The sequence below is a fragment of the Hevea brasiliensis genome, chromosome 16 (genome assembly GCF_030052815.1).
Source record: "Hevea brasiliensis isolate MT/VB/25A 57/8 chromosome 16, ASM3005281v1, whole genome shotgun sequence".
In the NCBI taxonomy this organism is placed as follows: domain Eukaryota; kingdom Viridiplantae; phylum Streptophyta; class Magnoliopsida; order Malpighiales; family Euphorbiaceae; genus Hevea; species Hevea brasiliensis.
The window spans coordinates 69610560-69752587 of NC_079508.1; the positions used below are offsets into that span (position 1 = coordinate 69610560).

At 34.9% G+C, this 142028-nt stretch overlaps 14 protein-coding genes, 1 non-coding gene and 1 pseudogene across 25 annotated transcripts in view; 8 read left to right on the forward strand and 8 right to left on the reverse strand.

Annotated features, from left to right (window-relative positions):
* Nucleotides 1–4448: 4448 nt before the first annotated feature.
* Nucleotides 4449–7491, reverse strand: LOC110656107 (uncharacterized). Of its 2 annotated transcripts, none has more exons than XM_021812690.2 (5): nucleotides 7134–7491; nucleotides 6978–7050; nucleotides 6833–6881; nucleotides 5150–5194; nucleotides 4449–4815 (listed from the first exon to the last, which is right to left on the reverse strand). In XM_021812690.2, the coding sequence occupies exons 1-5, from the start codon at nucleotides 7398–7400 to the stop codon at nucleotides 4749–4751; spliced, it is 501 nt and encodes a 166-aa protein (XP_021668382.1). In that variant the 5' UTR covers nucleotides 7401–7491; the 3' UTR covers nucleotides 4449–4748. The 2 variants fall into 2 exon arrangements, with proteins under 2 accessions (XP_021668382.1, XP_021668383.1); XM_021812691.2 differs by having other exon boundaries at nucleotides 6978–7044; nucleotides 7134–7475.
* Nucleotides 7492–7640: 149 nt separating this feature from the next.
* Nucleotides 7641–11978, forward strand: LOC110656106 (uncharacterized). The gene is made up of 8 exons (XM_021812689.2): nucleotides 7641–7969; nucleotides 8082–8103; nucleotides 8847–8903; nucleotides 8986–9067; nucleotides 10711–10806; nucleotides 10907–11031; nucleotides 11350–11368; nucleotides 11466–11978. Exons 1-8 carry the CDS (start codon nucleotides 7870–7872, stop codon nucleotides 11715–11717), a joined length of 753 nt encoding a protein of 250 aa, XP_021668381.2. The 5' UTR covers nucleotides 7641–7869; the 3' UTR covers nucleotides 11718–11978.
* Nucleotides 11979–13383: 1405 nt separating this feature from the next.
* LOC110656108 (brassinosteroid-responsive RING protein 1) lies at nucleotides 13384–14259 on the reverse strand. Its single transcript, XM_021812693.2, has one exon. It carries the CDS (start codon nucleotides 14069–14071, stop codon nucleotides 13592–13594), a length of 480 nt encoding a protein of 159 aa, XP_021668385.1. The 5' UTR covers nucleotides 14072–14259; the 3' UTR covers nucleotides 13384–13591.
* Nucleotides 14260–17956: 3697 nt separating this feature from the next.
* On the forward strand, nucleotides 17957–23872 carry LOC110656045 (BTB/POZ domain-containing protein At1g63850-like; annotated as a pseudogene).
* TRNAF-GAA (transfer RNA phenylalanine (anticodon GAA)) lies at nucleotides 18400–18472 on the forward strand. The gene has a single exon. It is a non-coding gene; the product is annotated as a tRNA-Phe (tRNA).
* A 950-nt stretch (nucleotides 23873–24822) lies between the features above and the next one.
* On the forward strand, nucleotides 24823–30520 carry LOC110656110 (uncharacterized). Its single transcript, XM_058138647.1, has 4 exons — nucleotides 24823–25249; nucleotides 26094–26391; nucleotides 26526–28720; nucleotides 29029–30520. The coding sequence occupies exons 2-4, from the start codon at nucleotides 26134–26136 to the stop codon at nucleotides 30224–30226; spliced, it is 3651 nt and encodes a 1216-aa protein (XP_057994630.1). The 5' UTR covers nucleotides 24823–25249; nucleotides 26094–26133; the 3' UTR covers nucleotides 30227–30520.
* A 328-nt stretch (nucleotides 30521–30848) lies between these two features.
* LOC110656111 (phosphoglycerate mutase-like protein AT74H) lies at nucleotides 30849–32791 on the reverse strand. Its single transcript, XM_021812697.2, has 5 exons — nucleotides 32140–32791; nucleotides 31863–31982; nucleotides 31563–31776; nucleotides 31312–31392; nucleotides 30849–31201 (listed from the first exon to the last, which is right to left on the reverse strand). The coding sequence occupies exons 1-5, from the start codon at nucleotides 32615–32617 to the stop codon at nucleotides 31123–31125; spliced, it is 972 nt and encodes a 323-aa protein (XP_021668389.1). The 5' UTR covers nucleotides 32618–32791; the 3' UTR covers nucleotides 30849–31122.
* An 8758-nt stretch (nucleotides 32792–41549) lies between these two features.
* On the forward strand, nucleotides 41550–46554 carry LOC110656112 (homeobox protein BEL1 homolog). 3 transcript variants are annotated; one of them, XM_021812700.2, is made up of 6 exons: nucleotides 41550–41810; nucleotides 41897–41974; nucleotides 42913–43978; nucleotides 44472–44854; nucleotides 45317–45377; nucleotides 45594–46554. In XM_021812700.2, the coding sequence occupies exons 3-6, from the start codon at nucleotides 43001–43003 to the stop codon at nucleotides 46224–46226; spliced, it is 2055 nt and encodes a 684-aa protein (XP_021668392.2). In that variant the 5' UTR covers nucleotides 41550–41810; nucleotides 41897–41974; nucleotides 42913–43000; the 3' UTR covers nucleotides 46227–46554. The 3 variants fall into 3 exon arrangements, with proteins under 3 accessions (XP_021668392.2, XP_021668390.2, XP_021668394.2); XM_021812698.2 differs by lacking the exons at nucleotides 41550–41810; nucleotides 41897–41974 and adding an exon at nucleotides 42070–42676; XM_021812702.2 differs by lacking the exons at nucleotides 41550–41810; nucleotides 41897–41974 and adding an exon at nucleotides 42071–42676 and having other exon boundaries at nucleotides 42907–43978.
* A 6964-nt stretch (nucleotides 46555–53518) lies between these two features.
* LOC110656113 (uncharacterized) lies at nucleotides 53519–56832 on the reverse strand. The gene is made up of 3 exons (XM_058137915.1): nucleotides 55558–56832; nucleotides 54033–54575; nucleotides 53519–53849 (listed from the first exon to the last, which is right to left on the reverse strand). The coding sequence occupies exons 1-3, from the start codon at nucleotides 56461–56463 to the stop codon at nucleotides 53748–53750; spliced, it is 1551 nt and encodes a 516-aa protein (XP_057993898.1). The 5' UTR covers nucleotides 56464–56832; the 3' UTR covers nucleotides 53519–53747.
* A 2848-nt stretch (nucleotides 56833–59680) lies between these two features.
* LOC110656046 (pentatricopeptide repeat-containing protein At2g13600) lies at nucleotides 59681–64044 on the forward strand. 6 transcript variants are annotated; one of them, XM_058138141.1, is made up of 4 exons: nucleotides 59687–62332; nucleotides 62888–63079; nucleotides 63169–63250; nucleotides 63427–64044. In XM_058138141.1, the coding sequence occupies exon 1, from the start codon at nucleotides 59797–59799 to the stop codon at nucleotides 62224–62226; it is 2430 nt and encodes an 809-aa protein (XP_057994124.1). In that variant the 5' UTR covers nucleotides 59687–59796; the 3' UTR covers nucleotides 62227–62332; nucleotides 62888–63079; nucleotides 63169–63250; nucleotides 63427–64044. The 6 variants fall into 6 exon arrangements, with proteins under 6 accessions (XP_057994120.1, XP_057994124.1, XP_057994125.1 ...); XM_058138142.1 differs by having other exon boundaries at nucleotides 63174–63250; XM_058138139.1 differs by having other exon boundaries at nucleotides 62888–63250.
* Nucleotides 64045–66269: 2225 nt separating this feature from the next.
* Nucleotides 66270–67502, reverse strand: LOC110656114 (uncharacterized; the record flags this gene model as incomplete). The annotated part of the gene is made up of 2 exons (XM_058138502.1): nucleotides 66270–66802; nucleotides 67334–67502. Coding segments are annotated over 2 exons (360 nt in total), but the record flags the coding sequence as incomplete, so codon positions are not given.
* A 1033-nt stretch (nucleotides 67503–68535) lies between these two features.
* On the reverse strand, nucleotides 68536–70142 carry LOC110656052 (beta-carotene 3-hydroxylase 1, chloroplastic). Its single transcript, XM_021812580.2, has 6 exons — nucleotides 69622–70142; nucleotides 69469–69528; nucleotides 69306–69377; nucleotides 68913–69173; nucleotides 68772–68828; nucleotides 68536–68683 (listed from the first exon to the last, which is right to left on the reverse strand). The coding sequence occupies exons 1-6, from the start codon at nucleotides 70000–70002 to the stop codon at nucleotides 68609–68611; spliced, it is 906 nt and encodes a 301-aa protein (XP_021668272.2). The 5' UTR covers nucleotides 70003–70142; the 3' UTR covers nucleotides 68536–68608.
* A 14279-nt stretch (nucleotides 70143–84421) lies between these two features.
* On the forward strand, nucleotides 84422–87354 carry LOC110656115 (probable polygalacturonase). The gene is made up of 6 exons (XM_021812706.2): nucleotides 84422–84571; nucleotides 84719–85057; nucleotides 85785–85905; nucleotides 85997–86171; nucleotides 86248–86318; nucleotides 86478–87354. Exons 1-6 carry the CDS (start codon nucleotides 84539–84541, stop codon nucleotides 87185–87187), a joined length of 1449 nt encoding a protein of 482 aa, XP_021668398.2. The 5' UTR covers nucleotides 84422–84538; the 3' UTR covers nucleotides 87188–87354.
* Nucleotides 87355–87539: 185 nt separating this feature from the next.
* Nucleotides 87540–91431, reverse strand: LOC110656116 (mitogen-activated protein kinase homolog MMK2). 2 transcript variants are annotated; one of them, XM_021812707.2, is made up of 6 exons: nucleotides 91045–91423; nucleotides 90030–90159; nucleotides 89363–89500; nucleotides 88729–89061; nucleotides 88080–88263; nucleotides 87540–87968 (listed from the first exon to the last, which is right to left on the reverse strand). In XM_021812707.2, exons 1-6 carry the CDS (start codon nucleotides 91398–91400, stop codon nucleotides 87793–87795), a joined length of 1317 nt encoding a protein of 438 aa, XP_021668399.2. In that variant the 5' UTR covers nucleotides 91401–91423; the 3' UTR covers nucleotides 87540–87792. The 2 variants fall into 2 exon arrangements, with proteins under 2 accessions (XP_021668399.2, XP_021668400.2); XM_021812708.2 differs by lacking the exons at nucleotides 87540–87968; nucleotides 88080–88263 and adding an exon at nucleotides 88270–88507 and having other exon boundaries at nucleotides 91045–91431.
* A 280-nt stretch (nucleotides 91432–91711) lies between these two features.
* Nucleotides 91712–96316, reverse strand: LOC110656117 (G-patch domain-containing protein 1). 2 transcript variants are annotated; one of them, XM_021812710.2, is made up of 12 exons: nucleotides 95967–96143; nucleotides 95797–95881; nucleotides 95416–95492; nucleotides 95275–95299; nucleotides 95092–95185; nucleotides 94825–94891; nucleotides 94279–94375; nucleotides 93722–93897; nucleotides 93113–93451; nucleotides 92899–93015; nucleotides 92504–92601; nucleotides 91712–92206 (listed from the first exon to the last, which is right to left on the reverse strand). In XM_021812710.2, the coding sequence occupies exons 1-11, from the start codon at nucleotides 96042–96044 to the stop codon at nucleotides 92536–92538; spliced, it is 1221 nt and encodes a 406-aa protein (XP_021668402.2). In that variant the 5' UTR covers nucleotides 96045–96143; the 3' UTR covers nucleotides 91712–92206; nucleotides 92504–92535. The 2 variants fall into 2 exon arrangements, with proteins under 2 accessions (XP_021668402.2, XP_021668404.2); XM_021812712.2 differs by lacking the exon at nucleotides 91712–92206 and having other exon boundaries at nucleotides 92256–92601; nucleotides 94279–94366; nucleotides 95967–96316.
* Nucleotides 96317–138760: 42444 nt separating this feature from the next.
* LOC110656118 (DET1- and DDB1-associated protein 1) overlaps nucleotides 138761–142028 on the forward strand; it is a 3951-nt gene continuing 683 nt past the window's right edge. Inside the window, exons 1-2 of the mRNA XM_021812713.2 lie at nucleotides 138761–138980; nucleotides 140803–140863. Of these exons, the coding sequence (XP_021668405.1) occupies nucleotides 138897–138980; nucleotides 140803–140863 (145 nt within the window). The 5' untranslated portion in view covers nucleotides 138761–138896. The remainder of the gene's footprint in view (nucleotides 138981–140802; nucleotides 140864–142028) is intronic.

Sequence of the window (142028 nt, forward strand, 5' to 3'; positions counted from 1 at the left end):
TCAATAGATACACGAAGATCCGAATAGCAATATTCCCCAGAAAATAAAAAAAAAAATTAAAATAAGATAGTAATTACATTTTAAAATAAATAAAAATATTCATAGTAATTTATCAATTAATTAGAAATGAAAAATAAGAATGATCAGATGTATCAATGTTTACACAAAAGAAGAAGGAAAAAGACTCAAAAGGACACAGAAGAAAGTGATAGTGTTCTTCCAATTGGGTAATGAATGTGTGATAGTGATAGCGTTTTTCCAATTATCTCTCTCATTTAATGATGCAGATTCCAAATTCAATGGCATATGCCATTTATTGTTTGGGCAATAAATTTGGCCACGTGTAAATCAGAGTACATGTAATATAACTTTCTTTTTATATAAAAATAAATTTAATAATTTTTTAAATTAAATATTTATATTATAATTCTTATAAAGCCAATTAAAATGTATATATAATTGAAATATTAAACACATGAATTTTGATATAAAATATTTAATTTAATAATTATTAAGTAAAATATTATATAACGTTGAACTTATAATAACTACAGTCATTAAATTGGGTGTAATTAATATTGTCTATCGTCCACTTTTATCTATTATTTAAAATTTTTATAAAGTAATTAAATTATCTAAATTATAATAAAATATTTTTTAATTTAATTAAATTATTATTTATCTCCCCCAATTAAATGAGAGGGGTAATAAAATGAGTTTTAAAAAATTATAGAAATAATATGTGATTTCACAAAAATTCAATTCCAACTTACTTAATAGATTTGGTTATCTTACTATTTTCTTAATCAAATGATGAATTTTTATACAAATCAATGAATATTTCAAAATCCTTGTGCAAGCAGCCCCAAATAAATACTAAATGTCTTATGGATTTGATGACATGCCCTTCGATTAAAGAAAATTTAAAAATGACATAGTTAACTTTTGCATTAAATAGTCAAACAAATCCAAGGTCATCATTCCTGCAGGAAGTTGGCTCATATGGGTATACATCCTTCACTTCAATGACCTTCTCAATTAATTGATAAATCATATTTTTGAACATGTCTGACTGAAACCTAGCTATGTTTGGGTTTCTTTAGATGATGGTAATGACCAAGAGAACATGGTAATCTAAAACTTATGTCTATATAAAATAGCAATTTGTTGTTCAATTTTAAAATTAAAAAAAAAAAGCTTTATTAATATTTGAATTCAATTAGTAATTAATGATTAGGTGATTGAAGTAAAAAAAGGGCTTTAGTATTTCTATTTTTAATAATTATAAATTATTATTATTATTATTATTATTATTGAGTTCTGAAAATAATTTTAAAGACTATTTTCTTAGTACAATTATTCCAACGGACACTTAAGCTCGAGAGTCGAGACATCAGAGTCCTTAAAATGATTCCAGTTTTTATGGAGATACAGAAAACAGATACAGAGAAAGAGTCCAAGAATGGTGGGTGCCTGCTGCATGTCTTGTGTAGAACATGAATCGTGATTGTCAAATTCATCCAAATCCAAGGTCCAAATGATTCATGAATGCTTAGCTTAGGCCCCCATCACAACATCAACTCAGACCATTCACCATGCAAGAAAAAGTTAAACCCTAATAGATCAAAAGAAAAAAGAAAAGTTAAACCCTAGAAAGAATAAAACAGTGGATCGGAGAAAGAAAAGAAGCGTACTGCTTTCTGTATAAAGTTATCGTCTGACATCCCAACATGTCTGCAATCATTTGCTGTTCTCTTTCAATTCAATGCCATCTTCAGATCATATTTTTTCAAGAAAAATAAAAACTTTTCATTATGTAACAACTTGGATTGAACAAAGCTAATTGATAATAAATAAAAACCTAATGAAGTCTTCCTGTTTGCGAGACCCTTATGACTTTAGGTTGCAGCTAGCTAGCAGAAGCATTCAACTCTTTTAGCTGCAAACTTACAGTGATTACCATTTAATTTCTAGACATTTGATTTTGTATTAATTGAAAGTTTTTGGTCAACACATCCAAAATCTTTATTATGATTGTTATACTCTACGTAAAAGGATCTAAAATTAATAAAAAATTGAAATGATTCTTTCTCCCAATCATTTAATTTGGATGTATAGATAAAGTATATGTACAGTTAGAAAAAGAAACAAAAAGAGTGGAACATGAAATCGAAATAATCACGAGGAATTCTTATATTGGAATAATGGACCACCATATATAAACCTGAAACTTGTTTGTCCTCTAGCATGGTCACCACACACTTGGACTTTAATCATTTTTTTTTTCATCAAATCAATGAGACATTAATGAGAAAATCTAGTGTATATGAAATGACAGGTGTATAATGTGGGTGATACTCGCACAAGTGACATTTTCACACAAAAAATCAAAAGAAAGCTGCCTTTTAATTAGCAGAAACTATTAGATTTCAACAGTTAATTATAATGAGATTGATATAAAATTTATTATAATTAATAATTATATAATAAAATTAATATACATAGAATGATCAATGAGCTCATTCATTAGTTGGGTGCAGATAGTTTATTAGACTGTTAATATTAAACATTATGCACAATATATAAATCTTTGAAAATAACAATAATAGGAGGAAGAAGATAAGATAGTTTAACTAAAACAAAAAATAAATTGGGTTGTGGAATTTGTCTTTATAGCATTCATATACATTTAAATTCATGTTGTCTTATATATACATATAAAATTCATATGTAACACCTTCCTTCCATAAGATTTTGAATTTTTTTATGAATAAAACAAATACATCACTATCATATTTTAGATTGGACAATGAATGATTGGCTTTTTTTATATTATTTTGCTATATTTACAGTGGTTTAATGTTAGCTTATTAAAAGTTAAATCATTTTTTAAATAATTTTAAGAGTGTATCTCATATCAATTTAAATAATTATAATAATATTAAAGTAATTAACTTGTTAAATAAAGATAAAGTTGAAAAAGATAATTAAAATGGTCAGAGGAAGTGTTGAAATTACCTTTTATTGCGCTAGTTCCTTAAGGCAAAAGGAAAAGAAAACATAGAGAGAGACTGTTAAGTTTGAATTAGTCTAAAAAAAAAAAATTGCATAAAATTGTGTGCACAAAGAGTAGAGAAGGGCCACCGACACAGTCTTTTCTATAGTCTATCCATTAACTGAGAAACCAACTTCTAATTAAATTTAATTATCTGCTGATTAGGTACGCAGTTTATTGGGGCCACGACAATGTATTTAGTTAGCCCATTGGACTGGTGAGAATCACAAGCTAACCAACTTGTCCATTTTTCTATTCAAAATAATTAAATATTATTTTAAAAATACCCATGCTATTTGCCTCTTAATACATTGAGAATGTTAATCTTAATCATATGTTGACTTAATGATTTAGAGTAACAAGCATTTTATTATGAATTTTATTTATTATTTTTTTTTAAAGATGGGATAAGATTCCACTTGCTAATAATTATTTTCATTTGTAAACGTAAAAATCACTCCTATTTCAACAATGAAAAATTGAAAATATCCTCCAAATGAATGAAGCCTTTACCCTATTCCATGTCTTGTTCACAGTATTGGAGAAGGAAATGTATGGAAGACAACATGATTCCAATCCTACCCAGCAGCATGCAATAGGATACCTTGTCTTCCATACTGTAATTAGAATATATATGGAGATATAGCAACAGAGGTCCATTCCATTCACATACACGGGTTGGTCCGACTTAAAACTAAAACCCAACTGATCAAAATTAGAACTGAAATCAATTAATAATTTTGAGACTGAACTTGATCAAACCCATGATAGCATAACCTGGTTTTGGAACTCTCTAAATCTTGAATCTGATCTGACAGGACTAGAACTGCTGGTTTGATTCGGTTTAATCTGATTTCTTTTTTTTTTCAAAAAAGTGGCAGCATGAAAATGCTCGAGGTGGTGCTCAAGATCAAACCAAAATTATCTTTAAATCAGACCACCCCGTAATCTCAATTTGACTTGAAAAGGCAAACCGAAATCGCCAAATTTGGCTCGAAACCAGCCCACATCTATAATTATGCTTTTATTTTAGACGGGCCTAAATGGTCAAGTCGTAGGACCAAGTATACCATTCATATAACCGACCTATCATGGGTTTGATCCAGCTGATGCAAAAAATTATCCAACCCCTTTATTTTTATACAATTCAAGAGTTTCATAGACCTATATCAAAGCCCAGTCCAGCTAGAAAAAATGTTTGAAACATGGAGTCACTGCAAACATCCAGTATCCTCAACAACCCAGAAAACGTAAACCTGAAGTAAAGTGCGTAAGTTGCCGGAGAGGGAACTGCAGTCACTGCAAAAATCCAACATTGCATAGATTTCGCTATTTTCGTACATGATTGTCAATATAGGTTAATGCAGCTTTTAGTAATCAATGATACCAGGTGTGTTACCTTCAATTTTTCTACAACTATTGAAAAGGCCAACTCCAGAATGCCAATACAATCACTGGGCAGAAAAAAAAGTGCATGCTTTAAATCCTATGGTACAAAACAGTTGTTCTTGAACCTATATTTGGAGCGGCTGTGGAGATAGTTCAGCGATATGTTCAGAAGTTCAGCCTGAGTTCTAAAAAAACTACGTTATTAACAGGCAGCTTGAAACTTCTCAAACAAAAGTAGCACTGGATACAAGTGAAGTTGTATTAGAAGTCCCAAATGACAACTAATCAGTTGAGCAGCTCTGCATCATGGAAAACGGAGAAGCCTGTTCACAGCTGTGTCCAGCGCATCCACATTTCTCCTCAGGACTTTTCTTTACAAATATTAAGAAGCCAAAGACAGCCAAGATCACAAGAAGCCAAGCCAAATTACAGAATTATGTGTAACTATGAAGAGGACTTTTATCTATGGGGGGAACTGTTAACTATAAAAACAAAAAAGCAAGGTTTTATATATAGCCCTTTTGAATCATCAAAAAAATGAGGGTCCACTTGGGCATTGAGCTGCCTCCACACTAGGATGAACTGTGGAAGTCGGATTAGGATGAGTGTAATTGATACAGTTCTTTCATAGGGAGATTATGAAGGTAGGGCAAGAACCAACCCAACAACAAGCATACTAATCGAAAAAGAACATGAAAAGGATACAGTTGTGCAGCTAAGCTATCAATACCCTTCATTTCCTCGTTTAATCTGCAAAAAGAATTCAAAACAATTACCTAGAACAGGCAATGTTCAACAGTGTCTGATAAATCAGCAATTAAGTGCCTAGAATTCTTTCACACTATTACTCAGAATCATTCGATTCTAGAAGGAGCTACCATAAAAGGCAAAGCGTGTCTGCAATCTGGCTGCAAAAGAGGTGGAAACTACTTTGGAACCATTATGCCCGACCAGTTATCATTCAGAAGGATTTTTCTAGAGTCTGGGGTACCAAATAATTATAGCAACAAACTTTTCCACAAGAATTGTGGGTTTTTCAAATTATGCCTTACGGATGATATAATACTTTTTGCAGATGAAGTAAATCTGCATAACTGCATTATTTTAATTACCAAAAAAAAAATGCTGAGAATAGCTGCAAAATTGAGAGTCAATACTGACAAATTTATGAGCTGTTGATGGAAATGACAAGGTGGAATGAAGGCAACAAAAAAAAAAAGTTTTAAACATGATCAGGGATCAACCAATTGAACTGAGAATATAACAATTCTCTAGGAGTGAAAAAAAAAAAAATTGCAAGTGGGTTTTTTCTTTTAGCTAGATCTAAATTTGAATTTCCAGTCCAACACAATGTGCTTTTACGGAAGGATTGCTGCCAGACATCAATACCCCTGATTTCCTCATTCAATCTCTAAAATCTCTTAATGCCAATTATGCAGCTACAACACCATCATGTCCTAGAAGGAATGCTATCCATATCAATATTTTGCGTAAAAAATTCTTTGAAGTAAAAATGTCTTGTACATGTACGGTTGTTCTAAAATCAACCATAAACAATCCACTGGGTACCCTATTGGAAAGATAGCTCGATGCTTCATTTGAGTTTACTGTAACTGTAAGGACTTCCTTAGCAGTTTTGTTTTCTTCCCAACTAAATGAATGTATTCGTAATCATATCTAGCATATCTATTTCATTCTAGTGATATAAATTTCCTATCAAGCATTAGCTTGTACATCGTGTTTGGTTCAATTTTGCCACAAGTTTTGGAATTCATTTGAAATGAATTCTAACTATAATTCATTTGAAATGAATTCCACTATTTAGCATGACACAACTTAAAAATGCATAATTCAATTGAATTCCATATATTTCATGTTTGATATAATTACAGAACTAAAATTCATTTGCCCTCATTTTCTAAACTACTCTCAAAAGAAAAATTAAAAGATTATAATTTTCTACAAAATTCAAAAAAATCTTATACAATAAATTTATAACAACTAACACAATTAAACCAACTAACAATATAGTAATAAATATAAACTAAATTCACATGTTTTATAACATAGGAGATTTATATAATAACATAAATAGTGTAATTACTAAGTGCATAATAAGCTTAATATTAAAAAATTAAAAAATATATAAAATATCTTATATACTTGTTAGTTTGTAGTTTCCATTTTCTTAATTGGAAATTTTTTTATAAGAATATTTTAATCCAAAAATAATATTTTTAAATTTCATCAATTTTGATAAAATTTGATTTTAGTTATAACAAATTCATAGAATTGATTTTTTTTTTTTTAACCAAACACATAAAACATGGGATTCATTGAATTCCACGATGTTTTGGAGCCGAACCAAACAAGCTCGTAGAGAATTACCTGAGACACGAATTTATATACCGATTTCCCTTCGTTGCTGCATCAAGCACTGTACTTACACGAAGAAAAACTATGATCACACGTTTTATTTAGAAAAGAACAAAAAAAAAAAAAAAAGCAAATCATTATGAATGATATCGTTTACCCGATTCTTGAAGACGGCCGGCAGCGTCACCAAAACAGTTCATATGATCAACCGAGCTGCTAGTAACCTGCAACTGATGACATGTAATTCTCGGGAACCAAACGGAAATCGAAAAGGAAGATGGGAAAAACATGTACAGTGAAATTAAAAGCTGACCTCGGATAGAGCCAAGCGAAGAGAAGCGAAAAGACTGGTGAAGCTTTCGGCGATGGCCAGTGAATCCCTCTCGACGACTTCCAGAGCCTTGAAGATCTGGGTATGTTTCAAGGCGGGTTTGGACTCCGTGAGATTGGGTTCATCTGGGTCAGGTGTGGGCTCGGGACACATGGACGGTGGATAGAGTTCTGGTTGAGTGATTAAAATTTCAGCGTTGCTTGATTGATGTCTCTGTCTGCGAGGCTTAGCTTCTTCTTCATTTTCCATTCGTGGATCGATATCTCAGTCCTAACACACAAACTGGAATGGAAATTCACTATTTCAGCAATATGAATGAGACCGATAAGCGTAATACTCAACAGAACGACGTCGTTGTCTCGTCCTACCAATCCTGGGACATCCCTTATCATTTCATTCTATACGGTGCTAGTTCAGCTTGGACGACGTCGTTATATATGTTTTTTAATTTTCACAGGGGGCTATATATATAATTTATCCAAGTGGCAAATGAGGTGGCTTCAAAGTCCTCGTCTTAGCATTGGGAAGAATTCCTCCTATTGTAGTTTATATCGGCTTTGATTTGAAGGATGGTGGAGTTCTGAAGAGTCTCGACAACGAAGAAACTTCGTCCAACGAGTCAAAAGGACTCTTTCTTGCGCTTCCCTACACACTCGATATCTCTGATTTCAATTCTCAAATCTCCGCAATCTAGTGGTGTGCCTGCTTTTGGGTCGCCATGGCTTCTCGGGAGCATCTGGACAAGATGCAGATCCGCCAGAATTACAGGAATCTCTGGCACACTGATCTCATGAGAACCATCCAAGCTGACACCCCTTGTATGTTTATTTATGTCTTTCTGTGTACTTTATAAGGTATAGTGCTGTTTATTTGTTAATTTAATTTCTCTGATATGTGTGTTTTCTTCGATTTGTTGGTATGAGGGTGCAGATTGCTGCTTTTCTTTTTGGTGGTGAGTACTCTTGATACTGCTTATTTGCTTTTGGAAAGTAGATCTAGCTCTTCTTGGTTATGGTTATCATTTTTTTCGTTTCCTATTAGTTTCTTTGGCTCCTGATTGTTGAATTACACTTACTTTTTTATTATTTTAAATAACGCTTTTTGACTTTCTATGACATACGGTTGACTTTGATACTATTCGTGAATTCTGATAAATTATAATTCTTTGGAAGGAAAACCTTTCCTTCTTACCGTTTGTTCTCACCTCTCATCCTTGGGATTTACTAGTTCATATTAATTCAATTTATCTATTTTATGCTTTTTTACCCCCAATTCATTCACAGTCTTGAATTCCTTTATCTGGGGAAAAACTAATGCTATTTGCCTATTGAAACTGGTTTTAAGAAAAGCACTTTTCTGTATGTTAGATGGTATTAAAAATGATATATTTTAGTAATAAGAGCTCCAATTTTTCAGAAAAAGCGCTTTTTTATCAGAACCTCAGTGCCAAACAAGGCCACAGTGTTGAATTAAGATAGGTATCTTGATTTATCAACTAGATATTTCAAATGTGCTATTATAAATTTGTGATCATAATTATGTGGTGTTATAATATAAGATATTCATGAACTGTAATGTTTTTCATTTCATTTATGCCTTTTCATCTAATGTATTGTTAAATTAAATGAATTCTACATGTTGATGTGTGATGTTGGTTTATCTCAATACACCTAATTCTCTTTAAATCTGTTTTAGTGGGCCATGCGTATCATACTTGCTCCGCAAACGAGCTCTTTACAATGATATGTCAAGGTAACTGATTTTCATTTTCATTCAATTTTTTTGATATTTTGGTTGAGTACTTTTAAACAAACTGTCCTATTTTTTGTTATAGGTATGTCTGTTGTGCTGGCTATATGCCTTGTAGTGGCAGATGTGGTGAAAGCAAGTGCCCAGAACTTTGCCTTGCCACAGAGGTATGAAGTTTATTTATCATTGGTTATCATGATGTCTTGTATTTATTTACTTGGAAATTCATTGGCCAAAGATTCAACTCCAGAATATTTCCAAGATAAACTAACTTCGAGGGAGGTTTTGAAATAGAATTTGGAAAAGCATATAGAAGTTTTACGGTGGATAGCTGTCCTACTTAAAACTGTGCACTTGGACTAATTTTGCTTCTGAAATTCCATTTGAACCATCATTTTTTGACAGATCGGATTAGTGTCCCTTACTAGTTGTTGCAATTAGGCTTAAAATGTTTCACAACAGTATGAGCATCTGTGAGATGTTCTATTTGTTTCTGAAAGCTGGTGAAATATCTTATCCTCTTCCATTCAGTTCAGGCAAGCTACCGTAAGATGTTGTGCTATTTCCTTTGAGCAAATCACTCAAATGAATTGGAGACAAAGGGGAAAGTTGAGATCATTATATGCTTTTTCTCATATATAAACTGAAGATGGTCCTTTGCTTTTTATTTCCAATCTAGTTCCTAGTTCATAGGCATGTCGTTAAGAAGACATGGGATTCAAAATTTTATCTGCATGTATTATGGACTTTTTTTTTGGTGTGGGTGTGTGGGTGTGTGTGTGTGTGTGTGTGTGTGTGTGTGTGTGGGTGGGGTGGTGGTATTGGGGCGAGCGGGGCTCTGGCTTCTGCCTGTGTTAAGCTATAATAGATCAGCTATTGGAATTGCTATCCTGATTCAATGTTATCGCGAAGAGACTGGAGACAATTTTGCTAGTTCCATAGGGACATTAAATTAAAAGATTTAAGAGAACCAAAGAAAGAGAACCAATTTTGAAAAACTTAGATATCTTTCTTGACTTAAATAATTCAAATAAAGCTCATAAATAGTAAACTTTACATGAAATCTCAAACAATAATAACTTAATATTGAACAAAACTATTACCCATCCAATTTCCTTTTATTTGTTTGCATCACACAACAATATATTTCTATCCTCATGAGTCTGTTGCAACATTTTGTCCTTTGGATGGATTTTTTTTTTTCTTTTGAAATAGAAAATTTGTGCTGTGGCAAGAAGACAAGACCAACTATTTGTTATCATTCGCAATCAGAAATTACAATTTATGCATCTTTATGGATTTTTTATTCTTGAATATAGGATCATCTCTTGTTGACAACACAGCATGTAACTGACATCCCAGATCATACCTTGTAAATGAACACTTTTGCTTGAAAAAGAATAGAAAAAAGATTATTTTTAATACTTGTTCATCATATTTTTATCATAAGCTTTTGAAAGATTGGAACAATTATTCCATACAGAGAAGATAATGTATGTCTCAAAATTTTGTTGGATGATTTCTCTTAATTGTATAGTAGTAAGTTTTATATTCGTTTGATCTTGCATTAACAAACTGATTTGTCTTAGAGAAATAAACTAGTTGAGAACCTTGCTAGCTTTATAGCCAGAAATGTGCCATCTTCAATGGTTACTATTTAGGAGCAAACATGTTCTGTTGAGACAATGTAAGTTCATTTAGAATCAATCAATTGTTTATATAGCTTTCACAAATATTGTAACTAGACATGCCAGCTGTTTAGACTGTTTCTGTTGTTGTTAGCCCCATTAATACATGTTTGAGTTTCCAGGTATTCTGCTGCTTTGGAAATTCAGTGGCCTCTACCCGCTTTCTATTGCAAGATGAATTTAACATTCAAACAACGCAATGTGATAATTGCATTATTGTACTCTCTCTCTTCCCCTTTTCCTCTCACTCTCTCTCACACACACATTATGTTACACTTATTATGTGATTGGTTAAGCATTATGTTTCTTCTCCTTCAGGGTTTTATGTTCTGTCTACAACAAATTGCATGTATATTCTCAATCGTTGCAATGATTGTTGGCAGTGAGGAAATTCAAGAGGCTTCTCAATTACTCTCATGTTTGGCTGATATGGTGTATTGCACGTAAGTCTTACAACCTATTCTTGGGGCCCGTTTGGCATTACTTTTAAAACTGCTGTTAAAAAAATCACTTCTTTAAATATACTAGTTAGAAAGTATTAAAAAATAATTAAAAATTAAATTTGATCAGTTTTAGTCATAAGAATATTAAAATAACAGAACAGCTTTTTTCAAATTGTTTTTTTCAACAGCATCTAAAATATTTACTTTTATTCAGAAAAACAGTTTCAGTCTTCAAAACTCAATGCCAAACAAACTGTTAGTTTCTTACCATTGAACATACTTAACTGCCTTACTAATATTATCTATTTTTGTGGACAGGGTTTGTGCCTGTATGCAGGTAGTGATATGATCGACAAAGTGCATGAAACGGAAACTGCAAATATCTTTTTAATTAAGATTTCATATTAATACTATGCTAACTTGAGTATTTACAGACACAACACAAGATTGAAATGGACAAACGAGATGGCAAATTTGGGCCACAACCAGTCATGGCGGTGCCTCCTTTTCAACAGATGTCACGCATTGATCAACCCATTCCTCCCTCGGTTGGTTACCCACCTCAACAAGCATATGGACAGCCCTATGGTTATCCTCCTCCTCAGGCTCAAGGCTATCCTGCAGCAGGTTATACTCCATCCAATTACCCACCACCCGGATATCCACCTTCTGGCTATTCAAGGTGATCTGTTTACTGTGATAGTGTGATGAATGGTGGTATGTCAAAACAGAAGAGCATTATACAGTTGTTGGTGTTAATTTGGAGTAGATAAACTTCAAAACTTGTGAGTTGTTTATTGAGTGGGAAAATAGCGGAGCTGATGCTTTTGTTTATTTTATCGAGGGTACTTATACTAGTAAAAATTTGTGTGGGTTTCGATTTCTTTATTGTGTATTAAAAAAAAAAAAATTGAGACATAATTAAGACATACTTTACTTTTCTTCTATCTCAGTATTTTCCATGTTTTATTGCCATGGTGTCTTCAGTTGTTATTTTGGAAAGTTAATATGCTGATGATGGGCTGTTCTCTTTCTGGGTGGATGAACCTTAGCTGACCTATAATCATCCCATTATAAGCGCAGACTTTGCATTTTTCTATATCCAACCAACCTACCAACCCATTTAGAATTTGGAACTTTCAAAGATGGCTTACCAAATGATCAATGTTTAGCTAAAATCTAAAGCCTAATCTTCAACTGCCTCAATCTCAAGCCATCACAATCCTTATCAGAAGCTCCAAATTTTCCAGTTTCCTTCCATCTACCCCACTTGTAGTCAGCATGACAAGAATTTAATATGCTCACTAATTCTTGAAGGTTGGAACGCTGAAGGAAATAGATAAGATGCATGGAATGATGCACATAGAGGCACTTTCTGGAGTTCTGTCGTCTGGTGTAATGTAAATAATACAACAAAATCAAGATTTGAAAAAAGATCAAAGACAAGTCAATTATATGTGAGCGTTCTTTTGTAATATTGTGCTTATTTAATGGGAATTTATAATATTCTTGCAGAAAAGAAAGCGAAATCTTGTTCATTTACTCCTTTTCAATATAGTATTTAGACTTAACAATATTCAAGAGTGGTTTGACCATGTCACTTTGAAAGCTATAATTTTTTCTTTTTTTTTTTAATTAAAATTAAAATAATATTCTAATTTGAAATTTCATAATTCTAAGAAAAAAAAATTATTAATTGAAAGAATGATGTTAATCAAACCTTGTGGGGACTATTATCTTGAATGTTAGGTACACATAGAATGATCTCTTTCTTGCCACTTGGCAACTTAAGAATGTTCTAAGAGATGCTTCTATGAATACACATCTCTCTTTTAGTTATAGTTATAGATTAAATTAATCAAATTTGTTAATTAACCTTATAACTTTGCATTACCATTTTTTATACAACAATACAATAATTAAGAGAGTCAATAAAACTTTGATTGCCCTTTATTAAAACATCATTATTAGGATGCTTAAATTCTCAATCTAATAAGAACGCTATTGATTCTTGTTATTGTTATTGGCAACATTAGTTATTTAAAACTAATGAAATCAACATTCTTAGGAAAATCCTTGTACTCTGCTTAATTTGGTTAATAAAATGCAAACCCTAAGTCTATTTTGCTTTAGATTTTTATTGATATTAACTTGCCTTTCAAGAACTGCAATGATAGTCATTTACCTTTGAAGAAACTCAAAATTATAATGAAAGAAGATCCAAATGGTAGTGACAATCCAATTTTATTATTTAAAAAAAAAAAAAAAAAGAAAAAATCTTGGAAGACCTCAAACTTTGTCTAGATCCATTTAAGGTCACATTCCAATCGTCGTAACGGTTGAAAAACTAACTATTACGCCAAAAAGAAAACCAAAAATTACAAAAGCATATTTACAAAATCATCTAATTCTCATAAGTTTTCTCTCTCCATTTTCTTTATTTTTTTTTTTATGTACACACATCACCCACCTCAGAAAAAAAAAAAAAGCAAGAAAAAAAAAAGGTAAAATTGTCTATCTTTTTTCTTTTTCTTGGGTTGGAAATTATTGAATCTAAAATCTAAGAATACTCGCCGTAGAACTCAGGAATCCCAGAAGCAGCCCATAGCCTCTCATTGAAAGCCGCCTGCATATCTTCAGGAATCACGGGTGTACGGCAAAGTGGGCAAGTTTTCTGGTCGTAACCGACCCATCGGTCCAAGCAGGTCCGGTGGAAGATATGGCGGCAGTTGGTGAGGCATCTGATCTCATCTTGTTCTTCAAAGTCGTAGAGACAGACAGCGCAGCTGTCAGGAGGGTCGACAAGGTCAGTGAACTTGACAACGGGGAGGATCTCGCGTATGAGGACGGCAGAGACGGAGTAGAACTCAGGGATCCGTGGAGGTGTTTCGGGCCAAGAAATGTCAGGTTCAAGGAAATCAGGGAGACCCAGATAGCGAAAGAGAGTGCTTATGAGCTTGCGAATGAAACCCAGAAAAGAAAGAGTGTGGATTAGTATTTTAGGGAGAAGAAGCTCTGTGTAGCCTACAGGGAAGCCCATGGAGTAGAGAGAGGTATTGTGTAATGGCAGTGCTATGATGTTGGTGTGGCTTGCTTGTGTTGTTACTGTTGCAGAAACAGAGAGAAGGGTGGGTTATATAGAGGGTTGAGAGAGAGTAAAATGACAGTAAGGGGTCTCAGAACATAACAGATGCCAAAAGTGATCATAGCCAAATTTTACTGCTGTCTTATTCATCTGCTTTTACAGGTTTTTACACAAATTGGTTATTTTTTTTTTTTTGAAGAGATTTTAAATTATGCGGGATTAGAAAAAGGCTAAAGCCTAATGGAATTAATGGAAGTAAAGATTAGATTAGTCTAATTAGTTGTAGGCCTCTATCTTGGTGGCATATGATTGTCATTATAATCAAGAAACATACCACTCACAAGTGAACCCAATTTTGCAATTTGACTATGCATTCTATTTAGGACCCACATTTCTCAAACCAAATCTGCCTTGCATGGCTCTTCTTCTATTGCCTGTATATGACAACAACATTTGTTTTAACCAATATTAGCTTCATTGCATCTTATAATTACTTATTTAATATGATATTGTTAGTGTGGTAGACAATGGTTCTATACCAATGATTATCCCTTTGTATATCCCACAAAACAATGCTAAAATTAAAGATTAAAGGAACAACAAAATATGACAAGTGATCTTGTAGTCATGGCTTGTGGGGTGATGTTTGGTGGTCTTGACACATCATGCATGGTGTCGTTGTCCTCTATTCAAATGGAATGCCACTAACACTCCAACCCTTGTGTGGACTGATTTTAGACAAGTTTAAAGGCAGACCCTCTCTCTCTCTTTATCTATATATCTCTTCTTTCTCGACGTTAGATCTCTTTCATGATGCTGCTCCACAGTCACTTGAACTCTTCATCCATGAACTGTTTTCAAAAGAACAAGTTGAATTCAATCATTAGAGATTTAAACTAAGGCGGACTTCAATATAAAAATATAGCTGAAAATGAAATTAGGAGAGAATTTATTAATTATTGGTGTACGTTTATCAACTTTCATAAATACTTGCATGATTTTATATAAACTCAATTATTGGTATGGCCAAATTTAATGAGGTAAATTTTCAAATACATTTATTAAAAAGCAAAATCAATGATATATTAATAAAGATAGCAATATGGTGATGACTTTATTTTCCCACCTAGTAATTTATTATTATTTTGTCAAAATTTTGGCAAATATGATTTTTTGAAATACAGCAATGAAAATACCTATGATGAATTGGGCAGAGAGAGAGAGAGAGGCTGGTGGCGCCGTGGTGGCGGACAGAGATAAGAGATTGTCGGGTTAAGGAAGAGAGCGAGCCCTGGTCAAGCAGCCATAGAAGATGGGTTAAGACATGGCCTTTTGTGCGGGTAGGGCAGGGACTCCTATATCACTTATCCCCACCGTGTACCACCACCCTCTGCCCCATTTCCAAAGTTGCCTCTGACATCTGTCCAATATGGACACGACACCTCAGGCCCCACTCCGTCACCACCTCCATATACACCACCACACCCGACCCTCACCGTCAGGAGCGGAGCTCTCTTACTGGTTACCACCACCCTTTGTCCCTTTTCTTGTCTTTGTGTACATGCCATGGAGTCCCAATTAGAATCACAATCATTTATTCTTTACTATTCTTTTATTTTTTGTGCGTCGCTAATCTATACACTTGTATATTCTCCAGCCTATACGTCGTAGCTGTTTCATTCTTTTTTAGGGTTTTGTCTGTAAACCCTATTTACATGTTTTAACTATAATTCCTAGTTTCCTATTAATTAAGCTTGCTGCAATTTGGCCCTATTAGGATCAGAAGTTGCTTGCCATTAGGTGTAGCTGAGAATCACAAGCTGTCTGAGGAAGGTAAAAATTAAAAATCTATCCAACTTTGATTTGTCAGAAAATGTCTTTGCTTCAGACAAAATGGCAAAGATAATACAAAATTAATTAATTACAAGAAATAATGGGAAAAATAAGAGCAACTTGCAATGTGAAGAAGCTATGGTGCAAAAATGGTCATATGGGTCATGCTTAATTTGACATGTGAAAGCATGTTTGATTATATTAGGAGGAATTTGGCCATATAGACTGACTTGGACCATGTGGCTTTTGATCTCTCTAATGTCCTCTTTCCCTTTATTCTGGGAATTTGAATGACTAATAATTGTTTATGCAATTATATTTCTCCCTCTACCTAAATTCACGTCTGCCTTTTATAATATCAACAATAATAATGTTCTGCAAAAACAAATGATGATAAAGAAAATGGGATTTGAGTTTCAATTATTTCAATTAAATTAAATTTATTTAGAAGGGAAGTTTGAACTTTGAACCATAATACCAAACAGCTCAAAAATGGCTAAAAAAAAGGCATAAAGAAGAAGCAAGGCATGCAATCAATATATATGGAACAGGTTGGCAAAACAGAATTACAAGCTTAATTATGTTTCTGATGCTAGAATTACAAGATGGGCAGCCTGCAAAAGAGAATAATTAAAGAGAAATTACAGCTAGGTAATGACTGAAACAAAATGTGTATTGTCTGGCTTAGTGTTTTGAGAAAGGAAGAGTGGCTTCCAGACATGTTTCTGTACTGGTAATGCTTTTGCTTTAAGCATTAAAGCTTAAAAATTTGTGACACAATGAGGAATATTTTGGGGAAGGGACCTCTGTATCTCATATGTTAATTAAAATTAATGAAATGACAATATGACATTAATTAATTTACTAATCTCTCTCCATCTTTTATTCTAAGTGTATGGAACAGTAGCACTGTGTGTACCTAGAGAGAGTAGTAGTAGCTTGTAGTTTTCTGTAACCTTTTTAGCAAATTGATTGAGTTCTATTATCTTATGGGTGTCTGGATTTGATGAATTATTTAACAAGCAATTTTCTTTTTTTTTAATTAAGAAATATTACAACTTGAAATTTTCTCACTTTTTACAACTTGAAGATAAAGAAAGACTTATCAGACCACCTTTTATTAAGGTAATGCTGTTCTTTTGTTTAACTCTTGGGCTAGTTTGGTCCAAGAAGTAGATATCTATGGGGGTTTGTAGTTGGAGACCCCACAGAGAAGCAAGGGCCAAAATAAAAGGGAAGTTTCCAGAGTCTAAACTGAGATAGTTGATGAAAAGATAATGAAATAAGGAGAGACATAACTCAGAATTAGCATGTGGGGTGTCTGCTGTTTTGTTTTGTTCTTATGCCCAACCATTTGTTAGACCTGGTTATATAGTTTGGGTTGGATTTGAGTTTGAAATCAAATGGGTTAAATTTAATTTTAAAATTAATATAAATAAATAAATTTTAAATTATATTAAAATCATTTGATTTATTTTAATTACAAATTAAAATCATATCAAAAATAAAAAAAAAATTATGTAATTTAATTATAGTTTCTTAATTTTTTTTAATACAGTTTTAATCCTCAAACCGTAATACTAAACGAATCTCATCTATATTTTTTTTTATGTTTAAAATAATACGTATACTTAATTTAATATAATTATATATTATTTATAAAAATATTATTAATATATCTAAATGATTAGCCACCGAAATAAAATAATTAAACCGGTTAAATTAAATCAGCTTAGCCCGAAAAGAATATCTTGCTCGGGTAGCGCACCAAATTCCTTATAAGCTCTCAGTCCCATGGGCCGTGCACGGCCAGGGCCCAATCCACCACGACTCCACTTGCGCAGACTCTGCGTTCTCCAGGCCCACTCTTAGCGTAGAGCTGTTTCTTACGTAGGGCGGAATCGAACCTGAGACCCCTGGAACGTTACGAGGCTCTGATATCACTTAGCCCGAAAAGGATATCCTGCCCGGGTAGCGCACCAAATTCCTCATAAGCTCTCAGTCTCCATGGGCCGCGCACGGCTAGGGCCCAAACTGGTATCATAATTTTTTTTTTTATTATTTTAAGTTTTTATAATTAAAATATATTAAATTTAATTTAAATTAATTTTTAATATTTTTTAAATAACATAATTAAAAAATTATTTTTTAATAATAATAATTTTAATAACAATGCGAAGCAGACTAGAGTGTATTTTCCTGAATTGAAAGTTGCATTGCGTTACTTGTTTGATGTAGAGCGTACTGCTGAGGAGCTGGCACTTGGGAATGGACTGAGGAGGGTTGGGCCGCTTCACTTTCTCAGTAACTTCTGACCTGCTTGGGCTAAACGAAAGCATTAAACCAACTCTTTATTTTATTTTCCAAAAATTGGAGCTGGCTGCTGGCTCCCTAATCATATAAACCAGATTACGTTTACAGATGTTATAACCAACGAGCTTCCATCACCAGCGGGGATAGCTCAGTTGGGAGAGCGTCAGACTGAAGATCTGAAGGTCGCGTGTTCGATCCACGCTCACCGCATTTAACATAACATTTTTTTTTAATGCCTTTTATCGGGACATTGATATGTAGATATTGTGGTTTCTATATTATGGTATTCAAGACAATGGGGTTTACTTTGATGGCCATATATCGTCCATATCAGATTCCACTACCAACCCAGCAATGAAACTTTGATACATTGCATGGACCCCAACACCAAAGATTGGATTTAATAAAGAGAAAGTGAAGTGAACAGAAATTCAAGTCTCGGATGCAAGAAAGTCTAGTCTATTATCAAACCACTTCCTTTTTCTTCCTTGTACACGGCCTTCTGTTATTGTTGTTTTGGTTAGTGATTTGAGCACCCACTACAAAGCCAAACCTAAATTGTTGTATGTATTAATCTTCAAGAATTCTCCTTCATGACCCATATATGTGAATGTGATCTAACAACTTAAACGACGACTTTATCTTGTAAAAAATAAAACGAGGGCTTTGATGAATCTTGAAACCATTCAATATGTATTGCATTGTTGTGTTGTATCAAATAGTTCAATTTATAATAGAATTCTTTTGTATTAAGGACTTTTTTTTTAATTAACAGAATAGTTATTAATATTGAAATTCTTTATATATATATCGCCTAAAAAAAAAAGAAAATAAGAATATAATGATCCTTCCCTTGCAGCAAGAATAATAATTGTGATCAATTGCTAATCTTGTATCTTAAGTGGGAGTGTCCCAATTAAAATTAATCTCCTAAAAGGAACTAAAAAAAAACCCACAAAATCAAAACAAATACCCAAAACTGGCACAGTCCCGCCATTTCAAGAAACGAACTACGTTATCAATTCAGCCAATGCATGGTAATCCTTTGTTTGGGTACTTAATCCAGAAAAGAAAATGAGAAAAAATAAAGAAAAAGAAATATTTTTTTTTTCTATTATTTGGATATCTTATTAAAATAAAAAAGAAATGAATTTTTTTTTCTAGTAAAATTTTTTAATTATCATTTTTCCTTCTTGCTGCTATCTGCCAACAATTTCAAAACTCCACACGCGAACTCAACAACAAAAGGCAAACAGAGACAGAGAAATTCAGATCAGAGTAGATCCCATCTCATGTGCTCATGTCTTAGAAATAGAAAGAGAGAGAGAGCGTTCACATTTATTGGTGTTTCAGTCACCCTTTGCTGTTTTGTGTTTCGTGTCCCTCGCCATTTTTAATTCACATCCCAATCAAACAAAAATCACACACACACACACACACAAAACCAAGTTTCTCTCTCGATCACTCTTTTCCTCTCCCATTTGGCATTGTCCACGCCCAATGTCATCAACTAATAAAGGACAATAGACATTGACGTGGACAGACAATTAAACCAACAATTATCCGTGCAACAGCTGTTACTACTGCCATCACAACTACTGGTAGTGATAATACTACTACAACCAAAGCTCACCATAAAGTCCAAATTCAGCCCACCAAGCCCAAACGCTGGAAGTGCCGTGAAACTACCTTTTCATCCTCCGCTACAGCCACCACTACCGCTAATTGTAATGCTAATACTAATAAATCTGACTATGCTTCTGGGTATTGTTCCCATAGCCAAAAGCCGGAAACTTGACCCACCCATCATTGTCTCACCTGATAACTCCTGGTGATGTCTTGCGTCCAAACCTATCTCTGCCCCACCTCTGCAACCCCGCTATTTATCCGTAAAGGAGTCTAACCCCGCTCTTGATTTGCCATCAAGCTTCAAGATCTATCACCAATCATGGACTTCACGGCCACCTCAGCTTCCACTATTATCGCCATAACAACTCTAGCCAATGGCCACCACTCTCCTCATGAGCCTTCTTCTTTCCCTTCCAATCTCACCAGATTTAACTCTGCACTCACCGCCGGTCTTTTAAACTCGATGTCTCCCCCACCGGACAATCGATCCATTCCCACGGTATTCGAGATGATGGCGAGCGATCCCGAAATGCAACCCAGAACCCAGATCCCGATTAACAATACCAACATTATTGTTCGAAGCTCGCAGAACTCCCAAATGTCTGTTCAAGATCAACAGACTGTAATAATGCAGCGAATAACTGACATTTTGGGAAACAGGAGCCTTGAAAACCAGTTCAATGATGCGTTGACGAGTGATGTTAAGCTAACATTGAGTTCCAAAGATGGAATTAGTGTATCAATAAGTGTCCACCGACATATCCTGGTGGTCCATAGCAGGTTTTTTGCTGTGAAATTGTCGGATCGGTAGGCCAAGCAACAGCTTTCGTCGGTTTCGTACGTGTGGAGATTGCCGATTGCGATGATTTTGAGGTTTATATTGAGATTTTAAGTTTAATGTATTGCAAGATCTGAGGAGAAAGCCTATGAAAGAGGACGTGAGTAAAGTTCTTAGTATTTTGAAGGTAAGTTTTTATTGGGTTTAAGTACCCTAGGTTACCAATGATTTGATGAGACAGGCTTGGGAAAGATTTTAGGATCGAGGTTTGAGTTTGTAGGCTGTAAGCATACCACTCGGATATTACAGCTCGTTATTCAACTCCCATGATTTTTAGGCTATTGTGGACCTATGTTTGATTTGTTGGTTGGGAACAATAGAAGTAGATAGGGAACTTGTAAATTTTTGTTTTTTAAATGCTTAAGAGGTTTGTTTGGTCGCTGGAGAGACTCTAGAGATAGACAGCAACCCTACCCTTTATTTGCATAGAGAGAAATGAAGAGAATAAAAACTCTAAATTCTCTTTTTTGGACATTAAACAAAAAAAGCAAAAAGATAAAGAATGAGAGAGAAATTCTGTTGAGATATTTAACTCAAAATATTTCCCTGCAGATTGTTGATGGAGAGGAATGAATGTGTAAATACTTAAATGTCCTTATACTATATAATGCACATAAGAAAAATGAGGGTGCAATTGTCATTTCCTTTTTCATTTTAAAGGAGAAAATTTTCTATTCTAGTAAACAAACAACACAATCATTTCTCTTGTTTAACTTCTCTTCATTTCTCTTGCACAATTAAATATCCAAAGGGCTAAAGTTGAAAGCTATCTGTTTGTTTGTTGATGAATTCTAGGAACAGGAAAGAAAATGTGACTGAACTAAGGTTTTTCTTTTTCTTTCTTTTCTAAGTTGAATATCTGAATGATAAAGATACAACCATTTAGGCAGTATGGTTGTTTCACAATCAACAGCTCTATTAGCTAATCTAAGAATCTGCGAAATCAGTTGTAGCTAAGCTAAATTTGCGAAATCAGTTGTATAGCAATTGGCCTTTTGTTCCCCCTGCAGCATTAAGGGAGATGCGTATTTTGGAAGCCCCTAGGGGATGCAATGCAATTGAGTTTGAACTTTGAAAAAAAGGTGATATAGTTGTTTCTTTAGCCATATACTGGAAACACAGACATAAATCACGACACTATAAGTTTTGCTTTTTTTATTATTTGTTTTATTATTTTGCTGTTGAATCCATTCCTGGCAATCATAGATGGTGGGTTAAGATTTTTAGGTATTGAATTGTTGGTTCTTTTATTAGGTTTCTGTGGTAATTGGGTTTGATGCTGGGGTTTTATCTTGCTTGGAGCATTTGGAAGCTGCTCCATGGGCTGAGGATGAAGAAGAAAGGTAGCCTCACTATTGTCAGAGCTCCGCCTTGAAGGAGTTGGAGCTGTAGAGGTTCTTAAGAGGGTTTCAGTAGAAGTTATTAATGGAACAGAAGAGAGCAGTGACAATGATGAAGTTCTTCTCAAGCTTTTGCATGTAGTTCGTAAAGTTAAAGATGAGAAAGCTAGGCGGTAAATGAAAGGGTTGGTATCAAAGATGCTTTGTAAGAATTCTTCTCAAAATGATCTTCGAAATGAGTCCTTATACTCAGCTTGTGATGAGTGCTTGCAATTGCATCACAACCATTTTCTCCGGGCAGCAGCTGGAGAGTTGGAGGATATTGGGCAGATTGCACGGCAAGCAGATAATCTACATTGGATTTTGGATATTTTGATTGATAGACAAATAGCTGAAGATTTTCTTGAAACTTGGGCATCTCAGTCTGAAATGTCTGATGCACATTCTAAAATTCCTGCTGGTCATAGGTATGAGGTTAGCAGAGTTACGACAAGGCTATTTGTTGGGATTGGAAAAGGGCAGCTATTGGCTTCAAAGGAAGTAAGGTGCTTGCTTTTGCAAACATGGTTGGTGCCATTTTATGACTATTTTGGGTGGATGAAGAGGGCATCTAAAGGCCTTGATTGATATCTAATTCAGGATGGTCTCATTGGCACAATTCTAACTCTACCTATAGCTTGGCAACAGGAGATCTTACTGGCTTGGTTTAATTGTTTCCTGAACTCTGGCGAAGACTGTCCAAACATATAAAGAGGATTTGAACTTTGGTGGAGAAGGGCATTCTGGAGACAAAGTGGTGAACAGGAAAGGACAAAGCCATTAAGAATCATGACAACAACCATTGAGAACTCATGAAAAGTTATAGACTCCACAGTGCAGGATATGGTTATCTGATGGGGCAGTCTCCTTTTACATTGTCCTGACGGATTTGATCCTTACTCCACACCAATAGTTCTTGTTTTATCTTTTTCCTTTCTAAACCAGGGTTGAAAATTGCATAGAGGTGGATGGTGTATTAGGTATATTGGAAATAACCAGGTTCAGTCTGGAAGAAGATGAAGAACGTTGGGTGCAGCTTCTATATTTTGATGGGAATAAACTTATAACATGGATTGCTTTTATTGTTCCAATTTGGGTGGTTGAAGGCATAGCATTTGCAAGTTCTAGTAGATGTAAACGAATGATGTCAAACTGCAGAATGTGATTTTACAGGTGTGTTGATCAAAGACTCATAATAGGAATCAATTAGTTCGGAAGCATCTTGACCTCCTGTCCTGGGTGGTAGTGAGTGGTGGTGGAATGACAAGGAACAACCTATATTTGAATGGCTGTTGGAATTTGAATCTTGTTAACCAATGCTTTTAGTGTTATGGAAGGCAGTAGAAGTGATGCATTACTCTTATTAGGAATAGCTTTCTCTAGGGGTTATGTTGAGGGAATAGAATCTGTTCAACTTGTATGACTTTATTAAGAAGCTAACCTAATGATTCCTATCCAATAAAAGAAGTGATACCTTTCTAAAACATAGGAAAAGCTTCTGCTGTAATTTGTTTCTTTTCTTTATCATCACCGCTCTACTTTACCAACTTGTCTTTGCACAATATCTGTCAACCAGCACTCTTTCTGGATAATGGATTATCCATTATGTATGTTTATGTGGGGTGGACAATTATGCTTATAGCTCAAACTGGGTTTGCCAACAGTACATCCATTATGCCAACAAGCTGCTTGTTTGAATGTTTTTGTGGTCTCAAGTCCATCTTATTATTCAGCAAAGCAAAACTCAAAACAAACAAGGGGATGTTGATCAGATGGTTGAGCGCCTCTTGCATGGCATGTGAGAGGTAAGGATAGGGGTAGTCACTGGTCTGATTTAAATTTTTGGAATCAGAGATTTGAGATTTAACATCTAAATATGCCTTAATAAAAGAAAAAAGAAATGTGATTACAATTGCATCATACTTTTGTTATTGAATTTTATTATATAAAAACATTATAATATATATATATTACAAAAAATATATAATTAAAAATAATTGTTCTCAGAAATAAAAAATTTGTTGCATTTTTAATGTTTAATTATATTTTATTTTGTTAGGGAAAATTATACTGTATTAAAGGCTTGTATGTAGAATGCCCCATAGCATCATCAAAGCATAAAAACCAAGTTATCCACAAAACAAGAAAATAATGAGTGGAGATGCCAACTCCTTTGATTTGGAACCTCATCAACACCCACACTGCTTCAAAATGCCACCTACTCAACTGTTGGAGACCCCTTTGCTAAATGCCCATAAGGCCATAACTCTAGAGTCAAAAAAATAAAAAATAATAAAAAAAAAACTCGATAACTGTTGCAATTAAAAAATTTCAATTATTCACACTAATCAGTTTTAATTTAATAATATCAAAATTATTTATATAATTTTAAAATTTAAGTTTAAATATTAATTAAAATTAAATAAAATTCAAACCTTTTCTTTTTTTATGATAGAATTGTTATTATTTTGACACAACATTATTAATATTTTTATGTTAAATTTTTAATTATATAAATTTACTTTTTATTGTCTTTGTACTTTTTTTTGAATATTCAAAGAATTTCTTTTAAAATAAAGTTCATTGTTATCATGATATATATATATATATATATATATATATATATATATATATATATATATATATATATATATATAAGGGTAATTCTCGTAGGGCAGACGGGGCTTGTAATGAAATTGAAAATATATAAATAATAAATAAAAGGGAGGAAATCAAAAGCAAGGGAGAGCAGCAAGGGATCCCGGCGTCCTCCACTCCTTGCTCCGTAGTTTGGCGTATTGGAAAAGGAAGGGAAACAATCTGCGGAGAAAGATCGAGACTCGCATTATATTTATATGTGTGTGTATATATATAAATATTCATCTCCGCCTCTGCTTACAGCGATTCCAACAACACGCGGAAGAGATGGAAAAGGAAAATCGCAGACCAAGCCCCTAAGTTCTTTCCGATTTGCCATTGATTTTGAAGATTTTTTTTGACTGCCAGTCTTTTATTTCAGTTTTCTTCCCTGATCTTGGCTGCAACTTTCGATGGATTGAGAGAAAAGGAGATCTGGTTATCGGCGGGTTAATTTATTATTTTTTTTCGTGTTAATCGATCGGTTCAGATTTCAACAAACAGGTGATTGAAAACCCTAGTTCTTGATTCTTTTGATTGTTGCTTGTTTATTCTTTAGACGATAGCAATCTGGGTTTTGAATACTCTGCGCATTTGCTTCACTTAGTCAATGGCGATGATCTGTTGGGTTCTGACTTTAGGAGGAGGAGTAGAAGTGTTTATTATTTTGAGTTAGTTGCGGGTTGACGATTTCAAGTGATTATGATTTTCCTTTTTTTGCTGATGGACGATAGCTTTGTTTTGGTGAAATTGGTGGAGTTGTTACTTGTTACGGGCTGCATTTGAATTTATAGTCATATAGATCATTCTATTTCAAGCCATATTTGATAAGATTTTTGTGATTCTTGTCCTTGTTTACCATGCTTGTATTCTGCCTCATGGCAATTTGTGAAATAAATTCATGACGGTGCTCATATCTTGTTTTTGAAGTAGCTATCAACCCCCATATGGCTTCAAATGCTAGGCTTGGCCATATATAATGTCAAACTATCGATTCATTGCTTGTGGGCTTGGAGGTTACATTCTAATAGTTCTGCTCCAAAGTCAATTCTTCCAATTTGCAGTGCCATTAGTGCTGATCTGATGTTGAACGTCGCACAGTTTGAGTACTCTGAGCACCTTGTGTTTTACGGAGCTTCTGGATTTTTTTAACTTCACTTAAAAACTGGCAACAATTAGAGGTCTCGGTTAGTGGTGGACAAAGTTGGAAGTAGGCTTAATATATTTTTCAGATACAGATGCAAAGTACTTGTTATATCCATGTTAGGAATGCTGGTTTTTTGTAAATAAATATTTTGAAATTTAGGATTTTGTTCACTGGCAATTTGCATTTATTTTTGCATTGCAGGGTGAGCCTTTACCATTGGAATAATTGAAAATCTAGAGCAATGGCTTCCTGCAAAAGTTATGGTCAGAAGCAGTTGGTTAGTGAGAGAGGATTATCATTGGGTAGTATGCATGGTGTTGTAGGTCTGAAATTCTCTAGCCTTATCAACTCTGATTTGACTTGGAAGAAGGTTGCAAAAGGCAACAGGACTTCGTCAAGGCGAGCTAGGAACTCTGTTTCTAGAAGCTGGAACACTAGTGAGGATCTGATAAAAATGGATTCCAACACTATGGACTTGTCATTTTCTGAATCTGAGAAGGTTATCATACATGCTAGTTTCTCAATTTTTTGCTTTATTATATGATTTTATAATTTTATCAGCAAACAAGTGTGTATCAAAGGAAATGTGTGCGATCTGTGACATGATACTATCTTCACTGTTTTATCTGGCAGCTTGGAGTAAGTGTTCTTGGGTGCCGCTTCAGTGAGAACGCCGACCATGTGCCTCTAAAGAAAAGGAAATTAATGTTCAGATCACCCTCTCCACCACTTAGAGCCCCATCTCAACATCTTGAAGAAAATGAAAAGCTCCTAAGAAGTCCACCTGAGGTAATTGATTATGCTGCTTCTGCAAGTGACTTGGGCCAAACTGTTGATACTGAGCATGATGACGAGGAGAAGAACTTGGAGAGGGAGAGTAAACAACTTGATGAAATGGAAGACTTCTCAGGTATCTTCATACTTGCTGCTGCTGCCTGCCGTGATAGTTTGGGAGAAGTTGATCATGTTGAGGAGGGTTCTGAAGTTGAATTATCTTATATCTGTGAAGGCTCCTCAATGAAAAATCAATTGTATCCTCTGTCAAAGAGAGATGTTAAAGATGACCTTAGTTCTGCCAAAGTTTCAAGTCAAGAAACTGGTTCCTCCATTTCTGTAGTACATGCAGAAGGGGTTTCTGCCTCTTTAAGAATGCACATTACTTCTACAGATGGTATATTGCAGGCAAGTAATGTTCACAATAAGTCTATGGGGGATTGTTCTATGGCAGTAGTAGAGGATCACTTAAACAAGAAGTTTGAGGAGACAGATGGAGTGCATGGGTTTTCTTCGCAAGATGATCGTTTCTTTTGGGATTTGAATACTTCAATGGATGCATGGCCATGCCCTTTTGATAATCAATGTGCGGACTCTAACATTTCAGATGGCATCACTGAAGATGTGGATGGTGGTAATTGTAGTAGCATGATTGAAAGCTCAGAAAGTGGGAGCATGAAATGGGGAATTGGAAATAGTAGATGTCATATTGAAACGAAACTGCCACCAGCAGACCCTGGAGGGATAGTTCACAAGGAACAAATTTCAAACATAAAGGAGCTTAAATTGGATTCAGGGACTGATATTGAAGGGAATAGTTGCTCACAAGAGAAATTGTCTTCTTCTGTTTCAATTGATGGTGCTACTGTGTCTGTTGAAAGGAACAAAAGTGCTTTAGCCCAATATTTAACTTTTAGCTCTACTGGGAATAGCAAAAGCTTATCTCCACATCAAATTGCATGGTTGAATTCAAGTGAACATAACCCTAATCCCTTTAAATCTAACCAATCTCTGAGCACTTTTATTCCCAAGGCAATCTGTGATGTGGCATCCGCTGATGTTACTTCTGCAAAGAATGAAGGTGGTTGTGGGTCTATTGCATGTGAAACTATTTCCTCTGGTTTGCAGGTTGAGAGGGTGGAGCTTGCTCCTTGTGTTACTTCTTCTGTTAATACCAACTGCAAGACTGATGTTTTAAATGAAGATACTAAGGGTGCCAAAGATAATTCTCTTTCTCAATTTAATGAAGTTGGATTTCTTCCATCTTCTTGTATAGGTGTTGAGAACCAAACCTCCGGTGAGTTTGCTCTGGATTCAAAGGTGCCATGTGGCAATGTTTGTGAGCTTGATGAAACTGATAATTTAATGCATAAGGAAAATGAGAAACTCGTGACAAAGTCTTCAGAAATGTCTAAAGCATTGTTACATGCTCATTCTGATGCATACTGGAACAACTCTAAGGATATTGTAAATAGTTTTGATAAGATGGCTGTTGAAGAACCTTCTGACAATGGTTATAATTCTGATTTTTCTCATGATGTTCATGCTTGTGTGAAAGCAAGTAGGCTTGAGGTGGATTATGATTCTCAGTATGAAGATGGAGAAGTAAGGGAATCTGTGGAGCATAATTGGCGAGAATATTATGGCGAGGATATGGAAGCCCAACATGTGGATTATGATTCTGACAGTGATAATTTGGGTTCTGGTGCTGAAAAAATTATGACAAATACACAGGGAATGGATTTCAAAACTTGTTTGAGTAGGTTGAGAGGAAAAGATGGTATCAACATAGGCAAAACTGGTGGTAACAATTACAGCAAATCTAAAATTGGTAATGACGAGGAGATTACAGAGGGCAGGACTTGTACTATGAAGGATGATAGGAGGATTTGGGCAAGAAATGATAGTGTCGGGAAAAATATTCATGCTGATGGTGCAGTTGGATTAGATACTGTAGATCAGACAAGGGTGGCAGAGTCGAGAACATTCAGAAGGGAGTTGTGTTCTCACATTGAGGAGGGAGCATTCCATGATGAACGCATTAGAAGAGACAGGTACTACCTTTTTTATTTATTTTTGTTCTGCTGTCTCACCCTCCTCTTGCCTCTCTTTATGGTTTTTAGTGGAGCTGGAGCTTTGGTTGTCATATAGGTAGGAGAAGAACTATCCCTAAGTTCATTTTATCTCTCTATTTTCCTTCCCTTTGCTTTTGAGTTAGGTTTAGTACTCTGTAGGTGGACAGCCAGTCGTCCAATTCTTTGTATCTTTAAGTAAATTCCTTTTTATGTTCTTGAATACAGTGATGCTGTTGATCCAAATACAGATCTGAATGGGAGTCTCGATATGTTGAATCCTTTTGTAGGGGTAGATATGCTCTGGATCCTTATGCGAGAGGTGAAGGAGATGATCGTTTGATTGATTCTCGAGCCAGCAGTAGGGGCATAAAGCACCATCTTTCAACTAAGTACCGTGTCCCAATGTCTTTTCATCACCTTGGGCCAGCAAAAGGGTTGCATCATCGTGTTACAAGAAGCAGGTCACCAGATGCTAGAGATGAGGCTCTTAGCATGCGTCGGCGTATTAGACCATCTAGGAACCCTAGTCCTGGTTGGCATGTGACTCTTGGCAGGGGCAGGTATATGAGATATGGTCTGCAAGCTGAAGGGAGAGACCCCAGGAGTAGGTACCGTGGTTTTGAAGTTGATGATCGCTGCCATTCTTCCATGGCACATTCACATCCTTTAGCCAAGAGAAAGAGAAGTTTTTCTCCAATTAAAAGAAGAAGGGATCATCGTGTACATCGATCTCACTCAAAATCTTCTTCAAGATCCAGAAGTCAATCTTCCGGCTCTGTCAATCCATTTGTTAGATGCCGAAGTAAATCCCCCAATTTTAGATCTGCTGTCAGAATGCAGAGAATGAGATCACCTGATCGGAGGCGGCCTGGTCTTTCAGTAGGTCATGTGGGGGGGTGTAGACCAGCACAAAGAAATCATTGTTCACCGCCTCGCAATACCCGATGGGTTGTTGATAGGAAGGATAGTGTTTTTCATCTTAGGGAACGGAGTTATGATACACGTTCTTCATTAGGCCGGAGATCAATGGGAAGATTTGCCCAACTGGATGACAGGTTTGTTTTTGTTGACTCTTCACGAAGCTTCAGGTCTATGCACCCAAGAAGATTCACGGAGATGAGTGGAGGTGGTGGAGGGAGTTTAAGGTATGAAGAGAGTGATGATGATAGGGGCAAGCATCGGTATAGATATGGGTCAGCTCATCCTGCGAAGCAAAATGACATGGATGGACCTGTGAAGCGATTTCGTTGTAATGATGCAGAGGGTTATAGTTCTCGTTATAGAGATGTTCCAGATTTCTTTGGCAAAGATACTCCTACGTGCCATGGCAGGAGTATTGATAGCCAAATTGGTGACATTTCAGGGAAGTTCAGGGAAGATAGAGGGCCATTTACATATATCAGAGAGGGGAAATATGATGTTGATTTGAAGTCATCTCGGGTGCAGGAAGGTGATAATGAGATGACTTCAAGGAGATGTTCTTAGACTTGGGCCCCCACTTCTATCATGGTGAGCTTGGTCTACTTTGGGCAAATCAGTAGGTAGATAGGTATACATTGGATGAAGGAATCTTTTTCATTTTCAGTGAAAAATCATTCAGATCTTTAGTTTTCATTGCCAGCTTTTTTTTTTTTTTTTTTTGAGTCCTTAATTATTATCCTTTTACGAATTTTGTTAAGGGCCTATAATTTGCCCTATTTATTTATTAATTTAAGCCGATTTTGGGTGACAGGCCAATGAGTTTTGTTAAATCAATGAAATGTCAATATATTTTTACCATTGCTTTGTTCAAGTTGAATGTCATGTTTTTCTTTATGTCGAGAAATTCCTTGAGCACAATTCAGTAAGGTCTATTCAATGATGACCATCTTATTTATAATCTGGGTTTTATCTCGTGGCGTAGTAGTAGAGCTCCTTATATTCTTCATGTGGGAACTACATTTGTGGTCTTGCTTTATTTTTGTGCCTTGTTCTGTTGGGCAGAACGAGGAATGGTATTGGATTAACCCAGAAAGGGAGCTCTTAATATGTATTTAGATGCATTCTATATGTTGCCAATACAAAATCAACTTTGAAAGAACTCTGTCCAGGATGGAGGGGCCAAAAAAACAAAAACTCGCAATTAACAAGCTGCGCACACTTTATTTTCTACGCATTTGTGTTGCAGGGTGATATTTACAGAACATTATCTGAATCCTGATCACTGATCCTGTCGGTTTTGCCTTAAATTGCTGCATACAACTTCTTTAGAGCCTTGGCTTACTGCTCACAATTGTATTCTTAAGCAAGCAAGACTAGTCTGCTCTTGGTACTCTCTAGTTTTTTATGATGTTGGAATTGATGAATAATGCATCTTTTCCTTCGAGTCGAGTTTTGCAGCCCTAATCATCAAAGTGGGTGAAGAAAGAATTCATGGTAGGACAATCATAGTTTAGTTCACCTGGTCTTGCTGCTTTTTGCCTTGATGAGAAGCCAACAAACACCCATATTAGTCAAAACAGGTTCAGGAACTAGGTTTCAGCATTTCAGTTGGAATTTTGAAATGTAAAGATTAGATTTGAGCTTTTTACCATTCTTGATCAATCAGCATTTCATCTGTCAATCCAAACTCCCTTAGCTCTTTTTCTGTGTGATGCATTAATAAGCTGTACCTGTAAAAAGATTAGGTGGCGTATAAAACAGAGTCGAGATTGCTTTCTAGATATGATGAAATTTCCTTCTCTTTTTTCATGGAAAATTGTGATTGAAATAAACAAGGAGACCACATTACATTTATTGATTATTTGACTACTTCACCATGAAAGATGTCAAAAAGGGTTACCTTCCGCCATAACCTTTTTCCATAACTATCATTCCTCCATTGCCAAAGTTGTGGAGTGCCTCGTATTGTTTCACAGTCCATTTGTACCACCTCATTAGAAAAACACGCAATGTGAGGCCATGAGACACTATCACTAAGTTCATATTTGGACTTCGTTCCCCTGGTGGCTGAAAGCGTCCGATATCAATGTCTGCTCTCAGTGTTTCTCTGAATCCTGTTTCATTAATGATTCGCCACTGCATTAAAACTATCAAAGAAATAAAATTTTTTTCTTTAATAATGATTACATGGGAGAGATACCTGTGATTCTATCATAAACATCAGCTGCAGATTCTCCATTGGGAAATCGGTAAAAGAAACGCCCATAGAGTATTCGAAGGGTTTTCTCAACTCGCATCTTCTCTCTGTCCTGAAAATTCCCTTGTCAACGAAGAGGAGAAAGAAGAAATTACCCCAAGAAATCAATTTAGAAAGAACTTATGGACTCTTTAACTTGATTAATAGTTAGAAAATGAGCACTGCAAGCTTGAATGGTTTGTGCAACAACTAATAGTTGATCAGAGTGAAAGATAGATACCAAAATCTTGTTCTCGTAGACGAGGCTCCTCTCTCATGCCAGCAATCCTTGTACGCTCAAATGGTCGAGCCAAATTCTGCAATGTTTCGAGGGTCCTTCTATATGGTGACACATAGAAGTAGACCTTCCAATCACTACCATCTTTCTCAATCATCTGTCTAATTCTTTTCCCAGTTTCTTGAGCTTGTGCCTTGCCTTTCTGTGTGAGTCCAATCTTTGGATCAGGAACTCTTGTGTAGGTACTCTCATCAACGTTACCTTCGCTTTCTCCATGTCGAACCAGTATTATCCTGCGAGGCCTAGGAGGTGGGATTTTAGTTGGGTACAATATTAGAGGATTCTTTTCAGGAAAAGTGAGTTGCCCATTTGAAGAAAGTTCAAATGTTTCCTTTGGGTTCTTACAGCAATGGATAGAGTTGAAACTAGATGGCTCTCGCCCCAGAAATGCTGGGAAGAAGGTTAGAGGAAGTGAAGCCATTGCTTGAGAAGAAGCAAGGATAACACAAAGAGAAGAGGAGATGGAAAATTTCTAGTTGAGTAGTCATGTTTGAAGTGCAGGTGTAGACTCAGGATGCAAGTGTACAAAGCCTATTGCTGCCTGCCTAAGTTGGGTTTTGAAAACTCGGCACATTTCAATTCAGCTAGCAGAAAAGACAACTAAAATGACAGGGGGTTAATCCAAAAAAGTGGTGGCCCTAAGCACCTTGGACTTAAGGTTACATTACATTTCCTTTCCTTGCTAGAGTTCTTATGTTTTGCCCCTTCATTTTCATGCTATGCTATTGATTTGTGCCCCATGTCCAGTGCACCTAGTGTTCTACTTGTATCTGATGGCTATGGATATGTGTGGTGCAAATGGGGAGGGGACCCCTGTTCTTATTTTGTTATGTTGTGGTAGATTCATGACCAAAAACTTTGGGGAATAAGATGAGGTGCATCACTGAATGAAGTTGGATGACTTTTTCATAAAAGCTTTGTTTGGTGGTGGTGGTGGTGTTGACGGTGGCATCAAGGGTGCCAATTGGCGCCTGTCAATATCAGACAAAACTAAGCCTACTATTCAGATGCCAAAAGAAATTCACAAAGCAAGTTTAGAGCCAAGTGGTGGGCTTTTAGATAATCAATCCTGGGCTGTTCTGCCCTGCCAATGGACTATTTTCATATTGAAAATTATTACCTGCAAGTATGTGGATTCTACAGTACATATTTTCAATTCATGAGCAAAATTTCATTTCCCTTGAATCATAACCTATCAGCAAGCTCATGTAGAAAACCTTCATATTACAATTTGAAAACCCATGATTCATTTAATTTATAGCATCAGTCATTAAAATAAATGAAAAAAAAAAAAGAATTGAAGAGTACTGTGGTCAACACTCAACAGTACTAATGATTCATGCAAGAATGTTGAAAACCATTCAGTACAGTAAAATAGAGAACAGTAGAGGCCTAGGGTACTACACACTTCATCTTTGGTATTGTCTGACAAAAATAAGTGCCCCTATTCATAGGAAAGAACTAGGAAAGTGTATACTTTTGGCAATAGCCTACTCCTCTTGCTCTTGTTGTCTTTTTATATATGTGCCCTTTCCAAGATCATCACACTAATTTCTTATTATACTTGAAATGTAGGAAGAAGCACACAAGACTTAGGGTTCCACCAAAATTCACTGTTCACATATATAATATAAATTCTAGATGAGGGCTTAAGTAATTATGATTAGACAAAAGAGATGGTCATTGACAAAGGATTGTTGATAATTTGGAGGAATAGTAGATGTAACACTAATAGTTGACTTGCGTTAACTATTAATTAGAAGTTAATTAAGGAGTTAAATAATACAATACATCTGCTGAGTTTAATTAGCCTTGAAAACCTACTGGATATAGGTCTTCTTATGGCGTGAAAGATGTACGGATATGAAGAACAATTTCATAGAATTTTTTACATTTTGCAAACCTAAGGATTTCCTGAAGGATTTGGGAAATTTTTTTTTTTAGAGTAGACAGTCAAAGCTGGACTAGTTCCAGTTTTGTGGCAGCTAAAAAAGAAGTTTAGAAGTTGTGTCAACTGTCTGTTGCATTGTTAGTCAATGGAAAATGATATTAATTTCTAACAAAATGCATGCCATCAAAGGTCCGTATACAGATGCCCTAGTAGCGACCCCTAATTCTTGGGACAGAGTACTAAACTCCAAAGACTTGGGAATTAAGACAAATGAATCAATTTAAATATATTGATCGACAACAACAACTGCTTGGTGATTAAATTCAATCTGGCCTTCTAAATATTTTCATTTTTGGGATTTGAGTTACATATTTAATTAAATGCGTTACCTTTTCCATTAAAAACACAAAGTTGTTTTCTGTTCCAGCTTGTTAGAAATTTAAGATACATAATGCCATTAACATACTCACAAAAGGGTTGCTTTCAGTAGTTTTGTCTCTTACAGAAAATGGGTTTTCTTAATCATCCAATGGAAATGCTGGCAAGGCCCTTAAGAAACTTCTTGTAATTAAATAAACCCACAAAAAATAATTAAAGGTTCATTATATTAGACATACGTGCAAGACTAATGAACTTAATTATTATTTTCAAGAAATCTCAACTCACCGATCCAGTGTGTACACTAACGGCTATTAGAGAAAAATGAAGAAAGAAACCCATCATTACCAAACAAATTTACACAGATCCCACTTGATGCAAGAAACCATAAAATTCTCTCATTCGGGGTGTTTTTTGTCATTTGTATTGACTTTAGTTCTGTCGGTGACTTCTTTTACGTGCGAGCTAAGGTGAAAAATTATATAAAATTAGAATACGAGATATCGTATTAGTTTGGATTCATGACCTAAATCTATAAAGAAATCATTCAGTGTATAAATTTAATTTTATAAAGGATTAATTGTAAAAAAAAAAAAATTATGAAATTTATCTATTTTTATAATTAAATTTTAAAGTTTATATAATTATTAATTAAATTTTTATATTTAATTAATGTTTAAAATTAATAAAATTTTTATAAAATAAAGATTCATTGAATTTATAGTATAAATCCAAGTTATTTTATATAGAAATTTTTAAATTTTAAATCTTTTAATTAATTTAAAAGATTTTAATATCATAAAATCACTCGATCTATATTATGAAATTTTGTTTAAATATCAAATGCAATGTCATTTTAAGCTTTTATGTAAAAATTTTGTGCTAACATATATATTCAGTCAATAAAGAAAAATGAACTTGGCATTTATTATTATTATTATTATTATTATTATTATTATTATTATTATTATTAAATTCTATACAAGTAGTTTCCAATTTGACGATTCATTAACTTGAAAATCTAATAAGGATAAGTCACAGTGGTAGGTGAGGCTTTATTATCTAAAGTGCCCCCTGACTGGAAAACTTAGTTTTTACTAATTTAATCCATACATATATAAATATTTAGTTATAAATTTATTATTGTTATTATTATTAACTAACTATATTCTATAGTATTTAAAAAAAAACTATATAATATAGTATTTATTATACATATTTAAGGCTAGTAAGCAACAACATTTAACCAGCATTATAGTTTTCTGGTTAAATTGTTAGATATCAAGAAAAATTTAGAAAATATAATCTAAAAAGAAAAGAAAATAAAATTATATAGGAGGACCCATTTATACCATCTAGATAGATGTGGCCTTGAATTCCATGATTTTGACAAGTGAGGACTTGCACTACATAATTTATAAAAGTAATATGGTAAGCAGAAATTGAGAGATAAATATAAATGCATATATCAACATTAGAAAATGAATGAAAAGCCAAACTTTTTAAGCCAATCACACATTTTCTTTATTTTGTTTTTGTGGTGGTGACATTAATGTGATTCTGGTCCAGCAGCATATTGACTTGGGTGTTATATTGGTCCCTCACTGCCTGCTTTGATGATGAAGGAATTAAACCATATATTTATGCATAACAGCACCAATTCATTGTAACTCCAAGGCCATTATCATTTTGATGGTCCACCTTCGATGGAGCTTCCAAAGTTAAAATTTTTCATTCTCTCTAAAATTGACACTTCCGTCTCACGAACACCTCTCATAGTGCCTCTTTCGCAACCCCTGCAATAAATAGTCTCACAATTTAATTTTAATGTACAAAAGATATCTTGAATAACTTGAAGCTAACTATCTTGCCTTGTTTAAGTACATTTCCATATCTCTAATAATATCAAGAATTTAATTGAAGTAATGTATAGAATGAAGAAGAAATAAAAAGATGAAGAATGGAAGCACTGGAGTTTTAGATAGAATAGAATGGGCCACATATTTGGTGTTATTGCCCCTTTGCCTGTGGGGGATGTTTTCATGCTGATTTATTAGCATTATCACCAAAAATGTATCTTTCCACACATCCCCCACAAGTTCTCTTTTGGAATCTTTTCGGCATGCGTTATTGGGGTGGTGAGTATTATTATTTTCAATTGAATTATTATCGTTACGTTGGAATTTAATTTTTTTTGTAATTTCTTATTTATCGATTAAAAATTAAGTTTTATATATATCATTTGTCGACTAAAAAGCCACACCCTCTCGTCTGCATTCCCTCTACCTTTTCTCACCTGCAATCACTCCATTACCAACCATTTTTTTCATCTTCAGCCCAGTTCTTGTTTCTGCAGCTTTTATGCTTGTTCTTGTAATGGTGGCGTTTTTTGCTATGACATGCAGGATATAACTGGTTATATAAGGAAATGGGGCAAGAAATCCAGAAGAAGGCACATGAAGGAAAATGTAAATAAGAATTTTAAAAAAAGAATAAATTCGATGGTCTTAAATTAGAGAGCTTTATTAGTTGTAAGTGATTTATTAAGAGGTGGATAAGTTGGTTCATGGCCTCTTTTGGTGCTTTCAATTGTGTTTTTCAGTATTGCTTTTGGGGTCCAATTGTTTAATTTCATTGTACTATCTTATATGTTTCATTTATAGTGATTTGTATCTCTCTCACACAGTCTTTATCAAGGTCTCTCTCTCTCTCTCTCTCTCTCTCTCTCTATATATATATATATATATATAATTCTTTAGAAAGATGAGATGATTTTGGACTGTTTGTTCTTACGAATATCTTGAATTTCATTGTATTATCAATTCGATTTGTCTTGTAAAATTATATATAAAAAAAATTATTTACCTTTAAATAAAAATTACTATTAAAATGAGTATTTTTCTCTTTGATTTAAAGTATTATCCCAATAAAATTGAATGACAAAAGAATAATAGCAACATAGTCATGACATGATACCAACAAGATAACTTTTTTGTAAATAATATACTATATTTTGGGGACAATATTTATTAAAAAATATAAAAAGTATCGAATTTAACATAGTATTAATGAAATTCATAATAAATTAATAAAAATTAACTATTACTAATTATCAATAACTCCCATTCTTTTTCATTCCATGCATAATTAGTTTTGATTTTATCTTTTAAGAATAGTTTTGAACTATTTTATACCATAGTTCACATATATATATATATATATAATCATGATCATTTATAGAGTTAGAGAGTGTAGTTAGAGAGTGTAATTAAACTCTATAATAAAAGTAAAAGCAGAATAGGTATCAGGCCGTTTCTTTTTCTTCCTAATCATAAGATTATCTTTATGATCTATCCAAGAGGTTGGAATTATTGGAACTCAATGATTAACTTGTTGCATTAAACATCTATATCATAATATTAACATCTCTGTCATTAAGAAGAAAGTGCCCATGAACCAATATACATCAACATGCTCTTAATATATATATATATATATATATATATATATATATATATATATATATATATAATTATTGCTTAATTAATATTAAATTATTACTCATGGAAAACAACTTTAGCAATATTATACCCAATTGAGAAGCAAGCAAGTAATTAGTATAAAATAAGCATCAAACGAAGCATGACAACAGAAACAGTTTTTTTTTTTTTTCTAATCAAAACCTATTCTTTCACTTTCACTTGAACATTTTTAAAGAAGGGCTAAGTTAAGCTTCTTTTTGTCTCTTAACTGCCATTTAAGGCTTTTGTGTGAACTTGATATGTCCAACAAAATTGAGCATCATCATCATCATCATCAATATCATCAAGACCATTAGATTGATGGATGAAATTTTTAGATAAGGGTACTTAATTCTGAGAAAGCATCATCAATCAAACAAACCTTGACAGTCGATTCAAGAACAAAAATGGCTACCCTCAAAAAAAAAATAAAGGCTGAGTAGATTTTTGTGTTGGGTTGAACGACAATGAAAAAAAAAAGACCTTTTCTTTTTCTAATTATTTAACTCTTCTTTTGGACTTATATGAGAGTCGCAATATAGTGCATACCTAGAACAATATTTTCTGATGTGGGCCATCTTTGTGGTATATTATTAAGCACACTAGTGCCAATTTGCATTATCTCATCCCACAAAAGTTGGAATATAAAAGAAACCAATAGAGATAAAGTCACTAATGAAAGCAGCCATCTTTCACACCTCCATCTCACAAGATTGATACACACATATAATATCGAACTATTCTTATAGAAGCATTAATTATTCAGTGTACTAAAATGATAACATATCTTAAATTTACAAGAAAATTGATGAGAATTCATATGCAAATTAACAGTAAAAGCTTTTTAGCAGTTTTTGTTCTTTCAATTTAATAGTTTGCCAACATAATTTTTTTATTTATTTATTATTTAAATTGTGTGTGAAAATTCATATGAATATTCATGCGAATATAAACAAAGAAGCTATATATATATCGCCGCCATTGACAAGGTGGCAAAATATATATATATATATATATATATATATATATATATATATATATATTTTTTTTTTTTTTTTTTTTTTTTTTTGCAGTCATCACAGACATTGAAGCTATGGAGTGCAAATTGACCAACCATAGTGATTAGTGAGGATATTTATTATGATGGACTAATACTTGCTAGGTAGCTTCAATGTTGGACCAGATAAATAAGTAGAGTCATATGTTCTGCTAGTCCCTTCCTATTTCACAAACAGAAAATATCACTTAGTTTTTGTCAACATGAAAGAATATTTCTGTATGTGGTAGAAATTAATTTGTCAAGAAACAGATACCCTTTTTTTTTTAAAAAAAGGAAATGCAAGAAACAAAAGTTTGACATATGCATACAGGTCCCTTTCTATTAAATCTACTGTCATACGAGGCATGTATTTCAGCTTGGACATGATGGTACCTTCACCAAGATATAAACTATTGGAATTTAATATGTGCCATTACAAAACTAGTGCAAGAAGACTGAGCTTTCTTCCTTGCTTCACAAATTCTTAAAGACTACCGCTGGGCTGGCAACCAAATATCAAAATGATTGACCCCTGAAAACCTAAGAGATCGATAAAAGTGACAAAACCCTTTTTATTGCTATTATCTACTGGTATATATGTACACCGATCCCTTGTTTTCAATTGCTTAGCTTGTTCTATACAACTTACCGCCCTGCAAACACCAAATTAACACCCTTGTGGCTTCTGGCAGCTACCGGGCGAGCACATACAATATATATATATATATAGAGAGAGAGAGAGAGAGAGAGAGAGAGAGAGAGAGAGAGAGAGTGAGAGAACTGAACTTATGGTAACCCAACCCTAATGTACCTATATGGATGATAATATCGTACTCTAAAAGAAAAAAGGACACCTGTCCATTGAAAACGGACCCTACATTGATAATGTTTGGCACAGCAATTCCTTTTGGTCCAGACCAAAAAGTAATTAAGAATAAAGTGTTTGTTTTTTCAAAGTATGAGGAAAACCTGTTGATCAATATCAAATAAAGCTGCATAATAGTCTATATATGATTGATCTTTTCTAGCATGCCTATAAAGCATTTTAGGTTAGATGGATACTATATATGCCTACCCATGCAACTATGATTGATGGACCACACTATCTCTATATATGCTGCCCATGCCTAACCAATGAAACCCACAGTTACAAGTTTCAAAACCTTCTCTAAATCGTACTCTGCTCCCACTCAGAACTCGGAGTCCACAGTTTCTTTTAAACCCCCGAGTTTTGTGGGTGCTAATTTGCCTTTTTTCTTTCCAAGAAATGAAATTTTCTTTTCTTTTCATTTCTTTTTGTTTGAAGACAAGAAAATATATAGAAAACCGTACGACTGGCTTTTTTGGAGTCAGTTAAAAAAGAGGCCATTAACATATAAAATCTAATGAAAGTTACGTAGGGGAAGGGAAGGGGGAGAGAGAGAGAGAGAGAGAGAGAGAGAGAGTTACTTGCTCTCAAGTCGCTGCTCATCTGGACTTACAGATGCATAACATGCGCGGGGGGTGCGTAGAATAAAATACTTGATCCATCGTCATTGAGAAGGGAAGGAATAGTTTAGTAGGGCGAGTGAAATTTGGCGAGCGGCTGAGAAAGCTTCCTTATAGGACCACTTGCTTTTAACGGACAACAATTAAAGCTGTTTCGATATTTCTCTCCCCACTCTCATCTTTTAGCGCGTGCAATTATGGTTCTATTATATATGGTAAAATAATATTACAGTATTTTCATTAACTATATTAAGTTAATCTTTTTAATTTTATTAAAAATAAACTTTATTAATTTTTAATTATAAAATACTCTCTCCACTTATTTTTATTCATTGTTTAAAAATAATTAAATTATCTAAATTATAATAAAATATTTATTAATTTAATTATATTGTCTTTTATCTTACCTAATTAAAATAAAGAGAAGGATTATTATAATGATTTAAAAAATTATATAAATAATTATTATAATTAATTGATATAAAGGTAAAATTAAAAAAAAATATTAATTTTCTCAAAATAATATACAATTATGTAATTAAAAATGACATATAAAAGTGCATGGACAGAGTAAATTATTATTTATTAAAGAAATTAAAATATAAAACTACACAATTAATTGAAGTATTAACTCCAAATTTGATTAATAAGTATGTGATTAGAGACTAGAGTCATTGATTTTTTTTCCTTTTTTTCAATATGCCAAGTTGGTTTCACAAGGTTGTTTTGCAGTATTTATTAACAATAAACAAAAATTAAAACACATTACTTATCTTTATTTTAATAATACTGAAATTATTTTTTTATAAAAATGAAGTTTAAAATTAAATTTTAATAAATTAAACATAATCACCTAATAATATATTTGTTAATATGAAAATGGAAGTTGAAGATGGTAGGGTAAGAAAAAATAGAAAAAAATAAAAAGAGAAGAATATGGTCCCCTTCATCCCATTTCCCATGCAATAGAGAGGAGGTGGAGTGGGCTTTAATAGAGCCATTAATTAGAAATAGAATTAGATAGGAAAAGCATAAACAGAAGAGAGGACCACCTCAGCTCTTTTCTTCCCACAGTCCCTTGTTTTAGGAACCCCATTTTTCTTCACCACCAATAGCATCTATGCTATTCTTTTCAATACCCTCTTCAATTTTTTTGGCTAGCAACCAGTACTACTGTGCCTACTCCTGCTGCTACAAAATTTTTAGGCCCACAACCAAACACCACACTCATCTGAGACTGAGATAGCCTGGACACAACTGCTACTTACGAATGATTTTCTTCGGATTCGTGTCAACTGTAAAGATCTCAACAATCCCGTTTTTCTTTTTTTTTTTTTTTTATTTGCTAATATCTGATGCTGTAGGATTTTGATTGCGAGCTAGGCAGGCTATGGAGTGTGAACTTCTTCTGTTGGGAAGGTTTTTGTGCGGAGGTGATGATGATCTTATTTATTAATTAAGGTATGGAATATAGAATAGCACGTAACAGGTCATGTGGCGGCTTGTAGTTTGTGTAGCAGGCAAAGAACGATCATTACTTTCTGTTCGTTCTGTGTCATCACTCATCAGTACTTTGTGAAGCAGGGGAGTTCTGCTTTTCTTTTGTTTTTTAAATAAAAAGAAAAAGAAACTTATTAAATTATTTTAATCACCTATAACTAATTTATCTTTTTCCTTGGTCATTTTTTAATTGGTGGGTGTTAAATGATTAAGGGCGTTATATGGCTTGCTGACTAGTGAGTCTATTTTGGACGTATATATTAACTTGCTGCATTGACCCACTTGGGCTAGAGATATAACAAGAGAGAGAGAGCGAAAGAGAGAGAGAGAGAGAGAGAGAATTGGAGAGGGAAGAAAAAGAAAGAGAATAAGAGAGGCAAATATCTAATGATGATCGTGGCTAGAGGGTCATCATCGCCTCTATCTGATCCTTCCATTTCTGAGAAGAAATATCTGATCTTTTCTTTCTTTCTGGGTTAGTTTTCATTCCATGGAATACCATGTTGGCTTATTACGAGAAGCCTAAGAAAGGAGGCCTGCCTCACTTTGGCTTCTCCATTTCATCTTCTTCTTCAATTCTCCCCACCACCGCCACCACTGAGCACAATAACCCTCCACTTTTGTTGAATCTTTAGCACAAGTCCACTGTTCTTCCTGCAACTGGTAAAGCCTCTACTCCTTCATCTCATGTTATTGTCTCTCTCATAAATTAACAACCAAATCAGATGCTTCTCTTCTTCTTCTTCTTCTTCTTCTCTTTTTTTTGGTCTATTTGATGGAATGGGTCATTCATTATTGGTATAAATTTTGTTGATTGATCTTGCTTTATGATAATTAACTATGCTTTAACGGTGTGGATTTGTGCGTTGAGTGGATCTTAATGAGTTTTGTAGTTGCAGAATCAACATATCTTTTAACAAAAGCTAGGGAGTGGAGAGAGGCCAACATAAACCTCAAAGAAACAAGAGACATCTATTTTGGTGTTCCATGGCTCAAAAACTGTGTGAAGATAAATCAAGGAACATGGTATCGTCATCATCAGCAGGATTTTGTTACACAGATGTTTCATCAAGTAACCCACCAATCCAAACCCATCTCGGGAACCAGATCCAAGGCTTTGAATCCAACCCGGAGATCTTCAACTTGACCACAGGCGTGGAGATGATAGGGTTTTCAAGAAATCTGCAACAGCAACAAAGTGACAGTAATACAGCTGCTATGTGGAAAAGTTTCTTTAACAAGCCAGGAAGCAACAACTCTGGTGGTGGTGGCGGTGGTCCTTCTTCCTCCAAGACGATCAATGAGTCCACCAGTGATTTTTATCCGCACGAGTTCAACAAGCAGGACTTCGCAACTGGGATTTCGGAGACAAGTAATGAGAATCTAATAGTTGGACCTGACTCATCAGCCCCATGGCAGGAACATAGGTTGCTTGTTGATGACTCTTCTTTAAGGTGTGTGTTCCCTTGCGAAGGAAATGAGAGGCCAAGTCAAGGTCTTTCGCTCTCTCTTTCTTCAAGCAATCCTTCTAGTATTGGGTTGCAGTCTTTTGAACTCAGGCACACAAGTAATCATCAAAATCATGATAATCCACAAGAAGAAATGAGGTTTATGAATTCAAGTTCTAGAGATGGCTTCTTTGGAAAATCTGTTGCTAATATTCAACAACAGCAGATGATGCAAGATGGGTTCTTGACAAGAACTGCAAATTTGCATCATCAAGGGCAGTTCCAGCTTAGAAACTCAAGGTACCTGGGTCCTGCACAGCAGCTTTTGAACGAGTTCTGTAGCCTTGGGACAAAGCAAACTGATCAACCAAGGCCAAAGCCCCACAAGCCTAAACAGTGGGATGATGAAAATGGAAGTGCTAGTAGTAGTAGTTCTTCAAGAAAGCAATCTCTATACTCCCTTGAATTCATGGAATTGCAGAAGAGAAAAACAAGGCTGCTTTCAATGCTGGAAGAGGTATTCATGTTTCATCAATTTCTTTTTATTTGTTTCTTATTTTATTCCATAAAGGTCCTTTTTTTTTTTTTTCCCTCTTTTCAACCAGAGAAAAAGGAAGCTGGACGACAAACATGTCTCTTGATCTTAATTAGTGAAAAGAGAGAACTTTTACTTGGTAGTTGATTAGTTGGGTTCTCCAAACTTGGTTCTTGAACTAATTTAGCGACTTGGGGCCTCTCCTTTAATGCCCACATCGTGACAATTCTGGCTTTTCATTTACTTTGAGAAACCTCCATTCCTTTTTTTTCTTTTCATCGCATCTTTGTTTTCATCTTATACTTACCTCTATTCCTTTTTTCTTTCCATAGCATCTTTGTTTTCATCTTATATCACTCTACCTTCCATCTATCGATCTATTCCTTGCTGTAACTCTCATTTTTCAGTGGCGAAGAAACTTCAAGTCTCTTTTCACTCCTATCACTATCATCTTCTTTCTGTGTGTGTTTTTCAGGTAGAAAGAAGATACAGGCACTATTGTGATCAAATGAAGGCTGTGGTCTCATCCTTTGAAGCTGTGGCTGGTGCTGGGGCAGCTACGGTGTATTCAGCTTTAGCATCGAAGGCTATGTCAAGGCACTTCAGGTGTTTGAGAGATGGGATTTTAGCTCAAATTCAAGCCACCAAGAAAGCCATGGGAGAAAAAGATCCGGTTGCACCAGGCACGACTAAAGGAGAAACTCCAAGGCTAAGGGTTCTTGATCAAGCTCTAAGGCAACAAAGGGCTGTTCAGCAAATGACCATGATGGAAAGCCACCCATGGAGGCCCCAAAGAGGCCTACCAGAAAGATCTGTGTCTGTTCTTCGAGCTTGGCTATTTGAGCATTTTCTCCACCCGTAAATACCCCTACCTTTCTTCCTCTCTATCAAAATTCTATTAAAAACTACGCTACAAAGTAGATTTAGTGAAAGAATCAATGTTCTCTCCAAATTAAACAAAAGACTAAACAATGCAAATATCTTGCTAGCTGTTGTTCACATACACATATTGCTTAGTCACAATTAATTTTGCTCTCAAAAACAAATGCAATTTGTCTTGTTAGTTTCTAACCACCTCCATTCAGATTCCAAGTTTCTTTTTTGTCATATTACTTTCAATTATTTACTTCCCTTTCTATGTATATATATACATACATATATATTTCCTCTAGCCCTCTTCTTTTTTTTTTTTTTGTTTTCTTTTCTTTTCTTGTGGATTTGATTCCGTATCATAGGGCCCATCTCTCTATTTCTATCTCTCTCTCTCTGTGTGGATAACTAGTACTAGCACACTGTTTCTCATGGGAAACCTTTTTGCAGGTACCCAAGTGATGTTGATAAACATATCCTAGCCCGCCAAACTGGCCTCTCAAGAAGCCAGGTACTTCCAAATCACCCTATAGCTTAATTATTCCTTTTTTTTTTTGTCAAAGTATTTGCTTAATTATTCTTATCCCACATGAATAAATTTATATTATCAATGTGGCATATCTTCTTAGGATCCATAATTTTAATATAAACTTATTTTATATTTAACTAATAAACGTACCATATTAAATATTCATGATAGCTTTTGTTTTTACATGTGATTCAACAGGTATCCAATTGGTTCATCAATGCACGAGTTAGGCTGTGGAAACCCATGGTGGAAGAAATGTACTTAGAAGAAACAAAGGAGCAAGACAACAACATCTCCTCTTCTGATGGGGTTACTGATCTTGAAGACAATAATGGCCGGCCTCATCCAAATCCTTCCTCAACAGATCAAAAACCCACACTAGACCAACTCATTCGTATCGATTCAGAATGCCTCTCTTCAATTATCTCTAACCCAGATAAAAATAATGACACTTCAAAAGGCACTAAGACTTTCCAAAACAATCATTTGCATCTCCAACAGCAGAATTTTGGCGCCTTTGGTGCAGTCGAATTGGACTTTTCATCTTATAATCACCAAACAGCAGGTGGGGTTTCATATGCTAATAATGATCACTGTGCTAATCTGAACTTCAATGGTGGGGGAGTGTCATTGACATTAGGGTTGCAACAACATGGAGGGAGTGGTGTAAGCTTAGCATTCTCTCCGGCCTCTCAAAGCTCTCTATTTTACCCTAGAGACCACATTGATGATTGCCCACCGGTTCAATACTCACTTCTTGATGGAGAAGCACAGAATTTGCCTTACCGGAATTTGATGGGGGCTCAATTGCTGCATGACTTGGCTGGATGAAAGGAAAGTGCTTGCTAGACCAAGGGAAGGTTGGTGGGTTTTATCGGAGTTCTTGCCGAAGGATGGTGATGTTTGATAAGTAGTTTAGGCATAGATAAATATTCCATATACATATATATACATAAAGTTACAGTTGGTTAAAGATACTATGGACATTATTTCCATAGCTAGAATAGTTTTGCATCTCTTTTTTTCATTGAAGAAAAAAAAATCTTTATTTACTGTTAGGCTAATTTGGAATTGGCAGTGATTGATGCAAGATTATACAGATATTTTCTTTCCACTAGGAGGTGGAATCTGTTTGGCAAGAAATTACCCAGTTTTATTAGTTGGTAGGTAGGTATGTCTCTCATCCTCTCTTTGTGATTGCCTGAGATGAGTGATTGAACCATTTGTGGCTTTTGTTTAAATTGATGCTCTCTAATTTCTCTAAAGGACTGATATTTTATATTTGTTTATAAAGACAAATCAAATTTGCAACACAATTTGGTTGGGTCCTTGGTTTTAGAGATTAAGACAATACCTAAATAGAAATAAAATATCATATTCATCTTAAGAGTTGTGGTCCCTAATCCACCTTCTTGAAGATGATTTATCATTTCATGCCCATAAGAATTGCCGACTTTATGATTTGTCAACTTTGGCATGGATTATGCTACTACTTTGGCTGATGGAAAGGTGACTTTAATACCTGCCTTTTTAGATGGTGTGGTTGCATTAAGATTTTAGGTTTATAGTTACATATATGATGGTACTGAGGTGCAACCAACAAAACCCTTTATTTCTTTCAATTTTTTTTATTATAATTGATTTTGATTAATATTCCAAGTACTTAGAATGGAAACTTTACAGCCTTGAAGATAACTTTAATACTGATATAAGCTAAATCTCATAGGTAAACCTTTTCTTTCTTTAAGTTTCCCATGGCTGGATATATGTACTTACCTGTGTATTTAGCACAAGTAGCTTTCTTGATCCCCAGTTGTGCTAGATTAATAAGTAATTAAGATGACTCTAAAAATGATTGGAAAATAGATTAAATTGGCATGAAAGTTTAGGGCAGCTTGATAATCTGCTACAAACAAAACTGGAATCTAAGTGTTCCTAAGGAGACAACCTGGCAATAAAAATTTGAGATGATTTCTGTACCTATCCTCTTAATTAAGAAATTGTGAGATTATATATGAAGGAAAATCTCGTCACCTTGTAACTCATATAATATTGATGATTAAAAAAATTTAAATATTTAAATGCAATCTAGTTATTAAATACATAAACATCAAATTGAGATTTAACTGATATAATATTAAATAAATTTTAATTTTATATTATAAAATAGATTATTGTCATCATTTCTTACTTAAGAGGGAAGTTAAGTGGAGATGGGTTTCAATTTTAATTTTTAATGAAGAACAAACTACTTTTTAATTAGATAGAACCAATCAATAATTTGAGTCTCAATTCATTCAGTTTCATCAAATCAGATTGGTCAACGATATCGGTTTTGATTAGCTTGGTTTAATTAATCGGCCAATTCAATCTAATTTTAAAAACTATGAAATAAAATGAGAAAGTTAAATCAAGTAAACTGTTAGAGATGATACCATTAATGATCATCCGTCTCGATAAAAGTACATTACATTGGGTTTGTTCTTTTTTAACTAAAAGTTAATTTTTTGGCTTGCCAACACAAATTCCAAATAAAGCCACTATAAATTTCAATAATTTTGCATTTGTTTTCAGAGAAGAAGAAAGGTGTCTAAATTATTCATATGGAAGGTCACATCTTCGAAAGCATTATGCTTCTTCTTAATTTTTTTAATCAAATTTATTTATTTTCTCGTCCTGCATAAAGTATATATATATATAGCATTTTCTTTACTCAAGTAAACTACAGAATTTGTTCTGAATATAGTATCTGCATATGCTGTTATGCTTGCTGCTATACATTTATAACTAGGGTATGCTGTGGAATATGAATCCTTTTTCAAGCTTGATTGTGCAAGCTTGGCAACTAGCCCGATAAAGTTCAGCAGCAAAGATGATGATGCATGATGATGATCGCAATTCTATTTAAACTTGTCTTCATTTTTTTTTTCTTGATTTATTCTCATATATAATAATGAAAGAACTATTCTTTTGCAAAAGAATTATGTGCTGATTCCTTAGATTCCATTAAACTCGCATGTAATTTGTTTGTAATTAAGGTAAATATTAATGCAAGTAGTTAATGGTAATTTAAAAAGAAAAAAATAAAATTTGCCATTTAGAAAATGAAATTCTAATTCAGTGGAGAAGAATGGAAATTTTCTTTTGGGCGGTAAGTGGAAGCCATGATGATATATCACATTAGAGACAGAAAACAAATCCAAAAGGGAGACATTGGATTGGACGATAAAGCATGTCTTTTTCTTTTGATAATATGTTAGGGTTTAGCTTATAGATGAGTTCAAACGCGCACCAAAACCAATGAAAAGGAGACCTAAATTCTTGGGCTCACACACCTGGCCCGTTACTCGGCATCTGGTGAGGCCTACTCCAAAATTAACATGGGCTTGGCCGACAAGATCGCGAAAGAACATTGGGCCTTGAATGCAATGGTTCTCCCCTGAAGTTATTGATTTTTTATTATTATTTTTTATTTTTTTAATAAATAAAAATAGAAAATAAATAATTGAAAAAAGACGAAAGGGAACATCTAATAAAGAAGGAAGGTAGACGATAGGGTATGAGCTTCACACCTTGCTCAAGGACCTCTCTTTCTCATCTTCGTGTTGTTACCTCTCATCTGATTGTTATACTTGGACAGATCCATGCGAAAACGACATCCTTAGATATTCATTCCACCGCACCGACACCGCTTGTATTTTTATGATAATAGAGTACAAGGAAGATTATAAAACTATTACAATTTATTTTTTTTAATTTTATTTTCCTTCGAATATCACTTTTTTTATAAAGTTCTTTTAAATAATAGTAAAAATATAATTTATAAATTTTAAATAATTTGAGAGCATTGAAAATGAGCGAATGAAGATGTAGGCATAGGACCCACCTCGTGAAACTTCATGGAGTAAATACATTTTACTAGCTTTCTCGGGACATTATGCATGCAATGAAGGTCAGGTGTAAGGAGAATGGAGAGCAGCTTAAAAATCAAATTAATTCAACTTAAAATTAAAATACTAATCAAAATTAAGTTTAAATTAATGGATTCAATTTTATTAAAGTAAAATTTAACCAAAACAAAAAAAAAAAAGTTCAAACATTAAATTAAATTAAAAATAAAAAAATTTATACTATCGAATCTTAATTTTCTTTAAATTTTGAATCGATGATGACCACTCCTTCCTAACCTACCACGTCTATCCTCCACCACAAACTCCCTCTATTTCTTCTACATATACAAATAAAAAGCCCTTTTATTTTGTATGTAATTTTTTTCATTTTGGCACCGACACTTTGCCATTTTATACTATTTGTTTTATATATATATTGAAACACATGTAAGATGTAACACCCCAAAATTTTATTATTTATGAGTATTTTTGGTATTTTAATTTTATTTGAATTTTAGGAATTTTTTTGAGATTTTTCGGATTTTAAAAATCGAGTTCGATTTTCCGAAAATATAAACTTTGATGATTTTTAAAAATTAATTTAAAGACCACGTGGCAAAACTAAAAATATATTTGGAGTCTACGTATTTTTCTGAGTTTTACGGAATTTTTCGAATTTTGGACCTCGTTTCGGTCCGGAGTAAAAATTTAAAATTTTGTATTTCGAATCGAACCGGCCGAATCGAACCGGACCGGATCGGACCGGTCGAATCGGACCGGTCTCCTCTTTTTCATCCTCCCGCGCGCGACGCCCTCTCCTCTCTTCTCTCTCGTTTCTCTCTCCTCTCAGCCCGCCCGCCCCCAGCCACCAGCACCCCAGCCAGCGCGCGCCGCGCCACCCACAACCCCCGCCGCCCCCCCGGGCCGCCTAACCGAACGCCGCGCGTTCCTCGGCCAAATCCGCCGATCCGCCACCAATTGGACCGGTCTTGTGTCCAAAATCATCTACTCGTGAGAGCTTTCCATAGACACCAAGAACGCCAAATGCGGATTGTCCGATTTTAGCTCGAGAAGATTTTAGCCCATTTCGACTTTCGGCTAGATTTCTAAACCGTGAATCCCACGAGAAAACCGAGGCCACCAGACGCTCCATTCGTCGAGAGCTTAACGACATATAAATTTTTTTTTTTTTTTTTTTTTTTTTTTCCCACCACGGAACTTCGTGGTATTTTTTCGAGCATTAAAAGAAAGCTTAAAAATTAAAAAAAATTTATGTACTAACCCCCGTTATGATGGGGCCGATTGTATTCTTCGGATTTTCGCTTGTGATGATGATCGAAATTAAATTCGGGCAGACGAGACCGTTCTGGAAAAAAGTAAAAGGTTTTGGCTAGCCCCCCTTGCCCCCCCCACGCCAGCGCGTCCCGGAGGAAAAGTCAAAGAGGTAAGGCAAAAAGTTTTTTTTTTTTTTTTTTTTTTTAATAAATTTCTTAATAAAAAAAAAAAAAATAAAATTTAGCTTAGAAAATTACGATTCTATTGCAATTTTTTAGTAATATTAGTAGTATATATAAAGAAAGAACTTTTTGTTTTTTTTTTTTTGTTTTTTTTTTGTTTTTTAAAAAAATGAAAATAAAATTGAAATTAATTGGAATTTTGATTTGATGATGAATGATGTGATTTGATGGAGGGAAGTGGTGTGATATATGATTGAGATGATTGAGATGTGGATGAATAGAATTTTGCGGCTTTTTTGCTTTTTTGGGGGTCCTAGGTATAGGGAGATAGGGAGGATTTTTTTGACTTACGGCCTTTTTTTGATTTTTTTGTTTTTTTTGTTTGTTTGTTTGTATTGAAAATGTTTTGTAATGTAATATTAAATAGCCGTCTTCTTCCTCCCTTCCTCACCTCCTCCCAGTAACCGCCATTTTGTAAATCAAAAATTAATTTAAATTTAAATTTTATTATAATTAATTATAATATTATTATATATGTATCATATATATGCATTATATCATATATATATATATTATTTATTACTCACATTACAACATTTATGTGTTGTTTGAGTGTTGTAAATTGTTGTTGGTGTTGTTGATGTTTGGGCGCGGTGTGTGCGTGCGTTGGTGTGGTGGTGTGTGTGTGGTGTGGACTGGGTCTTCGGGCGGGGAGTTGTTCAGGGTAGTTGGTTGAGTTCGTTCTGAGTTCTTCGGATTTTGATGAGTTAAGTTTTGGCCCGATTTGGATTTGAGTTGGTGGGTCAGAAGTGTTTGAGTTCTAAGAAGGAGGTATTATTATTGATGCTATATGGATTGATGCTCTTGATATGATATGATTGATGCTGTGCTGATTGATTGTATGATGCTTGATTGTTTGATGTGAATGATGTTGATGTTATGATTTATGTTTTGCATTTGCATTAGTTAGTTATAGTTATAGAGATTTATAATTGATATTTTACTTTTAAATTTTTTTTTTTGCTGCCTTCAAACAAAATTTTTTTTAATTTTTTTTTTCTTTTGTGCAGTTTTTTTATTTATGTGTTATTTTAATAATTATTGTTAATTTTTAATTATAAATATATTTTATTTTTAAATTGTTATAATATTATTTTTAAATTTTATATTAATATATTATTATATTTATTATTTTATGGATTGGAATTTTTAAATTGGTTGATTTATTATATGAGGAGGATGATGATTGAGTGGATATTATATATTAGTGTGATGTGTTGATTTGTGTGTTGGTGAGTTGTGGAGGTTTTTGGTCGGGTGTTTTCATTTTATCCGTTACTAAAGTGTGTTTTTTGAAAATTGGTTACTGAAAATTGTTTTTGAATGAAAATGGGGTTTTGGGGGAGCGCGCCGGGGGCAAATGGGCCTCCCTAGGCTAGGCTTACGGCGGGCCTGGGGGTTTGGTGTGGTCTGGTCCTGTAGCTAGTCAGGCCCATAGGTTGACAGTTGACAAATGTGGTGTCTGAAGCTCAGATAGGAAAGCACACACTTCATAATAATAATAATAATAATAATGACAATTTTATGATGACATGCTAATATTTGTATCGCATACGTACAAACTCTACATTTGATTTGATATGAAATCTCATAAGAATCTATCCATCCTCCTATAAAAGTGGAGAATGAAAAATACTACACCCGACAATTAGTAACTGATGATTTATTATTATTATTATTATTATTGAAACCCGCACACACGAGTTTGTTCACATGCCTATTTGGCAAAAGCGCAGTGTTTCATTCTATAACATAAATGCTTCACGGGGTTTAAAAAAAAAAAAAAAAAAAAGGGAAAATGAGGTAATTTTTGGTGATATGGTTTTGCGTAGGCTGGTATCAGTTAACCCATTAAATAATGTCAAGCACAATCCAACCACCCCTGATATTAATTTACTCAACATCATCCTTTATTAACAATTCTAAAAGGCGATTCCTGTTGGAAAGGTCCCTTTTGGAACCAACATCAAACATTAAACAAATAATTCAGGCTTGACTAGGTCTCTCTAGACTCTCAATTTGCTTGGGACCTCACCTTTATTTTAATTTCTATGTCGCCAATCATACTATTTCTTTAAAACAAGATATCAAACCTTACCATCTAAACAGCCAAGGGACCCCTGTGCCTGTGGATCCCCTTTAAACCCTCCATAATTTGCTACCCAAAGAATTTCAAAGAAAAATAAAAGAAACGGTCAAAGCTCATCCAATGTCCGGAAACTGTCTAAATGCGGAGGCCAATCATCCAGCATCCCATTTCAGTCCAAGCTAATTAATGGGGTTCTTCTCAGAGCTCAGACCCACCACATCCACAGCTGGTTCCTGTATATATTTCCCAACTTTTTACCCTTTTTCTTGTTGCGGTTAAAATTTGAGTGCGAGGACTTAGGAGTCATCAAATCAGTTAAAAAAGATTCATGCTATGGGGTTGAACTTTGTGAGACACCTTTAGCAGAGTAGCAGTCGGGATCATGACCGGCTGTACTGAAATCGGCCATCAGCATGTAGAGAAAAAGAAACAATCAATACCTCATTTCCTGGTCGACTTTATGTCGTACGATTCTCCTTTTGTTATAGTGAAAAGAGTGGTAATACTGTAAATCTAAGCAAGTTCCATATCATAATTGAGAGAATTAAGGCTTGTCATAGCACATGGCCTCCTATACAATTCGCTCCATAGATCCCGTTAAAGATCAAAGAAGGATTAACTATTAGCTAATATAGAACCGCTGGGCCTATGAGACTACATGTATAGAATGTATAAATAAAGGCTTTTATACATTAACATATTTCCTTTCTAATGATTTTTGGGTCAATCTCTACCGTGGAATACACTTGCAAAATTGGCAACAAGAGAAATAAATTAACGAACTAAGATTTTAGAGAGAGAAGAAGAAGAAGAAGAAGAAGCAGCAGCTACCATCCTAAAACTGTTCCAATTATCACTATATTTCACTGACCTCACCTTCCCTACATACACCCACATCGATCGTAATGCTTCCTTTCTTCTTTGAGTTGATCACCCTGCAACACTTTCTTCTTGGAGACTGCCCAACGCACATGCATGAAAAAAGCAAATTACTGAGTTCCAATGCTACCAAACAATACCAAGAAATTAACCAAATTTCTATGTTACTTGAAGGCATACTAGTCATTGTGCAGAATTGCAAATAGCAAGATCCATGATGGTAATGACAAATAAAATAATGAGTAGTTCAAGGAGCACTTACTCTATCCCACATGTGAGGGTCAGGCTTCTTATAAACCACAACCATATCAAGATTAGTAGGATCAGCCATCTTCCACTTGCATGCAGGGTGAGGGATACGATGCCTGGCATACTCGGTCACTGTTAAATTCAGTGAAGAATCAAATCTTGCCTTTGACATGTAAAATACAAAGGGTTTTTGGCAAGGGTTTCGGCTAACTGGTCGAGTGTTGAATGCATATGCTGTGTAATCTGCCCTTTTATACCAATTCAAAAATGTTCTTGAAGGCATTTCTATTTCTCGAGGCGAAAAGACTCCACGGAAAATTTGAACTGCAAAGCCCCATGAAACAGAAATGGTCCAGCTCTTAGATTTATCATAGCAGATGGATTGTTGCATTAGCCCTGCAGAGTCCAGCTTCATAGGCACCATTAGCTGTTGAAGTGCTTGAACTCGAGTGACATTAGGGAAAATGGGCTCAACCACATCAAGGTGATGCAATGAGACCAAAGGTGTAACCGGATGAGCAGCAAGGAGTCCGAACAGGTTTCCATACACATCATACTGATTGCAAAAAGATAATTAGAATCATTAACTATCTCCATAGCTGTATTTAAAACTAGAAAAAATAGGAACCTCATCAGGATTGGAACATAAATTGGGTTTGAGCTTCAGTTTACTGCAATGAAATTCACAACTTGGCATGTATGATCATAAAGCAACCAATAGCTTGTACATGAACTACACAAATGACACATGTTTCATGGTGAACAAGTCCAACCAAGAATTTCTCATAATCTAAATAATGCAGAGGATAAAATAAGATTGTCAGGCAGAAGTTAAGACCCTTCTTCATATCACAAGAATGTGCCCTGAAAGTACCACAAGTTTTCCATTTAAGGACAAATCCTGATGAATTCAATTTCAGCTAATAGTCTGGACTATGCCAAAAAGGGGCTCATCACCAATTCTGTTTCTTTCCTTGGATTGGGAAAGGAACATAGATATGTGATACACATGCACCAAGTATGCTCGTCGGTATTAGCACTGGCAAGCCGTGGACAGAACAAGGTCCCAGTCGTAGCTACTGGTGGGTCCCAAACCGACACCCAAACAATTGAAAAATTGTACAAGCCTGCAAGGACGACATTGAGCAATCGAATGGCTAAAACCAATGCCGATGCAAGTCTCGCCTGAAATTCCCCGAAAACTACAAAACGCTCATATCGGGAAATATTATCAGGAAAGGTTTAATGAGTTGAATCCAGTTCATTAACTACACAACAGATAACAATAATTATTCATTGGAACTCCAAATTTTCCCAATTCCAGCAATTTAATGCAAATTAAAGTAACACACAATAAAGCCAGATATCGGCCAAAATTTCGGGAAAAAGGACTAGAAAGATAGAAAAGAAGAAGAAAGAAGAATCTAGGCTAGGCATCCATGGCTGGCAACATCCCAAATGAGAGACCACAGCAAAAAAAAAAAAAATTACCAGCAAAAGTACAGGAGTCATTATAACAAGGGGAAAGAGAAATGAACCTGGTGAAATCCGGATTCCTTGGTGAGTGGTACACCGAGTTCAGCCATACAAGCCTGCATTCTATCATCGGATCCGTACAGTCCAGGATACCTCTGTATACACCTATCTTGCATTTTATTGAGCGCTTTTGCTAATGGATAGCTTATGGCAAACCCACCGCCGCCATAGGCCATTCCATAAGAGAAATAGATGTTTTGCAAATGGGACTCCGATAAGCTCCCGATATAATAAAACTGATTATGATCATACTTCCTCAGCACTCTAACCAGATTCTCCGTGATAAAAACAGTGTCATCGTCCCCCATCACGAACCACCGCACATTTTCGAGGCCGAGACGCAGAGTTTCGGATACGATCCTCGAGATCCGTATCGCTGACCGATGGCCCTGGCGATTCGTGTAAGCGAAACTGGAAGTATCGCCGGAGATTTTAACCGGGGGTAACCCGTTCGTTTCACGAGTCTTGACGGCATTATCTAACCACACAATGCCTCGCATTTCCTGAGGTTTAAACCAAATCTTGATATAGTTCTTCCTCTTTTCCCACAGCTTTGCCGAGGCAGCGATGCCAAAAACTATGTCGTGAATCTCCGTCGGCTGATGGGTTTCTTGACTGCCTCTCAGGGGAATGTTTGAAGCCGTTTGATTTTGAATCAAGGGCTGAGAATGATTAGAGATTGAGAGATGATGTTGGGTAGAGAAAGGCTCGTGATTGCAGGCTCGTGAAGTGGCGACCAGCTTGAGAGTGTAAGCAACATAGGTGAGTGAAACGAATAGGATCAGCCAAACCATGAGCTTAGGTAGGATTCGCGTCTGCGAACCAGGTCCGGAAAAGTGGTTCCCAGATGGGCTTCTCATATGATCCCAAATTATTTTCTCTGAATCTTTCTGATTTGTTACCTTCATATTTTTATAATTCAACTATTTACTTCCTATTCTCCCCTTTTGGCTCCTTATAGCAATCGCTACAAAAATGTCTGTCAAAAGCCGTTGGGTTTTGCAGAATTTGGAAGTTAGCAATAGAAAATGGAACATGAATGTATTGGAAAGATAAATTAGGAAAAATGGAATATAATCAATGAAGAATGCGAATACCCAGAAAGAAAAAAAGAGGGAAAATGAAGGAAAAGTGAGGGAAAATTACTTATGCGTAGTGGGAGATGCAGAGTCGAGGGGGGAAAAAGACAGAGAGGAAGGAGTCGCAGAAAGGTTAGAATTATAGTGTCCAGATCGCGCTCTCCAGTTTCCCTAGTATTCTGTTAGCTACAGAGTCCTATGTTTGCGTGTTTGTACATTTATAAATATATACATTGTACAGAAGATTTATCAGGATAATGCTCTCAATTTATTAAAAAATATATTTAATATAACATAATTGAATAACTTTTGATTTATAACTCTTTAGAAAATTAAATTTCAGAATTAAAAAGTAATAATATTATTTTAAATATTATTAAAAAATAAATTAAAACTGTTTTCTATTTTAATATTTTTATAATTAAAAATATTAAATTTAATTTTTAATTAATTTATTTAAATAAATATTTTTCTCAACAAGTTTAATAATAATAATAATAATAATATTAAATAGACTCTAAGTATAAGAGTCTATCCCATGCATTAATTTAATGAAATTTATTTTTTTAACAAATTATGATAAAATCTAATTATTTTTATTTTATACGTCATTTTTATTTATGCATTGGACAAGTCACAAGTGTATATTCTTAATGTAGGTAAGTATTAGTAATTTTAAATATCTTAATTAAATTAATCGTTAATCCAATTTTATTTTTTTAATTAAGTATTTTTTTTCTTTTTTCCTATGGAGAAAATACGTCTTTGACTATCATTTTCGCGGACCGAGTCTCCTCATTTCGAGATGAGTAAGACGTAAAACAACGTGTGAATTCCACTGGCAATAAAAGAATGCTAGGGCTAGGGTTTGTTGCAGAGATAAGTTTGGGTTGAAAATTATTTTTAATTAAAATGAAATGATATCAAATTACTTTTAATTGGGCTTGCTCGATCAAGTCAAAAGATTAACTTTTAATTTTTATAAAAAAAAATTCAAAATTTAAAATAATTTTAATAGCTTTATTTGATTAATTTAAATTAAATTAAAATAAATTTGACAATCACGTTTAAGGTTAAAATTATTTTTTTAAATAATGTAATTAATTAATACTAAAAAAATTAATTTTTGGTGAGCATAATTACTTAAAAAATACTCTCATTGAAAGTATTAAAAAATAAATAAATAAATAAATGTTGATCCACAAACATCTAATCAAGCCCAATAATTAATTTAGTGTCTAATCAATCATTTCCCGTTAGGAAAATAGGATGTGAAAAATAAGAAAAATAATTTAAATATATGAATCAAGAAATTTGTTAAATTTGATTTAAACAATTTTAGAGGTAGCAAAATTTGATATTTAATTTGGATGGGTCGGCCAAGTGCCACATGTGAACGTGTCTTAGTCTACGTCCAATAGACTTCAATTTCGTTTGACAATGATGCACACATAAAATAATATATCTAAAAGAAAAGATATTATTTTAAATTTTATTAAAAAAATAATTTATAAAATTTATTTCATTAGTATATATTAAATTTAAATTTTAATATTTTCATTAATATATATTTAAAGTATATATTCTCTTCACACCCGAAACAAAGTCAATGTCAAATAAAATTTTCACTTTGACGTTGATGTTGTTGGTTGGATTTGAAAAGCCGCTAACGAAGGGCAAATTTTGAGAAAATTGAGTTAAATAAAAAATTTAATGTTAATATATAAAATATTAAAGTTTGGTTAAATTAGAATAAAAAACAAAGGGTCAACATTAAAAATTAAATTGATAATTACATGTCTCATATTAATTATATCGAATAAATAATGCTGAATAAAAGAATATCCATATTGATAAATTCAAACAAATTGAGCTAAAATAATAAAAATAAATGAAAATCATCGTTCAGAAAAATTAAGAATTAATAATATTAAATATTATCAATATTAATTAATAATTAAATTAAATTAAATTTTTAAGATGGAATTTTGAGATATTAATTAAATATTTAAGATTTTTATAAATGGTCACAATGATTAACTATTTAGTTTTTAATTTATAAATATAATAAATAACTATTAATTAAATATATTTAAACTATCAAATTAAATTTAAAATTCTTTATTGTATCAAATTGAGCAATAATATATAAGCAGCAAAAAGGAGGGGAGGGATTTTGCCGCGTAGATGTTTGGCTCGCTTTATGAACAGAGGTTGTTGAGAGACTTTTTCTTTTAAATTTTCAAACTATATGAGCTGTCCATGACCCGAGTCGAACCTTGTCGGTTATATTCATTGGTGTGTTTGATGAATTATGTCGGTTATATTCACATGTTTATTTTTATTATTTTATTTTTTTATTTGATAAAACTTAATAAATTATTTAATAATTAATGAATTAAATTGAAAGTTATGATTATTCTACTTTTTAATAATATTGTCTCTTACAAATTTTTGAAAATCCCTTGAAATTAAAAAAAAAATTATAATTTCTTGATTTATCAATATCTTTTAAAAATGAACATTTCTAATTAATTTTTTATTTTAATTAATTAAAAATAATTATTACTTTATAATTTTTAATTTCTATACCCATTATTAATTTTATGGTTTACAGAAATCTAATGTCACTAAAATTTTTAGATATCCTTCTCAATAATATTTATCTAAAAATCAAACTTACTCTTATTTAAGAGTATAATGTACCTTATCACTATATTTAATATTTATTAATTATTATATATTTAATTTAAAAGTAGTTTTATTTGATTTTGATTTTAATTTGCTTTTCGATTTCATTCTAAGTTGGGTAATTTAATAATTAAAATAGTTTTTATTTTTTACATTTTAAAATTGACAAATTACACTAAATGGAACCATAAGTCCAATTCTATTAATATTCAGGTTGGGCTAAAACTGTGGACCGATCTGAATTTAATCGGTTTTATCCCAGTCCAGTCTCGGTTTCGACCCGGACCTTAGTCCGTACCCGTGTGTGCATCATAGGCATTAAATCAAAATGCAAAACGGAAATCAATTCTCAGTTCTCACACCGTTAACTCCTCTTTCCTTTCGATTTCGCGCGCTATCCGTTACTGATGGGCGCTTTAAAGCTCAGAGGGAAGAACCTGAAAGGCCAAATCTATTCAATTCCATGCATGCATGAAGAGACTAAGACTAGCCAACACTCACTTCTCTCGAATCAAAACCCTTATCTCCCAAAACTCTTATCAGCAAGCTCTCAAATCCTCACTCACTGTATCTTGTTTTTCTCCTCTCCTTACTGATCAAATATACGCTCTCTTCATCAAGTCTGGCAACAATCTTGAACCCTACCTTTCCACTGTTCTCATTTCTCACTTCTCTAAACAAAATGACCTTTCTCGAGCTCTCACTTTCCTTTTGGACACGCATAACCCAGATATTATCACCTATAACGCCCTCATTTCTGGGTTTGCCCGGTTTAGCCAGCCTGGGCCTGTTTTTGAGCTTTTTAATGACTTGAGGCACCTGGGTCTGGTTCCTGATGTGTTTACTTTTAGTTCTTTGATCAAAGGGTGCTGCAGTTTGAGAGAGAATGGGGTTGCACATGGGGTTTGTTTGAGGCTGGGGTTTGAGTGTAGGGCGTTTATTGTTAGCGGGTTGATTGAGAATTATGCAAAAAATGGGGATATGGAGTCGGCTGAGAGGTGTTTTGAGGAGTGCTTTTGTGTGGATAATGTGCTTTACACAGCTATGCTTTGTGGGTATATGTGGAACGGGGAGTTTGAAAAGGGAAAAGAGGTTTTTGCTGATATGAGGGGTTTAGGATTCGAATTGAATGAGTTTAGCTTAACTGGGGTAATTGGTGCTTTATTTGATATTAAGGAAGGGGAACAGATTCATGGGTTTGCTGTCAAAAAGGGACTTTTGTATAGTTGTTCAATGCATTTGAATAATGCTGTTATGAGTATGTACTCCAGGTGTGGTAGTAAAGTCGATGCTATTAAGGTGTTTGATGAAATTCCTGAGCCAGATGTTGTTTCTTGGACTGAGAGGATAGGAGCAGCTTGTGATGGTGAGGAAGCGTTGGAATGTTTTGGAATTTTGCATTCTATAGGTTTAGATATTAATGAATACAATTTGATCAATGTTTTTTCTGCCATTGGAGGAGCGAAGTTCTTGAAAGCAGCTAAGCAAATTCAAGCACTTTGTCATAAGACAGGGTATTTGCAGGTGGTTTCTGTTGGCAATGCATTGGTGTCCATGTATGGGAAGTCTAGGCAAATGCATGATGCTAGGCACATTTTTTATGATATGATCTATCGAGATTCTGTTTCTTGGAATTCTCTGATATCTGCATGTTCTGAGAATGGATTTGTTAGTGAGGCGCTGGAGGTGTTCTCACATATGTCTGATCTTGCACTGCAGCCCACCATCTATACTCTCATTAGCATTCTTGAAACAGTTTCCAACTTGAAATGTACAAAGCAGGCAATGCAAATCCATTCACATGTGATTAAATGTGGATTCATGATAGATGATTCCATGGTTTCCAGCTTGATAATAGCATATGGGAGATGCAATAGTATGGATGACTCAAAAAGGATATTTGGTGAGATTGATGAGGTAAACTTGGCACATGTGAAAGTGATGATGACAAATTTGGTCCATAGTGGGCTTTATGCGGATGCTTTGAATTTGTTTCAAACCATATGGAGATCATGCCTTGAAGTGGATGGCAAAACTTTTAGTATTGTCTTTAAAGCTTTTGGTGCTATGACAGATATGGAACAGGGGAGAGCAATTCATTCCCTATCTCTAACATATGGATTTGATCAGGATAGCTTTGTTGAAAGTGCTCTCATTGACATCTACTGTAAGTGCGGAAACATAGGAGATGCAGTGAAAATATTCAGGAGTATGTCTACAGACAATTTGGCTGGCTGGAATGCCATGGTAATAGGATATGCTCAACACGGTTGTTGTCAAGAAGCTTTCAAGATTTTCGATGAGATGTCTGAATTTGGAGTTGAACCTGATGAAATAACTTATATCGGTGTCCTTACTTCATGCTGCCATGCAGGGCTACTGAAGAAAGCACGTTATTACTTCAAATCTATGTTTGAACTTCATGGAATTATCCCATGTTTAGAACATTATGCATGCATGGTAGATCTGCTTGGTCGAGTAGGACTCCTGGAAGATGCAAAGGAGATTATAGATCATATGCCTATTCAACCTGATGTTCATTTATGGCAAATTCTTCTATCAGCCTGCAGCATCCACAGACATGTTGAACTGGGGAGAGTTGCAGCTAGTAAACTTCTCGAGCTGCAACCTGAAAATGAATCTACTTATATTCTTCTATCAAACCTGTATGCTTCTGTGGGCATGTGGGGTGCTGTTGGAAAATTGAGAAAAGAGATGAAGGAAAAAGTAGTACACAAAGAACCTGGTTCTAGTTGGATTCAAGTGGGAAGAACAATCCATAACTTTTTGGTCGATGACATCTCACATCCTCAAAATAAAGAAGTTTACGTAGAGTTGATAAGGCTGTATGGGCAAATGTTAACTTTGCCAGAGTTGGAACTTGATGGTGTTTTTCTATAGACCTATGCTTTGTGAAGCTCAGGAAATTTCCTTAATTTCTATAAAATCCAACAGATGTCCGTCACTTTTCTTATTACAACAGATATCTATCAGTTTGTCTAACCAGGTTAGTTATACAATCCATTCTATTATAACTTCTATTGCGTGTATTTCAAATGAGAATTTAATGACTAGATGCAATGAGACGTTCAAAAATTCCACGAACTTTGTGATTGAACCCATCTGTAATATATGCAGAATGCATTTGTAATTAAATGAATGAAACTGTGTTACAATTCTTGTGAATGCAATTGGAAGTTACGATAGGATAGACAAATATCTACAACACTTGCTTTTAAGTGTAGATAATGTTCTCTGCATTAATTAGTAGCAGCATGCAAATTTTGGTAGTTTAATCAGAAGGAAATGGCCCATAAGACAATGATATTATGATCTTTTCAAGTGATATTATATCTAGAACACTGATATAATTAGAAAATAAGTATTTTCAATTGAATTTTGTAATAAAACACTAAAAAAAAAAAAAAAGGCCTAACGGAAGAAACACTAAATTGTATTCAAAAAATTTAAGAAACACTAAATTGTATTCAGAAAATTTAATGATCATACAATTTTCTGTTAAGATATTAATAATGTCTAGCATTATTATCGCTCTCTCAAGGAGGTTTTCCTGTGGGAATGGTGGCGATTTGGAGAGGCTCTGGATAAAACAGAAACAATGGAGTGAAAAGCATTTGCTGCTATCTTTGACTTTATTTGCCCTCGCCTTGGAAGTGGCCTTGTGCCCATGAAATTCTTGCTGAATGCAGTAGCAGGAATGTCACTGACTTTGTCGTTCATGATGTCAACCAAGGTATGCTAATCAACTTTTTCTTTCTGGGGCTTTCTGGTTTGATAATTGTGGATATTTGATTGTGTTGCTCACATTGGGAGTTTATATAGTGAAGGAACAAGTCATTGTATACCGGGGGCTGGGGATGATTAATCTGGTGGTGTGAATAAAGACTTTTTCAGAGCCTCAGAGGTGAGGAGTTGGGAGGCATGCCAGCGGATTTGTCTGGCTGTATAAGATTCTTTTTAGCTCAACTTGAGACAAGTTGAGTTCATGGCATGATTTGTCAATTGATTGACTGACAAATGATCCACAGTTTAATAAGCATAATGATAATTTTGAGTCTACCTGACCATGCACACGTGCAGGTTCAAGCGGTATCCAGGAGCTCTCTTCTGGATCTTGAGTTGGATTTTACTTTTTCATGAGGATTACATTGTCAGGTCGCACAACTTGCTCTCTGAGAAGTATAATAAGCGGATGAGAAGTGTCAATAACTACAAAGGCCTCAATAGTCAACGATACCATTCTGATTTGGATTCAGTAAATGGGTAATGATTCCTAATACCTGGAGCTCTACCACCCGAAAACATCATCATATAGGCAAAATCAATTAGCTGGCATGCCTCCTAACTTCCACTCGTTGCTATAGCCTATAAAGCCTACTCCTGCTGCTGCACACACCCTCCCATTAGAATAATACCTCTTGTCTTTAGTGCTAAATTTACTTATTTTTTATCTTTTCTTCCAAAATATTGTCTTGACCCTTTTGAAGGTCAAAAGAAAAGAATCCAATTGCATGAGATTTCTTTCTTTTGAATGGAATATCATAAAACTAAAGAGGGTTCTATATCATACTTTATCTCTAAGGGTCTAAAATCTGCAGTATTTGAATGAAAATGTAGTTCCCTAATCAATTCGTGATTCTCTCTCTGTGTAATACTTATCTGTTCTCATCATTGAGCACAAATTTCCTTCATTTCCAATGATTTTCATCACCTTCCTCCCTTTTATCTTCAAGGTATGGAGAATACAAGAAAATTTTGAAAACAACTATTGGACCCGAAATCTACTGCTAAAACCAAAGAAATAGCCCTCTAACAGGAAGTACGCGCCAAATCAACTATTGAATTCCTTCCCTAACTCCAACTACTAAAACACGAAGGAAAAAAAAGGGAAATTTGTAGTTAACAAGGATACATGAAATTTCACGAAGAGAATTTGTAGCTTAGAAGGATACATAAAAGTTAGCTTCCCACATTTGAGATACCACTGTTCCTATAAATTGGAAACTAGTCCCAAGATGATGTTCCTCGCTAACTTTACAGGCCAAGTTATTCCTTCTTATATCAAACCGGCATTGCTGTACCTAACACGTGGAGAAGTGATTCTTTTATTTCATGCCATGGCTCAAAGAAAGTTTTATATTTTTATTTTTTTTATCTTTGTTAAACTAAAGATAGAACTTCATTAGCCATCACAGCAGCAAAAGGATGACACAATGTTTTCTTGGGACATAGGATTGTACAAGAAGGATTCATCATGAAGAACTTTAACCGCTAGCATGGTTCAAAGAAAGTTACTTTATTCTTTGCTCAATTCTGTCATGTTTTTGTTAAATGTTATAATCTTTTCAATTAGTGTCTCAAGATCTGTGTCGTCTTCCCAATCTTATTCCGAGTAGGAAATGTCTTCTGCCGTCATTTTCTTAGGCGAATTCCCGAAGCAGACCATCTGCTTCAAAGCAATGGCTGACGCCACGCCTACTGCCATGCCCTTTAGACGGTCATCCCAACTTGTGCATAAAAATACTAAGATGGGGCAGCGAGGAATCTGTTTGGAAAAGGATAAATTTCAAGAGTTACCTTTAAATTTTAAGAGTTATAAAAAAATCGTTTCTAAATTTAAAATGTAACTTCAAATTTTTTAATTTTAAAATTTTTCATAATTTACATAACTCAAAATAATAATGACAAAAATAATTTTTTCCCTTTCATGTAATAATGACAAAATCAATCATAATTTTCTTTATAGATTAATTATAAAAAAAAATCTCAACGCATGACATAATAAAACACTATATAAACAACTAATTATAAAAATTTTACCTTTAAAAAAAATCAACAATATTATCATCACTTTAAATTATCTATATTAACGTCTTATTTATAAAACGATTATGGAGAATTTAATAAATTTTATTATGCACAATTTTAAAATTTAAAAAATTTCATGATATATTTTTAAATTTAAAAATAATTTTGTTACGACTTATAAAGTTTAAGATTGGCTATTTAAATTTATTCGTTTAAAAAGGCATACAAAACAAACCATTCAACAATTAGAGGCCCAACTTGATCATGCCATCAGCAGCAGAGAGCCAGAGAGTGATGCCGTTTCACACATTGGATCAGCCTTATGCAGTACGATCAGGAGTTTCCATGAGTTATGAATGAGAAGATGTTGAAGGAACTAGATGAGTATATTTCAGACGATTGTCACTTTGAGGACTCTTCTCCAATTCACGGCAAAAGGTCTCCTCTTCATCCTTTCATTAACTTCTTCTCTAACTAATAAACGATTCGTTTCTTACCTTGTCCAAAAGAAAGCTTAACAAATAAGAATGAATTGCCGCAGAAGGTTATGCATTTCTATCATCATCCCCAGAATGTAAAGTTCAGCATTGGACATGTTTGTGAAAATGATGAATTTACAGCAGGAGTAAATTGGCACATGGTATATTCATCCACCTTTGTTTTGCACGAATTTGCATTTCCTTTCGGTAATAAATTTAAGACCCATAAGAAACTTAAGAAAATGATGAATCTTCCTACTGTGGCAGAACGCAAAAAGAGACGAATACCTTTCACCAGCAGCTTTTATAAATGCTCACAAGAAGGGGATAGACTAGCAACATCAAATTAATAAGTTTTGACCTGTAAAGTCCATTAGGAAACAGCTTTTTACAGCAGGAAAGCTCTGGTTGTAAACGAATCACCCATCAACCAGGAGGCATGGTGTTGGTAAGCACCCAGAACGACTTCCTCTTGCTTGCAAATTGTTTTAGCTAAAAGTAGAACAATTCTTCTACTCCATAGTCCATAGCATGACATGATTTTAACCATTACTTTCCTTCTTCAAATGGGTTCCTTGCATCAAGGAATTCAGACACTGTTAAAGAATGTAACTGCAATATTATGATTTCCTAAAGTTTGCAGAATGTAAGCTAACATTCATTAAAACTTAACCAAACAGCATCCACTACAAAACTCATAGTATGACAATACTACGTCATTCTTTCTTTTCTGCAGGATTCCTAAAGAGTCATCATGCCATAGTACAGTTTTTAATGAAGATTTACCCTAGACTCTTGACAACTATTATCCATCCACTTCCAGCAGGCTACATCAGAATCAGAATTTGGGATTTCATGGCTCGACTGTTTATCATTGCTATAAGCATGCTAATCAACATTTCAAAGAAATACATCAGGCAGGAAACACTACAAAGATCCTTACGTACATAAACGGTAGATATGGCTTTGCATTGTCAATCAGTCATCATCACCATCATGGCTTGACCACATTTCGAACAATGAGAGAGCCACCAGCGGTCCAAGAACAGGTGGGAGTGAAGGTGGTCTGCTGAAGGCAGCAATAGGATCTGTCTTTTCATTCAAAACTCGCCTCCCTTCTCCCGAATCATTGTTCTTTTGTTTCTTTGGAGTTGAAGTAGCGACGGTACCTGGTTTTAAGAGCATATCATTGTCAGGAATAGAAAGTACTTGAATTTATACAATCAGAACAATAACAAGACCAGAGGAATAAGATACACTAGTACCCCATGATCCTGCAACAGGGTAGACTTGTTTGGATTTGTATTTAATTGGCAATAATAATGCAGCTATTCTACGCATGTAAGCCCTGGTTATCGTGTTCCTCTTTCAAAAACTACAGTTAATATGCAAGCAATAACAACCCTGCAAAGCAGACAATATGCAAAGAGACATGTTAAGGAAATAGTGCGAAAGATAGTTCACTAGATTGCTTGCTTAAACGACAGGGGATAAAAGGCTTATATGCTGATATCATAGCTAATTAGCTACTAAAATTTTGAACTAATATCAAACAATTGATTCAAGATTGAAGTGGAACTAAAATCAAGAACCTTTGTAGAGAAAAACCCACCAAAATCTCAGTAGCCCAAAAATTCAATTAGTAAGGGGCAAGAAAATAAATAAAAAAAGAGGAAACCCATCAGAGACTGTGTCCGTACCTGCAATGGTTATCCTTGTTCTTACAGAACGGATCAGAACTGCAGTGCTTCGAGATGATGAGGAGAGACTGAAATGCAGAGTGAGAACGTTCGGGAAAACTCGGGTTTTTGAACGAAGTCCAAGTGGCAATCCAGGTGGGGCTCCCAAACTTTTAATGATTTCAGACCGTCAGATTAAAATGAATCCAACACGTGTTCAGACAAGGTTTCATCTTGTAAAGATACTATTATAGTGGAGAAATTATTCAATGCACCGCACATATTATACTGACCATCGAGATTAAAGTTGTATTCGGCCCATTGCATAATTGGATTCATCTCGGCCCACATCATGAGACCACAGCAAACATTTATTTTCCCGCGCATGCAGAAAATAATAATAATAATAATAAAAATAAGAGAGAGAACGGTTTGACGTTGAAAAATATTTGATAGTATTAAAATCATAGCATATCATATTTAATTTTAAATAATTTTTTAATTTTTCAAATTAACATCCAAAAAATAAAGTAATAAATGAAGAAGATATGATATTAAATATGATGGATAAAATAGAGGAAAGTAGTTGTAATATTATTACAAAAAAAAAAAATTTATTTAATTATGATTAGACTAATTATATCATATGGACGTAAATGCTGAGCGTTTAAAATATAATATATTTATAATATATTTATAAAATAAGTGTAGTAAAAATATAAAATGATGGGAGGGAAATAATATTAAAAAAAATTTATAATTTTGAATATTAATAAGAAATTAATTTCAAATAGAATCAAACAATGAAAAAAATATTTACATAACCAATCAACTAATTTAGATTTAATACTCTTTATTTATTTATTTATTTATTTATTATTATTATTATTATTATTATTGTCTAATTAATATATTTAAGATGTTTTTTAATAGTAGTTTTAAATAATAATAATAATAATAATAATAATGATAATAATAGTAATAATACGATAGCAACTGTAATAGCGATATTAAATAAAGGTTAAGAAAAAAGAAATTTGTTAGGCAGGGCAAATATTATATGGCCCAGCTTGAAAGCTAATCCCGAGACCACTTTCGCACATAGAGCCATCTCGTCTCCAAACTACTTGTTGGTTAGTTGGTGCTTAGCTTAAGCAAAAGCAATCAATTGCTTGCACGTTTTCTGTTACTAAATTTCTTTCTTCAATCTTTAAAATCAATCGGAAATTTCAACCTTCAATTTTTTCAATGATTATTTCCATTTAACTAATCACATTAAAATATTGAAAAAAAAATCTATTTACGTAGATTGATCCTTCTTTGGACCTCCTTGTCCAATTCTTCTATGCCTCCTTCTGTGCCTTCTAGTTCCTGCCCCAATACATAACATAGCTCAATTAACTCTCCTTTTCTCTAATAAAATACTGTAAATTTATAATAATAATAATAATAATGTTACCTTAGGTCCCAAAAACAATCCATAAGGAACCCCATTAAATTTGTCCGAGTGGTGAAGCTGTTAAAAACAAAATAAAATCATTGTATATTTGTTGTGATTGTGTTGTAAATAAGGAGAGAAAAATGATTGACAGAAACGAACCTGATGAGCAGCAGCAACTCTTCGCAAGTAGGGGACGTCGGCAATAGGTCCTACTGGGAAACGACGGTGGATTAAACCATCATGTACGAACATGTACGCCATCCCAAACACTGTTATTCCCAGCCCAGCACCGAAACATAGACCAGGAATTAAGGCTTTGTTGAAAAGCCCATATGACAACAGACCGATTGCTGGAACTGCATTTATTATTGCAAATGCGTCGTTCATCTCAATTGGACCCTCCCTTGCTCTATGGTGAGACTGCCTTTCCCAATAACATCTCATGGCTTATTGTATATACACTCATAATTTACTCTTTTTTTATTTATAATTTTATATAAAATCAATTAATGTGTACATATAATAAAAATAATATAAGGATTACTAAATTACCTCGTGTATTCTCCATAACGAAGCATGCCATAAAGCTTTATGAGCCCATCTTGCCCAAAACTCCATCCCCACCTGAAATAATTAGATCCGCCTTCAATGGATTAATTAAATATTAAGCAATCGTGTGGAAGATAAAATAGTAAGAGTAAAAGTTTTTACTTACGGCGGCCCCTACGGACAAAACAAAAGTGCCAAACATTTCCAATGCAGGGAACTCTCCACCCTGTAAATGGAAAGTAATGAAAATCCATTCATTTGGAAATATTAATAAAAATTAAAAGCTAAATCACTTAAGGACCATAATGAAATTAAGTACCTCCATTTGCCATGAGAATCTGTAATAAATAGCCATGGCTGCCATTGAAGTGATGCCAACACTTGACAAGATTGCAGCTGCAAGGTAAGCATATCTTTCCGATTTCTTTCTTGCTCGTTTCTCCTTTGCAAGTGAAACCGATGGACGTTTCTTCACATCTCCAGAGCTTTCTACTTTCTCGTCTTTTTCATCCTCGTCAAGAACGACCCCGGGTTTCTTCTCCATGACCAAGCATATTCTGAAGCTCTGTTTTTTCCTCAAAGCAAAACCCTTTCTAAGAAAGATGCTTGGAATGGTTATGGAGTTATTGGGGTTTGGAGGTAAGAGAAAACCTTGGCAAAAAGGGTGCCTTAGAGAGCTTGCAGAGACTGCAATTGCCATATGAGTAGTCTTGGATACGTTGAAGCCAAATTTCAACGATCTTAGGCCTTGGGAAGTCAAGGGGATGGAGAGAGGTATTTGGGCTTTGAGAAAGACTTGAAGGCGCAAGGAGAAATATAATCTATACAAGGCATTTGGAGTTTCCCTCCCCAGTGTAGTAACATGTTGAATATTTGTCAAAATAACTCCACAAACTTAATTAATTAATAAAATATCAGAATTCCGATCTAAATTTATTAAAATTCATTTTGAATTATACATATTTATTTCAACATTGTAAGTAGAGTCTACTTGATAATCAGCTTCATGCATACTAATTTAACCACTTGTTGACAATTCAAACTCAAACTTACACTTAAATCCATGAAAATGATAACTAATTGGTTGAAATGATTACTGAATACTTTTTCAAAAAAATTTCTCCAAATCACTAATATAATTATTGAAATCGTCTATTATTCTTAGAAAACATTTTTAAATTTAACATAAACTTTGCTAACTAAACCAAACTCCAATTACACATTATTTATTTAAATTCATCCTATTAAAATTTTAATAATAGAATCAAATACATACGCCACTCGGTGTCATATATTCAATATTCATAGTCTTGGAACAGTTACTGGAATTGCCCTTCGTGTTTGTAGACACACAAGTGGTTCAAGATGGTGGGATACTTTACTGGGAGTCTGGGACGTCATTGGCTTTGGCTGCTTCCGCGCTCCTACCGCTCACCTCGCCTCACTCTTGCATTTGCAATTTATGGCAATTCTGAATCTTTGTCAAGGAAATTATAATATAGTATGGTGAGTTTATATATATTATGAAAAAGCAAATTTTATGGTTAGAACAAGGCCATCAATTCACAAAACGTTTAACTTGAATCGAATTAAAATTATATTAAACTTTTAATTTAATGTTCTTAAAAAGACCCTAAATCAAAATTGAATCAACAACGAATCGCAAGACATTTTAGGCTTCGAATCGAAGAAGATGTAAAGGGTGATGGTGCATTAGGGGTCCAAACTACAAACCGACTCAGTTCAGCTATTATGGGCTTCAGTGCTCAATATGGTATTCCCGAATGGTGAACAACTTCAGCCATTATGGGCCAATAATCTCTACCTCACTTAGCACTCAACAGTCCACGCCTCTTGTCAAAGCAAGCCTATTGTTTCTTTCAGCTACCTAAAATCCGAATCCATCAAGCCATCAGCTCAGTTACAATGAATTTGCTTTTCACTCTATTAAATAAAATTTAAATCTTGAAACTAAACCATAAAATTTTTTTCCATCTAATAATCTATGATTTTAGTAAAGATAATCTGTTTTTGATTAAACTCAAAAAAAGAAAATTATATATATATATATATATATATAATGCCGCCTTATTAGACCAACGTAACATGCTTTGCTTTTTTTTTTTAATGGAGAAGTATTGAAGATGAACCAGAGCGAGGACTAATTCACTGAATAGCCAAAATGGGGTTGGAGGTTTGGTAGAGGTCTCCCGCTTATCTCACTACAGCCGAAATGAAGGAGGATGATAGATATGTTTGTGTTCTGTAATCATAAGCACTTTCTCAAAAATCAAAAGCTCTACTTTCTATTTTCATCATTTTCTCAAACTATGTAATGCAAAAATGTTTAATCTTTCTACCAACTCCATTATCTTGTTTGATGTGATTCGCATCTATCACTCTTACAATCATATATAACATATATACTTGAATCCTGCTTATGTTTTTGTGGGTTTCTATGCAAATCTTCAAAACGCATAATTATGTTAATAATTAAAAAAATAATTAATTTTAATGCGTGAAAACTGATATAAAAAAGAAAAAAAAATCTGTAAATGTAAATACCAAAAAAAGAAAATTACTAATCTTTTTAAGTGAGCAAATCAATTACAAAATTAAGAAGATGTTTAGTTTAACGAATGAAAATCAACTTATAGGCAGTATTTATAAGTTAATTTGAATTTATAAGATTTTAAAATTTTAATAAGTTACATGTTTAGTTAAAGTATTTATAAATGACTAATAAATAATTAATGTGTTTAATAAAAAATAATTTATAAACATTTTTATTATTAAAATAATTAAAAATAATATTAAATAAAATTAATTATAAAATTTTAAAAATTAAATAAGAATAATATAATTAAATATTCGATATAAACATTAATACAAAGAGTTAGATTTCTCTAATTTATTTTTTTATTTATAAATTTAATTTATAAATTTAAAAATTATAACAAACACATTACTTAGCTAAAACCAAATGCTTTGGAAAGTGAGTTTTTAGGCAGAGTATTCACTCTTGAATTGTCCGGATAAATTTTGATAATTATAATATTATAATCTCTCAATTTAAAAATGTAACATAAAACATCATCAATTTTTAAATTTTGCATAATAAAATCTTTCTAACCTTCAACTATCAATTTTTTAGTTAGACGTTAACCTGGACAGTTTCATAATAATTTTTCTCTCAAACTATATGTAAATTATATTCTTTTTCTCTCTATAGATAAAATAATTTTTTATGTATAATGAGAATAATTTAACATTTTGTATAAGAGAATAGTGAAATATTGACTAAGAGTCATATAAGAGCTATTCACATCAGTTTCTAATTAAAAAATAAAAAATTGAAAATCAGATAGATTTTATTGTGTAAAATTTAAAAATTTAGGATGTTTTATATTATATTTTAAAGTTAAAGAATTATAATATTATAATTATGTAAATTCAAAAACAATTATTAAAATTTATCCGGAATTGCTCCACTGCTGAGCTTCCAACCACACAAAAAACTTTACGGGGCCATAGACACCATATTAGTGTTTGTTCCACCACTTACACCTACTGCAAAAAAGTTTCAAAACATATTTGAGAAAGCTGACTAGACATATGTTTCTGCGGCTACCCGGCATTCGTTCCAGCACTACCATCTTTTTCTGGCTCTTAAACTTTTACTTTAAAAATGGAAAAATTCTTATTTTTTAATATTTTGATTTTATTGGTGTAATTAACTTTGATTGTGAAAAATTATTCAAACACCACATAAATTGTCAGAGATTTAGAGAATTCTAAACGTATGGGGGGAGAAAATTTTTTTCTTCTTTTATGAATCTTGTAAAAGGATACACTCATAAATTTAATATCACATTCAATTTAAAATTTTAGCAATAAATTTTTCACTCGTACATTTCTCATATTTTTTTCGATATGGATACTTCAATTAGACAAGCAGAGCACATTAGATTAAAGGATAGAGAGGTAGACCTAAACTGACTTAAAAAAGAACAGTATAAAATGACCTAAAAGTATTACACATTTATGAGAATTTAACAAAAAATCGTTTAGAGTGAAAAAAGAGAATCCATATAATCGGCCATAAATTTTTAAGATACAAGTTTAATTAAGTTAAGTTGAGTATGAGAATTTCACACTTGTATATTTTTAATATAATTAAAGCTTATTAATTTATATTTTAATTTTAATCTGAAAATAGGTTGATCAATTTCAATTTATTTTAAATTTAATTTGATTAATCTAATTTTAATCAATTTTAATTTAAAATTAACTCGATTTAATTTCAATTTTGAACCAAATTATAATAGCCAAACTCTACTATAAGATCCCATGCTATCTGTATTACGAATTAGCTTTAATTTATTTACAATATAATTAAAAAGATTTGCAAAAATTTAATCATAAATTTCAAATTATAATTAATAATAAAAAATTCACATACAAATTGAGCAAACCCACGATTGATTTAATTTTTCTATGTTGCACCATTTATTGATCACCAAGCCAAAGACCTACGCAGGTGACATTGCAGAATCAACAATTTGTTTCAAAAGGATTCTCCATGGCCTACAGGCTTCCTTCCAACCGAACTAAGTCTGTATGAATTTAAGCTTATTTAGTTCTTTCTACTTACTTTTTTCAGTAGTACAAGTCCTTATGGGTCCATTTGCAACACTTGGCCAACCAAACTATTATTTGCCTTTAATTTCCCTGTTAAAATCACCCATTATCTTGATTTAACTCAGCCAATTAAGCATACTTAACTCCCTAATTGAATACTGTGCCTTAGCCCAAGCCATATTGGTAAACTTTTATTGTTTTAAATATTGATTGATGACACTTAAAACATAGAGCACAGTAACACCCACATGAAATATATAATTTTCTTGTACTTTTCATAGTGAGGTTTCATCACCTTTTTGTACGATTATTTCAAATTGCCTGATTGAATTGCCATCAGTTGCATGATTGATAATCAAGTTTTATATGGCTAAGATGCCAAAGCGATTCTTGCAGCCACAACATGGGCCCAATGTTAACCATGTATGAAGGAAGATATCCTTAAACCAGGGTTGATCCATTCATTAATTGTCATCGAGAACAAATCAAATACCACTAATCTCAAATTGTGGTTGACAATTGCCCAAATAGCAGACTGAGCCCACCAGAATTTGACAATTGACCAACTTGATTATTCCCTCTACTTTGCTAAGAAATAGTTACAATGTCATTATTACTAACCAATGACATTTATTTTGACAGCAACAACTCTCACCCTCCATAGAAGCGGTATGAAAATTAAACACATTTAAAATACAAATTTAATAAATTATGAAAATTAATTCTTGATATCATCTAATACAAAAAATAATAAAAAAATTATCACGATACGATGTAGCCTATAATGACGATTTAGCAACTAAATTTTATTATCGTTAATAATAATTAATAATAATTTTTTAACATTTAACTAGAACGTTTCCCCTTGTTAAAGAAATTTTTTTTAGTGTCAGGAATTATATAGATACATTACATTACAAAGATTCATATATTTATTTATTTATTTTTATGAAAATTCATATATTTATTTCTTAATTTGTCAGTGTAGCTAGCATATGCGTTTTTCTGCAATTTCTAGTTATTCAAATTAGTCAGCCTATGTATTATGCGTGGTTTGTCGTCTATATACAATAAGAGAAGGTAGCTGTTTCTGCTCTTTCTTTCTGAACCTAAAAACCTTCTGTCAAATGGGCATCATCATAACCACTCGCAGTTGCAGGTTTAGCTAGTAATTTGCAGGGCATGCATGTTCTTGCTCGGACAACTCTAGATAAAGAATCTGCACCTATTTATGGGGATTCTCAGAATCTCAAATAGTTCCATTGAGAAGATAATTTTTGATGGCCTAATTTGGAAACCAAAAAGTGACAACTTTTCCGTTTTGGTTTATGGAAAGATTCAAACTAAACCATTTTCATTGGAACTTGGGAAAACCATTTTCAAGCCAAACCAACTTCAGTTCATAGTGGTTTGAGTCTACATAAGAAAAATCCTCTTTTGCTTATTCCTTATCTCATAAAAATTTGAGGTGTCTAATTTTTATATAAATTTGAATTTATATATATTAGATTAGATGCATCAACACTATAAAAAATGTTAGATTTAATAGTAATTTATGACAGCAATATATATATGAATTACTATTATAAAATTGTGGCCATAAGTATTTTACAATAAAATTATAATTGCTACAAAAAAAAGTTATTAACAGCAATAATTATTATTGAATTTTTTTAAATAATAACAACAATTACCACCATATTTTTTTAACTTACCGTTAGCAGTAATTGTTCACTGTTATTGTATGTTAACTTTATAGACAATAAAATTAATGTTGTAAAATTTTTGTTGTTGATTCTAATATTCATTGTAGTGCAAATAAATAAATACTTTATCAATTATATGAGTGTTGTGCTTGTGCACATTGTTTTATGAAATTCAATAAAAATGTAAATATCCTTATGCCAATTTAAGTGCACTAATCAATAAAAATATTTAAATTGTGCATATGTCATAGGAACATTTTCTTTGAATGAATTTCCTAGGCGCAGACACAAATTTCTATGAAAAAAATTATTGCATTTTAATTTAAAAATTGTCAATGGGAAACCTATTTCGTAATAATTGGAATTTGTTTCCCATTTTAAATTTAGTACAATTTTCCTTTTTAGAGATAGCACACAGCAATACTATGATTTGAAGTATTCGTTCTCTCGTCTATATGTATTACTCTTTTATTTTCATTTCATGGAACTAAAAATTCTGGTAATGAACTGAAAGAATTTTCTACTTCCAATTGTGTTTCCTTCACATGCATGAGACATAAACTAAATTATATATCTATAATTTGCGCATGGTACATAGATATGGTTCATATCTCTCACTAATTTTGTGTTACTGACAAGTATGATTTTAGCATTGCTCATGTTGTTATTGTCACTGTCAACATGTATTAAATATTAATATTTCACTTAATAATGCTAAAATCACCTTTAGAGATATAGAGTCAATATAAATACTTCCTGAATTATGTTGCATGTGTTAATCAACGATGATATCCATATATAGAGTTAAATCCACTGCATATATTCTTCTGGTCTCTTTTAATCAATCTCTCAAGAGGATGTGCATGTTTCGCATATGTTATTGGTATGTGAAAATCTGGTTATGATGATGGCAATGATGATTTTATTGTTTAGAAGCTTTGATCCAGCCCTTCATATAGCGTGCATATTGAAATCTAGAGTGCAAAAAGCTTTCGGCTATAATTTAATTAGTGTCACAGATAATATAATTTCTATGCCTTGATGCTTATCTGAACTGTACATAGCCATATTAACTTTCTAAGCTTTTTTGGACATTATTGTTTCTATCGCTCTAGGGAAAATCAACAATAACTGAGTTCTTTGCATGCATAAAGGTTATAAGCAAATTGATGGCCTTCTGTTAGTAGTATGCCCTAGAGCATATCATTTAGTATGTATTTTATTCATATTTTATTAATAAAAGACATTTTCACTTTTTCGTTTACATAATATATTTATATGTAATAGAAAATGTCTATTGATATTTTGTTAGAAATTATATTCTTAAGTTGTTAAGAATATGAGTGACAGTATTTATAGCACAAAGTATCATAAATTGGTTCACAATCGAGGATACTTCACAATATGGACATGACTTATCCTGAAAGATTGTAATCATATTTGTTCCCAAGTTTTTTATATGAGATGTAAATAAGATGGAATGATGAGTCTTATGCCATATAACAAACATGATAGGCACTTATACATGATAAGTAGGCCAAACCAGTGACATTTATGATAAGCACATGGATTTTACTCTTGTCAATGTATTGTCATAAATCATATTAGTGCATATAATCTTTAGACCTGAGATAGCACAGTTATCTTGTATATAGGTGGTTTGAGTTTGATACTGCTTTCATACTTGTATTGTGTATGGGTATATGGACATGTGTTGACTCCTACTAGTTATATATGGAGGTAGGTGTTGATCAAGATGGAATCTGTTCCTCTAAGTAAATAGGGATAAAATCTTATATTCATTTAATTGTTCTTGATGTTTCAAGTTCCTGACCAGGACAGATAGATTTAATCATAAAAGAGTTTCTGATGAGAAAAAACTTTTAATCAAGAACTGGAATTAAAAGAGAACATCATATTCATAGCAAATGGGGTTTGACATAAACCATGACTCGAGCTTAAGTTGAGATTTTGTAACAGAGAGATTCTAGTGCATGGTAACATATGATTATAGGTTCATTTAAGGTAAACCTTATTACCAATTGGATGGCCATGGTATGCTATACTAGGTGTTAACCATGGTCTATGAGGTGCATAAAATGATTTAGAGAAATCATTTATGGTAAGAAAGAGTTCTGATTATATTAAGAGTTGATATCATGTCTCATTGCCAATTAGTGATGAGCCTAGTAAATCACATACATACACAAGTAATCACCAAATGAAATAGATTTAATTAATTAATTAAAGAGTTTAATTAATTAATTAAATAGGTTTGGTTTGCAATTAGATTACAAAGTCTCTAGCATGGCATGAAACCAAATCTAGGTTATTGGATGTATAGTATAAGTTAAATTTATATTTAAAGTGTTTAAATATGAATTTAATTAATGAGAAATTAATTAATAGAGATTAATTAATTAATTTATATTTGATATAAATTGATTAGAAGAAGAGAAATAATTATTTTGGGTTGAAAACTTAAAATTAAGACACAGAAGTATTTTGGTCATTTCATAGGGTGACACATGGCACTACACATAAGCTTGCCATATATTTTTTAATCATGTAAGATGATCAAAGTCAAGATTAAATATAGGTTTGACACTTGACACAATGTGATTGGGACAATTAAACCTAGAGCTAATCAAAAGGTGACATGTGGCAATGGTTTTAAGTGGTGACTTAGCTATATAAGTATTATTATGAAAAGAAAACAATACAATCTGCTCATTCTCAAAAAGGTGCCGCGACCCTTGGCTCCTCTCCCTTCTCTTCTTCTTCATCTCTCATCATTTCAAAGAGATTAGCAAATAATCTCTTGAATTAAAAATACTAGAAATTATTTCTAGTGTCTTGTTTACATTTGTAATCTCTCAAAAGACAAAACTTGATTTTCTAATTCATATAAAAAGCTTTAGAAGCTGTTTAAGGGCTACCATAGGTGATCTTGGTATGGACAAGCTAGAGGGACAATAACTGGTGTCCTAAAGACGCATCCCAAAGGTGCCAAACACACTGCAGTGCATCAAGAGATTAGTGCACTTGTTATTGATTTAATCTAGGGTTCTTAAAATTAATCTAATTAATTCTAAAATCTTAAATGGCAAATGTAGATCCAAAAACATATTAAAAGAGTTTTAATATACTGTTTATCATTGAAATCAAATAGATAAAAATAAATCTTGCATGATGCATGTGACCCTGGGTGAAAAATCTTTGAATTCAATGATATAAACTTATATTTTTCACACTTATGCTCCTACACCTTCATCATTGCAAATTGTAAAATCCAGTAGAGATTTGCAGAAAGTATTGCCCAAGCTTTTCTTTTTTTTTTTTGGGCACTGAGAAGCTTTCATTAAAGAGATGAAGCAGAGAACAACCTCACCAGTGCGGTTGGTGGAGATAAATTTTAAGCGCAAGATGCTTGGACATGGGATGAGTTGGACTAGCCAAAATGTGCGATTATTCCTCCATATTGGGCTACCATATCTAGGCCGAATGCAACTTCAGAGCTTTGCTTTGTTTAGCCTACAATAAATATTTGGATAAAAATGCAACCTTAATCTAACAATCCAACTTATTACTAAGGAGTAGATCCTACTCATAATAATCACTTAGAGAGTTGGGAATCTACTCTCTCCTTATCACATGAAACAAATTACACTTCATGAGAGTCACCCCTTATGTAACACCCCTAATTTTTTTAAATTTATTATTTTTGGGTAATTATTGATATTTTATTTTATTTGAATTTTAGGAAATTATTTGAAATTTTTCGGATTTTAGAAATCGGGTTCGATTTTTCTGAAAATAAAAACTTTGGTGATTTTTAAAATTTAATTGAAAGACCACGTAGTAAAACTAAAAATATATTTGGAGTCTACGAATTTTTCTGAGTTTTCTAGAAATTTTTTGAAATTTTTGGGCCTCGTTTTCGGTCTCAAGGCAGAGTAAAAATTCAAAATTTTGTATCCTGAATCGAACCGACCGAATCGAACAGGATCGGATCGGACCGGTCGAATCAGACTGGCTCCTTCTTCCTTTTCTTCTCCCCGCGAGCGTCCCGACCTCCCTCTCTCTCTCTCTCCCGTTTTCTCTCTCCTCTCACCTCCCCTCGCCGGCCAGTCGCCTCCCCGGCCTCCCCACCTAGCTGGCGCGCCTCCCCAGCCACCCTAGCTCGCCGGCCGCCACCTGAAACTTCGGGAAACGTCGTGCGAAGCGACAGCTTCGTCTTCCCGGCCAAAATCCGGCCGATCCGGCCACCGATTGAGTCGGGTCTTGTGTCTAAAACCATCTACACCTCAAGAGCTTTTCATAGACACCAAGAACACCGAAATCCATCGAGCGGTTTGTCCAATTTTTATCTGGGAAGTTTTAGCCCATTTTGACTTTTGGGCTAGATTTCTCGCAAACCGTGAACCCCATGAGAAAACCGAGAGCACCAGAGCGCTCCACTCGTCGAGAGCTTCGCGGCAATATAAATTTTGAAATTTTCTGACACCGTTTTTCAATGGGTCCTACGGAATTTCGTAGTATTTTTTCGAACATTAAATGAGCTTAGAAAATTTCGTAAAATTTATATGCTAACCCCCGTGTTGTGGGCTTCGTGCAGGTATCTTCAATTCACGGAAATTCGACAGTTGTCTGGGTCTGTAAATTTCTAGCCAGACAAATCGACTACCGAAAAAGTCTCCAAATAGGATCGAGATTTTGGCTACCCCATCATTGTCAGATGTCCCGAGCGCGTCCCCGGAGTCGGAATCGGCATAGGTAAATCCAAACCTTACTTTTTCGTAATCTAGTACTTAAATGGGATTAAAAATTCATAAAATATTCGTGGTAGCTCAGAAAATTATGATTCTTTTTGCATTAGCTTAGTAATATTGCTAAGGACCACGGGGAAAAGTTTTAGAATTTTTAGAGCTTGTTTGGGTAGTTTTTGCAAAAAGAGTCAATTATAAGGACTAAATTGAAATTTTACATATTGTGATGGATGACTGTTTGGATGGGCCCAGGAGGGGCTGTGTAATGTGATTGAGTTGTGGATATATGGGTTGTGAATATAGAAGTGTGTTTTGAGCCCTTTTACAAGTTGGGTAGGTCCTAGGTTTAGGAGAGACTCTGCCAGATTTTTGGCACTACTTAGGATGTCTTTGGTCTTTTTCTTAGTATGTATTGAGTCAAATTTATTAAATGATTGTAATAAAATTGTCAGGTGAGTCCGGACAGCCTTCTTCCTCCGCCCAGCCGCCACAGTGACCGTTGTCAAGTCTGTAAGTAAAATATTAATTTTAATTGTAATTTCGATATTATTATATTTTCAAGCATGCCCATGCATCACTTATATTTATATATCTATGTAGTTAAATTCTATGCATGTTTTATGTTGCATTCACAACTGTTAAAGTGCCATGTTTATTGTTGTGGTAATTTGGAGCAGTGTGTGTGCATTAGTGTGCGTGTGATGTGGTGTTGGCTATAGACAGGATGGGTAGACACGGCTTGAGATCTTCACTGGGACCCGGTCCTTTGGGGGTAGTCACGGCTTGAGTTCTTCGCTGGGACCCCGATTTGGTTTATTAAGCGAAAGTCCGGCTTGAGTTCTTCTCTGGCACAGGTTGGATTTAAGAGAGCTGTATAGGGGATCAACTCTCATATATTATGATTGATATTACTGGGTGTGTGAGTGCTCCAAATTAGCTTTTTACTGTTATGATGTGAAAATATTATTGATGTTGCATTTCACTCTACAGGATGCATTAGTTTTAGATAGTTATAGAGATTATGGTTAAAATTGATATTTTACTCTCTGAGTCGAACGCTCACTCCTGTTCAATATTTTTCCAGGTCACAAGAGGATATTTTTGAAGTTAACCTGCTTTTCTCCCTCGCAGATTGTTTATTAATGTTTGTATAAACCTGTTAACTCTAGAATTTCCGCATGTATTAGAAATAATTATTTAATTTGGGTCTGTAATATAAATTGTTATTTTGACCTGTAAACTTATTATTTTATGCATGTTGATGAACTGGATGAGGGAGCTGAGCTCCCATTTATTTTATGACATTTGAGTATGTGGAGGGTGAGCTGAGCTCCCCAATTGATTATATATTGTGTTTACAGGTCGGGTGAGTCAAAAAACTCCCCGTTGAAAGGTCCATTTTATGGTTGGACTCTGTCCGGTTGAATTCTTGAAATTGGGCCCAAATGGGCCTTAGAGTTGGGTTAAGAAATAGTTAGGCTTACTACGGGCCTCGAGAGCTTTAGGCTGGCCCAGATCCTAATGCCGATCCGACCCATAGATTGGATCGTGACACCTTAGAACACTATTTTGTTCAAAGAAAATGATTTTATATGTATGAACCACAGTAGCTAGCTAGAAACAAAATTGAAATCTAAAGATGTGCAATTTAAAATTTTAATATTTTGTCTAAACAATTATCTACGCATATCATGGCGTGTGATTTAGATTGATAGGAAACAAAACTAGTATATAATAGTGTAAAAAAAAAATCTAATAAAAAGGAAAATGACTCATAATAATAAGAATCTGTACGTTTCAAATATATTTATTATAAAAAATTTCTTATTTGTATTTGAGTATATTATTTAATTTATATTTATTATATTTTTAGACAGAATGTATTGCAATTATGAGCGTTGACACTCAAATGTAAATAAGTGTGTTAAAAAATTAATATTATGATTTGTATAAAAGTTAGGCATAAAGTTTGAATTTTTTTTTTTTCCCCTTTTCAAATGAGTGATGGGAATTTTGTATTTAGAAGATGAGACATACCTGCCGAAAATGGAGGGCCGCAAATTCCACCATAAAACACGCGATAGGTGTCTGAAAACTTTAGTTTAGTCATATGTTATCCATGATCTGAAACCATATAATCAAGTGATGACTGATGAAGAGAGAAGATTCAAAGTCCTTAGAAGAAGTGGAAGTGGAAGTGGAAATCGTGTAAAGCACTTGAGAAAGCAACCTAATGCTGCACCATAATATTATATACCAATTCAGTCATGTGTTTGGTATCGGTTTGGTTTTTCGTTTCATGGGTCGACATTGTCATGTGTTGGTTGCTCACCTAGAACTTGTCTAGTGAACGCTTTCCTTGATTTGCTCTAGTCTGTGTGGTTGTGCTACTTTCTTAATTAATCTACACATAACAAACTACTATTTGCATAAATAGGTTCAATAAAAATATCAGCAATGATAATGTGGGGTTTTTGTTTTCTCACTCCTGAATCATTGCCTGTGAAAGGCAATAGGAAATGTTCACGGGTTGATTGGCAATTGTGTACAAGCCAAAAGATGGGCCAAGTCATCCATTTCCATGGAAATCAGTATCGTCTTCTTCCAAGATGAGTGTCCCTTTGATTTGTCTTTCATTTAAGAAATGTTTATTCTAAAAAAAAAATAGCAATTCCCCCCCTAAAATTATAAAAATTCTTAAAAGCATGGCATTTGACGTGGATGCCATATAAAATAAAGGAAATTTTCCACAAATAACGCAGCGCAGAAAGTGGAGTGTAGGTGATTGGGCAAAATTTGAGGCTGGAGCTAAGGTTGGCGTCATGTGCACCCATATTGGACATGTATATTTATATTATATTTTAGGGTAATTTTTATAGCAGATTGTTGAATTTTATCTTATGTTTCACTTTAATTTTTTAATTTCAATTTATTATTGAAAAATTATTAAATTTTAATTTTATTTCAAATAAATTTATCTAATCTACACTAACAAGTTTTTAAATTAAAAAATCAATCTAAGTTCCGGTGATGTTTACAAATGCAGTGTCAACACTCTTCAATAATAGATAAATCTTGCCCTTTATAGGAAATTATTGTGATAGCGTTAATATTTTTGTGATAGATCCATATAATTATTGAAACAACTAATTTTTTTTAAATGCAAAAGAAAATAAGATAAAAAAATAATTTCTTTAATTTTATTTATTAATTTTTTTAACTTAAAAATGCATGTTATAATAGGTTTAAAGCAGGTTTGAGGGGATTTTGTGAAACAAAATTAAAATTCAAGATTCTTTTAACAATAAATTAAAGTTAAAAAATGAAAATGAAATACAAGAAAAAGTTCAAGAATAGAATATAAAAATTACCTAGTATTTTAGGTTCACTTTTATATTTTTTTTTATTTGAGACTACATAAAAAAAATGAAAAAAAAATTAAATTTCCAATTCTTTATATGGTATAATATATATATATATATTCATGATCAAATGATTGACTCAAACTATGCCATTTGACTCCTAATCTATAAGGAAGTCTTCATAGGAATTTAAAAAAAAAATGTCATGAATTCATCTCAAAATCTCATTTCCCTAATTTCATGGCGTTAAAAAGTCTATTTGATCATGTGTTAACTAACTCAGGTTTGTTATTGACTTAACAATTCCGTGGCCCCTCTTTCTCAACTATCTCTTTGGAAAATACCCACAAAAACAAAACTAACACATGCTTTAGTAGTTAAAAGGTAGCCATCCTACAACTCATGGCCTACCCCTATCAAGAATGAGGCCACATACCCTCTATGTCCATATTTGCTGGAGGACTTGCAGCCGCCCATGCCTCTTCAATGTTGATGCATCTGCTTTCAAGTTAAAGAAAGTAACAATTTTCTTTCTTACAAGTCTTACATTTATAGTTGCTCCTTTCTAAACTTACGGTTCAACCAATTTAACTCAAAGGTTAAATTTGTAATTTTATCAAAAGTCTCAAACATTATATTCAAAATTCAAAAAAATAATAATAAAAAACAGAAAAAGAGTTAAAAAGAGTTATATATATATATATATATACATAATCTGCCTCTCCAACAAAACCAAAGCAATAACTGTGTTTTGTGCAATGGAGTTGTGGACAATTCCCAGAAGATTTCAGGTAAAATATTCTTTTCATTTTGGTTTCTCTCTTAGTACTTTGGTTCGCTATCTCACTTCTCTCCCTCTGATTTTATTCTCAGATTTCATTCGTTTTCTTGCTTCCCTTTCTTTATCCGGCTCTCATATACTTCTTTGTTTTGGACAGGTGATGGTGATGAATGCTGTCTTAGCAATTGGCCTTTTGCTATTTCTTTGTACTAGTGGAGTTGATAGCAGAAAACATCCCAAATTGGATTGGTTTGAGTATCCAGCTATTAGTTGCAGATCTCATCAGGCATCATTGACAGATTTTGGAGGAGTTGGAGATGGAGAAACTTCAAACACTAAAGCTTTTCAAGCTGCAATTGATCATCTGAGCCAGTTCTCATCAGATGGTGGATCCCAACTCTATGTTCCCCCAGGAAGATGGTTGACTGGAAGTTTCAATCTCACTAGCCATTTTACTCTCTATCTTGACAAGGATGCGGTTCTCCTTGCCTCTCAGGTCAGAAAAAGTTCTCAACAAATGGTTTAAAGTTAGTTCATGTCTTTTCAGCCTCTCAGGATAAAAGTTGTTGCCTTCAAGACATGAAGAAAGAAGTCTTTTTCTGTTCATTAATTTTTGCTTAGGAAGATTGTAGTCGGGATCTAAACTTCTGAAAATCTGAAAAATACTAGCATCATCAGTTCTTAACGATCCAATATCCCCATTTTCACTTTAGGTAACCCCAAGAATTTCACTTCAGTGCTTGAAATTTAAATTACAGAACAGCCCAGTATAAGTTGTGTGATGGAGAATTAGGTTCTGTTTATGATATAGGGGCCAACCTCAAAGTCTAGCATAGGCAGTGATCAATAGACAGAAAACTTCAGGCATAAACGTTATGGACCAGTAGTGAAAAGTGCAGCTTGAAAAGGTCTAAGTAACAGACAAAAGGAACAGTGCTCACGGGCTAAACAGTTGAAATGTCAAGGACTGTAGGCCGCAAAAATGTGTATTCTACACTGCCCTTAAATCAAGTATGGATCTCATTTGAAAATGACCTAAAAGATAAAGAAAAGTAGTGGGTTTTATTAATTGACATTCTGGTATTGCAATATAAAGGAAAGTTTCCCAATTTACAGTGGAGAATATGCCATTGCAACTGCTAACATTTCTTGATTATAAAGTAATGATAAAAATAATACCTAATTATGTGATTACACGTCCTGTATTTTGGAAATTCGATTAGGATGAGAGTGAATGGCCTGTGATTGAACCACTGCCGTCCTACGGTAGAGGAAGGGATGCAGACGGTGGAAGGTATAGCAGTCTCATTTTCGGAACCAACCTTACTGATGTTGTAATAACAGGTATAATCTCCTAGTAAATTTAATTGGACTGTCAAAAATATCAAGAAATGAATTACGTAGTCTTATTTAATTGGGACATTATGGCTTTAAGGTGCCAATGCCACAATTGATGGTCAGGGCGATCTCTGGTGGAAAAAATTCCGCAATGGAGAATTGAAATACACCAGGCCTTACCTGATAGAAATCATGTATTCCAATAGCATTCAGATATCCAACCTTACATTGGTGAACTCTCCTTCATGGAATGTTCACCCTGTTTATAGCAGGTACCTTTATTGTCCCTACTGTACTAAGCTGGATTCTTTTTGATTCTTTCTGATCCAAGAATAATATTCAATGCAGCAATGTTGTTGCACAAGGCTTAACAATTCGTGCGCCGGTGACCTCTCCAAACACTGATGGGATCAACCCAGGTGAACATTTGGAAATTGAATTCTTGCTGTATTCTCAAAACGGCTTTCCATTCTTGCAGCTGTATATGTTGCACTTTTACCTAAGTGCCAATGCCAATGTTGTGAAAATTTTTTAATTTACACTTAAGGGGTTGATTATGGATTCTGCAACTTCTGCAGACTCGTGCACAAACACCAGAATTGAGGACTGTTACATTGTCTCTGGAGACGATTGTGTAGCTGTTAAGAGTGGCTGGGATGAGTATGGCATTGCGTTTGGGATGCCTACCAAGCAGCTTGTAATCAGAAGGCTCACCTGCATTTCTCCATTCAGTGCAGCAATTGCACTAGGCAGTGAGATGTCCGGTGGCATTCAAGATGTCAGGGCAGAAGATATCACAGCTATTGATACAGAATCAGGTGTTAGGATCAAGACTTCTGTAGGAAGAGGAGGTTATGTAAAGGAGATATATGTGAGGAGGATGACAATGAAAACAATGAAATGGGTATTTTGGATGACAGGAAATTATGGCTCTCATCCTGACAATAACTATGATCCAAATGCAATTCCTCAGATTAAGAATATCAACTATCGTGACATGGTTGCCGAGAATGTAACAATGGCAGCTAGACTGGAGGGCATTGCTGGTGACCCGTTCACTGGAATCTGCATGTCTAATGTGACCATTGGGCTCACACGAAAGCCGAAGAAGCTTCAATGGAATTGCACTGAAATTGCAGGGATTTCGAGTGGTGTGACCCCAAAACCTTGTAACCTACTCCCAGACCAGGGGCCAGGGGAGACTGCATCGTGCAATTTTCCTGAAGATAGCTTGCCAATAGAGAATATTGAGGTAAAGATGTGCTCTTGGAGTAGGAAGAATTTGTGACTCGGAACAAAGCTTCTGTACAGCGCAACTTATTTTCTATATGTACTATTAACAATTTAGTGCGAACTTAATCCACACAATATATGAGGCCATTGCAATGACCTCGTGACATACCCACAAATCTCCATTATAATAAAGAAAGATAGTTGCATAGTTGATCCCACAAATCTCCATTCTAATAAAGAAAGATGGTTGCATAGTTGAATCTCTAAACATCAGAACGCAGAGACAAATTGTCTTTAACATTAATATCTTCATTTTATTTGAAAAATATGGAAAATAGAAATTAGATCCCAGAGTAACAACCTTTTCGATCTTTGAATTGCTCCTATCCCTAAAACACCCCAACTACTAGTACTTAAAGAAGATTCGCATTAATTTTTAGTTTTGTACAATGCACTTAATGCATTAAAATAAAAATATGAGCACCCAAATCCCTTGAAAGAAGTAATACATCAGTGTCAGGAACACTGGGTGACTTTATCTTTCAAAGTCTAAGAATGCAAAGTTCACAAACTCTCAGGAAATGTTGGTCGACAATAATGTATTCAAGGGAACGAAATTATCCCAATTACAAATGTATTTCTACAGTATTCATTTTTCTCCTAATATGATGGAGGATCTGGATTGAATTTCACTGATTCCCTCCAAATGAGTTCCTTGATGTGCTCTTCAGTACATGATGGGAGCTCAAAATCAAAATGAAAAGGCCTGGGACAGACCGGCTCATCATTGATATCATGGAGAGATGACAAGTATGGGTGACAAAGTGCCTCATCAACTGCAAAAAGAAGCAGAGGCATAACTAACCAATGGTGGAGGAGAAACAAAAAGGAAGTACAACTCAATGTATAGAAGTGCTGCATTTAAAATTTGAAATATTTCCTCTTACCTGTAATGCGCTTATTGGGATCAAAAACAAGCATTTTTTCCAGCAGATCAGCAGCCCCAGTAGACACATTAGGAAACCTAACTGAGAAATTCTTCTTTCTGTATTGTGGAAGCTGTCTAACATATCTTCGGGCATTATCACTTCGGAGAAAACCAAGGCTAGCGTCATCAGGTGAACCTATTAACTTTTAGACAAAAAGAAAAACAAATGCATGTATGATTTTGCTATTAACAACTTAATGAAAGAAAAACGAAATTTCCCCTTATTAATCCATAGAAAACACCACATGCAAAAGAGCTTCCATGAAACAAAATGTTAGCTTTACCAAATAGTCTAATGTTTTGCTTGACGACTCTTGCAAATGTAATAATCATTTGCCCTGCTTTCTACAAATTTAGAGGTTCAAAAGAAACTTTGGAACTGGGAACCTGCCCACCAGATAACATTGCTCTTTTTAACTCCAAATTTAAGTAATTAATGGTTAAATGAAAGAATAAACACCAAGTGACTAGACATGTGTTCTACTCTAGTAGCGCGTAAGTTTTATTTTCTTCAGGAAGAGAGAGAAAGAAGGGGTGGGGGGAGACAAAACAGGCTGCCTTTTTTCAATTTGTAAAAACTAATAACATACTAGCTCCAAAACTCATACCTCTGTAATAAGCCTCAGCTGGTGAACATAATCTTTCCCAGGAAACAAAGGTTCTCTGGTCATAATCTCACCAAGGATGCAACCAACAGACCAAATATCAATTGCAGCCGTGTACTCAGAACAATTAAGGAGCAACTCTGGTGCTCGGTACCAACGAGTAACAACGTATTCAGTCATGAAATCTGTTTCAGATGTTGTCCTTGCCAACCCAAAGTCTCCAATTTTGAGATCACAATTTGCATTGAGAAGCAAATTGCTGGGCTTAAGATCACGATGCAGGACATTGGCGGAATGCACGTATTTCAGCCCTCTTAACAACTGATACAAGAAGTACTGCAAAGATTTGATTGAGAAGATATCAAATTCAAACTTTAATAGACATTGTTTCTGGCTTTCAATCAAGCTGCAATAAGCACCAATTTTTTGCTTATTCCCTTTCTTATCAGCTTTGCTTTATGTGATCTTGTGTCTATTAGAGAAAGACTAAGGGTTCGAGGTATATTATAAATTATAGATTCTGACAATGTGATCAGAGAGTTCATCAATCAGCAAGACAGCACCTGATGAGCTATATGGTTTTCAGCTAAACTAATCAGAAGGCAAAAAAACCAACAAGTTATCCTGGGTGCCAAACCTGACAATGATCATCAGTCAGCAGTTGATCTGAACGAATAATGTGATGAAGATCAGTGTCCATCAATTCAGAAACAATGTACACATCATTGAAAGCCTCCTTTTTTGGTGGCCGTATAATGTCCCTCATGGCAATAACCTGTACAAGGGAAAAAGGGGCAAAACTAAACATAATAAATGGAAGAAATGGAAGAGTGATGATGTATAACCACCTCCAAACATACATATAAAGGTAAACCCACAAAGCCACAGGGAAGAGCAGAAGTGGTGTATAAAAGGAGTCTGGTTCAATTGCAAGGATACTATCGATAAAAATCAATTATTGGTATGTACAAAGTATTCTAGTTCAAAACATGGACCGCAAATTGGTGTATTTAACAGAGACACAAATCCCCTTTCCTGAATCTATACTGTTAACAGTTTCTTAAAACAAATAAATGCTTAAAAGCCCTATCATTCTACGCATGCATTTAGTACTAAAAATACAGCTAGTGTGTCCTGTATTAATATGATATCAATATTAGGAATTTAGGATAGACCACAACTCCATTTGTGCATCTTGAATTTTGGGATAAGAGAGAAATGACCATGGCAAAAAACAAGCAGGAAAAACAGAAAGCATGTAGGCAATAATAAAATTTGGAAATTCAAGGCTTACTGAAAATTACATTTTCATGGTCCATGTGGCGAAGAAGCTTAATCTCTCTCAACGTTCTTTTGGCATCTATTCTGTTGTCAAAAGCATTACCAATCTTCTTAATGGCAACTTCCTCACGTGTCTCTGAATTCACAGCAGCACTGAGAAGAAAGCATTTATATATTACCACTCCTTCCACCGCACAGTTAATGGTATAACAAATGGACAAAAAGATATGGTTTTCATGGAGTTTCTTAATGGGAAAAGAGCATCTTTAGACAGTTTCTCAAACTTATCAATCGTTTCAACATACATTATAAGTGGGAAAAGGTAATCGAAGCCATATTTACCAAAGCTCCAAAAAGGAAAAATATCCCACACATAAAATCTATGCACTTATCAAAGACATACATAACTTAATGAGAATGATCAATAAGAACAAATATATTTGGCAACTGCTACATGAATATGAAAATTATCCATTTGTCTCATCCGGAAATAAACAATAGAAACATGCTCTTTCCACACCCTTTATGTATCGAAAACCCTTTTTGGGCAGTAATTGCCTCACAATCCTTGATAAATTGTGTAAATCCTGCTGAAAGACTATTAATTATACTATTCAAGATATCAAACAACAAGGTTAACAAAAAAGGTTAATTAAAATAACAGTAACAGCTGAGAGAGAGAGAGTGAGAGAGAGAATTAGAGATTACTGGACGTAGATGATATTTACCATTCCGCAAATTTATGAAGTTCTGAAAAGAAATAGCATCAAAATTGGGGGCATACCGCTTGCAGCTCCCAACTTTTGCGACAAGCACAATTTCGTCTTATGAAATCATGTTTTATTAAATTACATGGACCAAACAGATGATGAATAAGCAGAAGCTCCATTTTCCCGTAAATTCATCACCAAAGTATCCATCAACAGGACATACTTTTACGTTTTAAATATACTTCAAAAACCATTTTCCCATTTAAGCCAAACACATCAAAATCCCAAAAACACAAACTAATAAAGATTAAAGAAAAGAAAAGATTACCAAACAATGCCATAAGCACCACGGCCGATGGGGCGAATGGGAGGCACGTACTTACTGGAGACCTCGAACAAGTTACCATACACATTGTATTGAACATAGCGACCCCCATGAGTTGGCAGTCCTTTAATTTTACTACCATGAGCAGCAACTGTTGTTGAACCAGAGCTCGAGTCTTTAGTACTTGCAGCCATGATTATCTGCAACAAACCTCTACTCTTCCTTCCTGAATGCAAAGGGAAAATCTTGTTTCCTTGGTTGTAGAAGAGAGTATTGGTGTTTTCTGGAGAAGAGAGTGTGACAACCGTGAAGCCAAAGGCAAAAGGTTTTCTCGGAGTCGCCCAATTAAGGCCGCTCATGACTGAGCTTTCTAATATATAATATCCGTGAAATGAAGCAGACTTTTTCTTCCCTTCCTAAATTATTTAAATTTCGGATTTAAAAAAGGCGCTTTTTATTTCCTACAGCTAATTTCTTCGTTCTACTCATGCCCTACCCAATCGCAGCCCGCCGCGTTGACTTTACGCACTGATTTCTTTTTTAAAAAAATTAAAAAAAATAATTAGATAATAAACTCTTTTTTTTTATGAAATTTGATTTGCTTTTTATCATTAATCTTATTTATTATAATCAAACTCAACTGATGTGTGTATGAGAAATAAATAAATGATGACATTGAAAGATTCTGTAATTTGACTAAACGAGATGAAATTTCGTCCCTGTTCATATCATTTGCTGAATATTTCAACCATCATTGACAGGTTCAAATAATATTATCCCTTTTTCTTCTACTAAACTAAAGCTAAAAACTAATTTCTTCAATCCCTTTATAGAGCACCAAAATAAAGTATTTGTAGATGCGATTTGCTTGGTGATCATGTGAAGAGCCTTCCATGCAACTTCTTAAAAAGCAACATATATAAGCTCTATGTGGAGTGAAACACGTTCACCATTCACTGCTTTTAAGGATTTGGTGGTTGTATGCTCACGGGATATTTGTTAACTTTCTCATAATCTGCTTCAAGAACCTTCTCAATCTTGGTCTTCAATCACGGTGCGTGGCTTGATACCAGTCTGGTTTGAAGATTAGGCGACTAGTTGAAGCTCACTCATCCTCAAATGCAGACATCGCACCATCTACTCAGACGGAGAAGATACATCCATGCTAACGGAATAAAAAAATGATAGAATTAATACCTTGTTCAAGCACAGAATGAAAGCACTTCCAAACAATTGATTTTTTTTTCCTTTTTTGTCATTCATACATTACTCCAGCAATGCAAAATTGTTTTAATGATTATTCTGTGTTAACAATTCATCCAATCGACAACCTATTTGAATTTTACACAACCAGTAATACAAATGGAGCATGATTAATGATTTAAGGGTTAAAAAAAAATCTCCAATGAGTGCCTGTTATGTAAATCCGAGCATAAACCAGTCTCAGCTGCAATATACAGACCGTTGCAGGTAACTGAATTCCTAGACAAAATTTCAGCCTCTCCTGCACGCAAGACTTACTCGCTTTCCCTCTACAGAGAAATTTCGACTGCCTTCCAGCTGCAGCGACAACAGAAGTCAAAAAATGTCATGACAGCATCAAGAAGGCAAGACAAGTGAGAAGGAGGAGGGAGGGGAGGAGGGGTTTAAAAGTTTGGTGCACCTTCTGTTTGGAACAAAAATATTCATCCACACTTGATAAATATGCAGCTCAAATTACTTTAGAACATTTATGGTTTAGCACAGGGCAAGAAAGCAGGCATTGAACTTGACAAATTTCCCTCATGTAAATCCTTCACAAGCAACTGGGCAAGCGATGTTATTTAAATGAAATCAATGGTAGCTGGAGATCCATACCTTTTGTTTCAAGTAAGCAAGAGCATCTTTCCTCAAAGAGAAATTGGAAATAAAAGAAGATGAGTGCTCTTCAATAAGAACTTTCAACTTTTTTAGTTTTAGTGACTCTCTTGGTGCCTGAAAAGATCAATTGGTCGGACAATCAACCAACTGATGCAAGAAGCAATCATATATTCATATATGTTTATATAGATAGCAATGTTGCGTACTGCACCTGACGTAGAAGTCCCTTACACAACTTCTTCAACTTCACTTTTTGTTCATCAATGATTTTCATTTCCGGAGTGCTATCACATTTTTGTTTTCCTAAGGAACCAAAATCAGCAGAATCCTCATTGTCAACTTTCTCTTCATCAACATTTTCTATTGCTGGAGTCTCATCATATTTTTCTTCTGCTGATGAATCAAAATCAGCAGAATCCATATCATCAGATGCAGAATCCTCATCATCACTATTGCTAAAAGATATCTTTTTTCCCTGAAAGCGGACACCAGCTATTTTCTTCAGTCGATCCTTAATGCCAAGTCCTTGCTTTCCAGCTGTGGCTTTGCCCTGAAAATTGTTGAGGCAGAAAAATTGCATTACTAGTATGGGCTAACTCCTCTACCTTACTAGTTACTACTCCTAACATGCCCTAGTCAAAATTTAACCTTTTCTCGAAGCATAGGCTGCAACAACTACAAATACAACTTATGCTTCATAGCACTAACTTTGCTTCATTTTGGAACATCCATTTGCACAGTAAGAGAAACATAAATATATCAAACAAAACCTAGCAAACATGAGGGGTGGAAATTTCAACGGAATTTGAAAAGGACATACTTGGACAAGGTTGTAAAGGTTCTCTTGATCTTCTTCAACGAATGCAGTCCTCTTATTACAATTTCGAGCATTTCCACTTCTGTTCTTCTTTTTAGTTTGAGCTCCAAGAAAACCTCCTGAGACAAATCCAGATTTATAGCCCCACCATTCTTGAGAAACAGCTTCAGCTTTGGATTCTGTGACAATGTACTGAGGTCATTTCTTAAACAATTGACTAAATGATCTTTGCAGCCCACAATCAAACAATAATGGTTGCTGAGAAAATCAAAAGGAGTTAGAGGCACAGCAAAGTGGAGATGGAGATATATGCAGAGAAAATCTAGTATGGCAAACTGGCAACATTCCTTTAAAACAACACATAAATGAAGGATTGACTTGAATATTCAAAATGCCATCACAAATTAAAAGAAATAGTGCTCATATACATAAGAAAATCTAGAGCTGCAAAATTTTCCTTTAAGCAATATATAAATAAAGGATTAACTTGAATATTAAAAAATGCCATCACCAATTAAAAAGAAGAAAAAGAAGAAATGTGTTCATATGCAAATTTTTACCTTCAGGATAAAAAATTTCAGGCTCAGATGCTTCCGCAGACTGCAGCTCATTTTCTACAATAGGATTTTTCTGGTATGACTCCTCAACCTTTTTGACCTGCAGGGAAGAAAAAAAATTTTAAATCAGCAGTGCAAAAAAGTTAAACCATAAATGAACTCAGAACCTTGTGTTTAATCAGAAATATTAACAAATAATGTCAAGCCTTTTTAAAAGACAAAAAGAAAGTGGTTAATTTGCAAGCCGTATAGGCTTAGGCTTTCTGATGCTAAGTCCAGCTTTCAAATTATAGCATAGGCCTCTAGACATACAAACTAATCAATGCAGGTGAAAAGTAAAAGATTGAGAGAAATGTAATCAAGTAGTAGTCATTCATAAGCAGACAATTTGATGGCTACTGGAGAATGATGAGATACTAACAGGTAGCCTTAAGCATTTTAACCACAAGAAATCCAGCATATAACAATGGAACTATTGAGTAAGGTGCATAACAGAATTTCTGCTTTAACTATTTAAAAAAAGTGTATCCACCAAAGTTTAGAACTTACCAGAATTCCTTCTAGATCCTTTGAAGAATAAGCATGGACAAGCTTCCCTCTCTCTCTTTTCTTATATCTGATGACAATTGGAGAAAAAGAAAATACACAAAAACATATAGCATTAGACAAACAATTTGCAATGGACAAGTCACAATTGATATACAGATGCAACCAACACAACTCAACCTTCATCCAAAACTAGTTACCACTGACTGCATAAACCCCAAACTAATAAGCATAATTACAGACACAAAAGCCAAACATAACTGCACAAACCTTCCCTGTGGTCGAGTAGCCTTGACAACTGGTTCTTGATGATCACTAGATACACCAGTCTCTGTTTTTTCTTCTGTATGCTTCTTCTTAACAACTGTTAGAGACAAAGACTATGGTTCTCAGGAAACAAGTATGAATTGGATATGTAACTACAATGGTATCAAGAATTCAAATGCATCATACCTTCATGAGGTGCATGTGCAGCTTGCTGTTGATTGATTACAAATAGAAGGGAGAAAGATGTGAGAATCATATCGCTTGAATAAATATTGCACATATTACAAATTGCAGAAATCACAGTTGAATAATTAATGTGCAGCATACCACTTTCAATCTCTTGAGAATACTATCAAATTGAGTAGTATCAAAAGCCCAATTGTTTGGCTTCTCTACACCAACACCTGTTCCAAAAAAAAAATTTTCTAAAAAACATGAGCATGTACTTCCAAGGGGTGAGGGAGAAAACAAAAAGGCTGCACAACAACTTGTACGTGTTTCCATTTGCCAATAGATCATTTTTCTGAGCAAAATATGTATGCTTTGCATTCGAACCTCCTCTTCTAACTTCACGAATAATTAGCTTCGCTTATATTAACTAGAAATCTATTTATTAAAATCCCTACACATTTCCATTCCCACCAATTTTCTCATCAACCAAACACAGCATAAAATATTAACAGAACAAAATATATAAAAAAAAAAAACCTGTAGTGTCCTGTTTGTTCTTGACTCTAACGTATCCTTTGATCCCCTGCTTGTCTTTCCCTAGCCCCTCTCCTTCCTCCCATCCCTACGTATATATATCAAAACAAGAATCCATCAAACACTAAACTATAGCTCTCATGCATATATATATAAACATGCAGACATAGTACCATTTGTTTCATGAGACGAAAAGCAGGAGATGCTTTTGCGACGCCGACATAGCACAGAGGGGCTTCAGGTGCGGCCATTTTTGCCGCGTTTGTTTCTTCTTCTTTGTTTCGCTGGCGAGTAGTCGCCCTTTTTAGAAGCAGGAAGATTGAGGACACATATGCCTTGGAGACTGTGAGAGGCAAAAACCTAGAGAGGGGAGGTGAAAAAAATCTACGGTGATTTTGGAGGGTATGGCGTTCGGTGGAGATGCAATTCTTGGCGGTTAGGATTTGATCGCCGTGTATTAGTATAGTGCATATCATGTTCATGAATTGCGGGTCCCAACAATCCGACGCCTATGCTTCGCTTTAGCCATGACGGTTCTACAAATAACGCAGATGCGCATCGTAATTTCGCCGTCGGAAGAACGACGTCGTTGCTCCTCTTTTGGGTTGTATATCATGTAAACTTATAAGCCCTCCAATGTGAAAATAATAACGAAACCACCCTCTGAAATTTTCAAAAAGCGACGGGTATCATTATCGATGTGTGGATTTATGGTATGCATGGCTATTAATAACATTAATTTATATATTTTATTTTAATTTTAATATATAAAAAATAATATAATGTTTTAAATTTTTTATTAAGTAATTAAATTTTTTTTATTATTTTTATTTTAAAAATTTTTTTAATAAAAATTTTATAATAAGAATAATTAAAATCTATCTGTATATAACATTGATATAAATATATGTAATTAATATATATTAGTATATTGTAAATTATTTTTTAATAATTATTACTTATTATAATATTAATAAAGTATTGTTAAGTAATTTATAACTTACGTATAGTAAAAAATACTGTGTTATGATATTATAAAAGAGAATGCCATAAATTACTATTATACACGTGATTATTAATAATTTTAATTTATATATTTTATTTTTATTTTAATATATAAAAATAATATAATATTTTAAATTTTTATTAATTATTTTAAATTTTATTTTTATTATAAATATCTCTCAAACTTTTTAATAAAGATTTTATAATATAAATAATTAAAATCAATATATTACAAATGTATGTAATTAATATATATTAAAATATTATAAGTTACCTTATAATAATTGCTATTTATTACAGTATTAATATAATAACTATCAAATAATTTATAACCTAGAGAATATTATGTATTAGTCTCCTGACAATACTATTCTCTTGAGAATAAGAGACTTAAAACACAAACGATATTATTATTTTTCCTACATGGCCATTGTGTCAGGTTTCTAAGAATGTTTAACTTAATTTATAAAAATCCGCTTACAAACACACGACAACAATAAGGTATTGGAAAAATTATGTAAAATAAATCTGAATAGATCATAATAATTATAAATATAATGTGAATAATAAACATAAGATTCAACCATCACCCTAATAATGGATTTTGAATAAATAAATTCTCATAGATCTAGAAAGCGTACCTGATGCAGAGTTTAATTGAGTCATGCTAATAATTGAAAAAGACCCTTTGATTTAATAAACTGATTTCTTCCTCTTGACCTTTCTTGATTCACACACAAGAATTTAGCGATAGAATACTTTCTTGAGATGACCCTATTATCTTATCTCTGACTTTATAAAAGAGAATGTGTGTGTCCTTATGGGTAGAGAGAGAACCAGCTCACACACACACACACACACACATATATATATATATCTAAGATTTAATCTGGTACGTCCATCAAATATCCTTATACAATTAGAATTAGAATTTACTTCAAATAAAGTAATCTTTGTATAATTATGATTTGTATTAATTAAAGTAAATATCAATTAATATTGGGCAACATTAAAGGAATTGATTTTGGCTCATATGGTAATATTAATAATCGGACAAAATCTTACATTTTCTCACTTGGTACAATAATTAAGTGATTTAAACTTTAATAACATAAACATTAGGCGCGCATAAAATAAACAAATCATTTTCATAATGTACTCCGTTGTCACACCTTACCCCTTTCTAAGGCATAACATGATCCCGTAGAATACCTAATGAACTACCGCACTTCACCTACGGATAACTTTTGTTAAGTGGTGAGCATTTTCTAATAGGTAATTAAAACATACGATTAAAAGTAAATCTCATTAATATTTTTGGTTCATTTTAGTTTTTCGCAAATTTTATAAAAATTTTAACAGAGTTCTGTCTGTATTTTGAGAAACCAGTTCTTCAAATACCTGTAAAAAGCACTTCTAAAAGTTTTTCTCAACCACTACTTCGATTTCACAATCAAACTCAATCAATTTCACAATCATTTCAATAAATTTCTCAAGTTCAAAATTCAATAATCCTCAGCATACTAGCAATACATTTCATTTAAATTAAATAAAATAGTTCCATTCATATTTCATTAGAAACAAAACAATTTAGATACATTATTATAAAATTTACATTAAGAGAATTTCAAACTATAATATATAGTACAACTTTATACAAATTTTATACAAACTGCTCAAGACCCATTTTTTTACATGTCCATACATTTATGTGCAATATATACATCAAAAGAAATATTTACAGTTAGGGTATAAATTATACCCGTAGACTTTAAGCTGATAGCTCTTCACACCTCAGCAGCTCAGTCTGCTGCTCCTCTAGTCTCTGTATCTGTGACAGCAATAAAAGTCATCGCTGAGTACTAGGACTCAGTGGTGCATAATATACTAAAATAATCTTTATGCAGAATATAATCATATTTATTCAAAAATTTGACTAAACATAAGCATTAAACACAAAACATGAATTATGAAATTTTAATGCAAACCAAGTTCATTTCGAAGTATCAAAATATATTTCATAAAACCCACAGTTAAATCATGCCATTCGAAACAAATAGAATCTCAATAGCCAGAGGCTAAAGAGAAATCACATCACAAGGCTAGCTAGCTCAAATATATGGATATCCATTTACATCCTCTTCTACTGGCACACCTCAACACTTCTCCAGAGAAGGAATCAAAATTCGAAACTAATTACCCCCACTAGTCGTGCTAGTGAGGTATTCAAATATATGGTCATGACACTGTGGTTTCAAAACTTATCTTAACAATTTGCTAAACATTGTCATTTCAAATATACACAATAACTTTCACAGTTTAAATCAAAACATCATAAATAATGTCACAATTAAACTTTCAACAATTCCAAAGCACAAGTAAAATACATATTTCGTTCACTTTATCAATGAATTTTAAAGCATGGAGATGTTGTGCACAAACCTCAAGCGAGTCGTCCCTTAGCCTCGACTCGGTTCCTCAGGTTCCTTTCCGATATTCTTTTCAACTGAAATACACAATTTTACAATGTTTCAGTACTAGAACTTAACACAAATCCAAAATAAATTTAGCTTCACATTTACCTAGTTCTAACGTGTTAAATTCGACATTCTCGAAATTTTTGTGTTTCGAGTTACTATTCACTATACTATTCAAGTCAAATAGTTGACTTTCTAAGGCTTAATAGGTATGGGAACTCCAACTTCACCCACATACCACATTTTGGTCATTAAATTTGTTGGTTTTGGTCATTTTCTCAAAGCTTAAATCCTTTTGGCCAAATTGTCAAATTTTCAGTTTTGGTGCTCCAAGTTGCATTGTTCCATTGGCCTTTTTACTATTGGAATTTGGCAAAACTTTCTTCATAGAAAATGTTCCTTATTGTCTTAAGTGTATTCTCATTTTTGGATCACCCCAATTGGAGTTTTGTAGCTCAAGTTACAGCCAAAATACAATTATTGTTCATATGCACTGTTCATGCTGCAATTTAGGTTCTGGCAGATTTTTGATCCAACTTCATTCAATAATTTGACCAAGTTAAGTCCATAATTTGGTCTAATTTCCTTCATAAGAAATGTTCTACTATGTCTTAGGTTTCCATCGGTTCAAGAATCGCCTAAATCGGAGTTTTTTAGAGAGAGTTATAGCCATTGGAACTTTACTGTTCAAATGGAAATCTGCAGTTTTGCAGGTTCAGTAACTCAACTTTGCTCAATCATTTGATTAGGTTAATGGCATAATTTGGGTTTTTGTTCTTCATGAAAGTTTTAGATCTATATCTTATCTAATTACTGGTAAAATTTCAGGTTATTTTGACCTTCCTAGCTCGAGTTATGACCAAATGAATAATTACTATTCATTTGGTCAGTTTGTGCAGTGGCAGCCTGCTCTCATTTCACTTTGGTCAATTGGTTCACTAAGTTTTGGTCAGTTTTTGGCCATGGTTCCTCAATGAAAATTGTGCCATTTTACGTCTATTTTCATCCCCAATTGATGGCATATCAATTGGAGTTGTAAAATTTTTGTTTTGGTCCTTCAAATTTGGTTTGGTCATGCTGCATTTAACCTACGAATTTGACTTCCATTCTAACAATTCCCACACATCTCCTTTGGTCATTATTGACGATTTTTCAATTCACAATTGGTCAAAGATATCATTTATGCATTTCTCCAAAATTTGGTTCACAAACCCTAACATTCAAACCCTAACTCATTCATCTCATGCATTTAACTACATTTAATGGTTTTAATGCTAATCATTCAACTAAGTAAGGTTTCTAAACTCATTCAAAACCCTCAAGCCATACAAAATCATACTCCCTCCAAGCTGGACGAAATTTCAATAATAGTCCTTCCCCCATATTTTCATTTCATTTAATAAATTCTAAGCTCATTTCAACCATCACATATGCATTTAATATGGAAAAATGACAAGTTAATAAACTAACCTCAACTTAAACACCAATTCTTCAATTCCTCTCCTCCTTTCTTCTTTCTTTCTTGTTCTTAAGTTGAGATTGCAAGGTCTAGTAAGGTTTTTAGGGGAGTTATGTAAATTGGGTGGAGGAATTTAAGCTTAGATAAAAAAAATTTTCATGGGAGTTATGGAGGAAGATGGGGCGGCAAGATGGAAGGAAGAAGAAGTGATTTTTACTTTTTTTTTTCTTTTTTTTTCTTTATTTATTTTAGTTATGGAAGACCACAAAATTTTCAATTAATTAATTAAATTAATTAGTTTAGTTATGGCATCATGCATGATGTCATCACCTTTTTACTTTTTGATTTTTCTTGTTTATACTTAACTAATTGAACATTACTAATTATTTGTGTTTATGGCTTCTCTAATTGTCTTAAGTGTGGTTTTAATCTCCTTAATTGTCCGGACCAACACCGATCACCGGAACAGTGAAATCTACCAGGCTATACAAATGGGGGTGTTACAATTCTCCCCCCCCCCTAAATAAATTTCGTCTTGAAATTTTACCTGGTATCGATCTCTGAACAGCTGTGGGTGTTGCCTCCTCATGTCCTCCTCTCGTTCCCAAGTAGCCTCCTGGCCCGAATGATGGTTCCACAGCACTTTTACCAACGGTATCTGCTTGTTTCGTGGCTGCTTCACCTCATAAGCCAGAATCTCTATGGGTTCCTCTTCATATGTGAGGTCTGGATTTACTTCAATTTCCTCTACTGGTAGTACATGAGATGGGTCTAATCGATACCTCCTCAACATAGACACATGGAAGACATTATGTATCTTTTCCAACTCTGGAGGTAGTGCCAACCGATATGCCAAAGGACCCACTCTTTCTAGAACCTCATATGGCCCAATGAAACGAGGACTCAATTTCCCCTTTCTGTCGAATCTCATAATTCTCTTCCAAGGAGAAACCTTGAAGAATACTTTCTCACCCACTGCATACTCAATATCCCTTCTTTTCAGATCAATATAGGACTTCTGACGGTCTGATGCAGTCTTAAGTCGATCTCGGATCACCCTGATCTTCTCCTCAGTTTGCTGAACAATTTCGGGTCCAATCATCTTTCTTTCACCCACGTCATCCCAACACAACGGGGTTCTACATTTTCTGCCATACAAAGCTTCATATGGAGGCATTCCAATGCTTGATTGGTAGCTGTTGTTGTAAGCAAACTCAATCAAAGGCAAGTGTGTATCCCAACTGCCCTCAAACTCAATCACACAAGCCTGTAGCATGTCCTCCAATATCTGAATTACCCTCTCAGACTGGCCATCTGTCTATGGGTGGAATGCAGTATTAAAGTTTAATCTAGTTCCTAAGGCTATCTGAAGACTACCCCAGAATCTAGAAGTGAACCTAGGATCTCTGTCTGATACGATGGATACTGGCACTCCATGCAATCTCACAATCTCATCAATGTACAACTTGGCCAATCTTTCTAAACTGTAGTCCATCCGAACTGGCAGAAAATGAGCAGATTTAATCAGTCTGTCAACAATGACCCAAACTGCATCATGACTCTTCTATGTCCTCGGAAGTCCCATCACAAAATCCATCGTTATTCTTTCCCATTTCCATTCTGGTACTGGTAGTGGATGTAACAACCCAGTGGGTACTTGATGCTCTGCCTTTACTTGCTGACAAGTTAGGCATTTGGATACAAACTCTGCCACATCTCTTTTCATACCCATCCACCAGTAATGCTCCTTTAGCCCTCTATACATTTTTGTGCCACCAGGGTGCATGGCAAAAGGAGACTCATGTGCTTCCTTCAAAATGATCTGCCTCAATTCAACATCATTAAGAACACATATTCTGCCTTGGTGTAGCAGTAGACCATCATCTCTGATTGAGAATTCTGGTTTCTTGCCCTGCCTGACTTCTTCCAACAGCTTCTGATACTTCTGATCATTCTGAGCAGCCATTCTAATCTGATCAATCAACACTGGCTGTACATGCCATGCAACTGCTGTCTGCCCATCATCATTAATCTCTAAGCTGGCATGCAATGATCTCAACTCATGTACCAAAGACAAAGGAGTAACCCGTAGACTTGCCATAGTCTTGCGACTTAAGGCGTCAGCCACAACATTAGCTTTCCCTGGCTGATAGTCTATCAGACAATCGTAGTCTTTTATCAACTCTAACTATCTCCTCTGTCTCAAATTCAGCTCTTTCTGGGTGCCCAAATACTTCAAACTCTTATGATCTGTATAGATGTAACACTTTTCCCCATACAAATAGTGTCTCCAAATCTTAAGAGCAAACACAATAGCTGCAAGCTCCAAATCATGTGTTGGATAATTCCTCTCATGCGGTTTTAGCTGGCATGATGCATAGGCAATGACATTTCGATCTTGCATCAATACACAGCCTAACTCATTGTGAGAAGCATCACTATATACTGTACATTCTTTACCTGGAGTAGGTAAAGTAAGGACTGGAGCTTTAGTTAAACATTTCTTCAATACATCAAAACTCTGTTGGCATTTATTCGTCCACTGAAATTTTACATTTTTTCTAAGCAGCTTGGTCAATGGAGATGCCAACATGGAGAATCCCTTCACAAATCTACGGTAGTATCCAGCTAAACCCAGAAAACTGCGAATTTCTGTGACATTTCTGGGTGGCCTCCAATTAAGGACAGCTTCAATCTTACTTAGATCTACCTTAATGCCCTATTCTGATACTACATGCCCCAAGAAAGATATCTCCTTCAGCCAAAATTCACACTTCGACAATTTGGCATATAGTTGTTTCTCCCTCAAAGTCTGCAGTACAATTCGCAGATGTCTATCATGCTCTTCTGCATTCCTCGAATAGACTAATATATCATCTATGAATACCACAACAAACTGGTCGAGGTATGGTCTGAAGATAGTGTTCATCAGATCCATAAAAGCAGCTGGAGCATTAGTTAACCCGAATGGCATGACTAGGAATTCATAATGGCCATAGCGGGTTCTGAAGGCAGTTTTAGGAATACTTTGCTCTTGTACCTTCAGCTGATAATAACCTGATCTCAGGTTAATTTTGGAGAACACAGCTGCACCCCTCAACTGATCAAACAAGTCATCAATACGGGGCAATGGATATCTGTTCTTTATTGTCACCTTATTCAACTGCCGATAATCAATAAACAAGCGGAGAGTGCCATCCTTCTTCTTTACAAACAATACTGGCACTCCCCAAGGCGACACACTAGGGCGGATAAAGCCCTTGTCAAGCAGTTCTTGCAACTGCACTTTCAACTCTTTCAATTCTGCAGGTGCCATTCTATATGGCGTTATGGAGATTGGGTCCACACCAGGCATAACATCAATCTCAAACTGCACCTCTCTTTCTGGAGGTAATCCTGGCAATTCATCAGGAAATACATCCGGAAAATCACATACCGTAGGGATGTCCCTTAGTGCTGGACTCCCCACTTGGGTGTCTATCACATGTGCCAAGTATGCTTCACACCCCTTTCTGATCATCCTTCTGGCTAGTGCAGCCGAAATGATATTTGATGGCAGTAATTGCCTCTCCCCATGTATTACCACATTGCCGTACAAAGGGAGACCAAAAGTGACTGTCTTCAGTCTACAGTCAATCATGGCATGATGCCTGGCTAACCAATCCATGCCCAAGATAATATCATACTCTCTAAAGGGCATTTCAATCAAGTCTGACAGGAAAACATGTCCTTAGATCACCAAAGGACAGTCTCTATAAATTCTGTTGACCCGGACCTCTTGTCCTAACGGACTAGTTACTAGCACTTCAAAATTCATTTGCACACATGGAACAACAAGTTAACTGACTATGCTAGCACTAACATATGAATGGGTTGAACCCAGATCAAACAATACAAATACTTCTTAATCAGAGATAGAGAATATACCAGCTACCACATCAGAAGTCTCAGCCTCTTCTCGCTGTCTCATTGTGTAGATTCTGGTTGAAGCACTTCCTTATCCTGGACCGACCAATCGCCCACTGCTGGTGCCTCTACCTCTGCCTCTTCCTCTACCAACTGACTGTGAACCTCTGGGAGCAGGACTCTGAATAGATCCCTCAGCAGTAGTAGGAGTTGGACCATATCTCGAAGACGAAGCACTAGTGCAGTCTCTTGCTAAATGACCCTTGCCTCTACAGTTAAAGCAGGCTCCAGTGGCCCAATAGCATTCCCCTCCATGAACCTTGCCACAAGTCTCATAGGGGCGGGCAGAATGTGAACCCCTGCTCGACTGCTAACCAGACCTAGGGGGTCTCTGTCCGAAGAATCGGCCCCTACCAAATCTTCCACCTCGACCCCTGCTGGGTCCACTAAACTTCTTTTTCTTTCCAGAGGTAGCACCAGAACTCTGTTCAACTGATTTTTCCCCCTTGTCTTTTTCTGATTTCTCAATTTTTTCTTTCACTGGGGTTGCTTCTGATTCAATTCTCTCCAGTTCAAGTGCTTGAGACATGAGCTCTGAGAAGTTGCTGTGTCGAAATCCCACAACTTGCATCCTTATACTGGGCTTCAAACCCGTCTCAAATCTCTTGCATCTTGCCTTGCTGGTAGTAAGGAGACTCCCAGCATAATGACTTAAGCGAGAGAACTCCCTCTCGTACTCTGTCACCGATCAGTTTCCTTGTTTCATACTCAAAAATTCTTGCAGTTTCTGGTCAACATATGCATCCGATGTATTTACATGCAATTCTCCGATGAAGTCATCCTGTGTCAACAACGGTGGTTCACCAAAGCCGTGGGGATGGTCTTCCACCAATCATACGCATCCCCTTACAGTAGAGACACAGAATACTCAAACTTCAGTTCATCTTGGCAGTGCAACTTCTTAAATACTCTGTCCATTCTTTCAAGCCATTGCTCTGCCTCTAAAGGGTCCACTGTACCCTTAAATTCAGTAGCCCCATACTTCAATAACTTGTCATATTGTCTGGCTGGAGGCAGTGGTTGTGCCACAGGTGGTTGGGGTGGAGCTTCAACAGGCATACCCCCGGCCATTTATTGAAACATTACCGCCATCTGCTGTGCGAACTGTGCAGGAAACTGCGGCATTTGTGGGGCTGGTGCTACTGACCCACTGACATTCGGTAAAGCTGGGGCTTCCCCTTGTGCCTCAGCTTCAACAAACTGCTAAACTGAGCGATCCCCTTCTTCCATTTCAATCTGAAGTAGGGTATCTCCTGAACAAATAACACATGGAGATTTCCCTCCGCTAGTTCATATTTATGATGTAATGCACTGTATGTAACAAAAATGGACATTGAACAGTTGTACTTAACAAAGAAAAGACACAAATTTATAAGTTAAAACATACTTCAAAAATTTGCTCTCATACCACTAAAATATGTCACACCTTACCCCTCTGTAAGGCATAACATGATCCCGTAGAATACCTAATGAACTACCGTACTTCACCTACCGATAACTCATTAAGTACCCTACAAGGGATTTTAAAACAATTTTCTTACTTTTGTTAAGTGGTGAGCATTTTCTAATAGGTAATTAAAACATACGATTAAAAGTAAATCTCATTAATATTTTTGGTCCATTTTAGTTTTCCGCAAATTTTATAAAAATTTTGACAGAGTTCTGTCTGTATTTTGAGAAACCAGTTCTTCAAATACCTGTAAAAAGCACTTCTAAAAGTTTTTCTCAACCACTACTTCGATTTCACAATCAAACTCAATCAATTTCATAATCATTTCAATAAATTTCTCAAGTTCAAAATTCAATAATCCTCAGCATACTAGCAATACATTTCATTTAAATTAAATAAAATAGTTCCATTCATATTTCATTAGAAACAAAACAATTTAGATACATTATTACAAAATTTACATTAAGAGAATTTCAAACTATAATATATAGTACAATTTTATACAAATTTTATACAAACTGCTCAAGACCCATTTTTTTACATGTCCATACATTTATGTGCAATATATACATCAAAAGAAATATTTACAGTTAGGGTATAAATTATACCCGTAGAATTTAAGCTGATAGCTCTTCACACCTCAGCAGCTCAGTTTGCTGCTCCTCTAGTCTCTGTATCTGCGACAGCAATAAAAGCCATCGCTGAGTACTAGGACTCAGTGGTGCACAATATACTAAAATAATCTTTATGCAGAATATAATCACATTTATTCAAAAATTTGACTAAACATAAGCATTAAACACAAAACATGAATTATGAAATTTTAATGCAAACCAAGTTCATTTCGAAGTATCAAAATACATTTCATAAAACCCACAGTTAAATCATGCCATTCGAAACAAATAGAATCTCAATAGTCAGAGGCTAAAGAGAAATCACATCACAAGGCTAGCTAGCTCAAATATATGGATATCCATTCACATCCTCTTCTACTGGCACACCTCAACACTTCTCCAGAGAAGGAATCAAAATTTGAAACTAATTACCCCCACTAGTCGTGCTAGTGAGGTGTTCAAATATATGGTCATGACACTGTGGTTTCAAAACTTATCTTAATAATTTGCTAAACATTGTCATTTCAAATATACACAATAACTTTCACAGTTTAAATCAAAACATCATAAATAATGTCACAATTAAACTTTCAACAATTCCAAAGCACAAGTAAAATACATATTTCGTTCACTTTATCAATGAATTTTAAAGCATGGAGATGTTGTGCACAAACCTCAAGCGAGTCGTCCCTTAGCCTCGACTCGATTCCTCGGGTTCCTTCCCGATATTCTTTTCAACTGAAACACACAATTTTATAATGTTTCAGTACTAGAACTTAACACAAATTCAAAATAAATTTAGCTTCATATTTACCTAATTCTAACGTGTTAAATTCGACGTTCTCGAAATTTTTGTGTTTCGGGTTACTATTCACTACACTATTCAAGTCAAATAGTTGACTTTCTAAGGCTTAATAGGTATGGAAACTCCAACTTCACCCACATACCACATTTTGGTCATTAAATTTGTTGGTTTTGGTCATTTTCTCAAAGCTTAAATCATTTTGGCCAAATTGTCAAATTTTCAGTTTTGGTGCTCCAAGTTGCACTGTTCCATTGGCCATTTTACTGTTGGAATTTGGCAAAACTTCCTTCATAGAAAATGTTCCTTATTGTCTTAAGTGTATTCTCATTTTTAGATCACCCCAATTGGAGTTTTGTAGCTCAAGTTATAGCCAAAATACAATTACTGTTCACGTGCACTATTCATGCTGCAATTTAGGTTCTGGCAGATTTTTGATCCAAATTCATTCAATAATTTGACCAAGTTAAGTCCATAATTTGGTCTAATTTCCTTCATACGAAATGTTCTACTATGTCTTAGGTTTCCATCGGTTCAAGAATCACCTAAATCGGAGTTTTCTAGAGAGAGTTATAGCCATTGGAACTTTACTGTTCAAATGGAAATCTGCAGTTTTGCAGGTTCAGTAACTCAACTTTGCTCAATCATCTGATTAGGTTAATGTCATAATTTGGGTTGGTGTTCTTCATGAAAGTTTTAGATCTATATCTTATCTAATTACTGGTAAAATTTCAGGTCATTTTGACCTTCCTAGCTCGAGTTATGACTAAATGAACAATTACTGTTCATTTGGTCAGTTTGTGCAGTGGCAGCCTACTCTCATTTCACTTTGCTCAATTGGTTCACTAAGTTTTGGTCAGTTTTTGGCCATGGTTCCTTAATGAAAATTATGCCATTTTACGTCTATTTTCATCCCCAATTGATGGCATATCAATTGGACTTGTAAAATTTCCGTTTTGGTCCTTCAAAATTGGTTTGGTCATGCTACCAGCAGCATGACCATTTAACCTATGAATTTGACTTCCATTCTAACAATTCCCACACATCTCCTTTGGCCATTATTGACCATTTTTCGGTTCACAATTGGTCAAAGATATCATTTATGCATTTCTCCAAATTTTGGTTCACAAACCCTAACATTCAAACCCTAACTCATTCATCTCATGCATTTAACTACATTTAATGGTTTTAATGCTAATCATTCAACTAAGTAAGGTTTCTAAACTCATTCAAAACCCTCAAGCCATACAAAATCATACTCCCTCCAAGCTGGACGAAATTTCAATAATAGTCCTTCCCCCATATTTTCATTTCATTTAATTAATTCTAAGCTCATTTCAACCATCACATATGCATTTAATATGGAAAAATGACAAGTTAATAAACTAACCTCAACTTAAACACCAATTCTTCAATTCCTCTCCTCCTTTCTTCTTTCTTTCTTGTTCTTAAGTTGAGATTGCAAGGTCTAGTAAGGTTTTTAGGGGAGTTATGTAAATTGGGTGGAGGAATTTAAGCTTAGATAAAAAAAAATTTCATGGGAGTTATGGAGGAAGATGGGGCGGCAAGATGGAAGGAAGAAGAAGTGATTTTTACTTTTTTTTTTCTTTTTTTTTCTTTATTTATTTTAGTTATGGAAGACCACAAAATTTCTAATTAATTAATTAAATTAATTAGTTTAGTTATGGCATCATGCATGATGTCATCACCTTTTTACTTTTTGATTTTTCTTGTTTATACTTAACTAATTGAACATTACTAATTATTTGTGTTTATGGCTTCTCTAATTGTCTTAAGTGTGGTTCTAATCTCCTTAATTGTCTGGACCGACACCGGTCACCGGAACAGTGAAATCTACAAGGCTATACAAATAGGGGTGTTACATCCGTAATTACCTTCGTATAATAAATTACTAAGTGTGGGTTATGGCAGTTGTACATTATTTAATCACATACTCAATTCCATATACCACAACACTAGCAACTTATCATAGTAGGTACATAATGGATGTATATATATATATATATATATATATATATATATATATATATATATATATATATATATATATATATATATATATATATCACATCATGGTCTATAATAATGTCTTGAAAAAACTTTTCCTGTTATCATTCAGTCAAGATATTAGACAATTATGAGAAAACAAAAAATCTATTAATATATGTCAGAAAACATATCAATAAGCTCAGGGTGTCAAGGCAAATACATCATTAATTAATACAACTAAGACCCATTCTAAGCACATATTCTTTAAATGTCTTAGGTTGTAAACTTTAGTCAACGGATCTGCAATCATGAGATCAGTATTAATGTGCTCAATAGACACTCTTCGTTTCTGAACTTCCTCCTTAACAGCAAAATACTTTATTTTCATATGTTTCACACCCTTTGAATATTTTTCGTTCTTGAAGAAAAATACTACTGCGAAATTATCACAATAAATTCTCAGCGGCTTGCTAATGGTGTCGACTACCCCAAGTCCTGAGATAAAGTTCTGCATCCGTAATGCATGAATTGTGGCTTCAAAACATGCCACAAATTCTGCTTCCATAGTGGATAAAGCAATAATAGACTGTTTGGTACTTTTTCATGATACTGCCCCTTCAACTAATAGGAACAGGTAGCCAAAAGTAGACTTTCTACTGTCAACACATCTAGCAAAATCTGAATCTGAGTGTCCAACCACTTCTAAATAATTAGATCTCCTATAAGTGAGCATGTGATCCTTAGTTCCTTGCAGGTATCGTAAAACTTTCTTTACAGCTTTCCAGTGATGGATTCCAGGATTACTTTGATATCTACCGAGCATTCCAATGACAAAGCTAATGTCGGGTCTTGTGCAGGCTTGAGCATACATCAAACTGCTCACAACTGAAGCATAAGGAATTGATTCCATTTCTTTACGTTCCACATCATTCTTTGAACATTGATCGAGACTGAATTTGTCCCCTTTTGTATGGGAACAATTCCTGCTGAACATTTATGCATATTAAATCTCTCTAGAATTCTACCAATATAGGCTTTCTGAGATAATCCCAACAGTCCTTGTGATCTATTGTGGAATATTTCTATTCCAATCACAAAGGAAGCCTCTCCCATATCTTTCATTTCAAAATTCATTGAGAGAAAATCTTTAGTCTCACGTAATATGCTCGAATCATTTGCAGCAAGCAAGATATCATCAACATACAGAATTAAGAAAATAAACTTACTCCCACTGATCTTTTGATATATATATCGATCAACGATGTTTTCCTTAAAATTAAAAGACTTTATGGTATCATTGAACTTAATATACCATTGGCGGGAAGCTTGCTTAAGTCTGTATATTGATTTCTTAAGTTTACACACTATATGGTCTTTTCCTTCAACTGAGAAACCTTCAGGTTGGTCCATATAAACTTTCTCTTCAAGTTTTTCATTTAGAAATGTTGTTTTCGCATCCATTTGGTGCAACTCAAAGTCATAATGAGCCACCAATGCCATGATAATTCTTAATGAGTCTTTCTTTGAGACCGGTAAAAATGTTTCTTTATAGTTAATGCCATCCTTTTGAGTATAACCTTTGGCAACAAGTCTTGCTTTATATCGTTCAATTTTTCCATTCGAGTCATGCTTGGTCTTAATGACCCATTTACACCCAACTCATTTAGATCCTTTAGGCAATTCGACGAGATCCCACACTTTGTTTTATTCCATAGATTTTAACTCATCTTTCATGGCATCTAACCACTTATTAGACTCATTACTTTCTATAGCTTGTGAAAAGAAAACTAGATCTTTATTAATTCTTATATCAAAATCTGACTCTTGCAAGTAAACAACGTAATCATCAGCAATTGCCGATCTCCTTTCTCTTTGAGATCTTCTTAATGGCATTTCGTATGGTTCACCTTCATTAGCTCTTTGTGGGTTAGCTTATTCAGAATGTGTTTTATCATTATGTTGTGTAGCATTGTTAGGTCCTTTAACAACTGCTGGAACAACATGTAGAGTTGGAGTGGATATTGGAATTTTAATAGGCACATGAAAATCAACTTTATTGTCTTGTATATCCACATCCTGTCTCTCAACACTCTCACTAACTTCACCATTTTCAAGGAATCTTGCATTACCAGTTTTCACAAATCTTGGACTATGGTTTGGAACATAAAACCTATATCCTTTAGATTTCTCTGGATAACCAATAAAGTATCCACTTATCATTCGAGAATCTAATTTCTTTTCATGTGGATTATAAATTCTTGCTTCCGCTTGGCAACCCCAAACACGCAGGTGCCTTAAACTAGGTTTCCTTCCAGTCCAAAATTCATAAGGTGTCTTTGAAATTGCTTTGCGAAGAACCCTATTTAACAAGTATACGATGGTTTTAAGTGCATATATCCATAAAGATATAGGCAAAGAAGAGTTGCTCATCATACTCCTAACCATATCCATTTATAACACCTCTAATTTTTAAATTTATTATTTTATGGGTAATTATTTATATTTTGTTTTATTTAAATTTTGAGAAATTATTTGAAATTTTTCAAATTTTAGAAATGGGGTTCGATTTTTCAAAAATATAAAACTTTGATGATTTTAAAAATTAATTTAAAGACCACGTGATAAAACTAAAAATATATTTGGACTCTACGAATTTTTCTGAGTTTTCTAGAATTTTTTCAGAATTTTTGGGCCTCATTTTCGGTCTCAAGGCAGAGTAAAAATTTAAATTTTTGTATCCTGAATTGAACCGATCGAATCAAACCGGACCGGATCTAACCGGTCACCCTCTTCCTCTTTTTCTTTCCCTCTTCGCGCGTCCCCGACGTCCTCTATCTCTCTCTCTCCCTTTTTCTCTCCCCTCCCTCCGCCCCTCGCTGACTAGTCGCCACCTAGCCCTCCCCCACACTCCGGCGCACCTTCCCCGCCCCTCACCTACTGCCGGCAAGCCTCCAGGCAGCAAGAAAAGTCGCACGAAACCCACCAAGTGCGCGCGCGCCATTTCGCCTTCCCGGCCAAAATCCGGTCGATCCGGCCATCGATTGGACCGAGTCTTATCCCAAAATACTTCTACACCTCGAGAGCTTTCCATAAACACCAAGAACACTAAAATCCATCGAGCGATTTGTCCAATTTTTATCCGGAAAATTTTAGCCTATTTCAACTTTTGAGCTAAATTTCTCACAAACCGTGAACTCCACGAGAAAACTGAGAGTATCGGAGTGCTCTACTCGTCGAGAGCTTCACGACAATACCAATTTCAAAATTTTTTGACACCATTTTTTGGTGGGTTCCGCGAAACTTCGTAGTATTTTTCCAAGCATTAAATGAGCTTAGAAAATTTCGTAAAAATTATGTACTAACTCCCGTGTTGTGGGCTTCGTGTAGGTACCTTCAATTCGGAAAATTCAACGGTTGCCTGGGTTTGTAAATTTCAGGCCGGGCAGACAAGCTACCGAAAAAGCCTCGAAATTGGGTCAAGATTTTAGCTACCATCACCATTGTCAGACATCCCGAACACGTTCCCGGGGTCAGAATCGGCATAGGTAAACCCGAACTTTACTTTTTCTTAATTATCTAGTGCTTGAATTCGATTAAAAATCTATAAAATATTCGTGGTAATTTAGAAAATTATAATTCCTTTTGCATTAGCTTAGTAATATTGCTAAGGACAACAGGGCAAAGTTTTAGAATTTTTAGAGCTCATATGGGTAGTTTTTGTAAAAGGGGTTAATTATAAGGACTAAATTGTAATTTTTCACATTGTGATTGTTGATTGTTTGGATGGGCCCAGGAGAGGCCATGTGATGTGATTGAGTTGTGGATGTGTGATTTGTGAATACAGAAATGTATTTTGAACCATTTTGCAGGTTGGGTATGTGACACCCCTTACCCGTCTACAGTATATCCGAGTAAGATATGTCACACAGTGTACCGGAACACTCTATTTTATCTCAATCATTTTTATTCTTCCTTATTTTATTTTTATCATAGTTTTGAATACAATTTGTGAAATATAATTCATTTAAGTCATTTATTAAAATTATAATTTATTTGAGGTTCCGAAAATTTTATAGAAAATCCGGCAGAATACCGGCAAAAAATGGAGAAAACAATTCTTCGGAACCTGTCAAAAACACTTCCAATAATCATTTCTAATCAATCCCAAACTCCAATATCAAAACTCAATATGTTTTTCAACAACATTTCCATTACTCAAACATTCATTTCTCATGATACTCATATACAAGCAATAAATAAACACTCAAATTTTACATTCATAACCACAATTTTCATTATTTACGTGGACATCAAAATACATTACATAAGTTCAATTACATATGATAAAATAAAAATTTGTTACAAAATACCAAAATGAAACCTAGTGTCCTACCAATGCACTGAAGATGGTGAGGTGACACGGACACTATGCAGAGCTGCAGGATGGTCTCACCCAGTCTGCGGTCTACTGGGCTCTCGATCAGTATCTCCAGAACCTACGCGTGGCAAAAGTAACGCGCTAAGCAATAATGCTTAGTGATGCCAATAATAAAATAAAAAGACATAACAGAAATAAATATGCATTGAATGTATCGATGTTTTACTTGTTTTGTACTCGTTATAATCATTTATTTCGTTAATTTTATCCACTTTCATTCTTTTGGTTGCCCAAGAAACCTATACTGAACGACTGGACTGGATAAATGGGTAAACTGGCACTGGGTATCAAGTACCTCAGGCCGTCACACCATCGGTCACATATGTATCTCCGTGTGCATGAGCGGTAACAAGCTGTAAATAATATGAGGCACGAGGCCAAGTCTCAACACAATGTCAAAATGGCTAAAAGCCGTAAAATCACAGAATGGCATAATGCCATGTGCAGTACTGCTAACTAAACCCTATTGGCATGCCAAACTATCCAAACCAATCTTGTTAGGTATACTAGGGCATTTGATGCTTTAGAATTCTTCAATTTTTGGATTTCAAGTTTTGATGTTACTATTCACTTCATTAGTCAACAAAAATATTGACTTTTGCATAGAAAATAGGTACATTGGTTTTGACACTCCCAACATACCACATTTTACATTCAAAACTTGTTGGCATTAATCATCAATACCATTTCTAAGCTTAAACTAATACTTAAACTTTACTATTCCATTAGTTGCTGTTGCAGTGAGAATTTGAGAAAATGATAAACATGAAAGTTGTTCCTTATTTTGTCTAGTTGAATTTCTTTTTTTTGAATCACTCCATTTGGAGTTTTGTAGCTCCAGTTATGGTCCAAAAACCACAGCTGGCCGAATTGAAAAATTGCAGAACTGACCATATCTACAGTGCAGTGAACAGTGACTGCAACTGCCTTGTTGGATAGGTTCTGGTCATAATTTAGGGTAGGTTTCTTCATGAAAGTTGTTTGTCTATATCTTAACTTGTTGCTGTAAAAATTTCAGGTCAATTGGGCCATTCTACAATGAGTTATGGCCAAATGAACAATTACTGTTCATTTGGTCATTCTGCAGAATCTGGTTGCAGGACATTCGGATTGGGGCCAGTTTTTGGTCCACTTGCTTTGGTCTTTTGGGCATGGTTTCTTCACCAAAATTGTGCCATTATGTGTCTAGTTTCATGTCCAATTAGCCAAACACCAATTGAACCTACACAGCCAGAGTTATGGCAGTCCAAACAGGCTGGACTCACAGCCTCACGTGCTGCCCTCACTAGGCAGCATACCAATTCATTTTGTAATACCCTAATTCACTTCAAATTATGGTCAACTTACCTCAAATGGTCACTAATTGACCATTAGAATGTTCACTCACCATTTCATGAGCAAAGTCCAAGTTTCACCCCCAAAACCCTAATTCCCATTATGAATTTACACAAGATACCTTAATTACCTCACTAATTCATTATCCACATATATATATTCTTTAATCATGATATCTAGTCCACTCTAAGTCCATCAAAAACAATCAATCTTATCCCTTCCTTAGGGCTGTCGAAATTCATAGTATACATACATATGAATTTTATTCATTTAATCCACAAATCCTTACTCATTTGAAGTCTCTAACATGGAATAAGAGAGATTTATGTATAGATAGGCACTAACCTCTTGTAGGGCAGAATTTTCTCAAGCTTAAACTTCACTTTCTTTCCTTTTCTAGGCTGCCAAACACTTCCCCAAGAGGTATAGACAAGTTTTAATGAAAGATGTCTAGGGTTTTGTAGTGAAAATTCATTGGAAAATGGAAGTGATGAAAGAAATTTTAATGGAGGGAGATGGAAGAGAGGGTCACGGCTTGAAGAGGAAGAAGAAACCAGAAATTGGTTTCTTAATTTGTCATTTTTCCCTTTTTAAAGAATTTTTGTTGTGTTGTTGAATGTTGATTAGTGGAGGGCATTTAAATGACATCATAGTGATGTCATAATTAAGGATTTAAGTCATTTTCTTTTTCTTTCTTTTCTATTCATTTTTAATTTAATTTTTAGCAATATTTATTCATATTTTAGATCATAATAATTATTTACTTAATTGGACAAGTCGGCCAAAAATCGTCTCTGAAGGCGAAATGACCAAAATGCCCTCCGTTTGGCTTAACGGGTCAAAATTGTCTGTACCGATTGAAAAATTTTTCTAAATATTTTCTTGGCATTCTAATGCCATAGGAACCTCAATGACCCTTTTCTGGAGTCCCAAAAATTATTTTATGAATTTTTCCCCGGGTCTAGGGCTCCTAGTTGCGAGAACCGCAACTTCCCTCTGGGTTACCCATCGCTTGGGCACCGGCTCATTTGACTTAGTTGTATTTTATTTCTAAAATGTTTACTAAATTTTTATTATTAATATTTGAGTTAATTATGGTCCCTCACTTTAGTTTAAATATTTTTCCGATCGTTCTAGCTGTCCGGACCAACACTGGTCACCGGAACAGTAGAATGTACGGAGTTGCTACAGGGAGGGTGTTACAACTCTTCCCCTCTAATTTAAATTTCGTCCTCGAAATTTACCTGATGCAAACAGTTGAGGGAACTGTTGCCTCATCGTTTCTTCACTTTCCCAAGTTGCCTCCTCGGTGTTGTGGTGCCTCCAAAGCACTTTCACCAGTGGAATCTGCTTATTTCTCAACTCTTTCACTTCCCGAGCCAGGATCCGTAGAGGTTCTTCTTCATATGTCAAATCCGGCTGTATTTCAATTTCTTCCCTGGAGATGACATGTGAAGGATCTGAGCGGTATCTTCTGAGCATGGACACGTGGAACACATTGTGGATCTTGTCTAGCTCTGGTGGTAAAGCTAGCCTATAGGCCACTGGACCCACACGTTCAATGACTTCATATGGGCCAATGAACCTAGGGCTTAACTTACCTTTTCTTCCAAACCTCAATACCTTCTTCCACGGTGACACCTTGAGGAACACTTTGTCGCCAACCGTATATTCTATTTCTTTTCTTTTCAAGTCGGCATAGGATTTACATGCATGCGAGGCAACCTTCAGATTGGCTTTGATTAGTTTCACTTTCTCCTCGATCTGTTTCACGGTCCGCCCCACCGATTTGTCTTTGCCCAATTCAGTCCGGCCTGCTGAGTTCTACATTTCCTCCCATACAATTGCTTCATACGGGGCCATTTGGATACTAGCTTGGTAGCTATTGTTGTATGCAAATTACGCGATGGGAGGTATCTATCCCAACTTCCCTCAAACTCAATGACACAACCCCTCAGCATATCCTCAAGGACCTGGATTACTCTTTCAGATTGCCCATCCGTCTGAGGATGGAATGCTGTACTGAAGTGGAGTTATGTACCCAAGGACTCATGCAACTTCTTCCAAAATCTCGATGTAAACCTTGGGTCTCGATCAGATATGATGGAAAGTGGAATTTCATGCAGTCTAACTATCTCACTGATATACAATTCTGCTAACTTCTCCAGTGAGTAGTCAGTCCTAACTGGCAGAAAGTGTGCTGACTTTGTCAATCTATCAACTATCACCCATACTGCATCATGTTTCTTCTGGGTGAGAGGTAGACCACTTACAAAATCCATGGTGACCCGATCCCATTTCCATTCAGGTATGCGTATAGGCTGTAGCAAACCTGATAGAATTTGATGTTCTGCCTTGACTTGTTGACATGTCAAGCATTTAGTCACATAGTCAGCTATGTCCTTCTTCATACCAGGCCACCAATACTGAAGCTTCAAATCATGATACATCTTTGTACTTCCTGGGTGCATAGCATATACACTGATGTGTGCCTCTTTTAGAATACTGGCCTTCAATTCCCCATCATCTGGTACACACAGTATTCCTTTGTAGTACAGACACCCATCTGCTTTCACCTCATAGTCAGTTGCTTTTCCCTCTGAGATTTTGCTCATAATAGCCATTAACTTTTCATCTGCCTTTTGCCCATCTAAAATCTGCTGTAGCAGGTTTGGCCTCACTTGCAACTCAGCCAAAATAGCTCCATCTCGAACCAAAGATAGACGGGCATTCAATGATCTCAAAGCTGTCATGGATTTTCTGCTCAAAGCATCAGCAACTACATTTGCCTTCCCAGGATGGTAGTCAATTACACAATCATAGTCCTTCAGGAACTCAATCCATCGTCTCTGTCTAAGGTTGAGCTCCTTCTGGGTTGGCAAGTATTTTAGGCTTTTGTGGTCTGTGTAAATGTAGCACTTTTCACCATACAAGTAATGCCTCCATATCTTCGATCACAAGATAATTGCTGCAAGCTCTAGATCATGGGTAGGGTAATTCTGTTCATGTGGCCTTAGCTGCCTGGAAGCATAAGCGACCACTTTTCCCTCTTGCATCAATACACACCCTAACCCATTATGAGAGGCATCACTATAGACCACAAGGTCCTTTCCTGACACTGGCTGTGTTAACATTGGTGCCTCTGTCAACATAGCCTTCAACTTTTCAAAACTGGTCTGACACTTGTCATTCCAGTCAAATCTGATGTTCTTGTGTAACAACTTGGTCATTGGAGCAGCTATTAAAGAAAATCCCTTCACAAATCTCCTGTAATACCCAGCTAGCCCCAAGAAGCTTCTGACCTCAGTTGTATTCCTGGGAGGCTTCCATTCCATCACTGCTTCTATTTTCTTGGGATCCACCCTAATCCCATCAGCTGACACTATGGGTTCAAGGAATGCAATTTCATTTAACCAGAAGTCACATTTGGACAACTTAGCATACAGCTTCTTTTCTCTCAGGGTTTGCAAAATAATCCTCAAATGCTCATCATGTTCTTCCCTGGTCTTGGAGTACACCAGAATATCATCAATAAAGACCACTACGAACCGATCTAGGTATGGATGGAAGATACGGTTCATAAGGTCCATAAATGCTGCTGGTGCATTTGTTAGGCCAAAGGGCATCACCAGAAACTCATAATGCCCATACCGGGTCCTGAATGCAGTCTTTGGCACATCTACATCCTTCACCCTCAACTAATGATACCCTGATCTGAGATCAATCTTAGAAAATACTCCTGCTCCCTTCAACTGATCAAACAGATCATCAATTCTAGGCAACGGATATTTGTTCTTCATAGTCACTTTATTCAACTGCCAGTAATCAATGTAAAGCCTCAAAGTCCCATCCTTCTTCTTTACAAATAGCACTGGAGCTCCCCATGGTGAGACACTGGGGCGTATAAACCCCTTATCAAGTAACTCTTGCAACTGAGTTTTCAACTCCCTCAATTCCGTGGGTGCCATCCTATAAGGAGTAATGAAAATGGGTGCTGTACCCGACAGTGTCTCAATAGCAAATTCAACTTCCCTTTCTGATTGCAAACCAGGCAACTCTTCAGGAAATACTTCTGGGAAGTCTCTTACTGTGGGTATATCACTCAGGTTTGGCTTAGCCTGCCTAGTATCCACCACATGTGCTAGGTAGGCTTCACAGCCTTTTCTCATCATTCTTCTTGCAATCGTGGTGAGATAACATTGGACAGAAATCGTCCTTTCACCCACAACGATGATCTCATTACCCTCAAGTTTTCAGAGAAATTCTCTTCAATTTGCAATCAACTATTGCACGATGACGTGATAACCACCCATTCCCAAAATCACGTCAAACTCATGGAAAGGCAACTCAATCAGTGCGCCAAGAATTCATACCCTGAATCCTTAACGCAACCCTTGTATACTTTGTTCACCACTACTGCTGTGGCCCACTGGAGTAGTGACCAGAATTGCTTGGTCACTCTCCCCTACTAGTATCCCCCTTTCTAAGGGTAGGTTGATGCAGATGTATGAATGAGTGGATCCTGGATCCACTAATGCATGCACAGATGTATTGTAGAGGGAGAACGTACCCCTTATGACGTCCGGGGCATCTTGCTCCTCCTGAGCTCTTATGGCATAAGCTCGCAGTGGTCCATTATCGAGCCTCTCTGGCGCTCGGATGCAGCCTCTGTGATGGTCCCATCTGCGTCAGTTGCGATTTCCTACCCCTTTGTGGTGCAGGGTAGGTGCATGCCTTGTGTTGAAGCGGTAGTAGTTCTGCATGGACAGTGCTTCAACGGATGCTCTGTTTACCCACACCTTAAGCAGGCACCAGTCACTCTCCAACACACTACCTGTTGCCATTTCAAACAATGTGGACATGCGAGAAGATCTTTGGGGCTGGTCCTCGAACCCCATCCACGAGAGGCCTGCGATGGTGTGGGTGACCTCTCCTAGGGGTAAAGCGTGGCTCTGGCCCCTGAGGTGACCACGACCTTGTGGTTGACATAAACTCTATGCAGGTGGACCCTTGAACTTCTTCCCAAATGCGGAGATGAACTAGGCGACTGGGCCCCTCTTCTGCTGTCTCTCTCTTCTGGTCTGCTCACTTATTCTAACCTTTTCAACCTTTATTGTAGCTTCCACTAACTTGGTGAAGTCTGTGATTCCCAAGGCAGTGATAATGATCTTTACATTGTCATTTAATCCTTCTTCAAATCTCTTACACCTTTCGGCCTCATTAGGAACTATCTCCCTTCCATAGCGGCTCAATCTGACGAATTCCTTCTCATACTCGACCACCGGTGTCTCGCCTCGATTAATGAACACTATTCTTCTCTCTTCCTGGTATACACTACCCACATATTTCTTCTTGAATTCAGAGAGGAAGAAGTCCCAAGTTATAACTTCTGGCTGCACTTCACTGGATACCGTGTCCCACCATTCATATGCATCGTCTTGCAACAGAGATACAGCAGCCTCTAAATTTTGCTCTGGGGTGTAGTGGAGTTGTTTTAAAACTCTGCCTGTTCTGTTCAACCAATTCTCGGCTGCAACAGAATCATCTTCTCTCTTGCCAAAGAAGTCCACTGCTCCAAACTTTCTCAATTTTTCTAGATGTGATTTTGGTTATGGAGGTGGTGGTGGTGGTGCTGGCATTACCCCGGCCATTTGTCTGAAGAATTCGGCCATTTGCTGGAACATGGCCTGTGGAGGCTGAGCAGGCTCTGCTTGAGTGGCGAGCGAGTTCTCCCATACCCCCAGTCTCAGCTGCTGCAGGTGGAGCATGACTCTCCACTTCCTCCTCAACTGCCCTCTGAGATGTAGGGTCCATATCCTATTCAAAATAAGAAAGACAAACAGATCTGCATTAGTGTCACCTCGACTCTTACAAATGCAATGCATGGTATGGACTCAATCTAGGCCCAGAAACGCCTAAACCGTGCTCTGATACCACTAAATGTGACACCCCTTACCCGTCTATAGTATATCCGAGTAAGATATGTCACACAGTGTACCGGAACACTCTATTTTATCTCAATCATTTTTATTCTTCCTTATTTTATTTTTATCATAGTTTTGAATACAATTTGTGAAATATAATTCATTTAAGTCATTTATTAAAATTAAAATTTATTTGAGGTTCCGAAAATTTTATAGAAAATCTGGCAGAATATCGGCTAAAAATGGAGAAAACAGTTCTTCGGAACCTGTGAAAAACACTTCCAATAATCATTTCCAATCAATCCCAAACTCCAATATCAAAACTCAATATGTTTTTCAACAACATTTCCATTACTCAAACATTCATTTCTCATGATACTCATTTACAAGCAATAAATAAACACTCAAATTTTACATTCATAACCACAATTTTCATTATTTACATGGACATCAAAATACATTACATAAGTTCAATTACATATGATAAAATAAAAATTAGTTACAAAATACCAAAATGAAACCTAGTGTCCTATCAATGCACTGAAGATGGTGAGGTGACACGGATACTATGCAGAGCTGCAGGATGGTCTCACCCAGTCTGCGGTCTACTGGGCTCTCGATCAGTATCTCCAGAACCTACGCGTAGCGAAAGCAACGCGCTAAGCAATAATGCTTAGTGGTGCCAATAATAAAATAAAAAGACATAACAGAAATAAATATGCATTGAATGTATCGATGTTTTACTTGTTTTGTACTCGTTATAATCATTTATTTCGTTAATTTTATCCACTTTCATTCTTTTGGTTGCCCAAGTAACCTATACTGAACGACTAAACTGGATAAACGGGTAAACTGGCACTGGGTATCAAGTACCTCGGGCCGTCACACCATCGGTCACATATGTATCTCCCAGGTAAATGTAATAACAAGTCAGAATAATATGAGGCACGAGGCCAAGTCTCAACACAATGTCAAAATGGCTAAAAGCCATAAAATCATAGAATGGCATAATGCCATGTGCAGTACTGCTAACTGAACCCTATTGGCATGCCAAACTATCCAAACCAATCTTGTTAGGTATACTAGGGCATTTGATGCTTTAGAATTCTTCAATTTTTGGATTTCAAGTTTTGATGTTACTATTCACTTCATTAGTCAACAAAAATGTTGACTTTTGCATAGAAAATAGGTACATTGGTTTTGACACTCCCAACATACCACATTTTGCATTCAAAACTTGTTGGCATTAATCACCAATACCATTTCTAAGCTTAAACTAAGGGAGCAGAATTTTCATTTTCATACCTAAATTTTACTGCTCCATTAGTTGTCAGTTGAGAATTTGAGAAAATGATAAACATGAAAGTTGTTTCTTATTTTGTCTAGTTGAATTTCTTTTTTTTTGAATCACTCCATTTGGAGTTTTGTAGCTCCAGTTATGGTCCAAAAACCACAGCTGGCCAAATTGAAAAATTGCAGAACTGACCATATCTACAGTGCAGTGAACAGTGACTGTAACTGCCTTGTTGGATAGGTTCTGGTCATAATTTGGGGTAGGTTTCTTCATGAAAGTTGTTTGTCTATATCTTAACTTGTTGCTGTAAAAATTTCAGGTCAATTGAGCCATTCTACAATGAGTTATGGCCAAATGAACAATTACTGTTCATTTAGTCATTCTGCAGAATCTGGTTGCAGGACATCCGGATTGGGGCCAGTTTTTGGTCCACTTGCTTTGGTCTTTTGGGCATGATTTCTTCACCAAAATTGTGCCATTATGTGTCTACTTTCATGTCCAATTGGCCAAACACCAATTGAACCTACACAGCCAGAGTTATGGCAGTCCAAATAGGCTAGACTCACAGCCTCACCTGCTGCCCTCACTAGGCAGCATACCAATTCATTTTGTAATACCCTAATTCACTTCAAATTATGGTCAACTTACCTCAAATGGTCACTAATTGACCATTAGAATGTTCACTCACCATTTCATGAGCAAAGTCCAAGTTTCACCCCCAAAACCCTAATTCCCATTATGAATTTACACAAGATACCTTAATTACCTCACTAATTCATTATCCACATATATATATTCTTTAATCATGATCTCTAGTCCACTCTAAGTCCATCAAAAACAATCAATCTTATCCCTTCCTTAGGGCTGCCGAAATTCATAGTGTACATACATATGAATTTTATTCATTTAATCCACAAATCCTTACTCATTTGAAGTCTCTAACATGGAATAAGAGAGATTTATGTATAGATAGGCACTAACCTCTTGTAGGGCAGAATTTTCTCAAGCTTAAACTTCACTTTCTTTCCTTTTCTAGGCTGCCAAACACTTCCCCAAGAGGTATAGACAAGTTTTAATGAAAGATGTCTAGGGTTTTGTAGTGAAAATTCATGGGAAAATGGAAGTGATGAAAGAAATTTTAATGGAGGGAGATGGAAGAGAGGGTCACGGCTTGAAGAGGAAGAAGAAACCAGAAATTGGTTTCTTAATTTCTCATTTTTCCCTTTTTAAAGAATTTTTGTTGTGTTGTTGAATGTTGATTAGTGGAGGGCATTTAAATGACATCATAGTGATGTTATAATTAAGGATTTAAGTCATTTTCTTTTTCTTTCTTTTCTATTCATTTTTAATTTAATTTTTTGCAATATTTATTCATATTTTAGATCATAATAATTATTTACTTAACTGGATAAGTCGGCCAAAAATCTTCTCTGAAGGCGAAATGACCAAAATGCCCTCCGTTTGGCTTAAGGGGTCAAAATTGTCTGTACTGATTGAAAAATTTTTCTAAATATTTTCTTGGCATTCTAATGCCATAGGAACCTCAATGACCCTTTTCTGGAGTCCCAAAAATTATTTTATGAATTTTTCCCCGGGTCTAGGGCTCCTAGTTGCGAGAACCGCAACTTCCTTCTGGGTTACCCATCGCTTGGGCACCGGCTCATTTGACTTAGTTGTATTTTATTTCTAAAATGTTTACTAAATTTTTCTTATTAATATTTGAGTTAATTATGGTCCCTCACTTTAGTTTAAATATTTTTCCGATCGTTCTAGCTGTCCGGACCAACACTGGTCACTGGAACAGTAGAATGTACGGAGTTACTACAGGGAGGGTGTTACAGGGTAGGTCCTAGGTATAGAGGAGACTCTGCCGGATTTTCGGTACGACCTAGGGTGTCTTTGGTCTTTTTCAAGCTTGTATCGAGTCAAATATTCTAAATAATTGCTATAAAATTGTTAGGTGAGCCGGTACAGCCTTCCTCCTCCGCTTAGCCACCGTAGTGACTTCGGTTAAATCTGTGAGTAAAATATTAATTTTAATTGTAATTTCGATATTATTATATGTTTAAGCATGCCCATACATCACTTATAAATATATATCTATGTAGTTAAATATTAGGCATGATTTATGTTGCATTTTAAATTGATGAAGTATTATGGATGTTATTTGTGGTAATTTGGAGCAGTGTGTGTGCGTTGACGTGCGTGTGGTATGGTATTGGGTATGGACAGGACGGGTAGACACGGCTTGAGAGACACTTGCTGGGACCCAGTCCTTTATGGAAAAGTCGGGGTAGACACGGCTTGAGAGACACTAGCTGGGACCCCACACTTGGTTTATTAAGCGAAAGTCCGGCTTGAGAGACACTCATTGGCAGAGGTTGGATTAAGAGGGGCTGTATAGGGGATTAGCTCCCATATATGTATTGCTTAATAGTGTTGGATGTGTGAGTGCTCCAAATTGCCTTTTTGCTGTTATGATATGAATTGTATGAAAATTATGAGGATGTTGCATATCACTCCACAGGATGCATTAGCTTTAGATAGCTATAGAGATTATGATTAAAATTAGTGTTTTACTCTCTGAGTCCAATGCTCACTCCTGTTCATCTATTTTTCCAGGCTATAGGAGGATTATTTGTTGTGGCTAACCTGCTCTTCTTCTTCGCAGTTCCATTAATAGTATTTAATGTATTTTATACAAATTGAGTTAAATTTTAGATTCCACATGTGTTAGAAGCACTTATTTTTATTTTTGGCCTGTATTATAAAAGTTATGCTGGACCCGTAAAATTATTAACTGTATGCATGATGAGATTTGATGAGGGAGCTGAGCTCCCATTTGAGTTATAACATTTTGATTATGCAGAGGGTGAGCTGAGCTCCCCAAATTATTATATATTGCGTTTACAGGTCGGGCAAGTCAAAAACTCCTTGTTGAATGGTTTCTTTTATGGCAGGACTCTGTCCAGATGAATTATTGAAATTGGGCCCAAATGGGCCTTAGAGTTGGGTTAAGGAATAGTTAAGCTTACTACGGGCCTCAGGGGCTTTAGGTTGGCCCAAGTCCTAGTGTCGGTCCGGCCCATAGGTTGGGTCATGACAAATGTGGTATCAGAGCTTAGGCTCCAGATTCATAGGGAATATATGTCTAAATTGTTGGAAAGAGTCTAGTAAGAATCACATGCGAAGAGTAGGATCCACATTCGTCCTTGCATTGTCATCTTTGCTTCTAGTTTATGCTTTATATAATTGTGTGTAAATATGAGTCTATAGAGCTGTGTAACATGCCATTTTGAATTTTTGTGGGCTAATGCTGTTGAATTTTAGAAAAATGCATAGAAGCAGAAGAGCTGCCACTGCACCAAAACTGGATGTGCCTGACGAGGTGTCGGCACAGGATGAGGCACCTGCCTCGAGGAGACGGGGTAGGAGACCTAGAGCTGCTCAAGCAGAAGAGCAACTGCCACCAGTTTAGGAACAGTCTTTTATGGCCCAGGGTCCCATGGACCCAATGGTAGCTACTTTAGCCGGATTGCAGAGAACAATCGATATGATGGCACAATATATGGTCCACCCTCCCCAACAGTAGCAACCCACCGCACCAAGAGGGAAACCGTACAAACAAATAATTAATTTCAAGAAGTTGGTGCCTGGTACTTATGATGTGTCAGACGATGCCTATCGGTTTTTGGATTCCTGGAAACAGGCAGGGATGGAGTTATAGTTGACTAATAGGAGGCTTATAGAGTGTGTGCAGCATGTATTGGGGCCAGTGCCAAGATAGTGGATGACAAACTACGTACTATCTCGTATTAAGGGATTATCTTGGACCCAGTTTGTTGAACTGTTTATCAACAGGTTTGTACCAGAAAGCTTCAGAGATCAAAAGCAGTGGGCCTTTGAGGCCTTAAGGTAGAATGGCAGATCCGTAGATGAATATGCTATAGAATTTCTAGAACTAAACAGATATGCCCCTACAGCAGTGGCTACAGAAAGTAAGAAGGTAAAGAGGTTCCTAAAGGGGCTGGACAGGAGGTATGCAAACATGGCCATGATGTCTAATCAGTCTTTTGATATGATAGTTGATTGAGTCCGACAGATTAAGATTAGCTATACAGGAGATGACAGTGGAAGGGTAAAGAAGAATAAAGCAGAGGGTTCTTCAGGTGTTCCCTACACGGGTACCACGGATAGTGACGGCCAAAGTCATTACAGAGGAAGAGGTAGAAGCAACAAGAAGGGTGATTTTAAACACAAATCTTAAGGATTCAGACCAGGGTATGGATCCAGCAGTGGTCACAGTTCAGGTTACAGCAGTTCTGGGTCTGGTTCAGGATCCTCCTTAGCACCTTGTACACAGTGTGGAAGAGGACATTTAGGACCTTGTATGATGGATTCAGGAGTATGTTTTCGGTGTGCCTAGTAAGGTCACTTTGCTAGAGAATGTCTAGTGTTCAACGAGCCACAGATGGGGTCATAGGGTTCTATTGCAAATATTCCTTGTCAATTGTATCCTTGTGCTTTCAGCATGGCAGGCAGCCAGTTCAGTGGCCAACAGGGCCGAGGACAAGGAGGATGTGGATTTAGAGGTAGCTCAGGAGGTAGAAGTCAATTTCAGGGTTCTACAATGCAGGGTAAGGGTCAAGCTCAAGTTTTCACCTTGACCCACTAGGATGCTCAGGCTTCCAATGCAATTGTGGCAGGTATTCTTCTAGTCTGTTCCTATAAGGCTCATGTTTTGATAGATCCAGGTGCTACACACTGATTTGTCTCCCCAATTTTTGTCATGAGGTTGGATAAGAACCCTACAACTTTAGAATGCCCTTTGTTTGTAGCTACCCCGCTTAGTGACAACATAGATGTAGATATGGTTTTTCCGGATAGCCAAGTAGTAGTGAATGGAAGGATCCTCCCAACAGACTTGGTTCCTTTACCAGTAATAGATTTCGATGTAATTTTGAAAATGGATTGGTTGGCAACTCATTATGTCATTTTAGACTGCAGAAAAAAAAAGGTGTATTTTCACATAGCTGGTGTGGAAGAGTTTAGCTTTGATGGTGATAGGAGCGTGGCTCCATATAATTTGGTGTCAGCAATTAGTGCTAGAAAAATGTTGAGGCGTGGATGTCAAGGGTATTTGGCATTAGTGAGAGATACATCTATAGAAGGTGTTAACATGAAAAATATTCCTATTGTCAGAGAATTCATGGATGACTTCCCTGAGGAGCTTCCAGGGTTGTCACTAGGAAATGAAATAGAGTTCTGCATTGATGTTGTACCAGCTACAAACCCCATATCAATGCCGCTTTATAGGATGGCACCAGCAGAATTGAAAGAGCTAAAGGAGCAACTACAGGAGCTTTTGGACAAGGGTTTCATACGTCCAAGCACTTTACCCTGGGGCACTCCTGTTCTATTTGTGAGAAAGAAAGATGGGTCCTTGAGGTTGTGTATTGATTATAGACAGCTGAACAAGATGACTGTGAAGAACAAGTATCCACTTTCTTGGATCGATGATCTATTTGATCAGCTCCAAGTGGCTAGATTCTTTTCCAAAATAGACCTATGAATAGGCTACCATCAGTTGAGAATCAGGAATGAGGATGTGTCCAAGACAGCATTCAGGACAAGATATGGTCATTATGAGTTCTTGGTAATGTCTTTTGGACTCACTAATGCACCAGCGGCCTTCATGGACTTGATGAACAAGGTGTTCAGGCCATTCCTAGACCCTTTTTTTATTGTATTCATAGATGACATTTTGGTATACTTTCTGACCGAGGAAGAACACGTGTGGCATTTGAGGATGGTGTTGCAGACTTTGAGGGAGCACCAGCTATATGCCAAATTTTCAAAATGTGAATTTTGGCTATAAAGCATCTTATTCTTAGTACACGTGGTTTCTAGTGAAGGCATTCAAGTGGATCCCAAGAAAATTGAGGCTGTAACTGATTGGCTTAGGTCTACAACAGTCACTGAGGTGCGAAGTTTTCTGGACCTAGCTAGCTACTATAGACGCTTTATACAGGATTTCTCCAAGATAGCTGCTCTCCTAACTAAGTTAACTAGGAAAAATATTCCGTTCGTTTGGACAAATGATTGTGAGGAGAGCTTCCAAAAACTTAAGGAGTGTCTAACTACCGCCCCTGTGTTGACATTACCTATGAGTGGTGAAGGATATATCATGTATTGTGATGCCTCCAGAGTTGGCTTAGGGTGTATTTTGATGTAGAATGGAAAAGTAGTGGCTTATGCTTCAAGGCAGCTAAAGAGGCATGAGCAGAACTACCCCACCCATAATTTGGAAATGGGGGCTATAGTCTTTGCACTAAAGATCTAGAGACACTACCTGTATGGTGAAATGTGCAAGATATACACCGACCACAAGAGTTTGAAGTATATCTTCCAACATAGGGATTTAAATTTGAGACAGAGGAGATGGATGGAGCTTCTGAAGGACTATGATTGTACCATCCAGTACCACCCTGGGAAGGCCAATGTAATAGTAGATGCTTTGAGCAGAAAATCTTTTGGCAGCTTGGCGCACATATCAGTGGAGAAGAGACCGTTGATTCAGGAAGTACATGAGTTGATGGATCAAGGTCTGATCTTAGATCTTTCAGATGAGGGGCTATTGTTGGCCCATTTTTCAGTGAGGCCAGACTTGCGAGACAGAGTCAGAGTTTCCCAGCACAGAGACCAGCAATTGATGCAGATCATAGAAATAGTACAGCAAGGTGAAGGTGGTGAGTTTGGATTTGCCAATGATGGCGCTCTTACGCAAGGTTTCAGGATATATGTGCCCGACGTGGACAATCTCAGAAATGAAATCATGCGAGAGGCACACTATACACTGTACAATGTACACCCATGCTCCACCAAGATGTACCATGATGTTAAAGATAGCTACTGGTAGAATGGCATGAAGAGAGACATAGCAGACTCTGTGTCCAAGTGCTTGACTTATCAGAAGGTGAAGTTTGAACACAAAAGGCCATCAGGGAAGCTGCAAGAGCTCTTTATCTCATAATGGAAGTGGGAAATGATCACTATGGATTTTGCAACTAGGTTGCCTCGTACCACATGGGGATATGATTCGATGTGGGTAATTATAGATCGTCTGACCAAATCAGCTCATTTCTTGCCTATGAAAATCACATATTCTATTGCACAGTATGCCCGGCTCTATGTTCGAGAAACAGTCAGATTGCATGGAGTTCCTGCTTCCATAATATCTGATAGAGAGCCCCAGTTCACTTCTCGATTTTGGAGGAAGTTGCAGGAGGCATTTGGCATACAGTTAAACTTCAGTACTGCCTTCCACCCTCAGACAGACTGGCAGTCCAAAAGGACAATCCAAACATTGAAAGACATATTTCGCATGTGTGTTTTGGTTTTTGGAGGTCAATGGGATGATTAGCTACCCTTGATGGAGTTTGCCTAAAACAACAGTTATCATTCCAGCATAGGGATGGCACCCTATGAGGCGCTATATGGCAGAAAGTGTAGGTCTCCTTTGTGTTGGACAGAAATGGGAGAAGCGAAGGTGTATGATGCAGACCTAGTATAGTACACTTCAGAGATGGTTTCTTTAATCAGGGAACGATTGAAAACAGTTTTCAGTAGGCAGAAAAGTTATGCAGATCCCAGACAGAGGGATGTAGAGTTTGTAGTAGGCGATTACGTATTCCTAAAAGTTTCTCCAATGAAGGGAGTTATGAGATTTGGGAAGAAGCGCAAGTTGGCACCTCAATATATTGGACCTTTTGATGTTACTGATAGAGTTGGAGCAATTGCCTATCGGTTGGAGTTACCACCCAACCTTTCTCATGTTCATCCTATATTTCACATCTCCATGCTCAGGAAATAAATAACTGATCCTTCTCATGTGCTACAGCTAGATATAGTAGAGCTGAAGGAAGACTTGACATTTGAGGAGCAACCTGTAGCCATAGTGGACTACCAAGTGAGGCAGCTAAAATCAAAACAGATCCCTATGGTTAAGGTTTTGTGAAGGAGCCAGTCAGTAGAAGAGTGCACCTGGGAGTCAGAGCGGGACATGTGCAGCAAGTATCCTTATTTATTTAATGTGTAATTTTAATCTTTTATTATGCCTTATGTAAAATTCGAGGATGAATTTTCTGTAAGGGGGTAAGAATGTAAAACCCATAATTTTTAAATTTATTATTTTATGGGTAATTATTTATATTTTTTTTTATTTAAATTTTGGGAAATTATTTGAAATTTTTCAAATTTTAGAAATCTGGTTCGATTTTTCGAAAATATAAAATTTTTATGATTTTTAAAAATTAATTTAAAGACCACGTGGCAAAACTGAAAATATATTTGGACTTTACGAATTTTTTTGAGTTTTCTATAATTTTTTTGAAATTTTTGGGCCTTATTTTCAGTCCCAAGGCAGAGTAAAAATTTAAATTTTTGTATCCTGAATCGGACTAGTCAAATCGAACCAGACTGGATCGGACCGGTCGAATTGGACAGGCCCTCTTCCTCTTTTTCTTTCCCTCTTCGCGTCCCCGATGTCCTCTCTCTCTCTCTCTCTCTCTCTCTCTCTCTCTCCCGTTTTCTCTCTCCTCCCTCTGCCTCTCACCGGCCAACCGCCACCCAGCCCTCCCCCACACTCCGGCGCACCTCTCCTGCCGCCGACAAGCCTCCAGGCCGCTGGAAAAGTGGCGCAAAACCCACCCAGCATGCGCGCGTCGTTTTGCCTTATCGGCCAAAATTCAACCGATCCGGCCACTGATTGGACTGGGTCTTGTCCCAAAACACTTCTACACCTAGAGAGCTTTTCATAGACACCAAGAACACCAAAATCCATTGAGCGGTTTGTCCAATTTTTATTCAGGAAGTTTTAGCGCATTTCAATTTTTGGGCTAAATTTCTCGCAAACCGTGAACCCATGAGAAAACTGAGAGTACCAAAGTGCTCCACTCGTCAAGAGCTTCGCGGCAATACCAATTTTAAAATTTTCCAATACCATTTTTTGGTGGGTCCCGTGAAACTTCGTAATATTTTTCTGAGTACTAAATGAGCTTAGAAAATTTTTGTAAAAATTATGTACTAACCCAATGTTGTGGGCTTCATGTAGATACCTTCAATTCGCAGAAAATTCAACGGTTGTCTGGGTTTGTAAATTTTGGGCCAGGCGAACAGGCTACTAAAAAAGCCTCGGAATTGGGTCAAGATTTTAGCTACCCCACTATTGTCAGACATCTCAAACGCGTTTTCAGGGTCGGAATCGGCATATGTAAACCCGAACTTTACTTTTTCTTAATTATCTAGTACTTGAATTCGATTAAAGATCTATAAAATATTCGTGATAACTTAGAAAATTATAATTCCTTTTGCATTAGCTTAGTAATATTGCTAAGGACCGCGGGACAAAGTTTTAGAATTTTTATAGCTCATAACGGTTGTTTTTGCAAAAGGGGTTAATTATAAGGACTAAACTGTAATTTTTCAAATTGTGATTGTTGATTGTTTGGATGGGCCCAGGAGGGGCCATGTGATGTGATTGAGTTGTGGATGTGTGATTTGTAGATATAGAAGTGTATTTTGAACCCTTTTACAGGTTGGGTAGGTCCTAAGTATAGGGAAGACTCTGCCAGATTTTTAGCACGACCTAGGGTGTCTTTAGTCTTTTTCAAACTTGTATCGAGTCAAATATATTTGAACCCTTTTACAGGTTGGGTAGGTCCTAAGTATAGGGAAGACTCTGCCAGATTTTTAGCACGACCTAGGATGTCTTTAGTCTTTTTCAAGCTTGTATCGAGTCAAATATATTAAATAATTGCTATGAAATTGTCAGGTGAGTCGAGATAGCCTTCCTCCTCCACCCAGCCACCGCAGTGACTTTGGTTAAATCTGTGAGTAAAATATTAATTTTAATTATAATTTCGATATTATTATATGTTTAAGCATGCCATGCATCACTTATAAATATATATCTATGTAGTTAAATATTAGGCATGATTTATATTGCATTTTAAATTTATGAAGTGTTATGAATTTTGTTTGTGGTAATTTAGAGTAGTGTGTGCGTGTTGGCGTACGTGTGGTATAGTATTACATATGGACAGGACGGGTAGACACGGCTTGAGAGACACTAGCTGAGACCCCACACTTGGTTTATTAAGCGAAAGTCCGGCTTGAGCGACACTTGCTGGCAAAGGTTGGATTAAGAGGGCTGTATAGGGAATTAGCTCCCATATATGTATTGCTTGACAGTGTTGGGTGTGTGAGTGCTCCAAATTTCCTTTTTGCTGTTATGATATGAATTGTATGAAAATTATGAGGATAGTGCATATCACTCCACAGGGTGCATTAGCTTTAGATAGCTATAGAGATTATGATTAAAATTGGTATTTTACTCTTTAAGTCGAACGCTCACTCCTGTTCATCTATTTTTTCAGGCTACAGGAGGATTATTTGTTATGGCTAAGCTGCTCTTCTTTTTCGCAGGTCCATTAATAGCATTTAATGTATTTTGTATAAATTGAGTTAAATTTTAGACTTCGCATGTGTTATAAGCAATTATTTTTATTTTAGGCATTTATTATAAAAGTTATGTTGGACCTGTAAAATTATTAACTGTATGCATGATGGGATTGGATGAGGGAGCTGAGCTCCCATTTGAGTTATGACATTTTGATTATGTGCAGGGTAAGCTGAGCTCTCCAATTTATTATATATTGTGTTTACAGGTCTGACGAATCAAAAACTCCTCGTTAAATTGTCCATTTTATGGTCGGACTTTGTCTGGATGAATTCTTGAAATTGAGCCCAAATGGGCCTTAGAGTTGGGTTAAGGAATAGTTAGACTTACTACGGGCCTCGGGGGCTTTAGGCTGGCTCAGTTCCTAGTATCGGTCCAGCTCATAGGTTGGGTCGTGACACCATTAAAGTCCGATTTTGCCTTTCTGCCACCCCATTTTGTTGAGGAGTACCTGGCATAGTATACTGTGCACATATGCCATGACTTTCTAAGAATTTTGCAAATGGACCAGGACATTGTCCCATTTCAGTGTGTTTTCCATAGTATTCACCACCTCTATCTGACCTTATTATTTTCACTTTTCTATCTACTTGCCTCTCAACCTCATTTATGTACACTTCAAGTGCATTTATTAATTGAGATTTTTTATTAAGCAAATAAATATATCCATAACGTGAAAAATCATCAGTAAAGGTAATAAAGTATTTTTCTCCATCAAAAGATGGTGCATCAAAAGGCTCACATATATCAGTGTGTATAATTTTAAGAAGCTGACTGTTTCTTGTGGCTCCTTTCTTATTGTGTTTGGTTTGTTTTCCCTTAATGCATTCCACACACACATATCAAGATCAGTAAAATCTAGATTCGATAGAATCTCATTCTTTACTAACCTCTTTAATCTTTCTTTGGATATGTGACCCAAACGCTTATGCCACTAAAAAACAGAATCTTCATTCAGTCTACTACGCTTAATCCCAATATTGCTATAAGTGACAAGCAAGGATTCAGCAAAATTATTATCAAGTTTCAGCCTATATAAACCATCAATAAGAATTCTAGAACCAATAACAGAATTATTATTGTTATTAAATAAACTGAAACATCCATGTCCAAACTTAACATTAAACCCAGATTCATCAAGTTTTGAAATAGAAATAACATTCCTAGAAATTGAAGGTACATAGAAAGTTTGTAAAAGATCTAAGTGATAACCATTGTCCAAGATCAAATAGTAAGTCCTTGTGCCTTCAATTGGGGCCTTCATCCGGTCCCCCATAAATAGAAAGTCTTTAGTTGGATTTGTGGTTTTGATCGTAAGAAATCCCTGTATCAAATTGGATACATGAGTAGTAGAACCAGAATCAAGCCACCAAGTACTATTAGGAACTTCAATTAAGTTTGATTCAAAACATACATAAGCATAAGGATTACCTTTCTTTTTGAACCAAGCTTTATGTTTCAGGCAATCTTTCTGATAGTGTCCTACTTTCTTACATAAGCGACACTTATCTGCCATTTGTTCACTTTTTGCAGTTTGAGAAGCATTTGGAGATCCTTTCTTTTTCTTCTTAAACTTGTTGGCTTTTGGTTTAAGTCCTTTACCAGCTCCTTGTCCCATAATGTTGATAGAATGAATCCCTTGATTCTTTAATCTTGTTTCCTCCTGAAACTAGCTTACTGGCCAATTCATTAACATTCTACTTAGATTTAATAGTGTTATAATTGATTCGAAATGGCCCATATTCAAGAGGTAGTAAGTTCAGAATGAACTACACTAAGAAGGAATCATCCACCGCCATCCCTAAGGGTTTTAGCCTTGCTGCAATATCACTAATCTCTATAATGTGCTCATGCATACTCTTCGACCCATTATACTTCATGGTCGTGAGTTGTGCCATTAGAGTACCAGCGAGTGACTTGTCTGCAGAACGAAATCATTCTTCCATAAAATTAAGGTATTCTTTTACATTTTCAGTTTGTGGAATTGTTGTCTTAATATTGTTGGCAATAGTCATTTGCAGGAACATAAGGCTTAATCTGTTTGACCATTTCCATTGCTTATGGTACCCATTGCTTATGGTACAACTTATCTTTGACCATTTCCATTACTTATGGTACAACTTATCTTCTTTACTGCTTGTATCTGTAATGGCAGCGGGTTTGTCTTTCAATAATGCTAAGTCAAGTTCCAAGACACCTAAATGGAACTTGACTTGCTCACACCATTCAGAGAAGTTTAGCCCATTGAATACAATCACAAATGAAGCTTGTGAATGAAGAGTAATAGCTGCAAATATTATACACATACTCAAATTAAAATAGGTTCAGACAATTCAAACAATTAGAGTATACTATAGTTCTCTTTTGAGTAGATACTATAATATACTTTCCTAAATTAAATGCCTTTAAACTTAATTAGACAATAATTAACTTACATCAAATATATATGTTGTCTTTAGATTTTCAATATATATTTGATAAAATATTATTGTTTTCATAATTCTCACTATCATAGAATAATTAATTTACCTTTGGGTAAAATCCTTAAATTTTGATGACTAGTGGATATTAATTAATCCTTTTTCATCATAGGCATTTATTAGTATGGATAATTGATAATTTTTATATACATGAAACATCATTCATAGTTCGACCACTTTGGTGACTAACAAACTATTATTTTTATTTTATTTTAATTTGGTCACTTCAGTGACTAACAAACTAAAACAAATATCATAAGGCATGCATATAAATTATATATCTTAATAAACCTAATATTTATTCATTCATTATGTTTAATTACAATTCTTAACTAAATTGAGTAAATAACATAATTTAAGGCATAAACTCTTAATTGGGTATTGCAACCCTCATTATCATTTTTTTATTTTCATTATGATTATTTAATATTTTTCGGAGGAACTTGTTCCCGATTTGAACTTTCAATGGCCATCTAAAGAAAATTTCGGCCAAGTTAATTTCTTTCTACACGGGGAATCAAGTTTCCAATATGTTTCATCGTACTGTGCTTGGCCAAATTAAATTTTGCCAAAGCAATTTTCTTTTTAATTCTTTTCGGGAACACTCGTTCTCAATTCCATTTAATTTGTAAACATGTTTTTCAACATGTTGACCCTCCATGGCCGAATCCAATGAGTTTTGGCCAAACTTAATTTATTTTTTTTAAATTATTAAACATTAATTTTTAATCCTTAAATCTTTAGAATTGATACTTTAGTTCTACTTAAATCTAATATCAAGAATATCAATATTATATTCATCATAAATTTAATGAAGAAATTTAATTGTTTAAAATCTAGGGCTCTGATAACACATGTAAAATAAATTTGAATAGATTATAATAATCATAAACATAATGTGAATCATAAACATAAGATTCAACATCACCCTAATAATGAATCTTGAACAAATAAATTCTCACAGATCTATAAAGCGTACCTGATGCGGAGTTTAATTGAGTCATGCTAATAATTAAGAGAGACACTTTAATTTAATAAATTCATTTCTCCCTCTTGACCATTCTTTGTTCACACATAAGAATTTAGCGATATAATACTTTATTGAGATGACCTTATTATTTCTGACTTTATGAAAGAGAATGTGCGTGACTTTATGGGTAGAGAGAGGATCAGCTTCAGCTTATATATATATATATAAATATAAGACTTAATCTAGTATATTCATCAAATATCCTTATACAATTAGAATTATGTTTATTATTTTAAATAAAATAATCCTTGTATAATTAGGATTTGTATTAATTAAAGTAAATATCAATTAATATTTGGCCACATTAAATAAATTGATTTTGGCTCAAATGGTAATATTAGTTACCGGACAAAATCTTACAAATTATCCTAAATTTGAATCCAAACTTAATTAATATTAACACTATTCGAATTCATTCCAAATCCGATTAAAATTTATTCTCAACTATCTGAATTTATTCTAAATTTAATTATTATTATTATTATTATTCAAATAATACTTGAATTCGGTTAATTTTATATATTTTAATTAATAATCTACATAAAATATATTGTTAACTAATAATTTATATTTAAAAAATTTAATAACTTTACACAATATTTAAATTTTATTTATTTAAAATATAACGTATATAAAATATATAAATATTATTATAAAAAAATATATATTTTGTATTTAGCTAATTATTTATATAAATATATTTAGGCAATGAGTATTCAACATATAAAATTTAAACATAATTCAAACTCGTCACGAGTGTTATTTTTCAAATTCAAATCATCTCAAACCCAATTATATTACTAAAACTTATCACATTAGGATTCGGTCGAATTATTTACTTGCAAATACTCAAGTTATAAGCTAATTTAATTTTATAGGCATTTAAAAATTTAAGTACTTACATGTTTAATAAAATACATATAAATAAGCAGTTGTATTTAGTAAAAAAATAAATTATAAATATATTTATTATTAAAATAATTAAAAATAATATTAAATGAAATGTTATGAAATTTTAAAATTTAAATAAAATATTATAATAAAATAATTAATTAAATTAACTTATAAATGTTATGAAATTTTAAAATTAAATAAAAAATATTATGATAAAATAATTGATTAAATAAACTTATAAATATAAAAATAAAAAAATTGATTTTTATATCTTATTTTGTTAATCTATAATTTTAAAAATATTATAAATAAATATTTAAATTTATTTTTAGAGCCGATACACATAATGTGTGGGTAATTTTTATCATTCGTCTCTGAATTTTATTCAGTGTTCCACTTTTATCCCTAAATTTTATTTTATCACTATATCTTCCTCTCTCTCCTTCATGTACCACTATACTACTTTGTAAACTGTATCTGACAATTTGAAAGAGGAAGAAAAGGTTGAGATGCCGTAGCCATATCTTCACCCTTCTAAGGAGGGATTCAACGGAGATTAGCCTCAAGAATAGCAATTGAAGATTCATTGATAATATCTGAAATCAGCGCAGCGCATGGGAGTTTGAGAGAAAGGGTTCGGCTAAGATGTTGGTGTAATATTGAATGTGATTTACGTACCTCGTGGCATTCAGCTAACACAGGATACGCTTATTTGGATGCAGCAATTATGAGGTATGTATAATACATTTCAATGAAATGATTTGTTATGGGAAATGGGTTGCTATTGATTTGTAATTTTTTTTTTCAAGCTTTTCTCTAGTGTCTTCCAATGGATTTTCCTTCGTCAACATTATCAATAGAGTTTTTTTTAGTTTCATTTTGTCTTCCCTTCATTTTTGAATGAAGAAAAAGATAACTATTAAGAGAGAGAGCTCTAATTTTTAATGTCTTATTGTACCCGACTGTGTTGAGGAGAAAAAAAGAAAATATCCACTTGTAATATTATTTAATTTTTTTTTAAATGATATCATGTAATTAATCATGTAAACATCAAAACGGAGTTCTCACTTAAACCTGGTGATATAGATTTTTAATATGATAAAATTAAAGTTTAAGTTTTTTTTGAGTGATAAAATAAAATTCATGAAAAAAATGAACGCTAGATAAAAATTGCCCCATGTGTAGGAAAGCAAGGCTAGGGCGGATTTGCTATTTGGAGCGAAGACTGAAGCTGATTGGGTTACAGTGAAGTCGTTAAATTATATATTTATCGAGCAAATTTATCATGCAAACCCGGTAAAGGCTGGTTCTAGAATAGGGAGGCCCATTACAGATACCATCTCTATCGCTCTTCCTCTTCTGGTATCTTTCTCTGTCTAGATTTGGCCACCGAAACCCCGCATTCCATGGGGTCTATGCTCGGTGACTGGCCTTCCTTTGACCCTCACAACTTTAGCCAACTTAGACCCACTGATCCTTCCAATCCATCGGTATGTATTATGCTGTTGCTCCCTATCTATAATTTTAAGCTCCTTCAATCATCATCTCTATTTTTTTTTTTAAATGATCCGTCTAGTTTCTCTTAATTCTATGCTGAGTTTTGTGCCTCCTAGATAAGGTTTTAGCTTGAGTTCAACCGTGGGAAAATAAAAAATACATTTTGATGATACTTTTTGATCCCATTTTTAGATTGGGTTTCTGGGTTTACTTAGCTTAAGTATGTTAATGGGGTCTGATTAGGAATTTGTTTGGTCCTATTAGGATAGTACGTTCAACTTCAGGATTTGTGTAGTTATCTTTTCATTTTTAGATTGGGTTTACCTGCCGTAGATGTAAGTTGAAAAAGTTTTGGGCTGTTCAAAATGTAGTATTGCTCTTCAATTTTTTTGTTAATTTTACTTAGTTTGGCATTTGTATCACACGCATAATTAGACATGTAGATTGTGAGTTGATGAGATAGGATTATATCTTTGTGATAATGCGACGGCTTCAAAATTAGATCTTTAGGAAATTACCTCCCTTTTAGCCCCAAGCAGTTGTGATGAGGTCTTACCTAAATTGAACTGCAATTGGAAAATCGTGATTTGAATATTAATGGATGTCAAATGTAGCATGTAATTATTGGCTACATTTATTCAAAATAATGTACAGATCCATTGCTGAGATTGGGATTTTTCTATGTGTGCCTGTGTTGGTTTGGAAAGGCTGGTATTGCTAAATTAAGCTATCAACAGCTTAAAGCGCAGAAACATCTTCTGCATTCTATATGTTCACCTTGCCAAGTAGACTTTAGATTCCAATTATTCATTGGCCAAGTACATTAGTTTAGTTCATTTTATGATATTATTATTCAGTCAAATGAATTATGCAATGCCTCATTGTTTCTTATATTCAAGCTCTGTCATTGATTATGGCCCATAGCCAACTAGATTTGCTTGATAATTTCGGTACCATAGTAACTTTAAAGGTAAGTATGTAAATGAAGTGAAATAGAAAGATATCCACCCACTATTTCTTTGCTTACCCGATCCTTAATCTTATTCCTTCTGCTTTCCCATTGTTTTCACATTCTCGAAAATGATTTTTTTGCTTTATTTCTCTCGAGTGAAATATAAATATTTTCTGGCCAGCATATGAAGCATTAGCTCTTTTAATATATAAACTGATGGTCCATCAACTATAAAGTTCAAAAATTTTGATATATACCATAGTTAATGAGTTTTGTAGATTATTTGTGTAGATAATCAGGTAAATCCCTTTTCGAATGTGAATTATCTCATATGTATTGTTGATTTTTGGAAACAAGCTAGGACTCATTTGGCAGCTTCTCTGGCTGAGGCAAAAAATTGCTTTTGATGCCATAATAGCAAATTTGTAAAGTAAAATTTTTTGAAATAAAAAAATCACAGAGGAGCCCTGCTCGCTTATATAATAAGAAACAGAATGAATATCACAATACTGCCATTTACATGTAGACATACCTGTGCCAAGCTGAAAGTCTCCTTTTACAACAACACATAAGCATGTAGGCGCTTGTGTGAACTTTTGTTTGTGCATTAATAATTTTGTGACTATCATTCTTCGCTGAGCTTCAATGATTACATAGTTGGATTGGTGGTGGCCATTAGAATTGGTCTTATCAATTCGGAAATCTCTAAAGTGATGGTGCCCTGTATGATATACTCTAGTGCTTACAAGTTCCAGGGTGAGGCTGGTATGCTATGGCAGTTTGCACTATGGTTCTTATTCTGAGAATGGAATGCATCTTCATCCTTATTTAGAATTATATTAATTTTTTGTGCTTTTCTGTAGAAAATGACTCCTGCTACTTATCATCCTACTCACAACCGTACTCTTCCACCACCTGATCAAGGTAAGAAACAGAACTTTCCAATTTTCATCTTCAGGAAACTTTTTTTCCCACAAAGATAAGGAAGACTTGTTTGGCATGTGATGGCATTTGAATACTTTGGCTAGATTTTTTTGTGTGGTGATATTTCATGAGTGTGTATTTGTGTGAGAATAGGTTCTATATGTTAAATGCAAACGATTTTCAACTTCATCTATGATCTATCTATTAACTTCTTTCTGTCAAGTCATATTATACAACTTTATGCAGATATGACAGTCTCTTTTGTGTGAAAGCATTGTAAAGCTAAAGTAGCATTAAAGCATGTTCTTGTCATCCAGAATGCTTCTTCTTTTCACGTATTAAGAATAGAATTGTTCAAAAGAAAGTTCAACTCTAGTAACAGTTTGAGTGCAAAGGAAACCAAGTGCTGTAAAACTTTATCCAAGTTACTTGAGCTTGGTTTGAGTTTGACTTGATGCTCATTCAGGCTCATTCTTTAACGAAACAATAAAGCACTATTATTTTGTAATAAAAATTTTCTACATTTTAAGCTTGGCTCAAAAGCTCATGATCAACTCAGAATTTTTTTTTAGCATGATTATTTTATAATAATTTTACGACAAGTATTACTCTATTTAAGATATCATAAAAGTTACTTTAAAAGGAAAAAGGTTTCATAAAAACTATTAGAAAATAAACATCTAATTCAGTAATAAATAAATTATGAACATATAAAATGGCTATTAAAATGAATTATTTTGTTATAAATGTTATGATAAGATAAAAATTATATTGAAAGAAATTATCTTTCTTAGTTGGTTAATCATGTGAAGTGACTTGAGCTCAAGTGAAACATTAAGAAACCAACCTTGATTAATCTTTTGAGTTCAATGATATGCTCGAGTTGAACTCAAGCTCAGCTTGGATCAAACAGCCAAGCTCGAGCATTGTGATGCTTGACCCTAGCCTCTGGAGTTGTAACCAGTTTGCAAGCTCCATTATATGTATGAAGCTGCAACCTTGGATGCATATAACCGCATAAATGAAGCTGATGCATTCATTTAATTTAATGCTAGGGAGATGTGTTTTGAGATCAATATGGGATTCACAATTTCACATACATTCATTACCGGACAGAACCAGTTTGGCTCCCTGTAATCTGCATGCCTTTTGCCTCCATGAGTTG

Excerpts from the sequence above, each read along its gene's own strand:
- LOC110656046 (XM_058138137.1), top strand. The coding sequence starts at position 59,797 with ATGAAGAGACTAAGACTAGCCAACACTCACTTCTCTCGAATCAAAACC.
- LOC110656052 (XM_021812580.2), bottom strand. The coding sequence starts at position 70,002 with ATGGCAATTGCAGTCTCTGCAAGCTCTCTAAGGCACCCTTTTTGCCAA. Across the intron at positions 69,529-69,621 it reads GATTCTCATGGCAAATGGAG|GGTGGAGAGTTCCCTGCATT; the intron begins GTACTTAATTTC and ends TTCCATTTACAG. Across the intron at positions 68,829-68,912 it reads GAGTTGCTGCTGCTCATCAG|CTTCACCACTCGGACAAATT; the intron begins GTTCGTTTCTGT and ends TGTTTTTAACAG.
- LOC110656115 (XM_021812706.2), top strand. The coding sequence starts at position 84,539 with ATGGAGTTGTGGACAATTCCCAGAAGATTTCAG. Across the intron at positions 85,058-85,784 it reads CGGTTCTCCTTGCCTCTCAG|GATGAGAGTGAATGGCCTGT; the intron begins GTCAGAAAAAGT and ends AAATTCGATTAG. Across the intron at positions 85,906-85,996 it reads TACTGATGTTGTAATAACAG|GTGCCAATGCCACAATTGAT; the intron begins GTATAATCTCCT and ends TATGGCTTTAAG.
- LOC110656107 (XM_021812690.2), bottom strand. The coding sequence starts at position 7,400 with ATGGAAAATGAAGAAGAAGCTAAGCCTCGCAGACAGAGACATCAATCA. Across the intron at positions 5,195-6,832 it reads TATATAAATTCGTGTCTCAG|ATTAAACGAGGAAATGAAGG; the intron begins GTAATTCTCTAC and ends TTCTTTTTGCAG. Across the intron at positions 4,816-5,149 it reads GATAGCTTAGCTGCACAACT|AAAAGTCCTGAGGAGAAATG; the intron begins GTATCCTTTTCA and ends ATATTTGTAAAG.
- LOC110656112 (XM_021812700.2), top strand. The coding sequence starts at position 43,001 with ATGGCTCAAAAACTGTGTGAAGATAAATCAAGGAACATGGTATCGTCA. Across the intron at positions 43,979-44,471 it reads TGCTTTCAATGCTGGAAGAG|GTAGAAAGAAGATACAGGCA; the intron begins GTATTCATGTTT and ends TGTGTTTTTCAG. Across the intron at positions 45,378-45,593 it reads CTGGCCTCTCAAGAAGCCAG|GTATCCAATTGGTTCATCAA; the intron begins GTACTTCCAAAT and ends GTGATTCAACAG.
- LOC110656111 (XM_021812697.2), bottom strand. The coding sequence starts at position 32,617 with ATGGCTTCACTTCCTCTAACCTTCTTCCCAGCATTTCTGGGGCGAGAG. Across the intron at positions 31,777-31,862 it reads TGTTTATGATAGAATCACAG|GATTCAGAGAAACACTGAGA; the intron begins GTATCTCTCCCA and ends TTAATGAAACAG. Across the intron at positions 31,393-31,562 it reads GAAAAAGGTTATGGCGGAAG|GTACAGCTTATTAATGCATC; the intron begins GTAACCCTTTTT and ends ATCTTTTTACAG.
- LOC110656116 (XM_021812707.2), bottom strand. The coding sequence starts at position 91,400 with ATGAGCGGCCTTAATTGGGCGACTCCGAGAAAACCTTTTGCCTTTGGC. Across the intron at positions 89,501-90,029 it reads GCCACATGGACCATGAAAAT|GTTATTGCCATGAGGGACAT; the intron begins GTAATTTTCAGT and ends TCCCTTGTACAG. Across the intron at positions 88,264-88,728 it reads AGCTGAGGCTTATTACAGAG|TTAATAGGTTCACCTGATGA; the intron begins GTATGAGTTTTG and ends TTTGTCTAAAAG.
- LOC110656108 (XM_021812693.2), bottom strand. The coding sequence starts at position 14,071 with ATGGGCTTCCCTGTAGGCTACACAGAGCTTCTTCTCCCTAAAATACTA.
- LOC110656117 (XM_021812712.2), bottom strand. The coding sequence starts at position 96,275 with ATGAACATGATATGCACTATACTAATACACGGCGATCAAATCCTAACC. Across the intron at positions 93,452-93,721 it reads ACCTTTACAACCTTGTCCAA|GGCAAAGCCACAGCTGGAAA; the intron begins GTATGTCCTTTT and ends AACAATTTTCAG. Across the intron at positions 92,602-92,898 it reads TTGCTTACTTGAAACAAAAG|CTGGAAGGCAGTCGAAATTT; the intron begins GTATGGATCTCC and ends TTGTCGCTGCAG.
- LOC110656110 (XM_058138647.1), top strand. The coding sequence starts at position 26,134 with ATGGCTTCCTGCAAAAGTTATGGTCAGAAGCAGTTGGTTAGTGAGAGA. Across the intron at positions 26,392-26,525 it reads CATTTTCTGAATCTGAGAAG|CTTGGAGTAAGTGTTCTTGG; the intron begins GTTATCATACAT and ends TTTATCTGGCAG. Across the intron at positions 28,721-29,028 it reads GAACGCATTAGAAGAGACAG|GGGTAGATATGCTCTGGATC; the intron begins GTACTACCTTTT and ends ATCCTTTTGTAG.
- LOC110656113 (XM_058137915.1), bottom strand. The coding sequence starts at position 56,463 with ATGAAGGTAACAAATCAGAAAGATTCAGAGAAAATAATTTGGGATCAT. Across the intron at positions 54,576-55,557 it reads AGGAATCCGGATTTCACCAG|TATGATGTGTATGGAAACCT; the intron begins GTTCATTTCTCT and ends TTTTGCAATCAG. Across the intron at positions 53,850-54,032 it reads ACCCTCACATGTGGGATAGA|TCTCCAAGAAGAAAGTGTTG; the intron begins GTAAGTGCTCCT and ends TGCGTTGGGCAG.
- LOC110656106 (XM_021812689.2), top strand. The coding sequence starts at position 7,870 with ATGGCTTCTCGGGAGCATCTGGACAAGATGCAGATCCGCCAGAATTAC. Across the intron at positions 7,970-8,081 it reads CATCCAAGCTGACACCCCTT|ATTGCTGCTTTTCTTTTTGG; the intron begins GTATGTTTATTT and ends ATGAGGGTGCAG. Across the intron at positions 8,104-8,846 it reads TGCTGCTTTTCTTTTTGGTG|TGGGCCATGCGTATCATACT; the intron begins GTGAGTACTCTT and ends AATCTGTTTTAG.